This window comes from Anser brachyrhynchus, assembly GCF_964034855.1.
Source record: "Anser brachyrhynchus genome assembly, chromosome: 1".
Lineage (NCBI taxonomy): Eukaryota > Metazoa > Chordata > Aves > Anseriformes > Anatidae > Anser > Anser brachyrhynchus.
Window position 1 is genome coordinate 41,156,125 of NC_137694.1, and position 144,179 is coordinate 41,300,303.

The 144,179-nt window shown below is 41.5% G+C and overlaps 2 protein-coding genes and 1 long non-coding RNA gene across 3 annotated transcripts; 1 reads left to right on the forward strand and 2 right to left on the reverse strand.

Moving 5' to 3' along the window:
• The first annotated feature begins 7,343 nt into the window (after positions 1-7,343).
• ZDHHC17 (zDHHC palmitoyltransferase 17) lies at positions 7,344-85,781 on the forward strand. The gene is made up of 17 exons (XM_080604935.1): positions 7,344-7,498; positions 27,584-27,687; positions 40,927-41,049; positions 46,438-46,515; positions 47,930-48,074; positions 54,170-54,234; positions 54,988-55,150; positions 59,755-59,880; positions 61,169-61,311; positions 63,991-64,091; positions 71,912-72,036; positions 75,023-75,085; positions 75,984-76,077; positions 80,015-80,098; positions 80,487-80,644; positions 82,755-82,849; positions 84,524-85,781. Exons 1-17 carry the CDS (start codon positions 7,436-7,438, stop codon positions 84,660-84,662), a joined length of 1,869 nt encoding a protein of 622 aa, XP_080461061.1. The 5' UTR covers positions 7,344-7,435; the 3' UTR covers positions 84,663-85,781.
• Positions 85,782-92,742: 6,961 nt separating this feature from the next.
• CSRP2 (cysteine and glycine rich protein 2) lies at positions 92,743-99,844 on the reverse strand. The gene is made up of 6 exons (XM_080605030.1): positions 99,696-99,844; positions 96,525-96,643; positions 95,046-95,214; positions 93,982-94,114; positions 93,180-93,273; positions 92,743-93,053 (listed from the first exon to the last, which is right to left on the reverse strand). Exons 2-6 carry the CDS (start codon positions 96,634-96,636, stop codon positions 92,977-92,979), a joined length of 585 nt encoding a protein of 194 aa, XP_080461156.1. The 5' UTR covers positions 96,637-96,643; positions 99,696-99,844; the 3' UTR covers positions 92,743-92,976.
• Positions 99,845-130,750: 30,906 nt separating this feature from the next.
• LOC308188018 lies at positions 130,751-133,967 on the reverse strand. Its single transcript, XR_013945099.1, has 4 exons — positions 133,362-133,967; positions 132,845-133,230; positions 131,955-132,189; positions 130,751-131,091 (listed from the first exon to the last, which is right to left on the reverse strand). It is a non-coding gene; the product is annotated as an uncharacterized lncRNA (long non-coding RNA).
• Positions 133,968-144,179: the final 10,212 nt, after the last annotated feature.

Here is a 144,179-nt window from a genome sequence, read left to right on the forward strand (position 1 = left end):
AGAATTAAATGTAGAAATAAAACAACTCCCATTAAAAGAATGTGAACAATAGAAATATCGGAAGCTTTCGGCTTTTAATCTTTCATTTTCTTTCTTACTACTTTTGATGAAAGTTTCCTTGTTGTATATATTGTTCCTGTTGCTATTCCTTGTTTTGTTTTGTTTTACATGTATGCAAACAATCTTCCACGTTCAGTCAATGGGCAGGTCCATCTCTGGCAAATATGCAGAACGGTCTCTAGGTGTCTATCTAGATTACTACCATGATGAAAATAACCGCAGTTCTTGAATAGGATTATAACACAGAGTACTCTATGGTCATGCTACTTATGTCTTATAAAGTGTCTTATAAACATGTCTTGTAAGTATGTTTGGGCGTCATCTTAATCACTGGAAATTAATTCAATCAAGCTAACAGATTTTAGTTTGTAAAGGGGAACAGTATAAACCTATCATGCTCCTCTGAGCTTTATTTTGAACTGAAAGGGGAAAATATTTATTTCATTTGATTTAAATTACCAAAAATAATTCATTTATTGGCTTTCAGCCAAAGATGGTAACTTAAACTCCTGTGTTCTGTTTCTTATTTTGTTATTCAGCCTGCTTCAAATTCAGTTCCTGAGGAGCCTATATTTCCATGAAAGGGCACTGTAATTGAGTATTTATTGCTTCTTTTTCATTAATACCTCTCTAAAGAAGCAGCATGGCTATTTATTTTATTTTATTGGTCTGTTCTTGCTTTTCAGTTTGGCAGTGAGCTACTCCCTCAGCAGTTACCGACGTTTCAGTAATACATCCTTTGGACATGTTCTGGACCTTCTTCAAAGGCAGTTGGAATAATCAGCCCAATGTATGCAAAGAGAGGTCTGGGAGAACAAATGGTCAATGAAAAATAGCAAAAGAAGTTCATGAAGTGAAGTCAGTCTTCATTTTCAAGTCTGTTCATCTTCCCTTACAAATATTAAGCATAAACCAGTATCATATGTTGCATAGAGCTGCATCACAGTAGTTGTAGTTTTGCCCCAGTTAGCAGAATAAACTGGTATATGTGGCATGTTCCTGGATGTGTTAAAGAAAGAGCTCTAGGGCAAAACTCAAAGGAGACTAACAGGTACCTTAAAATATGTTTTAGTAGACCTATTAGACGTATTTAAGTATTGGACAGTCTAAGTAGTGAGCAAGCTAATAATAATAACTTTGGCTATAATGAATAAAGAAAGATGAAATTATGCTTTGACATTAACAATAGCAGCAAAACCATCCATGAGTATAACATGAGGCCAGATGTTCAAATTAAGATGAGTGGGAAAGAGGTGCACATTTTCTTAAAGAAAAAAAAAAAGAAAAAAAAAAGAAAAAAAAGAGGGCATAAAAATGTTGTTAGATAAAGCTGTTAATTTTCTGTACTTTTAACTCATTATGAATCATTGAAGAATTTGTCAGCATGTGGAATTGTGTCAACAAAAGTAATCACCTATGGAAAGAATCTGATTGTTTTATATTCATGAGCTATACCTATTTGTTGGTAGTATGATTATTTTGACAGGAAAGAGGAACACAGTAAAGTGACAAAAATACCAAAAGCCTAAGAGTGAGGTTGCTACACTTAGTAACAGCCTAAATTTAATGTTCACCTCTCTGGTTTGTGTTCAAATGCTAAATAATGATTTCATTAAACAAATAAACAAACAAACAAAAACCTGTGCTAAACAAACAAACAAACAAACAAAAAACAAACACCAGGAAGTGAAAGAAGCTTTTCAGGAAGAGATGTTGTATTGACAGGTTGAATTCCATACCGTTTGAAATCACAACCTTAATAACAATTAACTAAGCCATTTAGGATTCCAGAAATACGTTTAGCATCTTGCTGTTTGTCACTGTCATATATATGCTTATTTCATCAGCATCATATTTTAATAACATTATTGGAGAAGCTCCTTGCATTTAATTCAATGTAGAAATTTGGGGTTCAAGTACACTGTGGGAAGCTACAAGTAAAAAAGGCTCCCTTCAAATGAAACGGGTAACATCTTTTAGTGTTGCAAGGGGCTTTCCTGCTTCCAAAGGCCAGATGGAGAATTTGCTCACTCTAGGAAGGTGAGGGTGAAACGTCAGCAATACATTATTTTTCTGATGCTTTCTTTCAAACACCATGCTAGGCCTTTTTTTAAGACACTAATCTCCTGGAGACTTTCTGCAGGAGAAAAGAGGCTGCGCAGGGGAAGAGACGACTTCCTTGGACAGACTCATCCTGTTCCATACCAATAGTCCTGAAAAACACCTATCATCTGCAGACCAGTAGCCAAAATTATGGCTTGCTTTCTCGTCAAAAGAAGCTTGCCTCAACAGATTTATGCAAGAGGAGTGAGGAAGAAGGTGGCTTTCTCTGTTAGTGCCACTGTCCATGTTGTGTTTCACAATTTACAATGGTTGAGGGAGCACCCAGACATCAGATAATAGTTAAGCTGGGATTTTCCCACCTTTTTCCCCCTGTTCTAGGGGGATTGCTGATAGTGCATGGTATCTAAAACTGGCTGCCTTGATATGTGGTAGTATTTGAGAAGTAGTAGAAGTAGTATATACACCGTGTCTGACTTTCCTCTGTTTACGGCAGTGTAAATCAAGACTATTACCGCTGAAATTCAGAAACACATCATTATAAAGCTGGAGTAAGAGCGCTGTCTGGCTCTCTGATGGGATCCACAGAAACAAACTGCCTGCCACAACTGCCTAATGCAGCCACTGCGACTATTTCTCTTTGCTGGCCGTGCAGAGCAGAGGAGCCCGGCAGTGCACGGTAGTAAGGAAAACCACTGATCTCTTTTATCCATAGCTCTGCCTGACTTGCAGTGGCACATTACAGTCACAGTGGTACTATCACTAGCCATCCTTATCAATTCAATATCTTAGATTTCTGATACGAATTCTGCATACTTAATATTCTCCTAATGTGCTTGCTTTGAGAACATTTTCATCTGGATTATATTTTTAAAGACAAATTCCATGAAGCTATTTGGGCAGAATGAAGCAAAATAAACTTCCAGTTTCCCCACCAGCTGTGGCTCTCGTTGAAGATAAATGACTTGGATTGGTCTTATAACAACTGGTTCTAATTTGACTTCAGATGTAATTCCCTTCCCAGAGTGGGACAAGAGCTGTTTGTCATCAGTTTAAGTATTTTTCTCTAAATTGTTAACCTGAGCATTTTGGGGCATCACAACCTAACTGAACTGCAAGAAGGTATGAAAGGAAAATCAGTAATGGTGTCATGATCCTGTAACATTCATATACTAATGGTTTCTTCTGAATGCTGAAGACACCTCTCCTCAACAAGAAAATGGTCATACCGTACATTATTTTTTCTCCAGTTTTTTCCACATCGGATGGAGAAAGGTCATTTGTGAATGAAGCTTTTTTTTAACATTCTCCCTGCTGTTGAAATTGGCTCACTAGTTTCATCTGAAATTTCCCTCCAGTTGTCTCCTGCTATGCTGAGACACAATCTAGTGAGTAAGAGTTTCTAAAAATGCAAAGGGCCTACAGCATGGGATTTAAAATGAAATTACTGAGGCAAGTTTCATGGTTGGTGGCAGCTGGCCTTCCAATAGCAAAGAACAAAATGTGAAACATTCACGAAAATGCAGGGTTTGTTGTCACAGCTAAAGGAGTGAGGTTTGACCAGACAGATGTTAGGGCAATTAAAAGATGCTGATCCCCACAGCGAAGAAAAACCTTCACAGCCTTTAAAGAATGGTAGGCTTCTGAGCCCAGTGCGCACTTAGATGCCCAGTAACGTGATAATGGTGTGGTAGTTTGGCCTGCAGAAGTATGTTGTATAAACACTTCAAAGAAGCAGAGCCCCGAATGCACCCAGAAGGAGGCACCTGGGGGTGGCTGTAGCCACAGGCTTTCGTCGACACAAGCCGGTCAAAACCGTGTGAGAACCGGCTGCTCTCCATCTAGAAGGGAATGCGGAGAGTAAGCTCAGACTTGGATAAACCCAAGCGAATTATGTGCTTTATTTGCTTACACACATTTAGATGGATGGATGCAATTACCACTAGAGGAAGCACAGAGTACATGAAGTAACATGATTAGAAAATGCTGCGTGGATAGCTAATAACGAAGATGTAAAACCTCGGGCCACAGGAGCGCTGAGGATGTCACTCTAGCGGTATTTCATTTTTCCTCTGTTAATTACATTACTTGTGCTGCTTTGCAAACATACCCAGAGAACAGGAATGCGATATGCTTCCACGGATATTTCAGCCACTGCTACTGAAGCTACTTTTTAGGGTGACTAAGCAAGAGAAAATTTCAGAGAGGCAAAGTATGGAGGCAAATCCACTTCGTGGTGTTTTAATTAGAGTAGGATTAGTGAAAATTACGTAGGAGAAGTGAAGGACAAACACAGTTCCTTTAAGGATGTTCATTCTTGTAGAGTTAGGAAGAGTATTTTTGACTTAGCACTTATTTTTGTGCTAAGACGTTCCAATATTTTCACTACATGTTTTTGCCTGCCAAGAGCGCAAACATTTAGCTTGAATTGTAGCATTTAGTTGCAAAGGTAAACATTGTTTAATTGCACTTTTAGTCATTTTAATTGGTAACGCCATTATACAAAAATACTACTAAGACATGTATATCTTTTATTTCACGGTCACATTTCACAGTTTAGTAGAAGATCCAATCTAAAATAGCGGTAAAATAATCCTTAGTACTGAAACCTGTATATGGATTCTTATTTTACAAATATATTATGACTTGTCTCTGCCAAAGCTATTTTTTTCCTAACAGTTCATTCAGAAAAGGTGAAATTCGTGCTGCATAAAAGAGAATCGTAAGACTTTGTGCTGCTTACTTCTCCGTTAAGCTGTGTTTTGTCTTAGCCAAAAATTTAAAGGTGTCTGGACCTTGACTCCTTTTTTTTTTTTTTTTTTACAGTGATTAATGTAAAGGAGGAAGAAAGGAAGGAAGGAAGGAAGGAAGGAAGGAAGGAAGGAAGGAAGGAAGGAAGGAAGGAAGGAAGGAAGGAAGGAAGGAAGGAAGGAAGGAAGGAAGGAAGGAAGGAAGGAAGGAAGGAAGGAAGGAAGGAAGGAAGGAAGGAAGGAAGGAAAGGAATGACAGCCAAGGCCAAGGGTCCATGGTGTTGGTGAACTGTGCTTTCTTTTGTCAGACTAGGATCTAAAACCAGTTTTGACTGTGCACTGTGTTTAGCCCCTATCATAGGCATGTCCTTACTGCATACTGAATAGGAAGCACTGGATAAAACCTTTGGTCAATATGAAAAACATTTCACACATCAGCTACTGATCATTCAATGAAACCACACAGAAGAGCATTTTCTGCTATTGATCAGTAAAAATCCTGGCATTTACAAGGCATTTTTAATCTGAGAACTTTACATTGCTCTGCAGCAATAATAAATTCAGACTACCCCTCAGAATTAGGTGTCAAAATACTTAATTAACAGATGAGCAAAGTATAATGTAGAGGAGCAAAATAATTGTTCAAGGTCAGGTAACAATTTTCTCTCAGAATCCAGAAAAACATCTAACCTTGTTACACTTGTGGAAAATAGGTGCAAACTGCGTCACCACAGCAGGTTATTAGGTTTGTATTTGCTGTTGGCTTACTCTGCACAGATGTTAAGTGTGTCCGAAGTGACGATACAAGACAGTAAAGAATCATGTTTCCAAGCGATTCTGTTACAGATTAGGAAATGATTCTGAATAAAAGGGAGACTCCATTCTGAAGAAGGAAATAATGGGCCGCACGTGAGCTACATAGGGCCTCAAGTTCAACAGCAAAAATTCTCTGTGCAGATGTCTCTCAGAACAGAGTCGGTTTCAAAGCGTGTGGACCTGTGAAGAACAGAGTATAAATAGGGAAATGGCAGGGTTTGCATTTACAACCCACTTCAGAGTAGAAATTGAACGTGCCAAGGGATGAAGCATAGCTTGTTTAGACTTGTGAGAAAAAATAATGTGCATAGTAAAAATACTATAAGGATTTTTGGTTATTTTATGACCCCTACTTTTATTATAAATAAACGAAGAACTGCAGTGATTTATAGGATTTCTATTTCTGAGGTTTGCAGGAGGTTGAAGACTCTGTTCTTCAGGCAAATCAGATTACAAATTACATCTAAACTCTCATACGTTTAATAACATGCACAGTTAAAAAAAGATCCTCTTCTATATACCGTGTGTTGTGTTCTGCTCTTTTAGCACTTCAGTACCTTAACATTTCAAGTCTGTGCTTTTGGACCTGTTCCACACTCGCGCTTTCTGAATCTTATGTCATCCTTCTTCCTGACAATTTTAATCTTGTATTTATTTATACAGCAAAAAGATATTTACGGTTTAACACTTTAATAATGCTGTAGTCAAATTTTATTAGCGCATCTCTGTTGCATTTTATACGAGATAGGAGTGTAACGTATCATGGTGGGTTTTTAGGCTTATGAGCTTAATGCATTATGATACAACAAAATGTATTATATAAAGTCACTTTCTCGGCAAGGCAAATGAGAGCACCATAGATATGACAACATAAAGCAGCAATCAAACCAGCAATAACACTCTGTAATTGGAAAAACATTTTTTATAAGAATGTAATTTATAATGGCGGGCATTTACATGAGTTTGAAATGAAGAGCTTTAGGATTGCTAATCTCGGCTGTGAGCGTGTTACGCAGCTGGTAAGAACAGCAAATACAAACAAAACACACCAAAACCTATTTTCCCCCCCAAAAATCTAATCTGACCCCTAAATCCTCAGCACCCGGATTGGCTGTTTGGATAGCACGTGTGGCAAGATGTAAGAAATGTTTGGTTCAGTTAGGCACCAGCGCCTGGAAAGGATCCTTTGTTGACTTTCTGAGCATGGTGACGGTTTACAATTTATTTATTTATTCATTTATTTTAAGAGCTGATAGCAGAGACGTTAGAAACCTCTGTTGATCTCTTCCTGGGCTCTCTTAGCTACTAGTAGGCACGAAGGTAACTCCCGGAGAACCGGACGAGCGCTACTTGGGAAATAAATCAACGTAACACAGGCAGAGGAGTCCTCACTGTGCTTTCATTCCAAATAATAATGAATTAACCCAGCAGAAATTTCTCAGAAACCACAAGCCGAGAGCGGCATCCCCAAGCAGCAGCGCGCTCCCGAAGGGCATCGAGGCACGGCTACCGCCCTCTTAGCGCCCGTTAGAGCAGGCTGGTGCCCGCTAGAGCCCGCCGGTGCCCGTTAGAGCCGGTTGGTGCCCGTTAGAGCCCGTTAGCGCCCCTCGGTGCCCGTCACGGCCCGCGGGCCTCCCCGCGGCCCCCATCCATCCCCCCTGCCCTCAGCCGGCGGCGGGGGCGGGCGGGGCCGGGCGGCGGCGCGCGCGCAGCACCCGGCATGCAGCGGGCGGCGGGCTCGCTCCAAGATGGCGGCGCCGCTGGAGGAGTACGAGAAGGAGGCGGGCTGCGTGCCCATCCTGCACCCCGAGGTCGGGCCGCGCGCGGCGGCGGGGCGAGGCCGCACGGGGCGGCGGGGCAGGGCAGGGCAGGGCAGGGCAGGGCAGGGCACGGCACGGCACGGCACGGCACGGCACTGGGGCTCCGGCCGGGCAGGGCAGCGAGGCGGGGCTGGCAGCGAGCGGGGCGGGAGGTGCCCCCGGGCGGTGCCGCCGGCCCCCCCAGCCCGGGGCGGGGGGAAGGAGGCTGCCTCCCGCTGGCCCCGGCCGGCGCTGGGGGCGTGGGGGCGGCTGTCGGTCCGTCCGGCCGTGTGTCCGGCCTGCCCAGCCCGTCGGTGGCCTGGAGGGGCGGAGTGGGGGCAGGCACGGCCGGGGGGGGGCTCGTCTTGTGCCTTCGCTCCTCCCGCGTGGGGCTGCGGGGGTTGCGGCGAGGGTGTTTTGTGTGGGGTGCGCACCTCTCGCCTGGGGGCTGGCTCTTCAGCCTACGGGAAAGAGGAGCGCATATGCCAGGCTCCGGTTTCTGCTAAGCAGATGGCACTCGTTTTCCTTAAACAACATCTTAAGGACACTTTTAGCTTTCCTGATGACTGAGGAGGTTCTGCAGGCCTCTAGATGCGACCGTGTATCCTACCCGCTCCAAACCCTGCTTTCTTACGACTTCAGAATAGAATAATGTATTTTGAAGGTTAAATAGCAAAGCATGCACCTCAAATACGTCCTGATTATCTTTTTAAGTGGTGCGCACAGACAGGTGCTACACGTTTCTTCAGAGTTACTGGCGAGGTACTCTCATTTCCACTGTCTGACGTTCTTCAGAAGTGACAGAAGTTCGCAGTGGCGATCCAAACTGATGTCTCTACCTAAAAGGAAATATCCTGAACTTGTGGAAGGCTTACAGGGAAAGACAAAAACTATAAAATGGAATAAAAAGCGTGTGCAAGCTGTTAAACAACCATAGCATTTTATACACTCTTTATTAGTATTTGTTAGGTTAACTTTTGAGTAATCGCTGCATAGCGGGCAAACGCGTCTCAGGTTAAACTGATAAGTTTCGCTAGCTGGGTGACCTGGTAGACTGTGTTACTTACTCAATTTTATGCACCAAAGGAATATGTTTATGAAGGGTGAGGAAGGAAATTAATATAACATTGTACCAAACCACCAACCCAAATGTGTCAATTTGCAGTAAATACCGCTCCTCTTGAGGTTTTGTAGTTGGATTTACATGGAAGCGTTGAGTATCTGACCAGTCAGTGCAGTCAGTCGGATGCTATCTGGCTGTGTATAAGGGTAGTGTTTGCGTGGATCTTAGTGGGTGTGCCCTTTGTCCTTAAAATTCCTGTATTCCTTTCAAAGAGAAGGATGTTTTAAATGTTGGTGGCTGTGAAGAGAGTTTCTGGAGTGTCTGAAGCGCGGGGATTCGGTACCGTAGGGGGCTGTGCTGTCACAGCCCTGCTCACCGAGCAGTGCGGTGCCTCTGTGGTCAGCGCTTCTTCTGAAGGTCAGCGGCCTTCGTGCTCGGTGACTTCCACCTTTTAAGAAAATAGCACCATGTCCTTATGTAAGTGGTGACGTTGGAGCATATAATCGGTTCTTACGTTTGTACACACAGAAGAGTGATGCTTTTTATAGGACTGTCATAATCTTTCCCAGTTTCCTATGTTTCATGCTAGTGTTATCTCAGTGTCATGCATCTTTTTCAGATATCTTTCTGTGCTTTTTAAAATTAGTTTTGTTTCTTACTGTCTTTTTGTTTGACTAATTTGAGCTACTTTCAAAGTTTAAGGGGCTTTTTTGGGGGAGGGAGGTGTTTGGCTTTTATGTAGGCTCTATGGCTTTGTGTTTTTACCATGAGGCATTTTTGAATGCTGTCAGTGTGAATGTTGTAGGAAAGATGGTCTTAGAAATTGTGAAACGTTACTTCAGTACTCAAGCGCTGAAAGATTTATGTATTTGTTTATTTACGAAAGGCTCAGCATAAACAAGTGATCCAAGTAATTTTTGGTAAGAAGAGGTAAAAACTGTTCTGAAAATGTGAACACTTTAGGAACTTGATGAAGCAACTGCTTTTTATGGTGTGTGTTTTCTTTGTTTGTTTGTTTTTTTTGGTGGTATCTCATTGTCTGAGTTTGTTGGTCTTCCTCCCACTTGAAAGCCATCTTAATTTATTTAATGGAAACTTGTTTCCAAGGGTATTCTTTCCTATCAAAGTTCAGTTTGGTGAACTACTGCGTAGATCCCGCTGCAGAGCATACAAATATCATCTTAGTCGTGAAGTACAGTAACCAACAGCCACTTCGCATGGTATAAGCACTATGTGGTCTTATAGCATATGATAAAGGGACAGAGTTAGATGGCCAACTGTTAGGTCTCCGAAGAAGTTGCTGGGGGGAATTGTTCCTGAAAGTCTTGCAGGAGCGAATCAACTAGACTTGAGACACTTTTGTGAATGATTTGGAAGTAATTACAAAATCGCCATTAATAAAACTTGCAGATGAGCAAGATGGATAGATACTAAGCAATGAGGACAGAACAACTGTACAAAACCATCTAGCGCTCACATTAAGTTGTACTAGTAAAGCAAAGTCCACCTTTATGCAGCCATGTTCAAAGTAATGCGTTGAAGATAAGGAAGGTAGGCACGGGACTGTATCCAGAAATATATTGACTGGTAGGATATAAATATGAACGAGCAGTTCAGCAGAAGCTCTGTATAATTCTGTGACTAAAAATGTGCAATATATTCCTTGATATTTTTTTTAAAGGTGGTTTACTGATCAGTAGTAAGGAGATGATGTTTGGCTGAGCATGAGGTAATACTAACAGTGAAGTGCTGCCTTGAAGTTTTGGGTCTTTAAAAGTGATTGTTGAACACTGGGAAGTGGGGAAGAGTTTAAAAAACGACTTTAATAATGCCTTATGGTGAAAGGCTTGGAAAAAAATGTTCGCATTGTTAGAAATAGTGAGAAGTGGCTTTTGGCAGCGCTGTTACTGGGATGCAGTGCTTTATTTAGTATATACTTGACAGGATCCAGTGGCTGGAAAGTGAAGCCAGATGGGACCGAACTGAAAGGCACAAGTGGTAAACAGTGAGGGCGACTAACAAAGGAAGAAGGGAACTGGTGCATTATCCAACCCCTGATACTTTCAGCTGAGTTTGGGTGCCCTTGTGGAGACTCTATTAATTGAATTATTTTAATAGCTTTTGAACTGGGCACACCGGTAACTGGCGTTTCAAGTCTGTGCCTATGAAGGAGCTTTGGCCACGTCATGCTGACTGGTTCTCCGAGTGGCGTCGCTGCTTTCATACACGTGAGTTCTTCAGCATGATCAGGGTGCACATGGATGGCTGAAGAGGGGGAGTCCTCTGGGCGTGCATCCCAGGGTGCAGGTGGCATCGGGTGCCCTGCAGGAGCCGGGACGCCTGCGTGGAGCACCCCAGCATGGGGCATGACACTGGTCTGGGCAGTCTCTGCTGGCTTGTTCCTCCTCCCAGTGTTCAGGTCGCCCAGTGATGGCTGCAATGGCAAGCTCTGCTTCCATCCGTATGGCGTAGCACTGGCATGGGAGTGCTGCTTACCCTGTTTGTACTTGGACTAAATGATCCTAATAGTCCTTAGCACCTTCATTCTGTTCCTTGGGTCTTCTAAACAGTTCTTTTGACGCTTTCCTGACGGTTCTGCGGTAGGTGATGATAGGGTTGGATGTTTCCCTTCGAAACAAAGGAATTGTGGGGGAATATTTAGGAAGCAGACCTTGTTTTTATCCTTCCTTCTTCTTGTTTGCAAAATATTCTTCTGTATGAGTTGATATTGCCTGAACTGCTGAAGGTATTTCAGCTGTTGAGGGCTGTGCTTCTTCTGACCTGAGGAGAACTCTTTCTGGAGAGGGCGCTTTGCTTTGTTACGACCATGGAGCGCACTCTCCAGTGCTATCAGGCTGTGTTGGATGGGTTAGAGGTGGAAGTTACTGATAATTAGAAAAGTCTTGGCTGTAGAAGTTGAGGGTTTTTTTTTTTTTTGGCTTACTCTGGTCAGAAAAATCTTCTTGCAAAATTGGTAGAAATCTTTGAGTTACGGGTTCTGGCAGGAATTCTCCCAGTTGGAAGCCTTTGTTTTTATCTTTGTTTCTCTCCCCCATGGTACATAACCACCTAGGAAGTTAGAAGCATGGTATTTCCGTGATGTCTCTTGGTGGTGTCTTGAAGCAGATAGGTAAACTTACTGTACCTAGCTTTGGCTCTCATTTTTTCCATCTTAAATATCAGGGAAAGGCCTGACTTTACAGTCTGAGTCTATTCCCTGTGGGATTCTGCTGATACCATGGAAGCTGTGCTGGGGTGTAGGTTGTTCCTGCTTGTTCTGTGAAGGTATGGAAGTGACTCTGGAGTTTAGTCAGGGTCTCTCCAGAAGCTAAGCTTACATTTGTGATCTCAGTCGGTTGTTATTTATTGTGGTATTTGAAAAAGGAGGATGGAACCGTGACGTCTCAGAGAAGTTAGCATGTTGAATATTGAAAGTTGAATCTTGTTTCATGTATCGTGGTTAGCTTCATAGGCTACGAGGCCAGAGGGGAATGCAAGTCTAAATTTAATCTGCCTTCTAATGCAGGCATGGAGTTTTTTATGAAATAATTCTTTTTATAGCCAGGATACTACTTCTACAGTAAAAAAAAGAAAATAAAATCTTGCAGTAACAGATACTACTGTATGCCTGGGCAAGTTGCCCCGAAACTTAATTATTCTGTTAAAGACTTAAACCTACCTCTAAAATGAATTTAATTTGTTTCAGATCATTAGGTCTTGAGAGATATCTATCCAAATAAATATATACAGATCTATAATATGCAGATGATTATCAGATCCCTACACTAGAGCTATGGTCTGCAGTCATGCTGAATCTTTTGAGTATCGTGTTAAGACATGTTTTTTGTACTCTTTAAGTGTTTTCATGGCATTATTCTGAGAGCAATGTGGCAGCAGAATTGGGAACAGAGCACTTTACTGGTGCAACTGGCCCTGTGTGACTGCTAATAAAGCAGCTGGGAGGATGAAGAACCATGCACTGCAGGAGAAGGTCAGGTTTGAGACCTCTAAGGAACCTGAAGGTGCACAGGTGTATGGGACCTGTTGAGATGCATCTGTGGGTCCTGAGGGAACGGGCAGATGTAGTTGCTGTGCCACTGTCCACCATATGTGAGAAGTGGTGGCAGTTTGGTGAAGTTCCCACTGACTGTAAGAGGAGAAACCATAAGCCTCATTTTCAAAAAAGGGACAAAAGGAAGACCTGGGGAACTACAGGCCAATCTCACCTCTGTACCCAGCAAGATCATGGAGCAGATCCTCCTGGAAACTGTGCCAAGGCACATGGGAAATAAGGAGGTGATTGGTGCCAGCCAACGTGGCTTCACTAAGGGCAGATCATGCCTGACAAATCTGGTGGCCTTCTACAATGGGGTTATAGGGCTGGTGGAGAGGGGAAGGGCATCTCATGTCATCTACCTGGACTTGTACAGAGCCTTTGGCACTGTCCCACCATGATATCCTTCTTTATATTGGAGAGCCATGGATCTGACGGATGGACCACTTGGTGGGTAAGGAATTGGCTGGGTGGTTGTCCTCAAAGACTTGCAGTCAGTGGCTCATTGTCCAGGTGGAGATTGATAATGAGTGGTGTTCCTCAGTGCTGTTTAACATCTTTGTTGGTGACATGGACAGTGGGATCCAGGGCAGCCCCAGCAAGTTTGCGGGTGCTGCCCAGCTGTGTGGTGCAGTCGACACGCAGAAGAGAAGGGATGGCATCCAGAGGGACCTGGGCAGGCTGAGAGGTGGGGCTGTGCGAACCTCATGGGGTTCAACAGGGCCAAGTGCAAGGTCCTGCAGCTGGGCTGCGTCAGTCTCTAGCACAAATACAGGCTGGGTGGGGAATGGATTGAGAGCAGCCCTGAGGAGAAGGCCCTGGGGGTGCTGGTTGATGAGAAGCTCGACATGAGCCAGCAATGTGTGCCTGCAGCCCAGAAAGCCAACCGTGTCCTGGGCTGCACCAAAAGCAGCGTGGGCAGCAGGGCGAGGGAGGGGATTGTCCCCCTCTGCTCTGCTCTCCTGAGACCCCACCTGGAGCCTGTGTTTAGGTCTGGGGACCCCAGCACAAGAAGGACATCGAGGTATTGGAGAGAGTCTGGAGGAGGGCAGTGAGGATGCTCAGAGGGCTGGAGCACTTCTATGGGGACAGGCTGAGGGAGCTGGGACTGTTCAGGCTGGAGAAAAGAAGGCTCCGGGGAGACCTTACAGCGGCCTTCCAGTACCTAAAGGGGGCCTCCAGGAAAGCTGGGGAGGGACTGTTTGTCAGGGAGTGTGGTGACAGGACAAGGGGTAGTGGCTTTCAAGTCAAAAAAGGTAGATGTATATTATATATAAAGGAAGAAATTACTCATCATGAGGGCGGTGAGGCACTGGCACAGGTTGCCCAGAGCAGCTGTGGATGCCCCATCCCTGGAGGTGCTCAAGGCCAGGCTGGATGGGGCTTTGGGCAGCCTGGTCTGGTGGGTAATGTAGGGGGTTTGGAGCTAGGTGATACTTAAGGGTCCTTCTAACCCAGCCCATTCCGTGATAACTTTCACTTTCTTACTCGGTATTCTCCATATGTGCAGACCCTTGTAGTGGTCTTGTTAGAAACTGTATCACCTTGGAAGCACGTGCCTGGCTGATTGTCTGTTTCTAAGTCTCTTCAGTGCTTTCTGGTAGTTTCCTGGCTGGGTCCTCATTTTATACATGACCTTACCTTTGTAGGTAATTAAAAAACCTTATCGTGGCTGGTCCCGAGCTTCCCAAGAGATACAATCTCCATTGTATCAGAAATAGATTGTTGCTCTTTTTTGCTCGCCATGAAAACTTGCCTCTAAGTGTTGTTTGTTCCTAGGTTGTAGATCAACATGAAATAGGATGGGGTCAAAATGTAAGCTCTATGGGATGCTTAGTGCTCTCGCAGTGTTGTCATACAGACACTCCACTGCAGCTTTAAAATAGGAGCTGTTGAAGAGACTTCTTTTTGCCAGCATAGATAATGACAGTATGTGTAAGTTACCAAACAAATCATAAGAATAAGGCTTGTCTAGTTTGTAATACATGCAAGATACACCGCGTTAACTTTCTTAATGTTCTGATTTCTTAATCAGAATATCAGACAATACTGAATAATATACTTAGGACATTAACTCTGACCACTACTACTTCCTTATGATCTGAAAGTGCTGAGTTTGTTTGTCTGTGAACCTGTGATATTTAGCGTCACTAATCTTTGCCTTTTTGCAGTAACAATTTAGAATAGTAACCCATGTTGCCTTTTGTGCAGCCCACTGGAATTTCTTCAGGCTCAGATGAAAAACAGTGTCCACATCTTTGGGGTGGTACGGTTGGCTGTTAACAACCTGTGCTTTAAAGGAGTTTGAGAGTATCTGTGATATTAGAAAGCATTTTTATTGTGGCAGCAGGATGCGATTTCAGTTTCCCATTTTTTTTACTCAGCTGTTTTTGTTTTGCATTTATTGAACAGTTACAGATGTTGCGGTTTTGTTTTTATTATTGGCAATTCAATTGCTCTTATGTACGACAACTTTTGTCTGTCTAGCATTTTTGGGGTATTGGTATCCTGTTTGCCCTTCTAGGGCTGGGGCTCTGCCTTCTCCTTCTGCTTGCCTTTCAGTTTTACATATTTATCTAACTTTTTGCATTCATTGTCAGTGCTTCTCTTGCAATTTGTAGAAATGTTTTTTTTCTTTTTTTTTTTTTTTTGCAGTTGTTTTCAATCCCCTTGTAAACCATGCAGTTTTTCGTCATTGCAGGCTTTTCCTTAATAGCATCATTGTGGCTTCTCGGGCATCTAGTAAAACAAACTGTAAATAGTTGAACCTTACTTTTTTTTCTTCTACATGTTTTCTTCTACAAATGCAACAGTAACCGATTTTTAACTTTCTGAAGCATCTGCGGTAAATATCAGCTTTGACCTAAGCTTGTGTTTACTCAGTTTACCTTTACATGTTAAGCACGCTCTTAATCTCTCTCAGACTTCACAGAAGTTTGCTTCTCCAACAGCATTTATTTCACCGTGTGTACCCTTGTGCTCAGAAAACCAGTGGGGCATTAAAATTATGGAAACGGGTAATGGTAGCTTTTCAGAAGTTCAGTTTAAGGGAATGAAGAGGACAACGTTTAAAAAAGTTTTCTAGTTGCTTTACAACCCGGGTAATGTTGTCATTGATGCTGACGTGCGTAGATGGGTGCAGCCTCAGTGATCTCTAGTTCAGCATTCCCGCTGTCCTGTGCTGCCTTTCAGAGACCGTGTGAGATGCGCGTTTGACTTCCAGAGCATCCCTGCAGTCGGGGGAAACGCCGGAGCCTGTTGCACGCGAGGCTGTTGGAAGAAGCAGGAGCGTCCTCTGAAGTCAGAGGAGGCAGAGTGGAGCCCTCGGGCCTGACAAGCCCAGCGTGGTGTAACGTTAGGGTGCAGTTTGTCTTGTGCAACTTTGTGATTCCTTCCTACGATTTTAGGATGCCCCGAGGCCACAGCAGTGTTCCCTTGCTCCTCCCTACAAGGGAGGAGGTACCAAAAATGGAGGGTGGTGGGAATGCCGTGGTCAGAGCTCGAAGGCCTCTCGAGGCAAGTCTGGAGGAAGACTCAGGAAGGGGGGAGCATGGTGTAAAGGGGGAGGGGGACATCAGCGTGCTTTGAAAGCACCGAGGAACCCGGACACAGTCCATTATGCGTCCCTGCACCAGCTCTTGCAGCGTGTGGCCAGGAGGTGACTTGGGAAACGTCTGGCTTTGCGGGTCCGCGGCCTGAGCTGCAGGCACCGCCCTGAGAGCTGGTAGGAGAGGCAGCGGGGAAGGGGTGGCTGGGACCACCAGGGTGCCCCCCCCCCCTTCTGGTGGCAGGGCAGCTGTAGGTGGCCGTGAAGCCTGCTTTTAAACACCTCCGGGTGTGCTGATCTGCCACGGATGCTCGTCACAGAATGAGCGAGGTCAGGGAAATAAACTGATAGAGCGTTAGTCCCATTAAAAAGAAAACGTGAAAAACTTTCTATGAGTTCACTAGACCTGTTCATTGTAGGATCAAACGTGCTGCGGTACTGAAGGGAGACGGAGGGGTGGCATGGCCAGCTGGGGAGGTCAGGAGTCGCAGAGCAGAGACGGGCGAAGCTGCCTCGTGTTGCGGGGCGCTGGGAGCGCCTCTTGTGCACCTCTGGCTGTGGCAGACTCCTGTTAGCCAAAGCGGGGGTGACAGGTCGATGGCTTGACGGCTGCTTTGAAGCTTTGTCCATTTGCTGCGGGAGGGTGGTGGTGGGAATGGGAAATTGAAGTTCTGCGCTAGGAATTGCTGCAAGTTGCACTAATGTTGGTGGTGTTTTTTTTTTTTTTTCCTATAGTATTTGCTAAGGAGGAAAGAAAGGGTTCATGGCTCGGCAGACTGCTGGTTCTGTGATGCGCACTTGCCAGTTCTGTAATCCCTGATTGATTTTTTTTCTACTGTTCCACAGAGATGAGTTAGTTGCAGACTCACAAAACAGCGTAATTTAGATTTGAAGTGTGTGCTGTGGCAAATACTTGTTGAACAAGGCAGAGCCATCACTCTGCTGGATTTCCATTCTTTTTTTTTTTAAAACTATGTGATGTTAGCAGAGTTTAAAACTGCATGAAGGATCTTCATCGTTGCAAAATAATTTTCTGAATGTCCTTTTCTGGGAATTTTATTTATTTTTTTCTCCAAGTAGCTGAGTATCAAGATTCAGCTATATACGTGCTTATGTGCATTTGGTGGAAAAAAAAATAGCAAAATTTGTAATTGGTTTGAAGTTATGATGACTGGTTAGTAATGTGAGGTCTCCCGGGGATTTTTTGATGTTAAATGAGAGTTCTGCAAGCTCTCACACTCTGAGACCTAGACCTGTTTAAATCACTTGGAAAACAGTTGTTTCTGTTAAAATGCTCAGACTTTGGATGTGAGCACAATGCAAAACTCTTGTAAAAGAAAACAAACAAAAAAAGATGTAGGTACGTGTTGATACAAGTTGCTAAATAACACACAAGTTCTATGGACTTCCCTTGCTAGGAGGAGAAAAAGTAATTGTTGAAGAAAAAAAAATCTCTAAGAAAAAGTGAGAAGAGTTTTAACTAGAAAAATGTCAGTGCGCTTTGACTTGTGAGTATCTGTAGTTATTACAATCTCAAAGGCAATTTTAGGGTTGCTACATAGTATGAAAAGGTTTCCGTGGACTGTAAAATTATTTTTGTTTTCTGATTTTTTTCGTATGGGCCTGTACTTGTGAGAATCTTCAGGTAGCTTCAATTAAGTCCTGTAAGTGCATAAATATAGCAGGGGTCCAGAAAGCAGCTTCAAAGCACTCAAGTTCCTGAGATGAGGATTTCAGCGTGCTTACGCAGCGCATGGCCTCGTCTGACAAAACTTCGGTACCAGCATTTCTGGTTATTATCTGTACTGAAAAACTTTGTTATTACCATCGTTTAGAAATGCTTGTTTTGAATAGAGCATGGAGTCCATTTAATATTTTGTAGTGCTCAGCAGGTGTGTTTTGCCTGTTTTGCTTTTTGTTCGTGCTCCCAGGAGATAAATGGGATTTTTTTTCTATATGTAACAGCCTTCTCTCCAGCACACTTCTGCTGCTGGATTTTACTTTTGAAAGTACGGTTTCATGCTGAATACTTTCATTGTAGAATTTTCTGCTGCTAAATGACAAAGATGACAATTTTCTGTTATTTTAAATTATTAAAATAATTTCATTTGAAATATGCTCATCTGAAAAGGAACCGAGGTGGTAGGTAAGGGTACAAGCAGAAAATACCATAGAACGTAGTTCTTTAAATCTGTGTATAATATAATAAAGCACTTTAACTCCCATGTCTCTGTCCGTAGTAGTTTACCTATGTACCTAAAATAGGAGATAGCTGCTGATTGATGATACTTTTGTACTTATAAATCTTAAACTTGTATTTACTGTTTCTGAGAATTCAAAGCCTTTTGCACATGGAAATCAATGTGATTAGGTACGTTGTAAACCTTTTAGGCTTTTTATTTTAAGCTTTCAAATACTTTAGCCATTACAAATGCAAGTAAATGCATCTGTCTTAACACCTGCTGGTTATAATACACGTGCAAATAGAAGGCCTTACGAAAACCCTAGCTGTGAAGCTAGTATTGACTAAAATATGACACTCTTCAGTTTAGAAGCATCTGTAAGTACATGACTAGGAAGCGGTCAGTTGCTGATGGATGCTTGCTTTGGACAAACAGGACTGAGTTGCTGCCAGCTGTTAAATCACCTTAATTCACAAGATCTCTGGCATCTGCATGCAGCAGATGGGTGAAAGGCTCTGGTTGAGCATCTCTGACTCCTCGTTACGTAAAAATGTAAGTCTGCACTGGAGTGTGCAGGGTTATTCACTTTGCGTGATGGCTGGCTGTCGCTTGTAGGTGGAACTCTGCATCAGCAAAAGATCTGCTTTGTCATCTTCGGGATGAAGCCTTGCTCGATTGATCTCGCTTCTTTTTAAAGAAAGCGTTCTCATCTTCAGTTGTAACCTGCTTTCAAAATAAAATCAGGAAGTTGTTTTAGGTGCCTTTTTTTTTTTTTTTTGCATTGTGTGTTAATTCTGTAATTAGCTTCTCCAGGGATTTTCATAAATTATCTTACTTTCTATGGGCATGTGAAGGATCCATGCAAATAGGAAGGAAACCATGAAACAGACTTACCAAGATGCTGTCAAATGTGAAAAGTGATGGAAAACAGCGACAGAATTGGCATTGGATGGAAGATTTTTTTTTTTTGTCAAGTCATACTCATTTTGTGTAATTTAATGCTGTACTAGAGGGCAGGGAGAATCCCAGCATAAACTGTGTGTGTCCAGGTAACATATGCCTAGTAGTATTTGCGAGTAATATTTGCAAGCCAAACACCAAAGTTTTTTTTAATGTATTATATGACCAGATAGGATTCAAATGGAGGTGGCATTGCACATCTTTTCCATGGGCAATGCCATCTGGTTTAGATGCTCGTTTTCCAGCATGTGTTACCTAAACTGAAGGTATATATGCATCATCCCATATCGGCACTCTAACAGCTCGTGGTTGTCTCCTGAAGCAGAAGAACCTACACAGCCCTGCAGGATTTCTTTCTGTCTAGGACTTCCTCACGTGAATATAGGAAAGAGCAGACTGCTCCCATTTGATAACAGCCAGAAGTTAGGTTAGCTCTTACTGGTATCGCCTGAACTTTTCTTGCTGTTTTTGGAGAAGAAAAAGCTTTTCTGACATGATTCTGCCTAAAATTAAGCCACGGTAACTTTAGTATCTGTTTCTGTGGCTGTGCTGCAGAGTTAGGTGAAGGGATAGGGACAAGAAAGTATCATCAATTTTAGAAAATGTTAACGTTATAAATGTGAACATAGCAACATGGTCTTTTTTAGGAATGTTATTAATTGCTTTGTTTTTAGTTTGTGAGTGCTTCTTTATTAACATTAGTCCATGAGTGGCTGGTATATACGTGTTTATACACTAATGTGCATCTGTACGTGTAATATGCAAATACATATAAATTCATCTTTATAGTTTCTTGTGCTTCTTTAAAAGTGGGAGGAAAACTGCAAAAGCTTATTAAAAGCAATGTGCTCTAACAAACGGAGAACAGAGAAGTTGAATGTACAAATGTGGGGGAAGGAATTCTTTAATTCTTTTAACCCGCAATAGTCTGTGTTAAATATAGCGCACACATGAGGATTGTTTCATTATTTAGCTACCCTGAAATAGTATGCGTAGTTGTAGTCACTTCTGATTATATCAAGATTCTTTGTGTTGCAGCCAGATACTGAAATAGCGTAGTCATCAGTAAAGATACATATATATCAGACTGCCTAAATGTTTTGTTTTTTCCTGTTTTCATTAAGAAACACAGGAAATAGTGTGCAATATTTTGTTGAAGGTAATGCCTTTATTTCTACGTTTTCATTTTAGACCTTGTTAATGTTTTCTTTTCAAGTATCTGTTAATGAACTTGGTCGCCATTCAGGATTTGACTGACTTCAATCATGGTATCTCTTCCTTTGCAGCAATATTGCATAACGTTAAAGGAGAAGCAGTTCTAGCCATCTGTTAATGCCTACCAGAGCCATATGTAGCAGCTGTAAGCAGCAGTATTTTCCTCCCTTCCTTATGTCCAAGCAGGCATATTGACCTATTCGTATCCTTCTGCTATATATAATCGAGAGTTACGAAATTGCTATCACAGAATAATTTCATCTTGGTCATCTTATTCTTTCATGCAAAACTTCCTAATTTTTTCTATGAATACGGTTTTCAGAATTATCTTTAAACTTATTTTATGTTTGGCTTCTTTGATTGGAAAAGACTAAGATTTGGGTACTGAGGGTAAATCAGCATAACTTGTGAATTCGGTTGTGAAGAGAACTGCTTGGGAATGCCAGTATTGTTTGTGCTTGGCAGTCATATTCTCTTTCCCTTCATCCCCCACATTTCTTTCTTTTTCCTTCTCTTTTAGGCTTATTTTTCATATTTCACTTTATTTTCTGTTTCCCCAATTTATTGGTCCTGTTTTCCAGAGCAGATTCCCTTTTCTCTTGCACCATGTTTTTTTCTTTCCAAATACATTTTTCAGCCTTCTCTACGTAGTTTTTTTCCCTACCCTTCATTACTTGTGCATCTGTGCAAGCAGTCTGCACGATTTGTGCCTAATGAGCAATGACAAACTAGCCACAGATGCATGTGAGTGATTAGGGCACTGTCAGACGATAGTCACCGATGTGGAAGCTCATCTAGAATAAGTAGTAATGAGGGGACCAAGTTTAATTATAAATAAATAAAAATCTCTTTCTCGTGCAACCTTCCCAGCCGACCACCTCTACCTGTTCCTAGAAGCAGCATCGTTTTCTTCATCCCACCAGCCTGGAGTCCTTCACTATTTAAGAACTTGAGCGTGTAACTCCGTGACTGCTTGGTCAAATGAACAACCAGCAGCTGCTGAGATCTTCTTGCTACCTTGTTTTGCCTCTACCAGTGGCTGCGGAGCTTGTCTTTCCATGGCAGAAAGAGATTCAACTTGCAGCCCTAGTAAAAGAATCAGGCAAGAAGCGGAAAAACCTCGTCTCTTTGCTCCAAGAGCCGAGCTGGCTGACTGCGGCCGCAGCTCTCAGTGCGGAGCTGGCTGGGCCCTGCAGGGGAAGCACGTAGCCGAGAGCAATGGGGGAGGGTGGGCAGGGAGCTGACCTTTCCCTTTTAGCAATGGTCAACTCTTCGTTTGGCTCAAGTCACCCTTGGAAGCGGCTTCTTGAAGCGGGATGAAGTAAGTAGAGATTTAGTGTTTGCAACCTGCTTATTTCAAATCGGTGAAATCGAGCTTCGTCTCTGCGACCTTCTATTTAGCTTTCCTGGCAGCCAGGCAGGGAAGAGTGGGGAGATGGAAACGCTATTGACTATAGAGATCAGAATGTCAAAATACATGATTCCAGTTAGGTTTTCATCTCTGAATTAGCTGTTAGTGGTTTTAACAGTCAGTCATCGTTACAAAATTAAATTTTACTGAAATAAATCCTTTTCATCATAAAGGGGAAAATATTTTAACACTTTAGGAATATTCTTGAAGCTATTTGTGAACATGGTATGTGTTGTAGGCTCAGTCTGATATGTTGTTTCTCTACTACCAGCCTGTTACCTATCCAGAAATAAAAAATAAAAGGAAAAACGTAATAATTGCAAGGACTTTAACTCTTTTCCTAAAATTTGTGAGGGGACATAAGTTCAGAGGAGCTTCATTCTCTGCTATTTCAAGTGAGAACTTGAAAATGACAGTGAAAGTGACACAAGGGTCTATGAAATGCATGGTGTAAACAGATTATTATTTTTCACTTTTTAATGCTTTGTCCTACTCCGTTAATAACAGTGGGTAAATATTTTTGATCAGAATAGGATTTTTGAACAGAGCTTTTCCTTCCATCTGACAAGTAGAAGGACGTAATCTGTTTTTGTGTGTTTTAATCTTCTGTTAAACCCCAAAGATAGAGGCTGTTTGCATGTTGTGACTTAGGGTTTCTTTTATCTTAGCTGCTGATACAGACCAGCTAACATTGGACAAACACAGCCCTGTAATCAGCCCTCCCAGGGACAAGCGGGACACTTGCTGTGTAAAAAAAGAGGTTACTTAAACATTTTGCGAATTAAATAATGTAGTGATTGCTCAAGATGTCTTCATCCTTTACAATCCTGTTTTTCCCTGTGTTGTATTAGTATTACTCAGACTCGAGAGGCCTCATCAGAAAAAAACTTGTATGCATGGGGCTATTTTTCCATGACATTAGACCTAGAAATGGGCTGAAAGTGAAATAATCCATGTAGATTACAAAGCGGTAGACTTGCAACGAAGATTGTCTTTTTGTCGGGCCTGTTTATTTTGAAGGATTAATGTAAGTGTTTGTGTTAAGTCCTCTTACTGTATCTCTTGAATGAAAATGTGACTAATGCCTAGGCTGTATTTGAAGGATTTGGAGTTACCATGCATATTATAAAGCTAAGGTGCTCAGTGGCATCAAATTCCTACTGCTTTATAAAGAGACACAAAAGTTTTCTTGTGTTCTAAACGGTGCCTCTTACGTGGCTTTTAGCAGGTGAATATGTCCAAGCACATAGGGGCTTATGAGGAGTTTTGGTGTCTACACAGGTTTTATTTATGTGACTGAGTTGAAACCTTGCATATTTATGCTTACCTTTTTCCTTTTGAGTGTTGGGCTGTCCCAGCACTGAGTGTTGTTGCAAATTCTGTTCTATATACAGTTGCAGTCCTTGAAAAAGAGGAGTTACTGTAATCGTGCTTGAAGATCTTGTCTACTTTCAGATGGTTGGCAATAAGGTAGTGTAGTCAAATGAAATGAATACATTGTAAAATTTTTGATTTTTTCTTTCTAAATAAGTACAGAGATACGTGGCAGAATTTGACTGCTGGCTAGGTAGTAACTGCAGGTTGTATCTCTTCTCATTCAAGACATAGACCTATCAGAAATCTTTTAATTAAAAATGTCTGCAACTGTTCTGTGATTCTGTATTACAAATTACAGTTTCCAATTACAGAACACAAAAAAGGACATAATTTGAGCTTCCTTATGGATCTTAAGAAGGTGCTATTGGGTTTCAGTGCTCTGCATTGAATAACTAGGGAGTTATTCAACTTCAGTTTGAAGTGATGGTATTAATAGGACTAAATACATTTCAGTCACAAAGTTTTACTGGTGTGGCTGAAGTTATTTGATATCTGATTCTGAAGTTATTTGAAATATAATAATAAATTAATCTGAAGTTATTTGAAACCCGTCCGTTTGCAGATAGCCGTTGTAAAACCAGAGGTAGCTAACAATGGAGTTGTGTTGGCTAGATAGCAGTGCATGGCAAGCCATGAGATCTGAGGAGGGGAAGTGTGTTAAATACAACAGCTTTTAGTTTCCTGAGAGGTCAGCGTTCGATCCAATGAGTAGGATTCTTTAGCAGAGACTCGTACAAACCAGATTGCCCTCTGAAACGAGCAAGGCTGACAGCGACTGCAACATGAAAAGCTGAAGGTTCAAGGGAAGTGCTTACTGGCTGCGTTGGGTAGGCTTCCAGATAACCTCCTGAGCATCGGTCTGGTGTGCATTCACTTGGGGTGGGTCTTGCAATGATCCCAGCAGTGCAAAAGGAGATCAAAAGGTGCACGTTTAAAAACTTAGGAATGCTGTCCTTACTCTTAAGTGCTTAGTACAAGTAGTAGGTAAGCTGGAGGGGCTGATGAATATGACCTCTCACTTTTTTTTTTTAATTTATATGGTTAATAATTAATTTTCAAGCTTCTGCTGTATTCCCATAAACCCTGTTGTGAAAGCATTAGTATCATAGGGCTGTGGTTTCATGGTCACTTCAGGCTGACATAAATATGCAGCGCTTCTAAGCGGGCAGCTCTCTCGGCTTGCTAGCGTGGGCCCAAGGGAACAGGAGCCTGGTTTGTGTGCTTAAAGTGCTCGGGAAAATGCAGCTTAAGAGGAATAGCATTCCCTAGTAAATTAACATCTGCCTGAAAATAAGTTTGTTTGCTTTTAATAGCTGCGAGATAACAAGACAGATCCCCCCCCCCCTCCCCCTCTTCAGCAGCTGCGGCAGGCCAAGAAACACCCTACGCGAATGTCTCCTCATCGGGGTACTCCAGGACAGCAGGTTGCCTTTGGTATGGCCTCTGCCTGGTGGATTTTTCCCCTTAGCTCCTCAGGGCCTGAGCATGACAATTTGAAAAATCCTGGTGTGATTGTGTAGTATAATAACAGGTGAAGTCTGTATAAATTCTGGTTTTTTTTCCTAATGTGAGGGAAAACGGCATGGCACAAAAAGAATTAATTTATTAAGCTGTTATATTTTGCTTTGTTTTTCATTGTCATGTCATCTGGCACTTTTTTCAGCATCTTTACTCCAGATAGTAACTAGTAGCTGAGGTGGAGGAGGTTTGGTTAAGCTGTTGCCGCCTTCAAATCCTAAATGAAGCTATGTTTCTGGATAGTAAGAGAATAGGTTGCAGCGTGTGATTTGGATGGCAGCAGATGCCCTGTTACAGTTTTAGGTTTCCTCCTGTAGAGATGGCAACAGAGAAGCCTTCCTGCCGGGCTGGCAATGCTTAATTGGTTAATCCAGTTAGGTTTTAAGGCTCAGGAAAACAGTGAAAAGATGGAGCACCACAGAAAACATTGTGGTCATGAAAAGATGTGCTTGGATCATTCAGGTACTGAGCGAAACTGGAAAAAAAATCATTCCTTTTAAGGAAAGTCAGAATAAAAATGAAATGTTTGAAAGTTGTACATGTAGGTCATTTGTTCTGAAAATGGTGCTGAAGAAATAAAGGTGTTGAATTGCTTTCCTTCTGACTGGACTGAGAAGGTTCCTAAACAGCCAAGGATGGTTCAAAAGTGTTACCTGTGCCTCCTTCTCTCTTTGTCTTTTTTTTTTTTCTGAATGGCTTTTTAGGAATTTGTATTTTGTGGAATAAAGAAACATCTTGAAATAAAAATTGAGCATTCGATGAGTTATCTACAGTCTCTTGACATACTATAATGTCGTTGAGTAAGACTGCTCTCTTTTAACACATGCCTTTCCATACGGAGATGCTACAACTGTGTCTGTGTGCTTAAGTGCAGCACAATGTGGTTGTAGATGGAGACAGGCTTGCTGCAGAGTTAGGTGTGTGTGAGTAGCTAAATCTTGGGGTTCAGTGCTGTGTTTCCTGATCGCCTTAGCTGTGATGGTTGGGTGAGGCTGTATGTGATGAGGATTGACTGGATGTTATCCAGAGATATGGGTGAAGCTGGGGATGAGTGAGAAGAAAGGGAGCACTTTCTGCACTCTATCACAAGTGGATTCCTGCTTTGTTCCTACGGACCGTTCCCGAGACGTCACTTAAATCCCCGCTATAAGTGAGGATGTGCAGGGACGTCCTGTTTGGGTCATCTTCAGCGTCTGCACCTGCCACCAGTGATGCAAAACCATAAGCTCCTGCTGTTTGAAGTAGAGAACAAGACATAGCAATTAGGTCCCAGATAGAGCTATTGCTTTTATAAAAGCTTGCGCTTGTACTTTGAGATGACGGAGAATCAAGTATTAGAGGATGCAAAGTACTATTTTATCCCATAAAGCGCAAAATATAATTTGCACTGTTTACCTAAATATGTTATAATCAGAAAAAAAGACAGGTTTGTCCAAGGTTCATGGCAGACTTCTTTGTATGCCATGTTCTGTTTTTATTCTGGGCCCACATCCTAGCTTGATTTGGAGGAATTTTTTATGTCTCTGCGACTTTCTGTCTCTTTAATCTCTTTTTTATGTCAAGAATTTGGCAGTGCTAATGGATCTTAACATTCAGTCTTTGTTTTTGACTGAATTTATCCTTTTGCATTTGTTTCTGAAGATTTTGCTTGCAGTATTGCTATGTTGTAAAGTTCTTGTTAAAAACAAGCAAAACAAAAAATCCAAAAAACTTGAATCTCTTGAAAGGCTTTTTATGTACAAAATTTCTGTAGTCAATATTAACTTAGTACAATTTAGTGCTATAGAATGTACTGAATGCATTAAAATCTTCATTTGACTTTTTTCTTTCTGATTGCGTTGTATGTAACACAGAAACATTCAGCTTAAGTTATTCAGTGCTGATACACAGGCAATCAGCTATATAGTATTTGTGACAAATGGAAAATTGTAGAGAAACCACATAAAATACATTCCATTTCAACTTGCTGAGTTGATTTATCTGAGTTTCTACATGCGTGCAGTTTTTAAAGAAAAATGGTACGTTGCCACCCGAGTGATCTGTCAGTGCAGTGTTTTAATGTAAATTCCACCAAGGGGAACATTAAGGGTTGAAGCGATGCTGTTCATCAAAGTAATTAAGTAACTAGGAGCTGTATCTGATGAAGAATGTGTCATGCTGATGCCGTTTACTTTTGTGCTGAGGAGCTCTGGCAAAGTATTAAATTCTGTTTTTTAAATTTTGTGCCAAAAAGAGACTCATTGATTAAACGTATAGATCGCCTCTGAAGCTGGGACTCGAGTTGAAGAATCAATAAAGTATTAGTAGGTTCCAGCCACCAGTATTAACCATTCCCAAGTATTTATTTTGCAGAAGATATTTGACCGTGTGATTTGAACTATAAAATTTGTAGTAGCAGTGAGACTTTCTCAAATCGTGGCCAATAGGTTTTTTTAGCTATGTTACTGTATGTATTGCATTTATTTAAAATAAATTCTGTTTCCCTTTGTTAGCATTCTTAAAACTTCCTCAGGAAAGGATTTGCCAGAACTCTGCTGCTATGGGTAGCATGTTCTGTAAGGTGTTTTAAGTCTGTTCTCAGGAATACAGTGGCCTACTTTGCAAAAAGTACCAATATGGCCAGTCAGCTGGTCACCCTCAGATTTAAGTAGCTTTATAGTGTTTTGAACTGGGTCCTTATTTGATTTTTACTTATAGATTTGTATTTTATTCTGAGAAACTTCAGTAATGCTCATTTTGGTGCTCTAGTAACAAGTTTGTCTCTTTTAGGAAATAAAGCCTCAAAGTCATTACAACCATGGATATAGTGAATCTCTTGGACGAAAAAGCCACATTGATGATTACAGCACTTGGGACATTGTCAAAGCCACACAGTAAGTTTATTTTTGAGTGTCTTTCTGGATTAGTTGAAAAATAGTGAAATGTATTTTTTTAATACGCAGAAAGTTGAAGGCTAGCTGTATTTGTAGATACAATAATGCAAGATTTTAGAAGTGAGCTATACAGTTTAAGACGGTTTTATGAGCAATGTGAGAAACATGTAGGAAGCATTGTGATAAGTTGTAAATATAGGTGGTTGCTGGGCAGATTGTTGGAAGAGAAAGTACAGTTTTCTTCCAGCTTGTAGTGGTGTTTATTTTCTGTAAGTGATGGTTAAGAGGTAAGTGGGCAGCATATCGGTAAGCAAATGTGAGGATTTCCTTGATTTCTTGGCATCATTTATAGGTTAGAAAGAATACATCAGTATGTAACTTCCTCCATCGTCTCTAATTCTGCAGTTTCCGTGCTGCTATGAAACTGACTTTATTGCTGAGAGAAGAATTGTAGGAGTAAACTGTGAAGAAAATTTAATTAATAATTGCTTTTTCAATGCAGATTAATTGTATAGAAGACAAATCTGTTTAGTCCTGTAATACAAACTAACTCACAAGACGTTCAGAAGAATCGTCCTAGAACTGCTTTTCAGCTTCTTGTTGTTCACTGTTCAGAAACCACCACCATCACTTTGTATCATCTCAGCTTACTGAAAAACAAAGGTCAATTTCATTTTTAAAAACTATTGTTAGCTTGAATTCCTACTCTATTATGTATATTGCCAAGCTATTTGCTTTTTTAAAAAAAACAAACTTTCAGTTTCTTTCCTGAAAGTCATCTCCTTCAACTGAAAGCACTTTTGTATTTGACACAGGCCACATGTAGGTTTAGGAAGTATGTACTTTCCTTCACCTTTTGAATTCTTAGGGGTTTAACTTCCTGATGTAGATGTTGACTGACCCTGCAATTGTTGCTCTATAGGGTTTAATAGTAATACTACAACCTATAATCCTCTAATCAGGGGATTCCTAGAAATGAAAGCACTGGTATAACATGGAACTATCTGCTTCTTAAGGGCATGGAACTATGACACCACAAGTGATGATTTTGCAAATTACCTGCTTCCATTTTTGTATGCTCATTGTATTCTTGAAGCCCTGAAACACATTTGTCTCTTATCCCTCAGGTTTAGGTTGATCTGTGCTTTCAACTGAGGTGCTTTAATCCTTTTCTGGTCTCCTCTGACAATCAGCAGGGATGTGAGTTATCTGTTACATTCCTCCACAGTCTTGGTGTGACGCAGTCGGTGAGAAGTCCTCTCCTCTCTAAGAGGACTGCTGTTTCCTATCAGAGCCCAAATGCTAAATAGCTCAGGGAAAGTTGACTCAGCATGGATAAACAACCAAGTTATGCTAGTGGTATTCCTTGGGATATCCTTCTCCCCCAATAGAGGGATACCGCAACTTTATTTCAAGTATGTACTAAAATTTGAAGGCCGTGTTATGTAAAACAGCAGTCTGTAAGGGAGGGAAGCCAAGAATTGTAAGGCTTACAGTAAAATAAAGCTGCTAATATATTAATTCAGTGTTATTAAAAAAAAAAAAAGCCTTAAAAAATGGTCTCCTCATTACTGTTGAAAGTGAACTTTCACATGATAAACAGCAATGGTGAAAAGGTGCATCACTGATGCATAGTTCCTGCTAAAATGAACAATGTAGTTACTTTTGTAGAATGTAACCTCTTTTACAACTATAACCTTTTAACCTCTTTTACATCTATTATGTTTTTACCTCTTTTTAATAAAAAATAAGTGATCTTATCCTTTGCCACTTGTCCTCAAATATCATTGTTTACTTAGATTAAAATAACTGGTTCAGTTTACCTTTCAGTTTGGTGCCCCCCCCAGACACTTCAAAACCTCCCGAGAAGGATATAAGTTTTCTCAGTGCGATGATATCAGATGGCAGCTGGGGTGCTTACTGTTAATAAAATGAAATCCTATTGTTCTCAGGACTGTTCTGAGAGCTAATTATAATAATAGAGTTGTGCATTTTTCTGTTTCTTTAAAAAACAAAACAAACCTGACACTTTTAAAAAGACAAACAAATCTGTCTGATTGTGCCTTCCAAAATATTTGTCATTTAATGTAAGACCAGTTAAATTGCAGGCTTCTTGACAGAGGGTGAATTTCACCATAGCATGGAGTTGTCTGTTATCATATTTGTGATAATCCACACAGGAAGCAGTCAGTTGCGTCATATGAGTACCTAGTCAGTCATTTAATCTTTTTCAGTCACTGTTCATGCTGTATTTCATGTACTACATTATTAAAAGTTTCTCCTGAGAAATCAACTAGCATTGTTTATTGCTGCAACACGTATTGAAATGGGGAACATAGCTCCTTAAACTTTAATGTTGATGATGAAAAATGGAATGAAAATGTGTAATTCCTCTTCACTCTCTGTCTGCTGTTTGACTGTAGAATTCCGCTTCGAGATGTTGACTTTATTGGCACATGATTACAGAGAAATAGAAGTGTTAGTAAAATGATGCATTTGCTTTTATGTTTCTCAGCAGGTCAAAATGATGAGAGCTTGCAAGCTCCACACATTTTTCCAGAAGAATATTTTGTTCTTTGTTTCGCGCCCCATTGGACTGTTCATGTGCTTTATCTTCTTAGTTTGTAGTTTGAGCACTTACTAAATTAACTTGCTTATACACTGAGCTACAAATCTGATAACCTCTTAAAATAAAATAAAGACAGAATGGAAAAGAGCAGTTCAGTCAATGTTATTGGTGCAAGGAGTTTATCAGTATTTGTGTTTTTCTCCCACTATATTCCTCATAAGTTCTTGCATAAAGTGGGTCTAGGCATGATTTACACCAAAAATACTCTGTTTATTTTGCAGAAGCTTGTGCTGGAGTAAAAATGATAGTGTTTAGTTTTAATACACATTGATATGAAGGACACTTTCCATTGGCTGTTTTACGTGTCCAAAGACATCTAGCTAGAGTTAAAAGTACTACTTTCTTAACCCTTCACATTTTAACATCCACAAGATGTTTGCAATCTCTTGGCATCTTGTATTCAGTTATAGCAAAATTCAAGTTGATTCATGTAAAGTTTCCACTGTTTTTGAAAGTAGAAGCAAGCCGCTCGTATATTTGAAAATATATTTTCAATGCACTAGTAAAAAATGGGCCATTCTTGCCTTTGATGCAGTAATGTTAGATACTAACATTTAGTAAGTACTTCACCTGGAACTGCACAGCAAGTCTTTATATTTCTTCTGTTTCTACAAAATCCAAGGATGGGCTTTGTACCAGTTTAGTTTCTCTGATACCTACTCTCACTAGAGATGAGTGAATGGAGTTTTATATAAACTAGGAAAAGCCATAAGCTGTTTAAAAGTGGAAATGTAATTGGGGATATTTTAGGTCTGCTTATTTCCATTTCTTGTGGATTAGCACCAGTAGCTCTGCATCGTCCAAGTTGGAGTCAACTTTGAAAATGGTGACTTAGGAGAGGTACCGTGTTAACATGGTAACTTAAAGCTCATTGCTGTCTGTTTTGTTTTAGAACTTTTAAGCCACGAAACTAAGGAAAAATAGCTAATGTTCACAGGTGGAGAAGTATATGGTGGGTTATGACTAGAACTAACTCTGGAACAAGTTAATTCTTGCTTTGTGATTTTCAACTCTGAGTGAAGAGACACCTTCTGCTTGCAGTGACCTTGAGCAAATTCCAACTGCTAGAAGTGTGTTAAATAACTATTACGAACATTAGTATTAAACATTAATAAGATTAATAACATTTGTGGGTTCTGCGAGATTGATTCCCTGTGCTCAAGTATTACGGTTTCATTATTGCAAGATTAACTTTTCTGCTAGTTTCATTCACCAGTATCATTAAAAATGAGATTTGTGTGCATTGTGAAATAGTGCAACAAAAATGTGCTGGATCTATGCTGAATCTTGCTCAGAAATAAATAAATTGGATACATTTGAGAACTGGCTTTTGTCCTCACCATTTCTTATTATTCACAGTGTACCTGACAAGAAGAAGGAAAAAAAAAAAAGATACATAGAAAATAATTCAAATTGGTGAGGGCTGGCCAAAGTGACGATCACTCCTGTTTTTATTTCACCCATCCATAGGGGAGGAAGGTCAGATTGTGACAAAAGTACTTGTTCTTTGCCTGCTCATTTCAGGCTCTGGAGTTTATATACATACCAGCTTAACAATATAATTTAAGTTTGAATGGAAGGGTGTTGTTTTTTTAACCACATTAACAATATAGCCACAGCTGTCTAGCCAATCTGAGGCTCTGGAGTGTATACAACAGCTGAAATTCTCTTGTCTCTCAGCATCATTGTTCAAGGTTCATTAGGCAGCTCTTGAGTTTGCTCAAGAGCATCTTTGCTGTTGAAAACAAAGCTGTCTTACTGTTTAACACACCCAAAAAAAAAAGTATGAAAGGCTATGTTAGTATTTAACTGCCATAGTTCATGGGAATGAAACTTCAAAAGGTGAAACAAAACAAAAGATTATTTTTGTACTAATTGCATTTCCAGTTAAAACAGCTTTGATTGGATTTGCGGTGATAGTAAGATAAGGGAGTAGGCTCCTGGCTTATATACCAGTTGTTGGTCTGGTGATGTGCTCACTGAAGAGAGATACCTTCTTACTATTGTGACCAAATTTGATGTTGCTCATATGGCAAAGCTGGCAGTGTCTATTTTTAAGACCATGTGCTTGCAGACAAAAACCGAAGATTACAAATTTAAAACAAAGGGATTCTAGGATGCTATTCTTGAAAGTATTAAATTAAGACTATCTTTAATTTACGATGACAAAATACTGTAGTTACTGAAATGGCTTAGACTGTGACAATGAAATGAGCTTGCACAATGGGATTTTTGCTCTGGAAGAACTAGTCCCATTTTTCTCAAGAACAAGACAAATTCAATAGTATTGACTTACATTCCTAAATTATATTCCATTGATGCTTGCAAATACCATCCTCCAGAATTCACCCAGATGCTGAATTTGTTGCAGTAATATACTAATCTGTTGAGAGGATTTCTGTCTTCTCTCTTGAAGGGAATACACCCCTTTATAGCAACATTATGAGTATGCTGAGTGTCTGAAATAGGTGACTTTGGCATTTTGTAATCCAGCAGTGCATCAGGAATAGTTGGAGAAGACAAAGTGAAGTCGGCTGTGGCAAACTGATGAAAGAAAGACTCTGTGTAGTATGTTAAGAGAAGAATGCTTCGTTTCTAGGACAGAGCTCAAGAAATTATGACTGCATCAGTTTCACTGTTTTCTTCTATTTAATTGTAGAGAGCATACTGTTTCCAGTAATAGGAACAAATTGCTGTAAATTCCTAACCTTTTGCCAGGTGGTTTTTGTCTATCTAGATCCTTATGTCCTCTCATGACAATAAATTAGAGTTATTAAGTTATACCTTGTTACATATTTTATAATCAGTTATGAACTCCAGATGCTGTTGTATGCCAATGTGATATACAGACAAGCAAGTTTGGGAAATTCCGAAAGCATGTTGAAGATAATTCTCAAACAACAGATGTAGGAGGCCACCTTTCCTATGACAGAAATTAGAGAAGGCCTTGGAGATGTGACAGGAGGTGGCTGTCCTGGCCCCAGTGGTCATGAAACAGTTCAAAATTTTTGGTATAATGCGAAAAAAGGTCTGTAGTGTTGCCACCCTGGATTTTAAAAGAGCAGACCTTAAGCTACTCAGGGAGTTAGTTGGCAGTATCCCTTGGAAATTGGCTCCGATGGGTTTAGGGATCTGTGATAGTGGGTCACTTTTCAAGGGTCACCACTTAAAAGCCTAGGAGCAGACAATCCCATTGCCCTTTCAAGTCAAACAAGTGGGGCAGAAGACTGGCTTGGTTGAACAAGAAACTCCTCCTGGGACTAGGGCAGAAAAAGAAAATTATATCACCTCTGGAAGCAAGGCTTGGGCTTCACAGGGAGAGTTCAGAGCTGCATTTTGCATCTGCAGAGAGGAAACAAGAAAAGCTGAAGTCTGACTTGAGCTGACACTGGCCAATGTGGTGTCAGACAAAAAAAAAAGGCCTTTTCAGGTATGTCAACAGCAAGAGGGAGTCTAAGGAGAACATTAGACTGATTCTTGAAGATGGTCACCTGGCAATTAAGGATGAGGAAAAGGCAGAGGTACTTAATGCATTTTTGCTTTAGTTTTTAACATTAGCGATAGATCGTAAGCTGCCTGGTCCTCTGTGTTGGAAGACCATGAATGCGGAAGAAATGACTTTCCAGTTGTGGCCACTGAAATTGTGAGGGACCAGCTTTACTTATCAGTTGAATATTCATAGTACATGGGGCTTGATGGGATTCACACCAGAGTGCTTGAAAGAATTAGCAGATATGATAACTGGACACCTCTCAACAATTTACCAAAGGACTTGGGAGTCTGGGCAAGTCCCCGCTGACTGGAAGCTAGCCGGTGTTACACTGGTCTGCAAGAAGGGCATGAGAGAAGGCGCAGGAAGAGGCCTGTTAGTCTAACCTCTGTACCTGGAAAAGTTATGAGGTAGACTATCTTGGATAAGATGTTGAAAGGCAGTTTAAGAACAAAGCTATTATCAGGCATACTCAATGCGGGCTCATCAGGGGAAAGTCCTGCCTTGGTAATGGCAGAACCCCTGGCAGCCAGGAGGGCAAACTGCGTGTTGGGTGTGCTGAACACAGCATAGCCAGCTGGTCAGAAGAGGTGATCCTCCCGCTATGTTTACTGTTGGTGCAGCTTCACCTTGAATACTGTGTGCTGCTCTGGGCTCCACAATATAAAAAGGACATTAAGGTCCTTGAAAGCCTCCAGAGGAGGATGACAGGGCTGGTGTTGGGGCTGGCAGGCGTGTCCCGTGAGGGCAGGCTGAGGCCCTTGGGCTGCCTGGGCTGGAGACAAGGAGGCTGAGAGGCGACCTCCTGGCTCTCGGCAGCTTCCCGAGGAGGGCGAGCGGGGAGGGAGGTGCCGGCCTCTGCTCCCCGGGACACCTGGGGACGGCCCAGAGCTGCGCCGGGGGGGCTGCAGGCTGGGCACAAGGAAAATCTGTTTGTGAGGGTGGCCAAACCCGGAGCAGGCTTTTTAGCAAAGTAGTTGATGCCTTCTGCCTGTTGGTGTTCAAGAGATAATGCCCTCAGTGTTTGGATAATGCCCTCAATAATAAGCTTGAACTTATGGTTAGTCATGAAATAGTCAGGCAGTCGGACTACATGACCTCTCTAGATCCCTTCCAACCGAACTGTTCTATTCTACATACTGTGTGGCAAGATCATAATTTGCTTTCTTGCCTTCAGAAGTCCTGCTTTCACTGCATCTCTTTTACTGTCTTGTCTCCTTATTCTTGGCTAAGTTGCCTGTAGTCCTAACTTGTTTCAGTGGCCCTTGCAGCTGCAGGGACAGCCAAGAATTGCATCACGTTAACCCATTTAAACAAGTGTCAGAGATCGGCCAGACTTAAAACCTTATCACTTTTCCTGGCAGTTACATGTGTCTGACTGGACGTATTTTGTCTAACTGGTTGCATATTTTTGAGTTTTCATAAACCAAACCTCTTCTTCCCATCCTCCCCTTCTCCCCCCAGCTGATTAAAAACAAAGCTTTATTGTCAAAATAATTCACGACTGCTACTTTTTTACTGAGTCTGAAGAACTCAAGCTATACAGGCTTGTTTCCAGTTTGTATGTGCTGCAGGCAGTAGTCTTTGTTCTGCTTTTGTAATGCTTTTGAAAGATTACAGGCATGACAGCAATATCTAGCATTTTTCATAATTTCCAGTGTGACTTTCCTAAGAAGTAGAAAATATGATTTAAGTAGGTTGTTATGTGTAGCACTTTTTTTTTTTTTTTTTAAATACTGTCCGATTAATGTGCTTCAAACCTGGAGTGGGCTTGGAGAGCATTCCTGAGGTTATTTGACTTGATTCAATTGAGGCTTCACTACGGCGGGACTGTGTCTGGGTTGAAGAGCCATTCAAACATGTTGAAGAAAAAGCAAGAATGGTAACTATCCTGGAAAAAAGGTCTGGACACCAGTTTTGACAGCTGACGCAAGGGGAGCAAAGGGGCCTTCAGTTGTCTAAGGCTGTGTGTTCTGCAGAAAGTGGCATACAGAAGCAACGTAAGGAAAACATACTTAAATTCCAACTTTGAGAGGCTGTTAAACTTCTGCTTTAGCAGAAGTCAGATGTCACAAAGAGAGGAAGCATTGAACTTGATTTCAGGTTTTGCCCACACCAGTCTCCTCCTTGAGACTTAGGAAATTCCTGTGGGTTGTATATACATTCAATGTATACATTTAAATGTAATCTTAACAAGCCTTTCTACATTGCTTTTATTGCCACTGAAAATAGGAGTAAAACAGTGTAAGCATCAGGACAAACGGTGTTTAATATTGGAGTTAGATGCATATGTGATGTGTGGAGTTAGATGCATATGTGATGTTTATGATTCCTGAATTGTTTCAACTTTCAAAACATCGGCAATTTTTTTGATGAAGTTAGCTCACAGTCAATAGCATTAATTTCATGAAAGCGTTAATTTCATATTAAAACAGAATTTTGAAGGGATATGATAAAATGGTACTAACTAATATTAGGCAGATTGCTCTTTGTTATCTGAGAAGAAAAATGGAAAATGTCAAGGATGTGTTAATGTTTGTAACTGATCTGATGATCTTGTTATCCGTTCCACTGATTTTTGGAAGATACTTTCAAATCAGTTGGCCCTGTTATTTTGGCCTTCAAGAGATGGGAAAGAAAGGAAAACCAACATGGGAGAAACAAATACAGCTGAGTCCCTGGGAAGAGGAGAATCCTGTTTTACACTAGGCATCCTACTGAGCTGTATTTCACCTTGTTCTGCTGTATAGAATCATAGAATCATAGAATCATAGAATATCCTGAGTTGGAAGGGACCCTTAAGGATCATCAAGTCCAACTCTTGATACCGCACAGGTCTACCCAAAAGTTCAGACCATGTGACTAAGTGCACAGTCCAATCTCTTCTTAAATTCAGACAGGCTCGGTGCAGTGACCACTTCCCTGGGGAGCCTGTTCCAGTGTGCAACCACCCTCTCTGTGAAGAACCCCCTCCTGATGTCGAGCCTAAATTTCCCCTGCCTCAGCTTAACCCCGTTCCCGCGGGTCCTGTCACTGGTGTTAATGGAGAAAAGGTCTCCTGCCTCTCGACACCCCCTTACGAGGAAGTTGTAGACTGTGATGAGGTCTCCCCTCAGCCTCCTCTTCTCCAGGCTGAACAGGCCCAGTGACCTCAGCCGTTCCTCGTACGTCTTCCCCTCCAGGCCTTTCACCATCTTCGTAGCCCTCCTCTGGACACTCTCCAACAGTTTCATGTCCTTTTTATACTGTGGTGCCCAGAACTGCACACAGTACTCGAGGTGAGGCCGCACCAGCGCAGAGTAGAGCGGGACAATCACCTCCCTTGACCTACTAGCGATGCCGTGCTTGATGCACCCCAGGACACGGTTGGCCCTCCTGGCCGCCAGGGCACACTGCTGGCTCATATTCAACTTGCTGTCAACCACGACCCCCAGATCCCTCTCTTCTAGGCTGCTCTCTAGCGTCACATCGCCCAGTCTGTACGTGCAGCCAGGGTTTCCCCGTCCCAGGTGCAGGACCCGGCACTTGCTCTTATTGAACTTCATGAGGTTGGTGATCGCCCAGCTCTCTAACCTATCCAGATCCCTCTGCAAGGCCTTTCCACCCTCATTCGAGTCAACAACTCCTCCAAGTTTGGTGTCATCAGCAAACTTGCTCAAAATACCTTCTATTCCTACATCCAGATCGTTTATAAAAATATTGAAAAGTACCGGCCCTAAAATGGAGCCTTGAGGGACCCCACTGGTGACCGCCCGCCAGCCTGACACGGCCCCATTTACCATAACCCTTTGGGCCCTGCCCGTTAGCCAATTGCTCACCCATCGTATGATGTTTTTATTTAGCTGTATGGTGGACATTTTGTCCAGTAGGATCCTATGGGAAACCGTGTCAAAAGCCTTGCTGAAGTCCAAAAAAATCACATCAGCTGGTTTCCCTTGGTCCATCATACGGGTGATCTTATCATAAAAGGAAATCAGGTTAGTTAGGCAGGACCTGCCCTTCACAAACCCATGCTGGCTGGGACCAATGACTGCTTTGTCCCCCAGGTGAGCCTCAATAAGTTCGAGAACCATCTTCTCCATGATTTTACCAGGCACTGACGTGAGACTGACAGGCCTGTAATTGCTAGGGTCTTCTTTCTGACCCTTCTTGTAAATCGGCACAACATTTGCCAGCTTCCAGTCTACCGGGACCTCTCCAAATTCCCAGGATCGTTGAAAAATAATTGAGAGAGGTTCCGCGATGACGTCCGCCAGCTCTTTCAGCACCCGGGGATGAATCCCATCCGGACCCATGGACTTGTAGGGATCCAGGTGGAGTAGCAAATCCCGCACACGTTCAGGGTCGGTTGGGAGTTTGTCATCCCCACCGTCCCAGTCCTCTAGCTCAGGGCACCCTGGGTCCCGAAGCCCATCATCGGCATTGAAGACAGAGGCGAAGAAGGCGTTAAGCGTCTCTGCTTTGCCTATGTCATTGTCTGTGAGGAGAGCTTCCCTATCAAGGAGCGGCCCTATGTATTCTTTAGTTCTCCTTTTTCCATTCACATATCTGAAAAAGCCCTTTTTATTTTCTCTCACAGACACAGCCAGCTTCAACTCAAGGTGTGCTTTGGCCACACGAATTTTCTCCCTACAAACACGAACGGCATCCCTGTATTCTTTCCATGACACCTGGCCCTCCTTCCAGTAGCGAAACACTCTCTGTTTCCGCCTAATCTCCATTAGAATGTTCCTGGTCAGCCACGCCGGCCTCCTGCCCCGCCTGCCTGACTTGCGATATTTAGGAATTGCTTGATCTTGTGCTTCTAGGAGGCATCGTTTAAAGAATGACCAGCACTGGTGGACATCGAGGCCTTCAAGAGCAGTTTCCCAGGGGACCTTGCTGACTAGTTCCCTGAGCAGCCTGAAGTCCGCTTTCCCCATATCTAGGGATGAGGTTTTGGTGGCACTTTTCTTTCTGTCACCGTAAATTTTGAACTCAACCACTTCATGGTCGCTTTGACCAAGGCGGCCACCAATCACCACATCTCCCACCAGACCCTCTCTGTTTTCTAGCAACAGGTCGAGGAGGGCACCTTTCCTAGTTGGCTCCGTTAGCACCTGCACCAAGAAGTTATCATCTAGGTGCTTCATGAACCTCCTGGACTTGCTCGTGTCAGCCGTGTGGCACTCCCAGTTAACGTCTGGCAAGTTGAAGTCCCCCATAAGGACAAGGGGAGTTAATCTCGAGGCCTCTCTTAGTTCTGTAAAGAATAATTTATCGGCGCTATCGTCCTGGCCAGGCGGTCTGTAATAGACTCCCACAACGACATCCCCTTTATTCGTTCGTCCCTTGATCCTTACCCAGAGGCTCTCAACTTTGCCATCGCCGACCTGAAGTTCCACACAGTCCAGCCCCTGCTTCACATACATCGCCACCCCACCACCTCGCCTACCCTGCCTGTCCCTCCTGAAGAGCCTGTAACCATCTATCGCAACACCCCAGTCACAGGACTCGGTTTCGCTTATGCCGATGATGTCGTAGTCGCGGGACTGGGCCAGGACTTCTAGCTCATCCATTTTATTCCTCATACTGCGTGCGTTCGTGTAGAAGCACTTCAGGTGCGTCTCCTTACACTCAGCACCTTAGGATCTGCCCGAAGGACCTCACTGGCACACAGCCCCTCTGATTCTAGCGTACCTTCCCTTAGGTCTTCACCGGCGTGCCTGGTTTTAGCCCCTTCCCCCTTCGACTCTAGTTTAAAGCCCTATCTATCAGCCCCGCCAACTCCTGACCAAAGATCCTTACCCCTCTCCGAGAGAGGCCCATCCCATCCGGTGCCATCAGGCCCTGTGTAGCATAGACCTTCCCGTGATCAAACAACCCAAAGTTCTGCCGGTCACACCAGTCTCGAAGCCACGAGTTTATGTGAACAGCACGCCTTTCAGCTTCGATCCCCCCTATCGGAAGGACAGAGGCAAACACAACCTGCGCCCCTGATCCTCTAAGTAGTCGCCCCAAATCCCTAAAGTCCCTTTTGATCGCCTTCGGACTTCTCGTTGCTACTTCATCGCTACCAGCCTGAAAGACCAGTAGCGGGTAGTAGTCAGTGGGCCGTACCAGGCGCTGGACTTTCTTGGCGAAGTCTCTCACCCGAGCCCCAGGGAGGCAACAGACTTCTCTGCGGGTTGGGTCCGGTCGGCATATCGGTCCCTCTGTCCCTTTCAGAAGGGAGCCCCCCATAACAATAGCCCTTCTTTCTTTTTTGAAGGATGATGTGGCCATGCGGTGTGTAGGTCGCCTTGTCTTAGGCGCCCCCTCCAGCTGGGACGGGTTTTTATCTACTTTATCGTTCGGATTGTCTTGTTCTAGTCCTTCATATCGATTATTTAAGGGTAGATGAGAAGATGAGGTGGGCAGAGAGAGGGCTCGCCTACCACCCCGAATAGGCACCTGCCTCCATTCCGCCCCTTGATCTAGGTCTCCTCCCGCAGCCTGGCAGGAGGAGGGAACCTCCGTCTTCTGCATAACAGGAGACGCCTGTGCTGTGGCAGGCTCATGAACCTGCCTCAGAGAGGGTAGAGTGCACCTCCACCAGTCAATTTCCATCTCCGATTCCCTGATGCTCCTGAGCCTGTTCACCTCCTCCCGGAGCACCGCTACCTGGCTGAGCAGTTCTTCAACCTGGGCACACCTCCCACAGGCATACCCACCACTGCTGTCGGAGACCGACAGAAGGCTGGGGCACACTCTGCAGCCCAGGACCTGGACGGCTGCGTGTTTCCCGGGTCCCTCCGTCTGAGTAGCCACCGTGGTGACCGTGGCTGGAGATGCCGCACGAGATGCTGAGGCCACGGTTTTCTGCCTGGTAGATACCATGGTCAGGTTCTACGCAAGCAGGTTACAAGCCTAGTTTACATAGTTTGCTGTGGAGACAATTCTTCTGTAAAATCTTGAACTGGTTATTATAACTTCTGCCAGTGAAACTTATTGTTGTAAGAGATCTGTATTCATGTAGTGCCAGAAGGTCTCTGCTTTGTTTCTCTTCTGTTGGAGGTTGTGTATCATCATCATTACAGTGTTTGCCTAATTAATTTTTATGCAAGGTAACAGCTTTGAAAATCTTATTTTCTTCTTCAAGGTATGGAATATATGAACGATGTAGAGAGTTGGTGGAAGCAGGTTATGATGTACGACAGCCAGACAAAGAAAACGTAACGCTTCTCCACTGGGCTGCAATCAACAACAGGATAGATCTGGTGAAGTATGTATTATGCTTAAAGTGATATATAAACTAATTGCATCCTTTAAAATACTGTTATTTTAAATGTGTTAATCCTAATTATCTTAAAATGTCAATTTTTGTTCTTGAAATCTGAGGGAGGGGATAGTAGTCAGAAGACCTAATCTGTATGTTTTACAGACACTGTTTTGATGGCACAGTTAACAGAAATAAAACCTGCTAAATGTCTAGTATTTGAGCTTAAGCTTTTTTCAGGTAGATGAATCTGTGGAATAGCTGTTCAGCTGCATGTGTAATTCCTTTATACTATGGTGGACTTGCTGAATTGCCAACATTGTTTTTTTTAGGGAGTGAAATTTTATGCAAGGTGATAGCAAGTATTTTAAATAAGTGAGATTAATATGATGGAAGGGGCATCCTTCATTCAGCATTTCAGGAAGTTATGAGTTCAATAACACTTTTGCATTTTAAAAACACAGTTATTACAGTGGTTAATATTGCAACACCTCCCCTTTCAAGTAATAAAGAACAGTGGTGTGAGATTTGAGATATTTTTATGCTTCTCAATCTATGAGTTCTAGACCACAATATTTGAGGCTGTGATTTAAAACCTATTACTATCCTTCAAAACATGAAGAGCTTAAATTGTGAAGGGTTAATCCTTAGTTCTTGCTGTTTTACAAATCACAAGTGTATACTGAACGTTTCTTTTCTCTACTAGTAGCAAGATGATGAGTTAAGTATGTGCAATTGAATCTAAATACACAAAATATTATTGAATCAGCAGTATTCTAGGATATTTGGCCTAAACTGCACGTCTTCAATCAGTCCACTTTTCAAAATATTTCTTATGAACGAAGGTGAATGTACACAAAGCCAAATGCAAAACATCTTCATTTTAAGCATTTTCTCCCTACGTATGTCCATCACCAGTGCCTTCATCAGAACAGATCTTGAGTTTCTTGAAGTTGCCTGCAGATCTTACGTTCATATTTCTCTTCTTGTTTTTAAAGGACTTTGTCCTGATGCAGTTCTTTTAAAAGAAGGTTAAAGGTAGATAAACAGATGAAGATTTAGCTCTGATGAGAAGGACTTTAGGGTCCCAGTGCACAGCAAACTGACCGTGAACCAACAATGCACCCTTGCCACAAAAAAGGCTAATGTTATCCAGTACAAGAAACATATGGACATACCTGGGGTGAGTTCAGTGCAGGGTCGTAAAGATGATTAAGGTACTGGAGCATCTGATATCTGAGGAAAGGCTCCAAGAGCTGGGGCCGTTCAGCCTGGCGAAGAGAAGTCTCAGGGGAAAGGATCTTAGCAATGTCTACAAATACCAGATGGAAAAGGAATAAAGAAGACAGAGCCAGAGTTCTCTGTTGTCTGACAGGACAAGAGGAAGTGGGCACAAATTAAAACACACGAAATTCCATCTGAACATCATATGTTATTTATTTATTTATTTACCCATGTGCGAGTGGCTGAGCACTGGCACAGGCTGCCCAGCAAGGTTGTGCACTCTCCCTCCTAAGAGATCTTAAAAAGTCTCCTGGGCATGGTCCTGGGCCACCTGATGTAGGTGCTTGAGCAAAGGAACCAATAGCTAGTGCAGCAGGTTTTATGCTTTTATGGTGGGTAGGAGCTTATCATGGAAACTGTAATTCTGTGTTTGGTATCTTCCTTTTACTAAAGATGGGTAACCAGCGTGCCTTCTGGCACACAGAGAGAGACCCTCTTGCAAAACCGATGCAAATGCTGGTTAGCTAAATAACCTTCTTGGTGAGATTGTTTTAGACGCTATTGTTTTCTTCCTTTTCATCCCATTTTCCTTCTAGTTTCTCTTGGGTCTTTCATGGCTAGCAGCTTAGAACTTGGTTTGAAATTATTGAAATGTGTAGAATTTCTCAGATAGCAATTTTTCTTTAATACAAATGCAACTTATAAATGCAGTTGTTTTATTCTGAGCTCACTTTTTAAATCCAACTTGAATGCATAATTAATTATGTGCAATAAACTATTAATCTTATTTGAGCTGTTGGAATATCTGTAAAGCAAATGTCTTCTGTCTTATTTGATATGTCTTTGTAAGGTCTGAAAGCTGAATGGCATTGAGACAACCATAACCATTTAAAAACATCACTATACTATCAGGCATATGAAGAAAATTGGCCTATATTGTGGATAATGTTTCTCTATTAACTTACATATAGTTTCCATATTAGCTTTGTTATGAATCTACTGCCTGCATGATACTTGATTGCAACCTAATGCTTTAGTTCAGTAGCATTTCATATAATATTCAGTTTTTTATTTTTTAAAAAAAGCCCCAAATGCTTGAGGACCTTTCTTCATCCATAGAGTAAAATCAGACAAATTTTAAATTCCTAATTAGTTGTCTTTTAAAACTGTTTTTTGTTGTTGCTTTTTTTTTTTTTTTTAAGAGTGGTACTTCAGCATGTGTTTTTGTGTTGTATTTTGCAAGATTTTTTCCCTCTGAGTGTGTTGCTAATAATTTGTTGTTTTAGCAACTGTGTCGGACATAGAGGCAGTTCAAAATCAAAATGTTGGATTTAGACAGATGGAAGTCTGTGCTCTAAGCTAAACCTGCATTTAGTTCTTTATTATATGATAGGGAGATCTCTCTACCTACAACTGAGTGCTGACATCTCTCCCCAGGTCTCCGCCATTTCTGTCCATTATGTGCAATGGACAATTCCAGTAAGTGTGTTGACAGTGAGCTTGGTATCACAGAGGAAGAGTCTAGGTGTGGTCTCATGATACAAGATCTTAGTGCCTGTCTTACTGGCTATTGACTATATCGTGTCATCCTGGTTAGGGAGCTTAGCAGCTCATTTGTGGAAAGAGCCAACTCAGAACTAGACTTCTCTTGTTCTCAGTTCGTCATCCATACTATGAAACTTGGGATTCAGCCCAGGTACCAGTGAAGATACTTCATTATGAAAACTACAGAACCTGCTCTTATTTCTATAGGATCAGGGATAAGTGTCACCCAAGTGTCGGACGTCCATATGTAGTTCTGTTTTCATCACGACACTGATCCGTTGCTCTGTCTTTGACTCAATTTTGTGAAAAGGCAAAAATTAGCATTATACCTCTACAGTTATCTAGTGACTGCATTTCACCATCCTGTTTCTCCAGATGAGGATTTCCTTTCTACTTTTCCTCTTTCTAGCAACAGTGACTGCAGGCACTTTAATTTCACAACCACTGAATCCAAACAGGGGCAGTTTACAAATGCATGACGAAGACTTAGTGACTGTAATGCGGAGATCAGTGGAAGTATTTTCTTCCTAAGCCAACCTCTTAACAGATCTGCTTGCTTTGAATGTAAGTAGATTGCTTAAATAGGACTTGCGCACCTGTTATCTTCTAGCGTGGATGCCTGGATGACTAAAGGAGAGTCAGATCATTCAGTTCCTCCTTTCAGTAACATTCTCACGATGCACAAAATTGTTCTATTTAGATGTTTATCTAGACCAGGAAATCAAGTTCTTGGACTAGTTTTGCAGAAAAATCTCCCCATCTATGTGTACTGTAATACAGTGATAAATCTCAAATTAGTCTAGAACACCCTTAAGGAAACATAAAAAGTTATTTCAGTGTACCATCTGGCAGGAGATAGACGCCTTGTATTTTCCCAGTTGTCAAACTGCAAGTTCGTCATTCTAAATAAAATGTCCTAGCCAGTAAGTAATGCTTCTGCTCAGTAAAATCTGAACATATTCTGCGTTTCTGCAGGGACCAGTGTTTGAATGAAGGCAATCTGTTTAATGTTCACCTCCCCATGCATGGCTGTCACATCAGTGAGATGGATCCAAGCTTTGGCTGTGAATGTCTGTGTTGTCTTTTTATCTAGACAAGATTGCTTTGGGAACTCCTTCCTAAAATGGACTGAATCTGCTTCTCAGTGTCTTTTGAAATGTGTTCTTTAGTAGCTGAGACTTTGCTTCACAACAATGAAATGCCGTCCCTTTAGCTTGTGCAGGCTTTGCATTTTCACTTACACAGGACCAAGACTTTCAGAAAATCTTCCTTGTTGTCTTTGAAAGTCCAAACGTCTAACTTCAGCAGAGAGATACACTGCATTGCTGTTCCCTGGGTGTCGGAGAGCAGTGGAGTGGACTATCCTGTATTGAGCAGGGTTAGGTATTAGGTTTTTTAGCATGTACAGTGTTAGCAAATGCATTCTTCAGATACTGCTTCTATAGGTAACTTGTGGTCTCTTTTTGAAGTTTCACTCTGTGAATTGAAAAGCACTCGAGGAGAAGAAGGTAGTTACTTAGAGTAATGTTTTTCAAATCTATGTTTGTTCTCCTTCTTGCCATCTGTCTTGAAACACTTAGAGGAAATCGAGGTGCCAGAAGCTCAATGCTGAGGATTTGAAGGCCAGTTTGTGTGGGCATGAAAAGAAGGATCCATATAGTATTTAAAGGTGTTATGAAAGCAAAAAGTCTGCAGGCACAGGTACTCAAAATGTTCAAGCGCTTAGAAATCTGTACCTAGGTAGTACCTTTCAAAGATCTTTTAGCTGTAACTTTTTGCCATTGGCATTTACAGTAGTGAATGAAGAACCAAATTTCTATGCCTTGTGGGAAGACCTGGTTTTTAAAAACATGAATTTTTACTTTCACAAAGCAAAAATAATACTGCCAGCTTCGTGTACCAAATAAAACAGCAAGGAAAGCAGTTGGCCAAAACAGTACAAATGACTAAATATAAATTGTTTTAGTTAAATGTGGATTGCTTATTTTGTTCCCATCTGCTTAAAAATATTCTTGAGGAAAAAATAATCTCTAGCCCATCGTTTAGAAATATTTTTAAAGTACTCAAATGTTTTTGTCCTGTATTTAATATTGTAGTACAACAGAGAAACATGTAAAATCTCAATACTTGGCTAAAACTATAACTTAAGCAGGAGCTCTTGGAACAGTGATTTCAGCGGGGAGTTGCAGTGATGATACATGCTCTGAGATGAATTATATGTAGTTTTGTCATCTTTGCCAAAATTCTCTAAATATGCTACTTTTCTAGCAGCATTTTCCTTTACCACGAATTCAGAATTCTTTCTAACCTAGCAAGCACCCCTACAAATTTTAGAAGAATCCATTTTATCAAATACTTACATGGTAGCACGGTCTGCATACGTAGAGCAACTATGCTGTTTTATGTCGAAACCAAGCTAGGAAACAGCAGTGTGCTTAAAACACAGGAAGGGGTGTTGCTATTCTTCTTACCCATATCAAAAAGGCAAAAAATATTGACCTCTAAAAAGGAAGCTTACATGAAAGCAAAAGTTCTGACCTGTAATTGCCTGTTTTGCAGCATGCTGTGTCCTTTCTTTGTAACCACGGTGAGCAATAATGCTTACTACTATTTTTGTTGTACTAGATACTATATATCAAAAGGTGCTATCGTTGATCAGCTTGGAGGAGATTTAAATTCTACCCCACTTCACTGGGCAACAAGGTGAGGAAAAGTCTTCTATAATTTTTTTTACCTGGGTGTTTTTTTTAACCTGGTATCTGCTACTGAAAGCTTTATGTGATTGCTGTATTTTATGGGAATACCTGCGCAGGAATGAACTCAGTCATTGATAACTGCGCACGATATGAATGTGGTATGTTTGAGCTACAAGAGCTTTCAGCATTAGTTCAGTTTTTGTCTGATGCAGAGAAAGACTTCTGTGATAGGATAAAGAGTAAAATAAAATTGGAGTCTGTAGTCAACTTGGTTTATTCTTACTTTGGAGATCTTAGTTTTGTCAGTCTTCTGAAGGTCAGCAATGCTTGTGCAGCTGGGGCTTGGGATGATTTCGTGTGACATTGTCCTTGCAACTTTCTAACTATGTCTGTGGATATTTTAACATACAGTTAAAATCAGGTTAAAATCAGGTTTATGATGTTGAAAGTCATCTGAGAATGGTGACTGGCTGGGAAAATTGAAGACAGCCTTCTGGTAGTGACTGCTTCTTCAGACAACTGCCTAGAAATGGACAAGAAAGCAGCACTGTCCATAGTGACATTTTTAACTGCAGACTGCAAAAGGTTGCTTAAAAAATTATCTTGTAGAACATATAATGTGTCAAGATAATTTCTTTAGTAAAGATGACAACTTGCTTGTAACACTCCTTTAAAAGATCTTAGCTTGTGTATTTCTTGTTACAGATTTCATTCTACTTTGTGTATGTTAACAGCACAAATATTTGATTAAATTTCCTGGTGTTCATAGCTATAATTTGTTGTTCTGGGAAGCGTTTTCCAGAGCTGCTTCTGACAGATTCAAAAGTTTTTTTTTTTAGCTCATGTCAGAAACACTGTGGTCATAGTTGTACACCTTATCAACTGGAAGGATGTGCCTATGTTTATTGCGCCAAATAGATATCTGAGCTTTAAGTGTAGCATGGAGGAAAAGTAGGCCTTACATTTTCCATTTTCTTCCTATTTTTATTTTAGTGCTGTTATTAATAGTAGAAAGTTAAACCATATGCACTACAAAATACAGGATTACATAGCCAGCTGGACATCTCTTAAAATAGCAGGTTTCATACATGAATTTGAATCAGTCACAGTAGATGATTCTCAATACTGAACTTGGGCTTTTTGTTGACTGGCCTTTTACTTCACAACTCACCTAAGCCAATTGCTTGTGGTGCATGCATTGGCTGCATAGAACTTGCTCATGTTGAATGGGTGTGCATACTTGGTTACAGAATCAAATCGTGACAATCACCGTTTTCAAAATATAAGTCAGAGTTCAGAAGCTCCAGTAGTGTAATTAAATTCTAAACACATTTGTTGTGTTAAAATATTAACATTTTAATATTTTTTTTTTTTGCATATAGTTATTCAGTTGTTTGTTTTCTGTGTTCTTTTGCATTTAGACAGGGTCACTTATCCATGGTTGTACAGCTGATGAAATATGGCGCAGATCCGTCGCTAATTGATGGAGAAGGATGTAGCTGTATTCATTTGGCTGCCCAGTTTGGACATACTTCAATTGTTGCTTACCTGATAGCAAAGGGACAGGTAAACTTTAAATAATATATTTAAATAGATTCTACTCAGAATAAGAAAAGAGTTGAAAATTAAATCATTCAGGAAACGCAAAATATTTGCCTGACTAAACCTCAATAATTCAATGTATTTTACTGTAGACTACTGTATTTTAATTGATGCATATACCATCTGTTAACTTAATTTCCTGGAACAGAGGTCGGAGTACTTCGGCTTTAATTCATATCTTGGTATAATATATGCCAATTCTAGCAGATAGTCTTTTACCATTCTTTATTTCTACTGAAGTTAATCTTTAAATATTAACAGTGATGATAATAGCAAATATTTTGGAAATCTTCATAGAAACATAAAGTCAAGCATGGGTAAAGAATCCAGTGACAGAGTTGTCATAGGTCATTTCTCTTTTTGTGGACACCTATGTCTACAACTTTTATTTATTGCTGTTTTAAAATAGCATGCATATGTAAGTTTTAAAAAAAATAAAACCACCTTCTTGCCTCTTCTATTACTGCTAGATTTACAAAATGTGTATATAGCACATGCATTTATTACTTTTCTCATTGTCCCATCCTTCATTATGTATACTCAAAACACTATGTACGTTCACCTTTTTGTCTACTGACCCTGCATTACAGTTTGTAGGTTTACTCATCCACAAATATGTGCTTGAACCACAAATTTGATTTACTTTGTAAACCATAAAGAAAGTTAAAACTCTCCTCTTTAGTCTTGCTAATGCTGCTGCCAATTCTATTCTGCATATATCACGTATCAAGTGAGGTACAATCCAGTGAGTCTGGTAGAATATGACTATGAAGTTAGTTGTGTTCAGCTGCAAATTGCTACTATATTGTAGAACAAATACCAAATTTGCTGGAGAAAATGATCTGTGTCTATACAATAAAAAATGTATTTTTCAATAATTATTTTTTATCTAAAAATTGTTTGGTAAAACATTAATTAGTGTATGACAGAGTAAGCTAGACACAAGAGGAAGCTGATCATATATAATCTCTGTATTTCAAGAGCATAGAGATTGGAGAGAAATGCTCTTTTATCAGGAACAAGTTTTATATTTTGCTCACAAATTATGTAAAATGAAAACCCCATGCACTCATATCCGAAAAATCTTGCAGATGTTCTACATGTGCCAACTCATGTAAAGCACAGCATCAACGAGGTATAGTCTTTAAAATGTTCTATCATGATTATGAAACCTCCCTGTGAACGTTTGCTTGCCCTGATTTTTATATACAGACTTGGCCTATTTATTTATATGAGCATATAATGCTTCAGTCCAAGAGAAGCTGCATGTGTATACGTGTGTACATACATAGACATAAAAGAACTTGCTTTAAGATTTATTTAAAATTCCAACCCATTATCTTGGTAACAGATCTTTACCAATTGCTTTTTAATGAGGATTCTTATTAAAACTCCCAAGTGTTAACAAGTATGATTTCAGTATTCTTTCCATGCCATAAGTTTGAATTAAGAGCTATTTTCACAAGTTTCAGAAGCACTTCAAAAAGCTCAAATTTAAAATTATTTATTGATTTGTATATTTAAAATATAGTAATATCAACAACATTGCAATAACAATCCCTAAACTCACAGTTTTCTAGTTGTACTACATACAACTAAAGAAACTACTTAGTTTCTGTAGAAGCTATAGGAGACAAATGATCCTGCTTTTTATTCTCCTTTAGTAAGTGCATACGAGGTTGTTAATTCTGCTTTTTGTTCACAATGGTCTTTACCTCCTTCATAGTATCATAATTTGTGTTTGGAAACTTTAAGTGCTTTTGCCTATGTGGGCTTACTCTACTGCTTCTTGCAAGCTTTTTTTTCTTTTTCTTTTGCCTTTACAGAGATCAGGTTCTCTTATATCCAGAGAGTAGGCTTGCCTTTGTTCTCAACCCAGTTGTAGCACTTGGGTACTAAATGGCAAATAAGTAAGTTTAACAGAGTTTCAGAAGGGCTGAGGCTGGCAGGGCCCTCTGGAGCCCACCAGGCCCAAGCCCTGCCCAAGCAGGGCCACCCAGAGCAGCCTGCCCAGCGCCACGTCCAGGCGGCTTTTGAAGGTCTCCAAGGAGGAGACTCCACAGCCTCTCGGGGCAGCCTGTGCCACTGCTCCGTCACTTAGACATTAAAGATGTGCTTCTTGGTGTTCAGAGGGAACCTCTTGTGTTGCACAGAATCATAGGTTATCCCGAGTTGGAAGGGATCCACAAGGCCAGGGAAGTTACTAAACCAAGCATTTACCGCCTAGACCTAACCTACAGCACATTAGTTGCAGAATTGTAAGGCCAGTCATGTTTCTTCTTCATGATTGTCAAAACAGACTGTTGGACTAGATTATTCAGAACAGAGCTTTTTTTGTTCAGAAGAACAAGGTAGCTTCTGTTGTGTGCCTTACCTTGCTTGGTAAATTGCCTGTCAGTCTGCACTCAGTTTGTTCCGCTAGGACCCTGTCAAATTTCTTACTTCAGTGAATAACTAGCAAGTCTTTCCCAAATTAGGAAACATTTTCATTCTTACATCCACCTTCCTGATAAATTTTCTTTACTGTTTGCTTTTAAATATGCTGTTTCTTTGAGAGTCTAAGTTTCCTTTTCCCTGGCTGACAGTCCCTGTAAGAGAGATCTTTTCCCTATTCAGAACCCTATTCACCACAAGTATAATAGTGAATCTTTATACAAAGGTCTGTGATCTGTGAAATAACCAGCAATGTTTCTGAAGATGATCAAATTCCTGGTCCCTTTCTGTGCAATTCAGCGCATTTCGAACTGGAAAGCATCCTTTGATGCTTTTTGTGCTTTTGAGAAGGCTGTATTGTAACTAACACAGGACTGGTCTGAGCGCTACTGTTCCATGCCCTGGTAAGCCTAAATGCTGCTGTGATCTCTAGCTGCTATTCAGAATTAAAACTCGTCAGCTAGATTGCTTCTGAAAAGTGGCTTCAAGCAGCAGCATAGTTGCCACAGCTCCTTTCCATGCAGGAAGCTGTTTCCTCCCCTATACTTCTGCCTCTCCAGAAGCTTTTTTGTGAAATCCTCTATTCATGTTGTAAGATTAAAATCTGGCTCATCTTTCTGCATACAAAGTTGTTCTCATGCAGAACCAGAGTTGTCCTATACAGGAAACAATTTTAATAATTTACCAATTATGATCGGTGGTGTTCTCACACTTGAAATACATACAATAGGGTATCAGTCTGCACAATTTTGGATCATTGCATCACTGTACTCAGTGAAATCTGGTGCTTGTATTGCTCACGTTCCTGTTCTAATAGCATAGATGCCTGTTCATGAGCAGTATCAGGCTGACCTGTCAGCAAGAGTTAAACAAGAAGTTAATGCTGAGATGCCTGTTGGTACACACCAGAGCAGAGGAACAGTCTCCTGAGATGTATAGGCTGTTGAAGGTTTACTTTTTTGTCTCAGCCCTCTGGTACAGAAGAGCAACATAAGTTTCTTTCAGAAATGTGCCCTTTTATTGTGTGGATGTGGTAATGATCTGGCAGAATAACAAAGAATTTTTGACGGGAGCTTTGTTAGACATGTCTCTTCTATCCGCAAGTACATCATCTTTAGTATGACTATAAAACTGTATGCAAGTGAATCTTAGTTTCCTTGTCTCTTGGTACAGTTCCTTTGAAGAGGGATCTGCCTCCGTCCATGCTGGAGCTTAGTGGCTTATTATGAGTAATAGGTATAGCCTGCTTATATAATCCGTGGAAGGAGTAATCTGGAGCTCATCTTTTCTTTTTTTCCCCGTCTTTTAACTGTCACGTAGTATGTGAAGTGTAGTTTTGATTTGTCAGGTGGCATCACTAAAGGAATCTCCTTTTTTTTTACCTCCTTCCAAGCAATCAAGCATCTGTTGTTGGTCACAAAGCTTTGCATTTCTGTATGTAATCTAAAGATGAAAGAGTGATTGTTCACGTCTCAGTAATTCATGCATTTTTCAAAATGAGTTGTTCACACAGTGTGACCTGTGAATCAAAGGCATGCTTCTCAAGGATGAACGAACTTGAGGTTAGGCTGTGGTTCTCATTTCCTTCCCAGTCTCGGCAACAGGCGGCTGAAGGCAGTGCCAACAATTGTGTGGCCCTAGGAGGCTCAGAAGGGTGTAGTCTGTACACGTACCTAGAGCCAGCAGGCTTGGATGCTGGTCTCAGTGCGTGTAACTTGTTTCTGAATATACTGTGCAATAAAGTAATGGTTCTCTCCCCCTTCATCAGTCACTTTATTTCTGATTTTTTTTTTTAGTAAAACAATGGAGTAAAAATTCAACAATGTCAGCGTATCTGCGATCTAGAGGTCTTTTTAAAGCAATTATTTGGTAGAACTAAATTGGATTTTCTGGAAAATGTCTGCTTAGGTCAGGCTAGAAGTAGTACAGAGGGTGGGGGTCCCAGGGAGCTGGGTGTTTGGCAGACACTGGAACAGAGAAGGTTTGGAGGGAATGGAGGGCAGGTAGAAAGCATCATCATCTACATTTTTGATTTCTCTCATGGGTGTCTCTAGCAAATGATATTGAAACACTTTCAACCTAATTTTCCTAGTAAGGTGTTGTGTTTTAACCTGGAGGCTGCTAAGCACCGCACAGCCATTCACTGCCTTCCTCACCCGCCGGCCCACCATGGGTTGGGGGGAAAAATTGGGAAGGAAAAAAAAAGTAAAAGCTTGTGGGTTGGGATAAAGACAATTTAATAGGACAGAAAAGGAAGATTAATAATGATGATGATGATAATAGTAATAAGAGAAAGTACAAAGCAAGTGATGCATAGCGCAGTTGCTCACCATCCGCTGACCAATGCCCAGCCTGTCCTGGAGTAGCAATCCCACCTACCCCCGCCAGCCATCCCATATTAATTGTTCAGCATGACCCCATACGGTATGGGACATCCGTTTGGCCAGCTGGGGCCAGCTGTCCTGGCTGTGTCCCCTCCCAGCCCCTGCTGTACCCCCAGTCCCCTCGCTGGCAGGGCAGAGCGAGAAGCTGAAATGTCCAGGGCTTAATGTAAACACCGCTCTGCAACAACTGGAACATTGGGGTGTTAGCACTATTCTCATCCTAAATCCAAAACACAGCACCATACTAGCCACTAAGAAGAAAATTAACTCTATCCCAGCTGAAACCAAGACATAAGGGCTGAGGGGAGTAGCATAGGAGATATTGATACAGCTCTACTGCCTCTAAGTACAATTGTTAGGTCTTGAATTAAGTTAGTTTAGAGTAATTTTCTGTTGGCAGGCTGTGGAACTTGCCTAAATGTGCCTGAGAGTCTGATTTGGCTCTGAACGTTTTTAGGAATTCCCATCTTCCATGTTAGCGAGGCAGAACAAAACCCTATAGGTAACAGATACTTTCTTTCTGATCTTAAATAGTTGTCTTAACTCAGATGTCCTGGATGGTGCTGCTTCGTTATTCTGTGGCTAACTGAACATAGGTTCAGTTAGGCAAAATAATGAAATGGTGTGTTTTTTGTTTTGTTTTTGTTTTTAATTTTTAGTCATCAGTTTAGTCACCACTTTATTATAGACTATTTAATTGTTTTCATTAATAGCTTTTTTTTTGGCATAAAAATTTTGTGGCGTCCATTAAGTTGATATCCAAATATGTAAATACCCTTGGACCTGTGTGAACTAAGGAAAATTGCTCTGTAAGTGGAAAAATAGCTGCAGCTAGTATTCAGCCATGTAGGGTGCTAAGTCATGCTTTTAATGCAAATTTATAAAGTAGTTTATTAAATATTGATGTGTTACTTTAGGTTTATCTTGCTTTGGAGTGCAGTATTACACCATCTATTTATGTGTTTATGTTGAAAAGTGAATAGTACGATTGACGTGACTAGTCTTAAATATCATGGTTGTTCCTTAGTTTCCAAAATACACTGGAATGGTTATGTTTTTGCAATGGTGGTGTTAATGTCTGTTTTCGTTTTTAAATACTATTTTATTATGTGCTAAAAGCTTGCCAGGTTTTCACCAACTCATTTGGTTAGTCAGAAAATACTGCTTCTTATTTGCAAGCCGTGTATCTCTTGGAGCTTGAGCATGCTTATTTATCTTGCCAACTTTTTTCTGTTTTTTTAGGATGTGGATATGATGGATCAAAATGGAATGACACCTCTAATGTGGGCAGCTTACAGAACACATAGGTAATATAAACTCACTTCAATTTTGACTTCGTCTTGGCATTAACTAACTAGCTTATAATGGTGATTGGTTTTGATTTTTGGCAAGTGCTTTGGTTTAACTAGCCAATGTACTTTTTGCAATTGCCACTTTATCTTTCTTCATTTATGATCTATTCCAGAGTGAAGATAGCATCCAGATGTACTCACTAGTATGAACTTTAGATTGCTAAGTAAATCTTCCTGTGGAGATTACTGGAAAAAGTTGGTGTAAAAAGACAGTTCTCCGAAGAGCAATTCAGTTTCAGTTAGTTTCTTGCTTGGAGAGGCCTGTTTCCTTTGCTTGTTGAGAGGAGCATAAGCAAGCTTCTGCAAATACCTACCATTAACAACATTATCATCCTATTTTATTTTCATCTTTTGGAATGTGAAATAGAAGTCTGACGTATTTAGAACTTTGGTTATCTGTCAAATTAATAATCCCGTGCTTGCTTTTACAAATCTGTCTTAGTACTGTTAGTTTTTGAAAGAAATGAAAACAGAATTGCGTACCAAATGTGTTTCATGACATCCCAGAACAAGCTCCTTTTAAATTCAACAGAAATGTCGTTGCTCTTTGGTGGGACAAAATTTGAGCCATTCAAAATCATCAGCAAAAAACCTTTTCTGTTACATATTGTACTCGATAAACATTGCTCATAGAAGCTGAACTCATTAACAAGAAGTTGGAATGTATTTGAGTTCTTCTGTAGATCTAACAAGACTTTTCCTTTCTAGTGTGGATCCAACGCGATTACTACTTACGTTTAATGTTTCTGTTAATCTTGGAGACAAATATCACAAAAACACAGCATTGCACTGGGCTGTGCTAGCGGGAAATACTACAGTTATTAGTCTTCTGTTAGAAGCTGGAGCTAATGTTGATGCTCAGAATATAAAGGTAAACAGTCTGTTTTTATTGTAAGTGGTTTAAGGCAGAAATAGCAGAGCCTATGATAAATCTGAAGAATAGATGATTCTTGTGGGTATGGGGGAGATCATGAAGATGGACCAAAAGTCATGCCACTGGTTTTTAACCTGGGAGTCAGTATTTACTAATAGTGATGCATAACCATTAAATCTGAACCTTCAAAAGTACCCATGTAAATAATTTAACAGTGGTTATGTGTAAATACATTGGAGCTGGGGCGCACACTTAGATTGCATGAATGAAACACTGTGTATTCGGATTAAAAAAAAAAATCTGAATATCGTTTAGTGAAATTTTGGGGTACCTGTCTTTTTGTTGGAGTGAGATGCAAGACAGTCCATCTCCCAGTGGCAGCAAGGAAGTTTGAGACTGAAAAATATCACTAAGAGTAAAATAAGCAAATGGGCTCTTTTTCACATCAGAACTTCAAGTTGCCTGGTTACTCTGCCAGAACCTGTTAATGAAGTCACTTAGATTCAGCACTAACAGGGCTCGTTCGTAGCGTGTTAGACCAGCCACGGAGCTGCTAAAATTTATGCCGTAGACCTGGAGTCTTTAAGAGATTCTTCAGTGGTGGAGGGTGAGCTTATTGAACCTTTGCTCTGCAGTGTTCTTGTCCATTGACTCCAGACTGTTCTGTGTAGCAAATGAGATGTACTTCATCGCCTAAGTTGTTTCTTCTGTGGTGTCAGAAGAATGCAATTTTAGAAAAGGAATTTTCCACTACTCCATTTCTCTTCAAATATTTGTATTTTTCACCTAATGTTATAGTTGGGGTGGATAGATTGGAAAATACTGCTGTACATCTACACGTATAAAATACTTAGTATCTAATTAAAATAATTTGACCTTTCACCATTTGGCCTACCAATTAAGATGACTAGGCCTTACTTCACTTGGCACAAGTGATAGAAATATGCTTTAAACAAACAAACTTATTCATCCATTTTCTTAAACAGCATGGAACAGTCTTTTTAAGGGTGCAGTCTAATTTTGCTAGTAACTTTATAGGTTCTATATCCAGTAGATGTGTACTGATGTGAATACATGTCCTAGTCTGTAAGGTCAGTTGTGTGGATGAATTATGCTTCTAGTCTCACTCTTGCAAACTGTTGAGAAGCTCTTCCCTGTGCCACCTGGTTAAAAAAAAAATATATATATATTTTTTTGGGGAAAAAAATCAGTGTGTCATAACTTGCTTCCCTTGACAGACTGATTAGTGCAACTAGAGTTTGAAAGTCCTCACCTTACCTACTCTTCTGGACTCTTAGGAAATATGTAATACGAATTTGTACATTTGGCCAACTGAAATTGTATCAGCTAGCCTGAACGCAGTTCGTGGTCTCTCCTTCATTATTGACAGACAGCAGCAGTCAGTAGAAAAACAGGCTTTTGAACCTGCTGGATCATAATATCCTTCCAGTCATGCCAGAAGACACGTGCTTGATTTCATTATCTGTTGCCTGCCTTCTGCAGTGGAGTCAAAGTTTCTTGCATGCCTTCCTACAGGTTTCTAGGATCTTCAGTTGTCAAAATCATTCTAGCAGTGGTAGTTTTGCCATACTGTTGTTGGATTTATAACAGATAGCTGATTTGGGTGATACATCTTACGTTCAGCAAAAGCTCACAGTAAACATAAAATTTTTGGTAGATTTCTTTAGACAGATAGATATAAATTCAGTTTTGTGCTTCTCCTTTGACTGTTCAGCAAAAAAAAAAAAAAAAGTTTTCTTCAGCAAAAAGCTGTTTAGGTGGCTCATGTTTCTCTAGATAAGGGAATCATGAAAGGCTTCTCTCTAATGCAGTCATTTCCAGATTTCTGTAGCAGCATTTAGTGAAGTCCTTTTCTCAGCCAGTCCATGTAAATGAACAGAAGTAATAATAAGACAGTTAAAGTTAAAGAAATACACTGGCTGACATCCCTTTGTCTTTTTCCAGGTATGAAGTAGATGAAATGCTAGATGCGAATGTTGATCTTTTTGTTATCGGCTCTAGGCAGCGTATGTTAGAGAAGTGCATGCTGTGCTGGCGTTCTAGGTTTGGAACAGATTGGAACCAGTCATCTCAGTGAGGTGCTACTTTCACATTGCATGACAGTTCAAGAGAGCTAGTGGGGGCTGGCTACGTAAGAGAATAATATAAACAATTGCACTCTTCTAGAATAAAGCTTGGTACTTTGGAGAAGAAAAAAAGAGAGAGAGAACGCCCATCTTGGAAGTAAAATGATGTAAAGTAGCATCATGGATTAGTAACGCCAGAATGTACATATATCACAGGTTTAGTTGTTTCAAGTTAATCATTAAGTGGGTTTGTCCTGTTCTTGTTATTTATCCTCTTTGTATTTTGCTGTACAAGAAATAACAATTTTCTTTTGGTAGTAAGGTTTTCTTTTTCCTTTTTGAGATCTGAATTACAGTTGGAAGTGGAAGTTGCTTTTCACTAGTCAAAGGAATGTTGGTTTTTTGTTTTGTTGTTGTTTTGTTCTTTTTCTGTTTTGTTGTTTTTTCATTTTTGTGTAGGTAAAGTATCTTGCCGCGCCAGTAGACAGACTGGTCAGATGAGAACAGGATTTCACAAGGACTCAGTTTATTACTGGGATTGGGAGGGAAATCCGTAAATTTTACTTAAGTATAAGCAGAAACTCTTTTTTTGTTCTTCCCTAGAGTGTGAAAAGAGCTTTTATCATTTAAAGAAGATACTTTTTAGAAAAAAAATAATTAAATCTGTTAATGAATCATTGAATGGATTTTAGGTGTAGTTTCTTGGTTATGCAGTGTATCTGTAGGTTTGTCCGTGGAAGCCTGTATGTAAAGTTCCCTATGGTAATGACGCTTCAGACTATTCTTTCTGTCTAACCGCTTAATAATCTTAAAATATAATCTGTTGAAGCCTTGTTGCTTGCTGGCAAACTAAGTTGCTTACTAGACCAAGATCCCTGATACTTTTTGGTTTTGTTTTGCTTTTTAAGCAAGTCAGCCACCCATCCCTGTGAATACAAGGAAAATATTAAAATGGCCAGATGATTAGACACATAGTCAAAGACTTCTTTAAAGCTCCCTCAATTTTTTTATCTAGGCAGTTCCTAGGTGTCTCATGGCCCTCTAGTGGAAGGGATGCTCAGCTGGACCCCAAGACAACTTCAGGATTTACTTGGGAGATCAACTCCCAGAGGGAATTGCTTGTCCACAGGTAATCTTTACAGTCTGGATATTTAAGGTGATATTCAAAAACAAAACAAAAAAAAAAAACACGCCTGGAGTTTTTCAGATAGTAGCAGTTCAAGATGCAATTACATTTGTGATGAAGCAGGCACCATCGTTTGATTTCAGGCATTTCTGTTGAGAATTGAGAAGTCTCAATCTGTTTCTTAATCTGTTTCTTAATCATCTGGCTAAATAACTTTGAAGCCAAATTTTGTCAAAAGGTTATTCTTTTCTTACTGATTTTGGTAGTTGAACTCTTTGGGCAGGCATCATGCAAGATCCTGTTAGGCAGCAAAAAGCTTCCCCTCATAATCTGTAGTATGTGCTGTTTACCCTCCTTTTAGAGATTTGGAGCAAGAGATGACAGTTAAATAGTTGATTCCCATTTTCTTTCTACAGGATGTAGGTAGCTAACTGCCCTTTTTGTCTTTGACATCTCTTCTGTCTATAGTAATTATTGCCCTTTGTGGGTAATTTCAGTTTCTGGTACCTGTCTCACTTTTTTTTTAGGAGGGGGCCAAGCGATGGAGGATTCAGCCATTTTTCAAGCCTCCATGAATGGTTTGTTTAGGAGGGGATTTAACTCCAGTAGAAGAGAGGAGGAGTCAAATGCAAAACTGAAGCTGGAGGTACCTGCAATTGGTTGTCTCTTGCCTCCTCTGTAATTTTAGACCTAGTCAGTAACTTTCGTTTAGCTCTCTTCCTAAAAGTTTAGAAAGCAATAAATTCAAATCAATTCGGTAGGCACCTTTGGCCCCTGTATCTCTCTCTCTTTTTGCTTTGTCTGTCAGTCCTCTCAGTGTAGGGAATGCGAAAGCATGGACCATTGCTGGCTTTGCACCCAAAGTATGTGAAGCTCAAGCCAAGCATAAAAATTCGGAGTTTTGGAATAAGTTGAACGCAAGCAATCAGAAGCATTCCGTGATATTAGTAACTTCTCTCTGCCAAGAAAGCAGAGAATTAACCGAAGTCAGGCTTTAGACTGGGAGAGTTTCCATGATCCAGTGGGTCACGAGTTCTTTTTCTTTGCTTGATTTCTGCTGCCTGTCAATAGCCAAGGGGGAAGCACAGTCTTTCATTTACAGGCTAGTGGACTGTGTATAGAAAAGTGGAGCACAGATGTGTTACGCCAAAGGCAATGATTATTGCTACGTCAAGACATACATCAGCGTCACACCTTAATTCTGTATTTGTCCACTTGTGTAGTTATGGGAGTGTGAAAAAGACCAAAAGGAATGAAGGATGATTGGTGTCAAGTAAGCTGCAAAGGAATAAAAAAGCCAGAATCTAGCTTAATCTGATTTTAAATATATTTCCCTGAATGCATTTTATTTTTAAATTAGATTTTTCCCGCTTTTATACTCCTGGCAGGGAGAATCACCACTTGATCTAGCAAAACAGAGGAAAAACGTTTGGATGATCAATCACCTACAGGAAGCAAGACAGGCTAAGGGATATGACAGTCCATCCTTTCTGAGAAAACTAAAAGCTGATAAGGTGAGAAGTAGTATAACACTTATGTAAATCAGTGTTACTGCTGATGTTGGTGGGAGAGGGGTCTTGTTTGTTTAAGGTAAGCAATTCCACACTGTGCATTCCCCACATTTTAGTCTTAGGAAACATCATTTTTTATGACAAAAGTAATTTCAAAATAAATTAAAAAAAAAAACAACAACACACCAAAATAAACAACAACAACAAAACACCCACAACTTTATTGAAGGCAGGAGGAAAGAAAACCATAAACCTCCACAATTACCTATAGCTATTTTGCTGCCTAATTGTTAAGAAAGTACCAAGCAGTGGTAGTGTTGGGCATAGCCAAGATTATTACAAAGCTGATTCTCAAATATCTGAAGGGAGAGAGAGTTTTAGATAGCCTGAACTCTACTCCCTATTATGTACTATTTTCTGTTCAATGCCAAAAGCAGTCAGTCTTGGCAGTATCATAATGTCATAAGAATCTCTGACGTGGAGGCCTTCATGCTCTCAGGTTAATATCTAATACTGCAGATAGGAGGAGACAAGAAATAAGGATATAAAGGGTAATGTGTTGCTCTAGCATGAAAAACCGTTTGCCTGTGGTACTGAGGACTTACATAGCATTAATGTTTTCTTACCAATGAGAGTATTGTGCTGGATATTAAGTGTTGCTGTCATTGATTTGTAATTATTTCTTGATTTAAAGATACATTGCATCTTGATTATTTTTTTAACTGTATTGCCATATAAGAATGCAACGAGTATGGCCTTTAAGTGATTTGTGCATTGCATTATGTGCACTGTGACTGTGCTTTCAGTATCCAGAAAGAGTTCAAAGTGCCTTGATCAGGAATTGTACCTATGTAATATGAGGCAAAACAGGTCCTATCTTTCTTCGTATACTCTTCAGTATGACTTAATCTATTACTTACGTCACTTCATTTGTTAATGTTTGCTGAGGTTATCCTGATTTATATAGTCATTTATGCACTTCACAATGTTTTTTTAAAAAAGAACTACTATTGCCTTTATTCTGGATTAATACCAAAGTCTCTAAAAGAGAGTTCTTCTAAAGAAAATTACTAATTTGTTACAGAATTTTAGGAAGATGATTTTTTTCTTGCACAGACACTGGAGATATATAAATATAGGAAATGACAAAAAATCTTGACTATTCCTTCCTGTATGTCAAACTTCCTGAAAAATTATACAAGTTTTTGTGACTGTCCTTTTTACTATATAATATTGTTATACAACCTGTTCCTAAAAGCAGAATTGCTTACTGATATTTGTTTCTATATAGGAATTCCGTCAGAAGGTGATGCTGGGAACTCCTTTCCTAGTTATTTGGCTGGTTGGGTTCATAGCAGACCTAGACATTGATTCTTGGCTCATTAAAGGGCTGATGTATGGTGGCGTTTGGGCTATGGTGCAGTTTCTTTCAAAGTAAGTGTTTCACCAGGACACTGTCTGCTTAGCATGCACTCAAGAAGTGTTTTGTTGGCATCATATTTATTGGATAAATAATCTGAAATTTCTATTTTTATGCAGTTTTTGGACATGCAACTTTTTTTTTTTCTTTTTGTAAGAACTATTTCTGGGAAAGTTCTTGTGCAACTTTGCTCTTGGAGTGCTCAGTTGTCTTGCAGGTAGACATGGAGTTATCTTGGTTGAATGCCATTGAGCTAATAGAAGCTAACAGCAGAACAGAAATTCAGTTGTTCTCCAGAGGAGGGTGCTGAATGTCTGCCTACAAAGCATTATCAGTGTGAATTTTGTAGAAAACAGTCAAGGGAAAAGCTACCAGAAAGGGATAGAAGAAGGATGTGCAAGTAAAAAAATAAAAATTAAAATTAAAACCCATGGGTTTAGAATTTAAATACCCAAATGGTATCTAAAGAGACTTACAGAGAGAAATAGTCATGTAGGATTTGTAGCTTCTGTTTTTGTGGAAAGGGATGACTAAAGAAAAAGGCTGCTTTCTTATAATGTTGCTTTGTTACCTGATCATAAAGAACTTCAGATGTTTTCATGATTTCTTTAAATAACTGTAAATGTACATACGAATGCACACACACACAGGTGTACTTCAGTGTATTTTCAAGATCCTTAGACTATTTCATCAGTGCTTTGCTTCTCTTCATTATGTGTGACATGTATAGAAAAACCTATTATATCATCATACTTAGGAACTTAATGCTCTTCTGGCATTGAATGTCATGTTTGTTAGAGCCAGTTCCTCCTCTTTCCTTTCTGTTTAGAAGAAAAGAATATATTTCTGCTCTGTAAATCAAATTCACAGAATCTAAGTGATCTTAATACACCTGGGGAGGTGTGGTCATCAGGCTCTAGTCTCTGCAGGATCTTTGTGATAATCTCAGTCTTTTTGTCACCTCTGAGGCTGTACAATCTACTGACCTCTTCCCACAGCTAGTTTACTTGGCAATGCAAATCCTCAACTGCACCTCCTACTGGCAAGGATAAGATTTCAAGTTTCTCAAGATATATGTTTCTTCAAGTTTTATATTTTTGACCTACCTTGCACTAGTTCAGGATTAACATTATTTCTCTCATCCTTTGCTTAATGTTTAATTGGTGAAAAACAATTCAAAACCTATTTCTAGGTTGAGATTTGAATGAAATTTTTGCTATTATTCTAGTAGTATTTCCTTTCCCTTTCAAATTTTAATAATCTGCTTAGCTCTGCTTTCTTCCCTACTCTGTTCACAAAAAAATTAAATATAAATCACTGAAAGAATGGGTATTGCTGAATAACCACTGTGTATTGAAATTTATATTTGCATATTATTTACCATCGTAGCTCATCTGCCTTACAGGATTTTCTCAAAATACCTAAGAAGCTTCCAGTAGAGGAATGAAAGTTACTGTAAGGGAGTAATGGAGTAAAATGAAAACTATTCAATGCACACGTTAGTCCATGGCAGCCCTGAGGCACTATCAGGACAAAAAGTGAAAAGCTTCAATGTAAGGATGTGTAAACAGGTTTTGAAAGAAGTTTTATTTCAAGGAGTCGAGCAGTTTAGAGTGTGATATGTTCAGCAACTTTTTCTTGAATATGGAGTTACCTAGTCAGTAACCTAGTTTGTCCCAACTGAGTTCAGATTCTGTGCAGAATATTCTTTAAAATGCAAGAGTGTAAGAAGGTGAAAAGAATTCGAATGGCTTATTTTTTATATTAAAGAATTAACATTCAATTTTGGAACCTGGCAAATCTAGTGATGTGGGAAATCGTCTGTTTTTCCTCTGACTTTCTGTTGGCAACGGTAACAGAAGCAGAAGATTCAGGAATCAGAAATATTTCAAACACGTAGGCTGATAATACCAAGGTCTCTTAAGCCTTTTTCTTACTGAAGTAATTTTAACATGTAATTTCCATTGTATGAGTTTCCTAAATACCTTAGAATCTCTTGAGTAAATATAGTTTGCAACTGCTGTAGGTTAGCAATCTCATAGGTGTGTACCTGTTGTCAGTGTAGTTGTAGCTAAATATTTAAGCATTCTACATTTCTTGTCCAGGTTTTGACTGCTGTGGTGCTATTGGCTTGTGACTTATTAAAAGTACAAGGGTTCACTGAGTATGAAAATAGCAATCAGGAAAAAACATGGGTTTTCTGATATAATGAACAATTTCAAAACAATCAAACTGAATACTTTTTTTTTTTTTCCTGTTGAGAGGATGGAACATTTTTTTAAAGTATATAGCAAAGTTTTTTTTTTTTTTTATAAGATCAGGAAACATTGTGAGATTATATAGAAAAGATCAGTTTTTATAAAGACAGGTTTTTTTAATTCAGCTATTAATGTCTTATTTTCTGTAAAGCACATTTCTCAAGATATACAGATTGCGTTTATCTCATTTTTCTGGGATAGAACTTCAAAAGTGAATGTATAAATTTTAATTAAACACATTCTACTCGTGCCCACTCATCTGGACAGGTTGAAAACTGAACTTTGAACATAAAAGTGAAGAGTGTTTTTGTGACATATTTTGCAGTATCCCATATAGTAGTACATAGTATACTAGGAATTGTTTTTTCAGAAGCTGTAGTTTAGGATTTATGCTTTATAAGTTCAAATTTATGTGACATTGTTCCTGCTTTACAGGTCATTCTTTGATCACTCTATGCACAGTGCATTGCCTCTTGGAATATACTTGGCAACAAAATTCTGGATGTATGTGACGTGGTTCTTCTGGTTTTGGAATGATATCCTTTTTTGTGTACAGTAATATTTCTTTCATGTTAGTAGTATGAGGTAATACCCAGAATCATCCTACATATAAGAGTAAGTAAACTAATTAAAATTTTAAAAAGCTGTCACTAATAAAAACATTCTGTCTTGATGGTAATTATTACTTTAAAAATGTGCATATTATTGCTTTGCTTCAGTAAGTAAGAGGGAGGCAGTCAGCAAAATCTCCTGTGTTTTACCAGTTTCTTCAGTGGGGAAATGTAAGCAAGTCTGTAAAGTGTGCTGTGGCTGTATGTTGACAAATTTTAATTTTCTGAAAAGCAGTAGGTAGTTTCATGATATGTAATAATTCTAGTGGAGTTAGCTTTGTAGATAGTTCTTGAAGATTTTGCTAATTCTATTCCACACACACTGTAGATAAGTTTAAGTTAACTGTATTTTCAGTCTTTGAAGATGAATGTATTAACAACACTAGATTATAGAGACTCTGCATACACCCATGGTTTATGTTTTTGACTGTCTGCCTACATATAAACCCTACATACTGCTGGGGGTAGAAATTGATTCAGGGTTCACTGAAAAATATCAGTTATCCCCCTTAAGGAAATAGATTTAAATTTTTAAACGACTTGAGTATTGTAATTACAATAACTTCCAAACCGACTAGAGATTTAATGTTTTCTTAAATGTTTAATGTAGTTCTTGCAGCTGCAAGTAGTTGAAATGAACTTAATAAATTAGTACCCATCACAATATATTATAATGGGTATTAGCTTGACTTTTCTGGAAATAGTTTTTCTGTTCCAGAGGAATTATACTATGAAATAAGGTAGTAGCACCCCTTTTATCATCTTCTTAATATGTTCTCCTATCTCAGCTAAATGAGCCTCATGTTTTTGGGCTGCGAACAGAGAGGAGATCCTGTTTACATGCTGCCTTGGGCTACTGTGTTTGTAAAGGTGCTGCTGTGAATAATAGCTTTCTTAATATATCATGAGATGACTGCTATTGCATACTTTTTTTTTTTTTTTTAACAAGAAAATCTAGTATCTGTTAAGTACAGAAAATATTTCTATCCATACTAACATGAGCATGTCTTGAAATAGGCATTTAGAAAGGCTGATACTACTACCAATCTCTTTCTGGTCTGATTTTCTCTGTTTTTTTCAATTTAACTTACTGGTAAGTGCAGAATGAGGAACGTGAATACAATATAAATAACAAAAACGTATTTTAAAAAAAAGCAGTGGTTAAAAGTGGAGGTATACTTTTCCATTTCTTGAAGAACAGAGTAGATACTGTCAAAATATGTCATGCCATTAGACTGAAGTTGCTTTACTGAATCCTTGTGCTCCAAGCCTTATAGGTTTTCTTTAGGAACTCATGTTTGTTAACACTACTGCATGTTTTGGGTAGCAAATACTGAGCTGCTGTGAAATGCTTTCTTGTGCTAACGCAACATTATCTTGAACCAAATCTAAGTATGTGTTTAAGTTGTAGTCCTTGACCATATTAAAATGGCTGCCACAGCCAGCACAGCATGCTGATAGCCTCTATCTTGATGTAAAAAGCTGTGCCTTAATGCTAGCAAATTGTGAGATTTTTTTTTTTTCCCTGAGGCTTGCAGTTCTTCCATATTCATATGAAAATGTATGTATTTCCTATGTACCAACTTACTCAGATTTTTATTTCTGGTAGCTGTCCTGATTAATGTAATTTGAAGTTTATGTCACAGGATAATGTTTATTGTCCACTAGAAGTAGTCAGCATAGACAATAAATTACATTAATATAAAAGTCTGACTTCAGAACATCAATAAAATACTGTGCTGCTTTTGTAACTTAGGGTAGATGTCACAAAAAAAACCACCTTTGCAACAGTCTTTTTGCACGCAGAAGTAGTAGTAGTTTAAAACTTCAGTTCCTACTGATTGCTTTCATTAGAGCTGACACAATTCTGTGTGACAAGCAGCTTTAATGACATTACTTGAGGCCATCTTCCTTTAATTGATGATTTTAAATTGGAAGTCTTTGTAATAAGATTCCAAATTCATTCTTCTTCTTCTGGAAAATTGCCCTGTAGCTTTATTGGAAAAAAAAGAAATTGCATGCCTGCTCTATTTTTATAGCATGAGGCACAGTATTGTGGTTGGGGAAAGGATTCTTGTATTTTTACAGCTTTATATGATTACTTACAGCAGACCAGAGTACTACTACTTTATACTCTGTAATGCTGATGTAATGAAACTTGTCCTGGTAGTTTTCCTGAATGCTGACAATATCTTGCTTAGGAAAAAAGCACTAACTTGAAACAATTGTCAAGGAATGCCATACTGGAACTTTAAGTGTAATATTATAAGTAATGTGAGTCTTTACTGATCCAAGTGATACATTTAATGTTCAAGTATTTGTTAAGAATTCTCTTTTCATATAGATATGTTTAGGGCATCTGAAAGATCATCTAGTCTTCTGGATTTAAGCCTAATGAGGCAGAACAGGGCAGTGTATCGTAAAGAACATAAAAAACTGACGATTAGCAGCACATTTTCTTGAATTTCAGGGTGGTCACGTGGAAAATAAGGCCTTCTGTAAGTTAGAAGACCTAACGGTATGTCTTTCAAAAGACCAATCTTGAAAGTAAATTGAAATAGTTTATATGAATCTAATGTACTTAATTATGTGAATGTTTCAGTTGGATTGGATTTTTCCCTGCGGTTTCTAAGACTAATTTATTTGTTAAAAGAGAAATACTGTTCTTGATGGGAATGAGAAATGTGTGAGCTGGGTATTTATGTATGAATCTGTGTTCCCATGCTTCCCTTCTGCTTTTTTTGTGCATAACAAAGGGTAGTTATGTCTTGCTCTCGTAGTGTATCGTAATCTTCTACTGTTTCCAAAGCAGGAGTAAATAATAATAATAAAAATCCCGCACACTGAATCATTATGTTTTAATTGATTTTTATTTTTAAAGGGGAAAAAACAGTTGAAAGTACACTTTCAAATAATAAATGGAGTAGAATTTAACATTTCATTCTGTTCTTTTAGCATTTACAGGTAGTATGTTCTCTTGTGTCCTGTAAAAGTTCAGGGCACATACACTGAGTTTATATCTCAGTTGTTCATACAATCTTTTCAGTTACAGCTGAACAAATAGATCCTGTTGTGTCAGAGGTTCTTTTGCTGCTCTGTTTTTCTAAGGTGTTAGGGTGTACTGTAACGCAAAATATTCATAGGATGATTGTTGTTGTTGTTCTACCCCTTCCATTTGATGCAATTGTGAGTACGTAGTTTTCAATAACTATGCTTTTTTGTCATGGCATGCCACTTGCAAAGCTGAGGTAAGGAGATAGAAACCAAATGGTCTGTATGTTAATAATTTATTGTTGACTGATGCTTTATCAGTTACCTTTACATTATGACAAATACACTTCATTTATTAGTGGTATTTAGGTGAAGGAAAACAAGTACTGCACGTTTTTTCAATTAGTGAAAGAAATAGTAGTTTTTAAAACTGGTTGTAAGAGAATTCATGATGATTTCCATGCTTTCACAAAGCTGTTACAGTAGCATAATGTTTTAAAGACAGTAACAAGCCAGTTGGTACAGTTAAGCAGTAAAAACAAAGCAGACAGTGTCAAAATTTAAAGGTTGCCGCCAGGAAAACAACAGAAAGTCTTGCATGGAGAAGGAAAGAAGGCAGTGGCTTTGTTTCTAGAGGAACTAAAACCAGGGGAAAAAAATCCAAACCCCAGTTCCAGCTGTCCATGACTTACGTTCCCTTGTCAAAATATTTTTTCTAACTAAAAAGTAAACATTTCTGGGGTGGAGGAGATGGTAGTGAGTTCAATTACTTTTTGGAAACTAAAGGGTTTTTCTTTATAAATAGAGGATGGAGGTGAGGTGGAGAGCCTTTGCAGATCTTTTGTTGCTAAAAAAAAAAAAAAAAAGAATATAGTCTAATAAATACCTATCAAAATGAGACCTCTCGTGTACCTGTCTTCTGTTGCCTACCTGTAGGCTCGGATCCAGATGTACAGCTGTTATGAATTGGCAGATTCATTAGCCGGTATTGATCTGACATCTTGTGTTAGCTGCAGATCTTGCTCTTTAGGAGAAAAGGACTTTATTACTGGCTTAGTAGTGAGTGGAAGAGCATATCTTGGTTTATAATGTGTGCTTTGGCTTGGTTTCAGAGTTTGTTGCAGGGTGTGTAGCTGTGATACCAGGAATCAGCATTTGTTTGGGCCGTTCTAAATAGGCTGCAAGTCAGGATAAAAAAATTACCTGATCGCGTGTTTGCATCACTCGTGGGGTTTGGGGTGGGGTGGGGATCGCTTGTTTGTTTTTCTTTCTTTCTAATGAGATAGTCTCTTGGTTCCAAGTGGTTTCCTGGAATAATTTTCAGCCTGTTGTTCTTATAATTAAAGGATGCTGATTGAGACTAAAAGTAGGAAACATTTCATGCTTGTTTCTGCCTTGCCCCTCACAGTGAAAACCAGGGAAGCCTCATAAAAGACAGCAGATTGGTGGTGGTGCCAAAGGTAAATGCTGTATCATGCTTTTTGCAGCCATTAATATGGTAATGTGGTTTCCTTTGCCTAGTTGTAAATGAGGATGTTAGGACAAATGAGGCACTGTCTCTGGAGAACCAATTCCCTCCTCTGTAGCTAATGCTAAGCTACACGGGTTTTGTTATGTATGGAGAGTTTTGAGAGATGTCTATGATACAAGTTGCAAAGATCTCTTTGAAAGTAAATATCAGAGGGGAATTCATAATTAAAAAAAATAATTGCATGGCACTGCTTGTCTGACTTGAACATCTTAGTGCTGAAGCTGGGAAGTGGATTTTTCTTTATGTAGTGTCTGAAGGCATACAAAGTGATTTAAAGTAAGTGAGGTGAATCTCACAATTGGAGTTTTGTTCACACTAGATGCTAGAAATGTCATAGAAAATACAAATCTAACGTTTCTTTCTCCTTTGAAGTCTGGATGGTTTTTATCCCTTCTCCCCAGCTTTGATTCAAACCTCCGGAAAAAAAAAATAGAAAAAAAAGGCAAAACAAAACGTATTTTTAAGGTACTGATGAAAAATGCTGTTTTTTTTTGTCTTCCTCACATATGTAGTTATTGCTTGCCTGTATGTAGATATATTTTTTCATATGGACTCTCGACGTCTCCCGTCTGTGGTACTTACCTGCCACAGTTTAGATGGTCAGTATAGCACTCATCTCAGAACACCACAGTAAAAGGCAAAACGTAGACTCTGTAGGGAGTGTCTTAGGCTCTCCATGTATTTTATAGAGTAAAAAGTGGGAAGGGCACATGTAGAAAAATTCTGTGTACTGAATTTCTGCTCCGGTGGTTTGGATCCATAGACAGCTTCTTGATCACGTATTGTCCAAAGTTTAGCCAGTAAAAACAGAAAAAAACTATAACCTTAAGGTTTCAAAACTGTTTTATTGGATAGAAAATAAATTGTATTTTCTCCTATCTTCTTTAAAAGTCTAGACATGACGTATAGTAATTAAGGAATGGTCCATAATTTTTTTTTTTCAGTTTTGCCTTTATTGTTTGTAGCAGATGTCTGATTAGGGTATTGTTAAAGGAAAAAAATCACTGTTGTGGCAAGAACACCAATGATAATGTAAATATAGCAAAGAAAATTTAATTTCTCTAAAGCTATAAAAATAAGTTGAACAAGCTTACTCTTGGCAGCAGGTAGTTTTAGAAGAAAAAGAGGAAGAAATTAGATTGTATAAATTCTGCAGTCAGAGCTTTTCATCTGTAATGTATGAAATAGAACTGTGAGTGTTCAGTTTGTAGTATCGCTGCTTTTTTCTTTTTTTCCCCCTATTACAAACTTGCTGGAAACAGCTTGTTAGAGGAAAGATTAGCCTTTAAGAAGTCAATAACAACATTCTACTATATAATGTATGTTATTATAATCTTAACCTAATTTGTCAATATTTTTATTGGAAACTTATAGTCAATATCTCCCCTCAACGGAGAAGGGAAACAAAAGTATTTTGGGATGCACTTACATTAACAATTGGACTTTGTTCTTAGCACTGGTGACTGGAAAAAGGGAAACGTCACACCCATTTAAAAAAAGGGTAGAAAGGAGGACCGGGGATCTACAGAACTGTAAGCCTCAACTCTGTGCCTCAATGAGAAGAGTTTACCGAGAGCAGCCCTGCAGAGAGGAACTTGGGGGTTCTGGTGGACAGAAAGCTCGAACGTGAGCCAGCAGTGTGTGCTTGCAGCCCAGAAGGTGATTTCAGAAGTCCCAAAAAGGCCTTGGTTGCATTTACTGATATTTCAGAGTTCTTTCACACCGTGAGAGTGGTGCAGAAAGATTTGAGAGGCTTACTGTTATTCCTCAGAACTTCTATTTTTTTTTAGTTAATATTTGCTTATATCTATGCCACGTAGGTTTATTTACAAATGGTTTATATGATCTTTTTCTTCACACTGTTTAATGCCTTTCTTAAACATTTTTCCAATAATACAAACAGAAGATAATAGATTTGTAGATACATAGTAGAATATATTTGAGCATCTATTCTAGTTTCAAAATCCAGTTTTTCTCAAAGCTTGCAAAAATGTTTTTGTTCTGTTGTTTTTAAAGTGTTCTGTGCCATTTCCATACAGATTTTTGCATGATATTTTTAAGTTTTTTAACAGATAATGCTTGTATACAGTTTTGTAGCACAAACACATCCATATTAAGCTTTAATTACAGAAGTCTTAATGACTCCCAAAGTAGAGAGGAATAGTCACTGACATGACTCAGAATAATAACGTAGTTTGAGTGTGCAGTGATCTGTGACACAGTAAGAAAAGTGTCCTTTTTGCACAGATAATTCTTTAAAGTCTTCTCCCATCAAAGCTTTGTCAAATACGGCATCTCTTTGCAGGTATGACTGGCAGCTGTAAGGTATCTTTAGTGTTGGCCAGGTCCTTTACAGGTTTATCAGACAGAGCAAATACTCTGATTTTCCCATTTTAGTGGAAGAGGTGTATCTGAAGTATTTGCTTTTCTGGCATCACTGCTAAGAAATGTTCTCATTCTGAGAAATGTCAAGTGTTAGAACCCTATGCACGTTATAATGAAAATCATTCATCACAGGAAATATATTTTAAAGCTAATGTTTTTTTTCTGTCTTTATATGGTAGTTGATTTCATAAGCACTTCCAGGTTCACGGGGTCCTGTGTTTTTCTAAGTATTAGATGTATTAGTATATTAAAAATAGCTTCTGTTGGTGAGAAATACGGGTATTGCCTTACGACAGGACCAGGTTTTAGATGGTACCTTTCTTGGAGATAAGTGGTGGTTGCAAAGTGATCGCCAGGCAGCATTGTGCCACGGAGCACAATCCCTTAAAAGGCTAGAAACGGGCCTTTTTGTCATCTAACTGGAATTTCGAGCAAGTGAAGACAGAAGCAGTCAAATGACAATCTTATAAATAGAACTTTGAGATGTTTATTGTGAAAACAGGAAATACTTTTAAGGAGATAAATTTCATGGAATTTAATTTATTTAAAGAGGAAAATAATTACAAAACTGAACCGTCATTATTCATTTTTAGAAGGATAAGTGTTTTAGAAGTGTCTCTTGGAAAACAACATTTAAAGAAAAATAAGTTTGGAATTTTGAGCAATAGAAAATATTGAATACTGATGAAGTTCTTACAGCTGTGTTGAATTTTGTTAATTCAGAGCACTGACTCCAGAGCATTTGTAAAAATTCATCTTAAGTTCATTTCAGAATTATTAGTGGGTGTTCTCAAGAGGAAGTTTGATTTTGAACTTTAAATTCCTTGACTTCAAACACATCTCAATTTTTTCTTTATACACCTTCCGTTCCTTGCTAATAGTGTTGCACTTTTCTACAATTTTGGAAAATCCTGGAAATCTGATCCGGGAATCATCAAAGCCACAGAAGAACAAAAGAAAAAGGTAAAGCCACGAGCTCCGTCAAATGTATTCTTCAGCTGCCTTTGCCAGTTGGTCACAGTAGTTTGCTGTTTAGTATGTGAAATTTCAGTAAATTGTTGTATAACAGTAGGTCTAAAATGTTGAAAATTTCCCTTTTCTTGCAGATTTCTCTCTTCCGTTTGGAATATACGTTCAAGTCTTACTGGTCCAAAGTTGCATTTAGATTGTTCTCAGTAGAAAAATAGAATTACAAATCAGATTTTCAACAGAAAAAGTTATAAAGCAGTTGGATGAAAATGCAAATGTAAAGGTTTAGAATTTTGCCTTACTGAAACATACGACCCATTATGGATTATGTGTTACTTATTGATTCTATAAAAACTTTCCAGACTTTCAAGCACCTCTAGTTTTCCTTATGTTTGTCTCTAAAAGTATTAGATTGACGAAGATTTTAAGTGTAAAACAACCAAAACCACAGGCAGTCTGGGGTGGTTGTTTTTTAAAATATTAGAGAAATTATGGATGATTTTGAGATGTTTCTAACACTTTTTAATGCTAATTAAAAATTATTATTATTATTATTATTTATTTCTAATATCTTTTAGTTATGGATTGTTCACAGCAACTAACCTGAGCATTGAATATGCCAAAATTATACAAGCAGCAGAAACAGTTTTTTTTCATTCTAAGTTTACTAGAAGCTCACGTACCACCAAACTGAGTTTTCTGCTTCCCCTTCATGCTTACTTGTGAAAACACGTGTGGATTAACATCAAACCACTTGGAATTATGGCCTTACAAAGGGATAAATATATGTTAGCCTTTAAAACATGGTTGCGATTGCTTAAACGATTTTTTCTCTGATTATTACTGAGTTTTGTTGGTCAATATACAGATGGCTGTGCAAATTCCCTTTCTATTATTGCAAATTTGCCAAAGTAAAATCCAGACTAAATTCTCTTCCTTCAGTGGGTCTAAATTAAATAGAACAATCAGCACCTGCACCTGGACTCAGACTCAGCAAATTGCATGAACGTGCAACTCATTTGATCTAAGTGCACAAGTCGTTACGTGTGGGTGCAAAAGCCTTGCTGAACTGGATAGGAAATATGAAATGCAACTTCCCCGGTTAGATGAATATCATCATGAATATTTTAGATTTCTTATGTTGCAGCTAACCCAGCTGTAAAATGATCTATTATCAGGGGCATAAGCCACTGGTTGCAGTGTAGTGCTATCTCTTGTTTTCTTAATTTGTCTCCAAATGTGTTTATGTTGAGTTTGCCTTTAGCTTTTGAACAAATAACCAAAAAAATTCTTCTAATTCCAGATGACCAAGTTAAGTATATTTGGAAATGTTGCAGTAAGCAACATTTTTCAGATGTTTATTCTTTTGATATCTCATGTTCTTTTTTCATCTAGGATTTCTATGTTACAAAATAACCTGAGTTACTCATAAAATAAGTAAATTAATAAAATAAAAAAAAATCCCATTTTCACAATCAAATATTAATAGTTTGAAAGCACATAAAATAGACCCAGGGTTTACAAAGCACAAAAGTGTGGCAGTAACTCAAGTATCCTGGGTCTTTGTCTTGTAAGTTTTACAAAAAATTATATTTAAAAGTGCTTTATCTACTCCTGGTCAGCTCTGTTCTCATGAGCTTTGGGATCTTGCTTGTGGACCATACCGAACTCAGGTTCAGTAGGAGGTTCCCATGGTGGAGATGAATACTGCACCAAAAGCAATAGAAATACAACAAGCAAGGAGAAAAAGTAGTCCAAATTTTGGAGTTTATTTAAGAAGTGTTAGAAAATGGGAAAGTTGTTCCTTGTTTGCCTGAAATCAGCAGGGAAGCTTTAAGACAAAGCTCACCCCTGGACTGTTGACTGTAGCTTTTACTGGCTACTTGGAGGCAAAAATTACCATAAACATTTCCTGACCAGTTAAGTGTAGTATTGTGGAGGAAAACTTCTGTGGCTTCAGTCCTATTACCCATCGTAGAGTTCATCATCTAATGAAGGAAGTGATGATTTTATTGCTGTGGTGAGAAAATAATTAAGAACTATCTTACTGCTATAATGTTAAGAACGATATTAATAATTAAGAACTATATTACTGCCTCTCCAGTTAGAAACCATGTTGATGCATAAGCTATACGTGGTTTGAAAGGGAGCAATAGACTGACCTCTTTGCCATTAGGCTATTTATGCTGAGTAGATTCCTTCTGGATCAAGGAAGGGTACTTTGGCAAAAGACATTTTCCGGATATTTTCCATATGTTGCAAATGTCATTTACAAGTCTCATGTGGGACAGATTTCAGCTGCTGAATTTTAAAACTTGTTGGAAGCCATTTAATGGAGTAATACGTTACTTCTATTCCAGCAATAAAGTAGATACTGAAGGAGTGCACAAAATAAAAGAGCTGTCGTTTAGTGTGGAGGAATAGGGATGCTTTGGCTGATACCTATTTATGTGCATCACTTGAGCCATGAGTATAACATCTGGAAGAGGTTTGGTTTGCATTATTATTCTTTTCTTCCTAGAAACTTCAGCATCTGAGAAAAGAGGTGAATATAGATTTAAAGTTTTTGATGGGATAGCTCTAGAAATAAGGTCTGGTTTTTAGACTGGTTTATCTTGCTAGCTTCATGAAAGGTCTTAATTGTGTTCCTGTTTAGAAATTCAGCTGCATTCATTTTAATAAGCTTAACAATAATCTAGTCAAACTGGTGCTAACCAGTGTGAGGATGTATCCAAATTAATATAAACTTGCTTTTTCTCTAATTAAACCTAGATAGAGAGTAGGAATGAGTATAAACTAGAACCAATTTAGAAGTAAATGTCTATATTGGTTCAAAATCAATTTTGAATGAATTTAAATTGTTACTGTATCTAGAAAGTACCTGAATTTAATGGAGCTCACAACCTTGGTTGGATGTGCAGATATAACAGTGGTTATCAACATTTGTTTGTATACTAAAATCTAATTATTTTTTTTTCAGACAATAGTAGAACTTGCAGAGACGGGAAGTCTGGACCTCAGTATATTCTGCAGCACATGCTTGGTAGTTGCTTTCTCTTTTTTTTTTTTAATCAGTTGCAGCACTTTTTAAAAATAGATTTTCCTATGCTGAACACATGCATGGCCTTAGTAATGCAATATCAGGGACAGAATTTATTTGCTATCTTTAATTTAAGCAGTATTTTCAATAAATAACTTATACAAAAAGCCTTTGCAACAATAAGGAAAAAAGCATTCGTAGTAAATGTAATGTGTTGTGTTTTTTTGGAAAGATAGCTAGTTAATTATTAAGGCAGTCAGTATTTCACTGTAATGCTGACCTATGTAGAACATGAATGATGTTAATATTCTTAAAATCAAATCTGGAAAATCAGGTATAAATGTGGCACCTTAAAATCATCTGTGTGTATATACATATGTATATCTCAAAATACTTAACAGATCTTTTCTGTTAATCTTCATTTCCATTTTGTATTTCTTTCAAAACACATGCTTTAAAAAAATTGCTGAGAGTAATCTAGCATTGTGAGTTCCAGTTGTTGAATTGCATTCCTGTCTTTAGAAAATAAGCTGGAACAGTTTAGGTGTCAGTTATCAATAATACTGACAGAATTGTGGAACTCAAACTCGTTCTGTACTTTCACTGTTAAAAAGCTGAAATGAAAATGCTTGCTGTACAAAGCTCAGTATTTGGAAGGGATAGAAGAACTTTGGGGAAAAAAAAATCCTTTATATAAACCAATCAGTGTAAAAGTCATCTAAATTAGGTTGTAATCTATAATTTATTTAACATAAACATACGCAGACTAAGTCTGTTAGCTAAGACTGTTAAAAATTGAAGCTAAGTAGTTAACATAATACTTCTTTTGCATTAAAATTTATTCTTTTCCTATATAAAAATGTCAGATTTTTGATGTTCTAAACATTAATAACCATTACAGATACGGAAGCCAGTGAGGTCCAAACATTGTGGTGTGTGCAATCGATGTATAGCAAAGTTTGATCACCACTGCCCGTGGGTGGGTAACTGCGTAGGTAAGTAATTCTCTAAAATATTTTGCCTTCATAATAGATAAAGAAGGGAAAAGCTTCTGAAATTGACCGTGTGTTTTATGGGATTTTTTCTGTTCCTGTTTTATGGTGAAAGTGACTTGGGTTCTGCCCAAGCCACAGAAAAACTGTTGAATACTTTTGATAGAAGGAAACTTGCTTTTAGTACTGAGCTTAGCTTTTTTCTACATGCAATTCTCAGCATTATTCTTATTTGTATTGTCTCTTTTATACCCATCCTCAAAATTGTTTTGTGTAATTCAGTTTCCTGTATGTATATTTATATTCACTTACATTCTAGTATTTAAAAGATGAAAAGCTTTAACTGCATTTTTACTTTCCACAGAAAGAGCATGTACTGATTCGACAACTATTTATCCATTTACATAATGTAATTTTTACATCTTTACTAATAATTTTCTAATGGCAAAGTGTGCATATTCAGAAGTGCAATGATTATAGTACTTACATACAGAATGGCTTACTGATGAGGTGTTATTTTCTTTATGGCCCCTTCTTCCCCCAGCCCCCAGATTCACAGGTATTCACTTATTCTCCCCAGCGATGATGTAAGGAACTGAACAGAACATGAGTAAAGTCTCTAAATTCTATGTCTTGTTTTTTGAGAAACTTACTTGAAATCCTTTATTATGTAGGGAAAGCTTCACAGCCAGGAAATTAATATAGCTTGCTTCATTTTTTTTTTAGGACACAAGCAGAATTTTGGGCAGGAATTAGGACCTGGATTCATTGACATTTTAGTCCTTCCAAATACTACTAATAATAGATGGTCACTGTAGTTTGACTGTTGTTATGGTCAAGAGTAAAATGGTCAGTGCTGACATTTGAATTATAACAACATCACTGAAATCTCATTGAGATAGTCTTGTATCACTCCCTTCTATTTTACATTTCCTGCTACTGTCATTATCTGAGTTACTTTTGATTTCCATTTTGAATGTTTTACAATGAGGAACTAAGGCATCCTTAATGTAATGAAAAACAACAGCACAAAGGCAGAGTGGGCACAGGCTCAGGTTTCGGAGACAACGCTGGGTGACAGCTTGATATTTATTTTTCAAGGGTGCTGAGGAGTACTTGTCAGTGGGACAAAGATCCATGATTTCAATCAGTAACTTGAAAAAGCGTAAAATAACATGGGGAAGGAAAAAAAAAACATAGTTTGTGTGTAATAAGAGAGTATGTTAGTAGTAGGATTAAGTTAAGGGGAGGAAATGTGATGTGATTTGGGGGTGGTGGGAGGGTATAGTGTATTTCCCCCCCCCCCAAAAAAACAGTGGTGATGAAAAAGCAGAATCTTCCTGGTCTTGAACAGATCCGGATAACTGGTGGTAAAAGTAAACATTAGGAAACTTGAAAATATGCTGGAAAAAAAACGTAAGAAATTGAACTATGGGAACAGTCCTGAACTGGAGGGAATGATGGTCTAATGACCTTACATGGCTTTTCTGCCTCCAATTTGTTCGTGGTGACTCTGTTTGTAGGATTACAAAACAGAATCCATTCTTAAAACAGCACTCATGGTATGTTTCCCAAAAAGGGAAACGTGAATTATGCCTTTCCCAGGAAGGTTGAATTTGGAAACACTTTGTATAGTCTTCCTTCAAATGTGTTAAAAGGATAAGAATTTTACTAAAGATAGGATTGCAGAAAGTGTGTGTGCAGGCACCCTAAAAATAAATCCTTTGGGGTTTATTTGCAATGCAAAGAGAGACAGTATTTTTACTATTCTGAAGAGGTTGACAAGAAGTGCAGACTATTTAAAAAAAAAAAAAAAAAAGGTAATTGGGGCAAATACCTTCAAAATTTTCAAGTCTCTGGAGGTGATTGATTTATACCTATGTTTTTAACTGAGTATCAAAATGGCATTATGCATTTTACAGTCAGTTGTTTAATAACTTATTTTTCATTTTCAAACTTGCAGTTACGTTTCAAACTCAAACTGTAAACTTGCAACAGAAATCTAGTTTACAAGTAACAGCATGAAAGGAGCTATAGCCAAATTTTATACTGTTATGTCACAAGTTGTGCTGACAATGTACTGAATTATTGTTTGGATAGCAGTAACTGAAAAGGTAGGTCTTGTGTACGTGAGAAATTACATTATGGTTTAGAAAAATGATTTCTTCCCAAACCCAAAAAAGGATTCTTCTCCAAGGGGCTAAAAGTAGGAAAAGAGGAGGAAGGAATGAACAAATCATCCAAGTCATGCAATGTGTAAATCCATCAGTTAAAAGATAAAAAGCAGTTGTCTTTATTATATGTTATTACTTATGTATAATATAAACAAAAGCATATAAAAGAAATTAGCAACTATTCTTACAGCATTGTCTTAACTGTGAAGGATCAGTGACTGTGTTCCTGTCAGTCCAGGGTGAACCTGCAGAAAACAGTGCTGTGTTTTGCTCAGTTTTATGTAAGATAAAAAAGGAATTTCTTTCCTTTAGTGATTGTGATCCTTTCTGAAAGTTCTTTCTTTTCCAAAAGAAAGTCCAGTTTCCTTTTCTGATGTCTTTTAATAGTTACCAAGGCTGTACCTGTCTTATTTCATAGGTTTAAATTCTATGTATATGTTTTCACCAAATACCTGGATTTCCTGTTAAGTAAAATTTGGTCCAGGATCATTGGAGATGCTACTGCAAGGAATGTTTCATCAAACACCTATCAGATGGACCTCTAGGTCACCATTTAAGTTTCTTTTTTTTTTTTGATATTTTTTCTTAATGAAACCTAACTGTTCCAAAACTTAGGATGCAAGTGGAAGTGATACCTTAGGGGCATTCCCAAACACTATTTCTGGTGTGCTCAGAGCTGACTGAAGGCAATGTTGCAACATATTTTACATCTGAAGGAACTTGTTTGAATTTCAAGGAAATGTCGTGTTTAGTCTAGCTTGTGTTTGTGTATTTTTCCTTATCTCTTATTTATACAGTCTTTCAGTTCTCTTGCTAAAAGCACTTGATTATTTTCTGCCTCCAGAGGATGCTCTTGCTTTAGCAGGCAAAACATTTGACATAATGAAGAAGTAAATGCTGTGCTGGTAAATGTTGACAGCCAAATCTTCTTTAGCCCATTACAGTCTCTGTTGGTTTAGTTCACAGCCTAGAGCTGTTGGGAGGTTACAGCAGTGGGCATATTTTAGAGACAGAAGGAAGGTTGAGTCCTTCAAAACAACAACATACATAAGAGGCATCTTCTTAGCTCTGATGATGTTAGATGATGTTAGAAATAGATCATCCTTTAAATAACTGATTTTCTTGTGTTTAAATGCAGTCAGAATGTTCTGGTTTTTTTATGCCATTCATTATCTTAGCCAGCTCTTCGGGGCTGGTCTGTTCTGTTAATATCTAACTTATTTTAGATATTTTATTTTCAGTTAGGCTTAACCATGCTTGATAAAGCTAAGTTTTGAGTTAACTTATTATCGGGGGGGTTGTATTTTTTTTATATTCCTATTTCTTTTAAGTAAGTGAATTCTGCAGTTTGGCTTTTTTTTTTTTTTTTTTCTAATGGAATTCTAAAAAATATATATTGATGTGTAATTCCTGGCTGTTCAGGGTTCTGCAATAGCTGTTAACCAACATTGTTAAAAATATTGTCGTTTAATAATTGTGTTGGCTCATGAAAGAGGCTAAAAATGAAATGCATTTGTGTGAATTTCAGCTGTAATGCAACAAAGTGAAGTAAATAAGTTCTTTGTTCTCAGTAGTGGGAAAAATCATAGTGAAATTAGCTGTTTCACTTGTCTTTTAAAGTAATACTGGCTTAATATTGGAGAGTAATATTTCTATATTCAATAATGAACAGTACATATAAGTAAGAAATTAAGCTACTGTGTGTATTGTTGTCTTTCTTCTGAAAGTGGAGTAATTTGATCCCCGTTGTTCTTGTACAACTTTAGGAGCAGGGAACCATCGCTATTTTATGGGATACCTGTTCTTCCTCCTATTTATGATCTGCTGGATGATTTATGGATGTATCTCTTGTGAGTAAATAGTTTTGTGGATTTTTTTTGACTTTTTTTTTTTTTTAATTGCTTGTAAATACTTAATTTCCTGGTATGGATTTTTAAAGATTTTTTGTCTTATCAAAGTTTTTGATATTTTTTATTCTGGAATTGAACTGCATATTAATCATTTTCTATACTAGGTAATTTAAATTAGATGATGTTTTTCTTGTCCTAGTTTATTTTCATCCTCATAGCATGTATCTGCATATGTCATATATTCAATGACTTGGGAAAGGAAGTGAGAACAACTAAAACTCTTCTGTTTTCTGATTTCATGTAGCATGTTCTAATGTGGTCTTTATGTTGATGTATAGTAAACATATCTTAAATCTTTTTTATGGTGTTTGATCCCTTTTTTCTCTAGACTGGGGTTTCCACTGTGAGACAAGTTACGCAAAGGATGGATTTTGGACCTATATTACACAGATTGCTACCTGTTCTCCTTGGATGTTTTGGATGTTTCTAAACAGTGTTTTTCACTTCATGTGGGTGGCTGTGTTACTCATGTGTCAGATGTATCAGGTATGGAAGAGCACTTCCTTCATAATGCTGAGTCTTGGGAGTGACATAGGAATATCAAACAGTTGTCATTTACATTTTCATGTTCATTATGCAAGACCAGGTTTTCAGTCTCAGCCACAACTGAAGGAGGAAAGTATCTGTTGTCTCTGCACAATAGAAGGCATTGTTCTCTTCTTGTTCGCTTTTTTTTTTTTGCAAGAGGTTAAAATACTTACCTCCTGCTTTCCATTCTAAGAATGACAAAAAGGCAAAATAGACCAGAGAAAAGCAATAAAGACTAATAGAAGCCTAGAGGATAAAATCTGTGGATAGAAGTAGGAATAATGCAGTATGTCATTAGCATTAAGAGGGTGGTAACTTCAAATGGGATGCAGTAATTTCTTACACTGCTTCAGGGTAATTCGTCATCACATGACTTAACTGTAATCTCACCAAACCCATTTTTTTCTGTAACCTTTTTAATGAAAGACAAGTCATACTGGAAGCCTTTCAGTATGACTTGTCAGTAATGAACAGTGAGACTCACTGATTTAATCTGTCCAGAGATCCTGGAAATGAAAATCATCCTATAAGGCTTAGGTGAAACTTCTTAGCAAATTTGAGTTTTGTCCTCCTTTCTCCAGAATGCTTATTTACAATACATGCCAATTTCAGTCTTGTGTATGAGTCATTCGGTCTTTTAGAGGTCTTTCTTGCCCAAGACAAATGAGCAAAGGTAACTGCATGCATTTCATTTGGCTTTCAAACCAGTCTAAACCACCAGACTTCTATAGCAGGATAAGCATGTAACTTTCCAGAGAGCCTTCTGTCGTGTTTGTGTCGTGATCTATTCTATTAAGTTTTGCATTGAGGATTCCTGTTAATACACTCTGTGTGCAGGTGAATCTTTGAACTACATGACACCCTGAAAAATACATCTCGTAGTATTATGTATCATTAATGTAATTAAGTGAAATAAGTTTAGCACTTTTAATTATTAATACATTTCCAAAATTAATACACTTCTGAAGAGTGTTACATGTAGAAAACATAGGATTGTTTAGGAGAATTATTTCTTTGGAGTTTGACATAGTGATGAAATTGATATTCTCCAAATTATTTCTTTAGCTGTGCAACTACACAGCCCCTGCTGTTGCTGCTTTTTTTTCCTCTCCATTGTCAAGTTTTGACTTGCCCTTCATATTGAACTGGCCAGGGTTCTTGCCAAAGCACTGCATACAAAAGAAAAGTAATTTAAAACCTTTGCTTCCAACTTCAAAAGTTGGCCATTAACACCTCATTTATATACATGGAAATGAAACTCCACTGGGTTTCATGGAGGCAGAGAAAATGCTTGAGAAAATAAGTAAATCTAAATGAGGCAAGCAAACGCAAATTTAATTTTCTCAATGTTCTTGCTTTTCTACCATCCAGCAGAGTTGACTTTTCATATTCCACTGGGACTTAAAAGATTTTATCTTGCTGTGGTATAAGGCTGTTAAGGGGGTTCTCATATTTTTGTTTCTAATTACATCACATTACAGTAAGTTCCAGTTTTATATCAGATACCATGTTAGGCTAAAGTAGTTGGAAAGTTGTTACAGAAAATCATAGTCTGTGGGCCAAATGATTGTGGTTTAAGACAAACAAACTAAAAAACCTTTTTCTAGTCGTCTTTTTATCTTGCAGACAGAAAAGTTATGTTACTGCAACAAAGATATAAATTGGAGGGAAATCCACTACTGTTGTATACCATACTATAATCAGAATGTCAAGAGGAAAAGAAAGTGATTCAAATGCTATGTGAAGAAACTCCTGAATCTATTATTTACAGCACACGTCATCTGACAATGTATCAGTCAGTCATCTCTTTGTTATGAACTAACAAGTCACAGTTTGTTCAATGATCATGATTTATTTCCAATCACTTTCAACGTTAAACCTTCTGCACAATCTGGTGCAGCTGCTGTATGGTGTTTTATGTTGGGATTTGACAATTTCTGCAGACAAAAATTGTTCTTCAAAAGCAAGAATATAAAAAAAACAAATCCTTTTTCAGTCTGTCTTGTGCAGGACTTGTCTGCCTGTTTTTACATGGGCTAAATTGCTTACTTTATTTTCCTGTCTTCAGATATCTTGCTTAGGAATCACTACAAATGAAAGAATGAATGCAAGACGATACAAGCACTTTAAAGTTACAACCACGTCTATTGAAAGCCCATTCAAGTAAGTTGTAAAGTGTAAACATATATTTCTTGCTTGTGTAGCTGTTCACATGGTTGAATTGTGCAGCTTGGTGAAACAAAACATAGCTAAATACTTTTAAAGGATTTTCATTACTTGGAATGCTGGAGCTGTCAGCAGTTTTTATAGTAACGCATTCTGTCCAGTTAAAGGAAGTGGCAAATATTTTGTGGTGACTCTAGACAGTGATGTATAAACACCAAAAATAGTGCTCTCTAGCAGTGATCGTATTTTACTGCAGAGTTTATGGGGAAATAAACCAAAAATACTCTCTCTATAAATCAGGTGCTTAAACCCGGAGGTACTTAGTTGCTCTGTGCACTAGCTTCCCTTTTTCTTTACTGTGAGCATACAGGTAGCACTTCCTCTTCAGGAGGAAGGTCATTGACGAAAGCTGGTTGTGGGGCAGTGAGCAGGGTGTCCCAGGAGCTGAAGTGGGTGTTGTGTGGGTGAGATGCACGCCTTTGGGTGTCAGGATGAGGGTGCAAGCAAAGAGAGGAGAGCTCAGGGATGATGTGGCACCGGTATGTTAGCGCTTGTAGGAGATGAATACAACAGCAGCTTGTGAAGTCAAAGCAGGAAATAAATGAAGGCATGAGGCTGGAATATGGGTGGGTTAAGGGCGTGTTATAGAAGGAGCAGAGAAAGGACAGAAAAACATGTCTCATCCCACTGTACATGCTGTGTCCTGTGGGAGCTGCTCCTCTTTCAGGTAGCACCCAAGGGAACAGGAGATAAGAGTGCTAGAAGAGAAGTTTGTGTGATGCTTTTTTTTAATATCCTTCTGTACAAAACTTCTAGTGAGAAACAGATGAGCATCTCTGTATGGTTTAGTCTTCCTATAGATAAGAGTTGTAGCAAAATCAGGTAATTATTTTGCCTGAAGAAAGAACAAAGGTGGAAGACAGGATAGGAAAAAAACTACTGTTTTTATCTCCCAGTTGATGTCACATTCACAAACCATTTTCACTGGAACAGGTACTATCATAAAAATGGCTCCTAAAAATAACAGCAGGTGTCTAAAATAACTGATTTGGCATCACCTTTCAGATGAAGCATTGTGAGACGAAGCAGCAGTCATCTCCTTGTTGCTTTGAACTGGTTTGGTGTATTACAACATGAGCTTCTCTTCCAGAAAACCATAATTTATTCAGCCCATTTAAAAAAAAAAATGGAATTTTGATGTAGGCATCTTGAATATATGTCATATATATGATCAGTTCAATATATGTGAACTGATTAAGCGTCAGAAAGCACTTGAACAGGCCAATCTAATTCATGAAGATAATTCTTTCTTAATTTTGTTTTCTCTGGGGACTTAATTGATCTTAGATCTACAACTGTTGAGAAAGTATTTATGACAGAAATAAATAGGTATCAATAAAGACGGACACTATTCTAGATAAGAACAGTGGATAGTGGAAGAAATACGATAGCAGATAGTGTCTTGCTTGTGTCCAAGATCAAACACTGATGAGTCTAATGAAGTACTATAGAACTTGTTCATCAGCAAGCACTAAAATATTTTTTTATGCGAGTCAGTTCTTTACAGTTAGGAACTTAGACAATAACTGAATTTGTAAAAAGACAAAAAATGTACTTTGTTAAAAGAGCTATGATACTGCTTATTAACGTGTGTTTTTATTTTGTTTTTAGCCATGGATGTATAAGGAACATTATAGACTTCTTTGAATTCAGATGCTGTGGTCTTTTTCGGCCTGTCATCGTGGACTGGACAAGGCAGTACACAATTGAATATGACCAAACTTCAGGATCAGGCTACCAGCTAGTGTAGCACCACCTTCGTCCTGGGAGCATATCATATCTGAGTGGTGCCTGAAAATTTTTCTCTCTCTCTCTCGAATCCACATCCCTTGAAGAGTAGCATGCTATGTGTAGGGCTGGTGATGAATCTTAAGGTACCTTCTCTTCATCAGAGTTTTATTAACAAGAGTGAAAATGGACAGAATAAACTGCCAAACCTGATAAGGAAGAGGAGGAGGATCAAAAAGGGATTTTAACAGTTCTTAACATGAGAATTATTCGCAACAGCATATTCACAGTATTTGTTGTTGTTTTTTTATTTAAGATCTTTCACAATGGAGCATGAGTTTATTGAAGTATTGACATAAGTAGTTATGTTGTGCTGAGCAGAAAAATTCATTTCCCAATATGAATAATTCCACTGAAACAAGAATTTAGAATATAAAGCTAAATTTCATGATGCAGAGTTCACTGATCGCTATGGTGTAGTTCCTGTAATGTGATTTTTTTAATACAGATTTTCTGTAGTATTATGTACATTGAAAAATGTGCTTTTCAATACTGTGAAAAACATCATGTGGTGGGAATCCCCTGTAATGTGTTACGTTAGAGCAGTAGGGCACATCAGATAATGGTTTTAAAAAGAAAAAAGAACTGCCCACATTTTTTGGTGAATGTTACTGTCACCAGTTACTGGTACAGCTAAACACTTGTAAAGGCCCTGTTCTGAGATTATGTAGTCTGAAATGAATGATTGTGCAAGTAAGAAAAGCTCTTCTGTCAAAGTTAAAGCCCTGCTTAAATGCATGATATACCTGTAAAGCTAGGTTATATAACGTTCAGGAAAAAAAAAGTGGAAAAACTTCATTATCTTTGAAGTAAATGTATAAACAATTTACAGAGTAGCAATGTTTCAGTACTAGGTTTGGTCCCCATACAGTACAGTGTAGTGTAATTGCAGACACGTTCAAAGAGAAATTGCATGGGGGAAACCAAAGGTGTGAGAGCAAAAATCTCAGTTATAAAAAGACAAGATGAAATAGTTTTTAATTGACTGCAACTGCAGAAGAAGAAACTAGAGTCATGTGAATTATACTTACTTTGTTTAGAAGTAAAATGATGGAAAACTTAAAAAAAAAAAAAAGAAAAATGTCCAAAATAGCACATGCACATAGAAAATGTAATGCAACATTCTGAAGAAGATGGTGTATTGGCAAGTGGAAATCACCCTTAATGTTTTTAAGTTCTCATGCTACAGATGTGTTTGGAAGGTAAGGAATGACCTGAAATTGCATTCCAAGGGGGCTTTTCTTGAATGTGATGCACTGATTTTTGTTATGGTGTTTTCATATACTCATAGTGAATTGTTCACTGCTTCCTTAACTATTGTTTACAGAGAGACTGAGAATCAGGTTAGTTTTCTTCTAAGTGCTGTAGCAACCTAGTGGTTCGAGAAACCTGTGAGGGGAGTATGGGGAGGGGACCTGAAAGCAGATGTCTGAGACCAGTGTAAAGAATGTGTATCTGTATATAAATAATTTATCAAATAGTTTTCTCTCTGTGAGTGTGTGTTTAGTATATTTAAAGCTGCTCATTTTCATTTTATTCAACCAAAAAGTGTAGGAAGATATCTAATGAGCTTTTAGTGATGTTAAATATTGCTGTTAATAGGCATTGTGCCCTGCAAATTCACTGCATGTTTGATGCTTGGCAAAATTAGCGTTTTCTGTAATACGCAGATTACAGGTAATAAAGCAATCTAGTGGTATTCCCGCCCCTTGCCTTAGTCAGAGGAGCAGTGAAACTGTAAATAGTTGATGTTCAGTATTTGCAAGTAAACATTTCTTTCTGTAGTTGTTTGTTGATCTCAAGACACACGCTTAGTTTGCAAGTACCAGATATCAGGATTTACAGAAGTGCAACAGTAGAGTACTTGAATGTTTAATACTGGAAAAATCAACATCATCTTGGACACAGTTCTAATGGGAGAGGTTTAGGTATAGGGGAGGCAAGAAGCTTTTGCTATTTTTGTCAGACAAAATTTGTAATCCCAACGAAGACACGTTCTGTTTCAGTGAAAACAGTTGACATCAGTTATTCATATTTTTCTAATCTGAAAACAAAAAAGCATGAAGGCTTCACAGTGTTGTTTATTTTATTTATCAGGAATGTTCTGCATATTTGTTCACTTTTCACATTTCTGTTGGGGGTCAGTTGACTTGAAGAACTTAAGTCCACTTTATTAAATGTCACCTAGCACCAGAAGAGCGGTTCGGTTTGGTTTTAGTTGCCCAGTAGCATTAACTGCCATGAATTGTGGCACGCCGTCCACGTAAAAAAAGTTTGCAAAGGTGATCTTCGGTAATATGTGGTGAATTCTGCACTATTTACTTTTAGTAGTTCTCTGGTGACAGTTTTGTTAAGACCTGCAGAATTTGAGCAATAGTAAATAGTCGTTAAAATGAACTTGCATATGTGAATTGGGGATGTGAAGTTTCCAGTGCAGCTTGTCATTTGTCTTGAGTAATACTGAAACTTTTGATCAGAGTCGTAAAATCAAGCAGGAGGGGGGAGCCAGCTATGCAGCATTTTTCTGTCAAGTTATCAAACTTGCAATTCATTTGTTGAACCAAAACTGCATCGCTTCTGAAACTTCATGAAGCTGATCCAGACCAACAACAGATCAGACCAACTTAATCTGATATAGGTAGAATAAATGGGAATTTTGTCTTGGCCCTAAACATGTGCTGTTTCTTTGCAGGTTTCTGTATTCTTTGATGTCCACCAGATATATTTTTTTTTCAATTAATGTGTAAAACAGCATCACTGCATTTTAAGCTATGGATTTTTTTGTATATTCTTTATTTATAACTGTGCCAAGTATTATTTTAATACTGTCAGGATCTTGATGTATTACATTGTGAACAAAAAATCTGTAAAATGTTTAATAAATTAGCTCTCCTTACATAAATTAAATCTGTTAAATTTTGTAAGTTATTAATCAAATAAATATTGACTCTTAGATGCAGTGTTTGTCTTGACTTCAAATGTGATTACACACGGCATCATTTTTATCCAACCTCAGAAGCCATACCTCAAGGAAAAAGCGACTACCTTGCATCTGATTTTAGCAGTGTTGGTTTCCAGAAAGATTTACAGGTGTCTCAGAAGCTGGCAGGCACCCAGTTCTGTGCTGATGGGAAATCCTGTAGGGCCACTTTTTCACTGGGTTTCAGTAAAGTACACCTTTCTACTACCGGTTAAGTTACTGTTCCCCAGTGAGATTCTCCTTTCTTTTGAGTAAAGGATGCTGGCAACAGAGCTGCTTTCTTAAAGGGAAGGGGATTTGGGGGAGCATGTTAGGTGTTCAAATGTGCGTATTTAATGTTGTTTGAGGTATTCTAAGGGTAAACAAGACACCTACACAGGGCTAGTAGATATGACCGAGATGTGCACGTGCAGGCGGCAGTTGCAGCAGACAAAGTGCTTTAATTCCTCTGGTCTGTGCTAAAAGTTAGGTTTTAGTAGAAACAAGGTAGCCATCCAAGTTGTAATTTAATCAGGATATTCATAACCAGCCTATACATTAACATATAAGGCTGGGACTTGGGTACACTTAATAGGGGGAAATGTTTCTGTGCTTTGTGCTGGGTGTAGGTTCAGTATTGACATTGATTCAGAATTGTTGCTGCTGTTTTTCCCTGCTCCAGATGTTGGTTCTGGTGAGACTGGGCCCAAGTTTAACTCTACCATCCTTTTTTAACGAAAACCACCACCAAGAAAAACTTTGTGTGCTGAAGATCTCCATCAGAGATTTGAGCCCAGCCTTGCCTCCCAGTTGCTGCTGCTGAGGAAAGCTGATTACTTGGTTTATTTACATGGGAAGAAGTGTGCCCTTTGTGTCACCATTATGGCATGATCCAAGTTCACTCTTGCACTTGCCTGCTTTTAAGTGAAATCAGATTTTTATTTTTTTTCCTAGGAAAGCAAAGTCTGTGCAAACACTTGCATTTGGATGTTGGCTGCCTCAGGCTACTGAGGGGAGATCAGTAAAAATTGCACCTCCTGATTCCAAGTTAGGTTTCTTTCCAGTGCCTTGCAGAATTAGTGCTATTTCCACATTGCTTCCAGTGCTACGCACAGCTGAGATCTCCAGCTCACCAAGTCAAAGTTCACGTGAGAACCGCTCTCCTTGGTTAGGGCTCCGAACTGAGAATACCTCAGAGCATGACTTCAGCCTGGGGTGAGCGCTTATTCATCGGCCCTTTGTTGCTGCTGGAAAGTTGACAGCAACCAAGTGAAAGCACTTCAGTGTAGGACACTCATTTCTCTTGACAGGTATATTGTCTTTGTGGTTACAAGTGTTCTCTTTTTCTTCATTGCTTTGTCTTTGTCGTTAATTTCAGTAACTCCTCGGGATGCAGAGCCATGTGGAGCTGTGAGCTATCACTAGGACCCCAGCACAAAATGAGAGGAAAGCCCTGGATTTTTAGCCAGTTAAATCACTTCAGATAATTTCTGTTCATTTTTTTTTAAGAATGAAAAGCTCTTGGTTTTACATAAATGAACAGTGTGCTGGATGCTGGTTTTTGTCAGCACAAATTTCACCCACCAAGCGGTGATGCGGCAGGTTTACGTCACCTACAGCAGCTACACCAGGTAACGGGGAGCGGTCTCATCTGCTTGGTCTGTTACAGCTCTGAGATGTCAAGAACGTTGGTTTGCTTTCCGTCTATGAAACGGTGCCACCCAGCTGTTCACGATGCCTTTCCTAAGAAGAGGAAGCACTTCCAACAGGTAATAAGGCTACAGAAGAGTGATATTATTGTTGTTGTCTTTGTGTCCTCAGCTGCTGGGGCCTGGGTACAGCTTCTGAGTTCGAGCTGTCCGTGTCCAGGTTCGCTCTGTGGCAGGGGGAAGCCTTGCGCCTGGCAAGGAGCCCGCAGCCGTGAAGGCTGCATAAAACACTTCTCTGCCTCTCTCCCTTCCGCTTTCGGCTGCTGCACAGTCCAGAAGGGAGCCAAAGTCTGTGCTCACAAATTGTCTGTCTGCCTCCCTGCAGCTATTTGTAAGGCAGCTGTGTGCACGGCAGGTGTTTGTGGATGGTCTGCTCATTGCTAGGCAGTGACAGGCAGAGCTTCTGGCTGCAGCTGAGGTAGAAAATGTCAGTCCACGTTTCCTTCTTATAGCTTTTTCCTCCTAAGTATTAATAAGCCAGACTACGTGTTCTCTCTATTTTCTGGTTAGTATAGTTTCCGGTATTAGGTGCTGTGATCTGTACGCTATTTTCTGAAATGCTCTTGGGGTTGTGTTTGGTTGCTCTGAAAACCCACAGCTGTATAATGACCTTGGTTGGAGATAAATAGAATAGAATAAAGATTGTAAAAGTCTTAGCGGTGTTGCATGGTGTCAAGAAGGAAATAACACGTACCCTTTATTGAGCTAAGATGCAAAACTGCTTGTAAAGATTTCTGAAATAGGTGAATTTTGTGCTGTATTTCTGGCATGCTCAAGGTGATCAAACAGATTGTTCTTTCAGCATAAGTGTGGATGCATAAATATATTTAGGAAGCTTGAATTGATTAAATGTTCTTTTTTTCATTTTGTCATTAGCTCAAATTTGCATGCAAAGAGTAGCTGCTTCCTTAGCGTTGAGATATTCTGCACATTGGAGATGACTGCATTTGATCCCGATGGTTAGAGTGACACAACCCTGCAGCAGAACTTGATGAATAACGAACTCTTCTGCTATTAAATGGTAATAATTTGCAAGAATTTAACAAACCTGCAAAATGTGTTCCCTAAAAGACCCTTATTTTCTATCCTGAATGTAATGCTTCTTGTGACTAGTGTATATATTAATGCAAAAAATCTAGTAGGAGCTTAGCTTGTATGAAAAGTTGTGATAAATTACCACTTCATAACATTAATTCATTTTGAGTTGCTCTGGAAGTTGTATCTTGGCTTTTTTTTTCTGTTGTGTAACAGCCTCCCTCCCCTGTTTCAGGAAGCCAGCTTCTCAGCCGTGTATTTATATATTTAGTCCAAAGGCAGACTCATTTGAGGATGGTCACAGAGGTGTAGGCACACGCCTTCGGTGTGATGGAAGAATTGGGGGTGCTGGAGCCTTCCTGCACAACTGTCGAGTCAGCAAAGGAGAAAAATGATTTTTAGGAGAAAAGTATTAAATTCTGCAGTGTGAATAGGTTTCTGCCCAGGTTTCCTGGGCTGCACTGTTGCTTGTGGTCTCGCTCCCACCCCAAGTGTGTGCTGCTTCCACATTACTGGTGTCTTTTTCAGCTGTAATTTTTCTCTCTGTGTGAGCCGTGCAAGCTCTTGGCTCGAGTTTTGATCAGTCTGTCTGTTCTTCCTCGTACCCACATTGTTCCTTTATAACTCATACAAAATGCTCTTTGTGTATTATTTTGACTCGTACATATTTTTCTAATCAGGCTTTTGGCTCGCGCTGCCGCACTACCTCAGCCTGCAGTGGTAGATGTTGCTTGAAACCCTGCCTGCGACCACGCTCACGCCCGTGATTACCATTTTATTGTAGCGTTCCCAGTCGTGAATGTGCCTCCGTGAACTCGCTCTGTAAAGGCTTTTTTTCACCCAAAGGTATCATCCTGCGTCCAAAACCAGACTGCTTCAAACCTCATGTCTTCTGTAATGAACTTCTGTTGGGCAGGATGAGAACACAACAGCCTCCCACCTCCCCCCAGACCACCACTTGGGCTGTAACACGAGTTCGTGCCTCCGCACCCAGGCGGCCCTGCTCTGGGAGTTTGCCCTGGTGGCCTCGCTGTGCAGCAGCACATCCTTCACGGGAAGGGATGGAAAGAAACTCGTACAGCAGCCTGTTACCTGCTCAGACACGCTCCCCTGAGGTATGGTGTGTGGTTTTAGGAGCTGACTCCCTGATCTCGTGTGCTTCCTCCTAACAGTAGGCAAGAAGAAGCCCTAAGCTTTGCAAAAGGTTGGCCGAGCAGCCTGAGCGCACCAGTAAATGCTTGTTCCTGGCACTCAGGAAACAAAACAAAACAAACAGCTAAGCTGTTCATACTAAATGCTGGTTACCTTGCCTCAAATGTTTTGCCTCCCAGTTTTAGTACCTCATTCTCACGCAAGGCCTCTGTGTTGGGCTAGACCTTGGTCTCCTCATGAGGAAGTGACTCCTGCTTGTACCACGAGAAGTGAAACCTGAGGTGCTGTCAGCTTAGGCCCAGAAATTTCATGGTGGAAGATGCTCCAGCCCCTAAAATAAGCCAAGCTCGCCAGTGAGCTTTCCACTCAAGGTATGGCTACAGAAGAAGCACTTTTCTCCAAACCTTAGCAAACTGCTGCTAATAAACACTTTGGTTAGCAGGTTCGAGGGCCCTGGCTGTAGCAGCCTTCACACAACTGGCGTGATCACAGGGAGTAAGTCTGTGCTTACCCATGCATCGATGTGTAATTGCTAGCGCTCCTTGCCTAGTCAGCTTGTCCTGTTATCTACCAGAACATTTGGAGGCAGGATTTTGTTCTGCTCTCTTGTGGCACTACAGCTGCCTCTGGCAGGTGCAGTCCTCAGATGGCTGTAATCCTCCACGGTTTTAGGAAACCAAGGGGTGTAACGCTGCTGGAAAAAGGCCAAAAGCTTCTCTTAAGATTGCATTTGACATGTTAGTCTGGAGCTTGGTCAACTGTAAGTAGGTATGTTATTAATCTGCAGCTGTATTGGTACAGTACTCCTGTCCAAAAAGCAAGTCCTGTGCATAATAAAACCTCAATACCAAAGCAGATGCAATCCCACAGAAAATTATGGTGAGGCTATGTCCCCTCCCTAGAGAATCTAATTCCGGGACGGTTGCTCATTTATGCACACAGCTACGTAAAACCCACCTCTTCTGTGCAGCAGGTGGCTAGCCACTTTCCACACGTGTGATGGTGTGGTAGTCACCGCCGAAGGCCATGGCCAGTGCTGCACCTCTCACCTTCCAGTCCTGCTGGACCTTCAGTGAAGATCTGCACCAAGTCCATGCCATCGTGTCTTTACCCCTGCTCGCTGGAGCACCCCAGTTACAGTCTCTTTAATTGCTCGTTCATAGTTGGCAAAGCAGGTGACACTTGGCTTTAGGATACGTCAACAAGCAAAGCTTTATTGAATCGATACACAGTATTAGAAGTGTTAAAGTGTGGTACATGAAGCAAGGAAAAAAGCAGTGCTTTCAAAGATAACGTCTAGAAGTATGGCCCAAGCGCTACAGTAAACTACTATCGGTTTCACAGTAGTTAGTAACATTTCAGAAACTCTTTTCTTGCAGCAGAATCCAAGCAGGGCCGTACAGGTTGAGCGCTGTGCCCCCTCACTGGGCATGAACGAGGGCACCTGCTCCCTGCCCGTAGCCAAATCCTTTGGGGCCGAAGTTCTTTGCGTAACAGCCTGCAAGAGAGAGGAGCGGTAGGGGCTGAGGCTTCTGAAAGTCTCTTGAAACAGGAATAAATTCAGCCTCTGCCCTTGTAACACATTACCTTGAACCATTAACAAATCGTCTTTGTTTTTCCTCACCTTTACAGTAGATTTCTCCCTCTTTTTCAGTTAGGGTCGTAGATTCTAAGCTTTTCCCACACTTGGCACATCGGAAGCAGTTTTTGTGCCATGGCTAGGAGAGAAAAAAAAAAAAGCTTAAACACACAGAATGCCTGAATTTGTAAAAAAATAAAATAAAAAGCTATTAATTAGACGTGCTTGTATCAGTATTGTTTACATATATTGGTGCAATGAAAACCACTTAGAGTACACTAGTCACCGATTAGTGTCTGCATTTTTGGGTGGCACAAAGCCCTGGATTCCACACAGCTTACTGCTCAGGGAAGCATTTTGAAAGGCCTGGGCTTGCCCTAATCAATTCTGATCTTGGCTATCAGTCAGACAGCTGGCAGACTGACACACAGTTTTATGTGGTGCTTGCAGAGAATATGCCCTTTCTGCTGAAACATTCAGCCCTTCATGAGCTGCGCACAAAAGGATCATTCTCTTTTCTGGAGGGAGAGGTCTCCTGAACTTTGGTTCAAGCCTCTGGCATGAGAAGGTATTGAAGCTTCATCTCTGAAATCCAAGGCGAGCCCTTGTTACCCAGAATTTCCATTTCAAGTGCTCTTTAAAAAAAAAATTTTTAAATATATAAACAAAAATGAAGACTAGATTACTTTGACCATTTCCAGTTTTGAAAAATTAAGTTTTAAGGTGACCACCCCACAGTTGGTTCTCCAATACCTTCTAGATAGCACTCACTATCAGAAGCCTTCATAATATACCTCACTCACTTCAAAGTCCACTTAAGAGAGAAAAAAAAATCACATTCTCTTACCTTTCCAGCACCTATTACTTTCTCTGCTGCATAAACAGAATCCCCACACCTGGAACATTTCTCTGCACCTCCAAACTTCTGAGCAAATTTTGAAGTGTTTGGATTTGTTGTGGGTCGGTGGGGAGAGGGCGTGCTGAAAGAAAGAGGACATTTCTTTTCTTTTCTTAGTAAAAGAGCTCTTGCTCTTCCTGACAACGCTAACAGTGCAGCATCTAACACACAGTACAGAATACGGTACTTTTCCAGAATTTGAGAGGTTGTTACCACATGCCACTTTTAGAGACATGATGAATTCAAAGACCTTTATCAGGACACAGATTTATTTTACCTTTAGTAAGCTAAAAACAATTGTTAAATTCCTGTCATCTGATCATGTCTGGAACCTGAACTGATCAGTGAACCTAACGCATTGAGCTATGTGTCATTTCTAGATTTGCTCTGGCTGAAGAGCAGGCATCATATAAAAGTCAAGTAACAATTCGGGAACTTGCATGAGGCCAGTGGCGAGGCATACCTCAGGTGCTTTTCACGTGCTTTGCTTTACAGCAAGAACTTAATCAGATTAGGACTGTTTACAGTTTAATAAACCACTTGGTTTTGGCTGTAATTAAGCACAAATGCTTCTTCATTTACCAATTAAAATTTCATTCTTGTAGCCCCAGATTTGCAGCTCCCTGAATCCATCCCTCCACAAACCTGTAGAGCAGCTGCATTTGCAGCTTGCTTAGGCGAGCACCCCAAGACCCACCAGGGTGCTGACCAGCTGAGGGCTCCTCCGAACCGTCAGCAGGGCAGCAACCCCACCCCACCCTAATCCATATGGCTTGCTTCTTGTGTCCTTACCTGTGCTGACCCCTGCTCTTACAGTGCCTACTCAGAGACATCGTGGAAGGTTTGTGCACTGTCGGCTAAACGCCTCGCGTTCGGTTATGCTGCGTTCGGTTATATCTTTTGCAGCATTCCTCTCCAAGTGACATGAATTAGACAAAATCCACCCTGAAAGCCTCCTGTGAGAACAGTGCTGGAGGACAAAGGTGAGGCACATCCCAGCCCGGTTAACTCACCTCTCAGGCTTGATACCTAGTCTCTCTCCCCTGTCCATGTTCAGCGTGCCTGCCCCTTGCCCGTATCCGTAACCTTTCGGGCCGTACTTTTTCCCATAGCAAGACTTGCAGTAAACTTCAGCATCATGAATCGCTACAGTTGTGCTGTCCAAGTTTTTCCGGCAGACCACTAGGGGGAAAAAAGTTAAACAGCCTTAAGGGACAATTTCCAACAGCACACGTAGAAAGCCAGAAGTCAAGGGAGAAGTGGTTACATGGCTTTCCTTGTCCACAAGTCTTCCTATTAGGCTGTGGGATGGCTGGAGATTAGAGGGGGCAGGTTGTCTTTTGAATTAGTGAATTATGCTTAGCCCTATAAAGAGCTCCTCTCCCTCCCACCTTTCCACAGCCATGACATTTAAAGCCTGGAAACTTGCCGTGGTTTGATGAATGAGACCGCTCAGAAACCCAGATAGTGCCGTCAGCAGTTTCCCTTGACAGATGCCGTATAGTAGAGAGCAGATCAGTGCAGAAGAGTCCCCGTCCTGCCCTTTTGGCCAGGGAAGGAAAACCTGAAGGCTTCCCCGCTGCCTGGTTCTGGTTTGGGGCACAGTTGGTGCTGTTTCACAGCTGTCACCAGAGGGGCCTCGCTTTTCTGGCATTCGTAAATCGTCCTTCAGCACAATGTAAGCACCCTGCTCAAGGTTACAGCTGAAGGCAGAACTATTTCCTGCTTCTTCTTAAACCTTCCTTTGTAACCACACTGACATGTTCTCTCAGTCTGCAGCAGCACTGTGCAGTGATAAAGAATTTGGATTGAGGGGAAAAAAAGAGAGAGAGCCCCAAGAATTTTGTGTTCAAAAAGAATTTAGGGTCTTCAAAATATGCGGCGACCTTTGCTTATGGCATTCATTAGCTCCAAGGCTCTTTTTATAAGACGCAAATATCCAATAAGTAAATCAACTCGTGCACGTTTGTTCAAGTGTACAGACTTTAACCCCAGCAGAACTATGCACGAAGCTAAAGCAAACACGGAGTCAAACACACTAGAGCCATTGTTTGCCTACAAGTTCCAGGTTTCTTTTAATAGAAACTCCCATAAAAGGCTGAAAATGAGGCAGCTGAGACATCTAATATTTGTGACTGCTGTAGAGCTAAGGAAAAGGAGCATAGGTGTGCCGGGGCTCCCGTGCCAGCACGGCGCGCTGACGTTGTGCTGCAGATTCATGGCAAACCAGACCGAGAGGTCCAGCCGCAAGTGTGGCTTGTAGAGAAGGCTAAATCCTAGCTCCGTCTGCAGGTATTAAATGCCAGCAAGACAAAACAATACCTCATGGCTGCAATGAGGTAAAATTCCCTGACTCGGTCAGGCAGGCTGCCGCTTTGCCAAGTGTTCAAAGTAAATAACGTGACCCCCAACCAACAGCGTGGCCACCGCCGCGACCCCCAGCTAGGCCGGGCGGTTTTGGGGTGGCAGGCCGGGCCGGGGGCAGTACTTACTGCAGAGGAAGCAGCAGCGGTGGAAGCTCCTGCCGTCGCACTGCACCTCCTCGGCGTGGTACACCGTCCGGCCGCAGGCGCCGCACTTGTTGCCTCCTCCCCAGTTGGGCATGGCGGTGCTGCAGGCCGCAGGGGAGAAGGAGAAGCTCGTTAGCTGCGCTGATTGCCGCGTCCTTCGGGGCCCCGGCTCCCCGAGGGTTAGGGTTTTGGGTACTGACAATGAAATCTGCCGAGCTTGGTGCTCCAGGCAAGGAAAACAGAGACACGAATCCACGAGGCACATCCTCCAGTGCCTGCTCAGGAGTTTCAACGTTACATAAACTGGATATGCACAAATTAGGCTTTCATGCACAAGGGCTTTACTGTACCTTGAGCGGACGCCCCCCCAGATGGATGTAATTTCAGTTTCTATGCTTCATTAGCGCTGGGCCTCTCGTCTGGTGGAAGCAAACCAATTGTGCCAACAACGGCATTTTGTTTTCCTGCAGGGCCCAACATTCGGGATGCAGCACAAGCCAAAGCTCAGCTCACTGGAGGGCCATTTATTAGGGCTGTGGGGGCATTTTGAACTCCCTTGGGATCACGCCTGCACTTCAAGGCCGCTTAAGGGGGATTATTTCCCAGGGACCCCACCGCTGTTACACAAACTGCATCTTTACCAGACAGCTACGGGAACCAAACCCAACTGCTCCAGGGACTGCAGCTGCCCTAAGAGGAAGAGGAACTCTCTCTCATGCATGATTTGCAGCAGGCCCCGGGAGGCTGGCAAGGAGGGATGGCTATCACTACCGATCGTATCCAGCTACAGCCCTAATAGCAGTCGCCTACCCAAAGCCAGAAGCAGGAGCTCTCCCACCTCAACCTACTGCCCTGTCCTCACGCTGTCACCCCCACCAAATCCCACCCAGCTTGGCCTGCAGCTCCTCTTGCTCCCCAGAGGGTCCCGTTAGCTGGTCTGGGCTAAAGCACCGATGCAGAGCACTACCTTTGGCTTGTATGGGGTTTTCCTCCTCCTGCCGCCACTGAGGGCTACGAGCTTTTTGCCGCAGGGCGGTTTTGCTTGGGGTACACCTTTCCGAGGTGACGTTGCCAAGCCCAAACGAAGCCACCCATCTCACCCGTGCTGCACAAGTGCCTCCAGCCCACGCAGCCTGAGTGCCAGCTCGGCAGCGCGGGGTGTGCAGGGAGGGCTGCACGGGTCCCCAGGGAGACCTTTGTCCCAGACAGGCAAGCAGCCACTCGTGGCATGTGGGAAAATAAGATTAGTTATTAACGCGAATTAGGACATCTTTGGTACATTCCTACACAAAGGCTTAAGAAACTTCCTCGGAGTGGCTGAGCGGTGCCGTTTACAGCACCGACACTAATTACTGAGATATTCCTTTGTTTAATGCTTCCATGGGATTAACAACATTACTGCTCATGGTTTAGCACTAATACTCCGACCAAGCTCATAAAATTAGTTTTATGACGTTCACCAGTTTGTCTCTGTCATTCTTGGCACAACCATAGAGTCTAAAAATTAAGATTCCATTTCTTTTATTCAAGTGTTTGGCTGTGCTACCGCACAGCAGCTGACATCAATCATGGCATACAGCGTCCTTAGCTAACGGGAATATAGGCTGCACAAAGCTTTGGAAAAGGAATGTGTTAACTGGAAAAAAAAAATGGAGAAGAGATTCCTTTCCATTTTGTACACTTTCCAAAGCACAAGTGGTAGGTATTTGGTACAAGAACTACTTCTTCTCTAGTTTCCTTTCACCATCCCCATGCTCACGTCCTTTTTTGCATTCACTTCAGCTTAAATTATTTTAATTGCTTTATTAGCAAACAGTTGTCTAATTTCCACACACACTAGACCTGAAGACCTGGATCCGGTTTCCAGCTTCGCCCCAGATTTCCCATGCAATATTGGCCAACACAGGGTGCAGCTCCACCCCTCCTTCCTCGGGGAGACGAAGCATTAGAGGATCTGGCAACCATTAGCTGACTCCAATACCCTGATAAGGGCTCTGGGAATTCATTAAATGAAAAGCAAAAAAGGAACTGAAGTCAGAGCTTCAAGGTGACCTCGCTCTCTTCCACAGAAGAGATTCCCATTTATCCTCCCCGCGACGTTCCCATGACAGCTCGCGTGGGAAGAACGGCAATATTTCTTCAATTATCCGGCAGCGAGGGCTACCCTGAGGCGGCGGTGCCTGGGAGGCACCTGGGGAGGAAGGGCTGATGGTGTGGGGGCGCGCAGGACGGCGTGCAGGCCCCGGGAGGATGGGGCTCTCCTCCGGGAGCTCCGCGGGCAGCGGCTCCCAACCCCAGCGCCCGCACGAAGCCTTCTCCACCCCCAGGAGGCTTTTTGGCCAGTTCGGGCAGGCCTCCGGGGAGCTCCAGCGCAGTAATTAAGCATCCAGATGATCTCACCAGCAGCACCAACATTTCTGACTTTTAATTGCAGGTTTGTTGGCAGCGCCTTCCCTCTGATAAGAGCACCCTGGCTTCTGCTAAGCTCGTGCCCAGCTGAGAGGAGGCTACATTCCTCAGCCAGCGCTCTCCAAAATGCCAGTTACAAGCCAGGGCAACAGCAAAGTCCTTTCTGACACATTTGTTAATGGGGTTTAAACACAAGATACCCAAAGCAGACACAGGACAGACGGTGAGGAATTTCAAGCTAGCCCGTTATCCTTAAAATACGCAAAACAGCTTTTGCAGTGACCCGTTCAGGGACCCAGACACGCTCCACGGGACAAGCTGAGTGCTGATGGGCATCGAGCAGCCCCACACTGCTCTCCCCAGCCCCAGCCCCACCGCTCACCCACAGCCACCCAGCACAGGGCTACCCACCATAGCCAACACCAAGGGAACCCACAAACCTACGGGGACGGGCCATGCACTGCCGGGGGGCTCCTCAGCAGCCGAAGGGGAAGAGGGAAAAACGAAGGGCTTCCCCGTTCAGCTCCCTCCATGCCTCTGCACAAGGCAGGGCTGGGCGAGCATCCCCCAGCCCCACCGCCGGCCGGGCAGACCCCAAAGGGTGCCCCAAAAGAATTCCAGGGATGGGGTGGGGTGCGATGGGGTGGGATGGGGTGCGATGGGAGGGGGTAGCTGCTGCTCCGACGCCCCCCCCTCGGCCCGGTGTCGCCCCCAGGACCCCCTCTCCCCCCGGCCGCCACTCACCTCGGGCTGGGCTCGGCTCCTCTCGGCCCGGCGCGGCCCCGCAGCCGCTTAAAGCGCCGGGGCGGAGCCTCCCCGGCCCGGCCCGGCCCCGGCCCCGGCCCCGCTGCCCCCCCCCCCCCGGGGCCGCCCCGTCTGCGGGGGGCACCCGACGGGACGGGGCGAGGGGGTCCGAGGTGTCCCACCGCGGGCCCTGGGGGGGGGGGGGGGGGGGGGGGGGGGGGTCAGGCTGCGCTTTAACTCGCCCTGCTCCGTTTTAGGGCGTTTTACCCCCAAACGGCCCGTCTGCGTCCAGCCGGCAGCCCGCCGGGGCCCGCGGCCGGGCTCCTGGGGCCAAAAGCGGCCTCGGTGTTATAAGGGGTGCGGGTGGGGGGGTGCGGGGGTCCTGCCCGGGTCCTGCCCCCGCAGCTCGGCTCCAGGAGCGAGCTGGGCACCAGCCCCCGTGGTGGCCGCCAGCCAGGCCCAGAGGCTCGGGGTGCTAGTAGAAATACCCCCGAAGTGTTGGCCATGGTTGGTGCTCGGCTTGGAGGTGAGGTTAAGGGAGAGGATCCCTCCAGTTCAGGAAAATAAGAGGCGTGTGAGTCAGAGCAGGCTGCCTGCGCCTACTGCACCAGGTACCTGTGCTCTCTTGCCCAACCAGTCCCGCTCCCAGCCCTGCTGGGACTGCGTGTAACGAGGCCGAGTTATTTACCACGTCTCCTCAGGTAGCCTCCAACGCCGTGAGATTTTCCCTCCCGATAATGTTTCCTAAAGACTGTAAAGAAAATAAACAGCGAGGATCCTGAAGGGAAGAAAGCAGCGCTGCTGTCCTGTTAAGATGTGAACGTATGCAAAGCAAGGAAATGCTCACTGTGATTAAGGGGCCGTGCTGGTACAAAATAAAACCTTCTTCAGCGCTGCCAAGGGAGTTAGAAGACGGTCTGACATGATTATTCTTCTCATGTCCAATATTTAATCAGTCTGTCAGAAACAGAGTAGGTACAAGGGACTGACACAAATATGTTAGTAAGTCCATTACTGTAGGAACAACGTTAAGGAGTACATTACTACAACCCTCAGGAATCATGGCTTGGAATGAAGGAAAGCAGAAATGAGAGTGAAAACTTTCACCACATAGTTTATTTTTATTGATGACTATATCTATAATACATTTCATAAATATATTCAAATAGGCATAAATATATATAAATGCATTCTTATGTATATGTGCGTATTTTATAAATATGTACATAGGTATAACTCCATACACACACATACTGTATCTCCGCAGGAGATCTGTTCTCTGTCTCTGTCCCTGCCTTTCCCGAGGACACAGTTTGGAACAATTTGAAGACGAAGCCTGCATCTGACCCTCCTGCACCCCTCGCTGTCCTGCACACTCCATCATCCGGTGACCCGAGCAGCCTCCCTGACCCATCGCCCTCCTCGCCACCCTGCTGACACGATCCCATCCTGCCCCACATTCCTGTCTAACACCCGCTGTATGTTCCTCTTTCCAACCCACTCGTCCCAAATCCCAAATGTTGACTCCCCTCACTGCCTTGCGGAGGAGCTCCTGTCCGACCTCCCCGCCAGGTGCCCCGCTCCTGCCGCCTGCCAGCTTTTTTCTGACTTGTGCTTTTTTGAGCTCAGCAGTTCACAAACAGGTCAGTTTGTTCTGAGAAGCAGCATTTAGGTTCTCAACAACCACTGCTCGTTTCCTCTATCGGTTGGCCAGCTCCGGCATCAGCCTGCGAGCAGGGACACGTGCTTCTGCTTTCTTCTGCTTCCGTGGCCACCTGCACAAAACCAGTCCTCCCTTCCCTTGCAAAACCGACCTGAAGCATGTTTGTCCACTGCTTTCACCTCAAAACAAAGTTCTCTGGTTTTACCTATTCTGTAATCTTACGTAAAAGTTGTTCTGCGGGTTTTGGGGACTGAGTAAATAACCAGGCTTTCTGACCTATTTTATCCACTTGTCACACATCAGCCTCGAGCCTTTTACATCCACTAAATACCTTCCACTCACCTGGGATTATCTTATCCTTGTTTGATCTTGTAAGTACAGTCCCACGTATCTGCTTACAGCTCAGTCAGTCTGCTCGCTCCCCTGGTAATCCTTGCTGTCATTTTATGTACGTTTTTGTAGATGGTTGGGACTTTACTTTGCATGTAGTTTGGTCGTATTCTGATATAGCTTTTGCCAGATGTATTTTTATCAAAATACTGACACTACTGATAGAGCTTTCTTAATTATGCTCTTTACAGAGCATAATTTAACTAATTTTCCTGTTACAAGAGATTGTTTTAAAGCTAGCGTCAGAGCTTATCATTTACTAACCTTCGAGGTCAGACACCTCTCCAGGTGTTCTTTGTACCTTGGCTAATTTCTCACTGCTAAACCCACACTTGCCCATAGTAAAAGGTCTTTTTAAATGAGCTCTGTGCAACATCAACTAGTGAAAAACTAATTCTTGCTCGGTTACCTGTATTTGCCTTGTTCTAGAAGGATATACCTATTCAGCTAATTGCTGTATCTAAATATTCAGGCATTGCAATAATGCTATACATTTATTCTATTGTAAATACAGCAATGATAAATCAATGAAGTTTACACAAATTAATAAATTTGTAAAAAATGCAGCAGACAATTCTAGGGTTTACCAGAGCTGAGATTTTTTTTTGAATCAGCTGTTTAAATCCAAAGCAGGGATGTCAGAGACATCCAATATGAGCAGGCTGTGTTTTCATTGATTTCTTTATCATTGCTCATATTTGAAAGTTATTTTACTTCTAGGAATTTCAACTTCAGGAAAAGTTAATTACAATATCCTCATTTGCCTAGAGGTTATAAGAAAGAGCAATTTGGATGTCCAGTAAACAACATGATCCGAGCTAGCTTAATTTTATAAAATTTATAGTTTCATCTTTATTGACCCACACCTTCATATCAGTAAGACTTCTCAATGTAGAAGTCAATAGTCAGATTTGTAATCCTAATTGAAACCTATCCAAATTTTCCTTTTTATGGAGCATGCATTTTTTAACACTGTACCTGAGGCTGATTCCTGAGGCACAGGGGCGGATACTGAGGGGTTCTCTGCTTTCAGCATTTTAGAGCTAAGAAGTGAAGAAGATTTAAACTCTTAATTTAAAGAACCTGCTTTGTTCTAAGTCATGGATGAGGGAGATGTATGTGCTTCAACACAGGTCCTCAAAGGTATCCGGCTTTTGCTACTTCTGTCTTCTTCTCAAATGCAAAGATCTGAGCCTGGTTTTCATGTGGCCAAAGCAAGTATAGCAAATACCAAGTTATTGGGGTGATGGAGGCGTGCAAGCCTCTCACTCCGGGTGTGCTCCCAAAGTGTCCTGGAGAGCAGGGGAAGGTGCGAGGGGCAGAGGAATACCTGTCCTCGATGGTCCCACTTCTCTGGGGGCTTTGCTTCAAGGACTCTGAGCAGGAGCGGAGGCAGCGGTGGGTAATATGGGTGCTATGGGATTTTAGGAGACTCAGTTGTGGGGCTTCTAAGAAAATCCCTATAGCTCTCTGTTTCGGCTCAGAGTTGCTCAGATCCACTCCAGCTCAGCAAAGCTTTGCACACAGTGGACCCAGTGTGGTCCCAATCCCCCAGGGAGATAATTTGGCTTTTAGCTCACACAGGGCCCATGCACCCTCACCAGCTCACAACAGCAAGGCAAATTTCTTTTTTTTTTTTGCCTTGAAATGAGCCTGCAAAAAACTTGTCCTAATTTACAGCTCTTAGATGTGGGCTTTCAAAACATTTTCAATTGAAGTCATTCAGGATGTAGGAGCTGATAAATGCTCGTGAATTGTTCGTCTCCTCATTAAGGAAATATGAGTGGGGTGAAGTTTTCTCTTTGGGGAAGTCTTTATGAAACAGGGCAGAGAGCTCCCAGTCACACGCAAAGCCTGAGCCTCGTGTGAGACCTCTGTAGGTTTGCCTAAACCCGTAAAGATGAAAGGAGCACATGGGCTGTATGTAATCCCAAATACATTGAACGACGTAACACACAGCATAGGCTCTTGGGACTGATGCTATCAGGCGACAGCGCTGTGAAAACCCAGCAAAGTATTGAAGTTATTATGTTCGGGTCCTGAGGTTTTGGACGGCGGTTTCTGAGAGGCCTAGCAAAACACGGACTCTATTCCAGATGCCAGCTCAGCAGAATACTAGTACCTGCACCAGTAATGATGTCACCTTCCTGGCAGGAGACATAATTTAGGTTGAAAGTATTGATTTCTTTAATAAAGCTTGATTTATTCACAGGACGCTCACAAGGCCGGATTATCCCTCGCGTCTTGCCATGGAAAAACCTGCAGGCAAGAGCTTCGCTAATCTCCAAAACGTACAAGCTCCGCCGCTGACTGACAGGATTTCATTAGCACAGGACAAAATGTGAGGACGAACACAGCTTGTTCCAATAATGCTGTTCCTGACTTTGAGGAGGGCAGGGAAATGTGTTTAGTATTAGAGGGGATAGCCAGGTGGGACGGTCTGACTTTGCTGCTCTCTGAAAGCTTCCCAGCCCCATCAGGCTGCTGGGGGATTTGCCAGGAAGATGTAACCCGGATAGCAGAGGGCAGCCGTGCTTAATCCATAACGTGAACGAGCAACGGTTAGGCTGGACAAAGAGCCCAGGTGATTTCTTTCCCCGTCAGCCCCTTCCTGGGTAATGGTGAGGACCCGGAGCCCTTCTCCAGCCCAGCACTGCTGCGTGATGCTTCTGGTCCTAGTAAAAGAAGCGCAGAGGTGCGTTTTGCTGGGTGGGATGGTGATTTCTGCCTCCGGCCTGCCTGACAGGGAGCAGGGCTGCGGGATGGGTCGTGCCACCTGGCAAACCTACCCAGCCTCAAGGGGAATGAGTATTGAGTGCGGCTGGTCTGTAGCTGCTAGCTGCTCCTGTTCTCATTTAGCAAAAAAGAGCATCAGACATCCTTCAGGATAAGGCCGCAACGCCTCATGCCTGTCTTTCACCGTGTGCTTTAGGAGGAGGCGAAGCTGAGCTGTTCCCATCGGCGCTGTCTGAGGAGGAGAGAATACCTCACGAATTAGATCAGCTAATGCTGATTATTCGTTAATGGAGTTATCATCACCGGGTGGAATATTTTAATGGCCTCTGTCACTAAATCATTTATTAGAACGTTGTTTGTGGCACTGAGGGATGTGGCTTAGTGATGAGGCTCGGTACGTCAGTCTGGTGGTTGGACTTGATGATCTCGAAGGCCTTTTCCAACCTGGATGGTTCTATGGTGATTCTAAGAACCAGAAAAATAGGCAATATGTGGAAATGGTGACTGTGCACAGGGGCTCCAGCAGCGGCTCCCCTGGTCACTTGGCCTTCCTGCTCCCCCCTGTGCCTGTCCTCAGCCGTGCCCTGTCCATCTCGCTGGCCAGAGCATTAATCAGGGTGCACATCTAAAGCCGACTGTGCAAAACTCATCTGTAGTGGCAGTACTGGCTCTGGCCGATCATACAGCTGCGTCATCAGCAACAAATCATTGTAAGGCACTCTGCTTTTCTGTGGTTTCTTTGGATAACAATTTACGACCTCCTTCCGCAAATAGTGAGTGAAAACAAGCTGTGCTTAAGAAGATCACGTTGGCTAGTTATTGTACATCACGCAGTCTTGGCAATCATCCCTTTTTCTTGGCACAAATACAGAAGTGCTAGGATGCTACAGGGTGTCAGGGCCTCTGCTGTGTGGTGCTGATGGTCAGCTTTCAACATTTGGCTTATTAATTATCTTTAATGCCGCATTCAAATTATAATGGCCACAGTCACATAATGATCATCCTGTAACAGTGTGCAAATGGTTCTTTAAAATACAGATCACTTTTGCTGGTGTAAAAAAGGCAGTGAAAGAGCCTAGAGGACTTCTAGAGATCTCGTATCACTTGGAAAAGAAAACTCAACTTTAGCAAAAGAAAAATTCCTTGGTCAGGAAAAAGTCCAAACGAGTTACAATATTTTCCTTAATTGGATTACAAATGTCACCTTTGGAATACACCCGAAAATCAATTATGCTCTTCTTGTTGTGCTGTCAGTTTGTTTTTACACTTCACTGAGCAAGGCTGTGAAACAAGGTTGTTGTGTTTATTGATTCCACTTTATGTGCAAAGGCAGTTTATCTTTCTAGATTTTGGGCAACAGCGATTTCTGTTTTCTAACATAGATGATGTGGTTATCTGCATTAACTTCAAAACTGTGCAAATTGGTATTGTCTCTCACAGGGTTATTTCCAAGTTGGGACATAGATTCTTCCATGCAATTAATTAAAAGATGCATTGCATGCGAAAAGAGGTAGCGTGTATGCAGGTCAGAAAAACAGCTTGCTTAACCTAAAAGTTAAAGTGGGAGAAGACATACAGAAGTTGAAGAGGAGGTGATTGAGATTTATTGACTGAAAAGTAGGGATTGCAGAGAGGTGTATATTAAAAAAAAAATGTTTCTGCAGGTTGCTTTGTAAGTGCAGATGGGGAGAACATGATGAGTAGCACAGAAAACATGAAGCCTGGATTGAGAAAAAGAAACAAAGAGAGCAAAGAGGGGAAATGTGTAAATGGGGGAAAATGATGAGTGGTACCAAGGTAAAGTGGAACAGAGTTAACAAGGAAGACAACATGCGATGTCCCAATGGAGAAGGTCTTTTGGATGAGATCAAAGAACCAACATCTAATGCTCTGTGAGACATGAGACTGATCAAGGTTTAAGGACAGTCGTCAGTGTGAGAAAAGTTTTGGTAGCAGGCTGAAATATTCTTACCCCAAAATTCAGAAGTTTATTAACTCCAGACTGGTTACTAGAAGCAGAACTATCTTTATTTTTGTATCCCTTGCAAGTCATGGCACTGGTTTTGCTCTTCTGTCCAAAGATTCTTTTTCCCTGCAGCAGTCCATAAATGTTTTATTTCCAATGTTCAAAAACTTTAATAAACAATTAATTAGCTGGTGTTTTTTTTTTTTTTTGAGTTAATGGTGTTGGGTTTTATTTCCCCTTACCACCAAAAAGCTTCTTCCCCTAAGTCAAAATAATTTGTAAATGTTTTTTCAGAGACAGAATTTCAAGTCAGAAATGTATATAGCCACATATATGTATGTATATGGAAATACACACATCACCTCAATGACGTGTGGGTCATTCTTAATCCCCGGTTACTCACGTTATTGTTCGTCCTCTACTATTTGTTCTGCACATTTGAGCTCAGTGTGAGTACACACCGTCAGTTCGACATAAATCACCTGAACCTTTCCACTTTGAATTGAGACACCCGCAGTTCTCATGTTTGGCAGTGTAGTTTAGCAGTGTGCTTTGCGCACACGTAACAGCCTGGGCGTTGTGGCTGGGGTTAGGGGAGAGGAACAACAGCAGAAAGGGCTTTGGTAGCAGCTTTCTGGTGGGGCTGGCTGATGGTGCCCTAGGACCACCGTGGCCACAGCAGCGGTACTGGTAGGTCACTGGTGCTGCTGCTGAACCGCAAAACCCTGCAAGCTGAGGCTGAGACCGCATCAGGAACCCACTGATAACTCCTAAAAGGGGCTCATGGATTTCAGTAAGGTCTGGACAAGCCTTCTCTCCGCTTTTCTGTCTGTCTTCCACCACCCATAAAATGGGAGTAATAGTAATCAACGTTGGGACAGCAGAGCGTGAGGCATGAGTTTTAATTACCTGGTGCTGTACCGTGATCACAGCTTGTGACAACCAAAGTCCTGTCACTAACGAAAGGTGAACTCAGCGGTCTGAAGACGAAATGCTTGACATTACGGTTACGGTAGTGGCCATTTAGCAAACAGCCGTCTGCCTGTCTGCATCACACACGCTTCAGCCTTGTTTCTGCAGCTGGCCATGACACCGGTGTTTCAAACAGAAAACGCTCGGCTCAGCTCTGGCCAAACCCTGCAGAAACAGCAGCGGAACAAAAGTGCAACATGCGCCGCATGGTCTCAGCACGTGAGGTGCTGCAGTATTAAAAAGCCTTCATATTAATCTCACATTCCAAAATCCAACCTTTGTGTTTGCTTACATCAGAAACAAAAGAGCTTTGTTTCCAGCTTGTGGTTGTTTGGAGGGAACCAAGCCTCTTTAAGGTTCCTTGGCATTGTACGCATTTTTCCAAAACCAGCTTGTAACGTCCCACGAATAATTACGTAGGCCTGAAATTCACAACTAAAACTTGTTTTGATTTATTTCCATTTAAGTTTTGTCATGCGATCAGATCCCGTTTTCAATGCAGCCCTGTGTTCCTAGCAAAAAGGTTAACAGAAATCAGTAGCAATTAGCTCTTCTAAAAAGCAGTCATTTTATGCAAAACATAAGAGGATATATATAAATATACTAAATTGCAAAAGGCATAAGGCAAAATAAAACTGTTTTGCATGTTAATGCGATTTTTACTGTTTGACGGTCCTTTTAGTGGTCTTGTCTAATATTTAGTGAAGGCAATGGGACAGTTCCTTAGTCTGCAGTGCACTTGGACTCTGGTACCAAAACCAAGAGGGAAATTGGCCAAGACACAACGATTTAATCACTGGGTGACACAGCTGCTGATAATTACACGTTCAGGGTAATGAAAGCTGGTGGTTTCCATCAGCCTGTGGCTGCTTTGTGTTCACAGAGGACTTGAATTCAAGGGCACGCAGTGGGAGACCTCTCACGCACAAATCGCCTTCTCTCTCAGTATGCTCCGGTCGCTCTCACCCATTCAGTATTTTAGGAAAAGATTTTCAAAGTGCTGGTGTGATCCAGGAGTACAGATCTCGTTTTGAGAGGTAAGAGGCAGACCGGCTAGACATCAAATTGGTTGCTCCTGCAAATTCTGTGCTGGCTCAGTGGGGCTGGCTCTCCAGCACGGAGACCCCACAACAGCATGGGGATGTTTGCTGGGGCCTCAGCACACCACGGGGCCCTGGTGTTTGAAACAAGCCTTAATTTTCAGGGAAACAATGGGTCACCCAGTCAGCAAGCAGAGACCACTAATGGTTTCTCTGACCTCAGTGAGCTGCTCTTGCTGCTGGAGTCTGCACCACCCAGCAAAATCCTTCTCGAATGAGGAAAGCCAGTGGTCCTTGGAGGTATTTATTTTAGCTACTGTAACTCCACACGATGTTCAGACCTGCATAAATATAATCCTTTCCTGATGTTTTCTAAGCTAATTGCTTCAGGAATATGTATGGAGGTAGTTTCTAGGGGTTACTTGTTTGCTTATAAAAACACTTCCTGCTATTCATTCTGCTGTCATTGCCTCAGCTCCTCTTGCTCTCACTGCATGGAAAATGCAGGATGCATCATGTTGCCTCGTCCTTCATTTTCCCCTTTGCCTGGCAGTCTTTTCTCTACCTCCACCCCGAAGCCCTCATTGGCTTGTGGTCCTCCTCCCTGCCCGAGAGCAGATCCCAAGTCAATACCACACGTATACGCATACGTATACACGTGCATAGGTACCAATGTGTTGTTTTCACATGGTCTGGGAGCACAACATGGCTTTATTTTGTGGCAGCATGTGTATTTCCAGCTGTGCTAGGGGAGTGCCTGTGTAGTTCAGGGCCTGATGTGAGAGCAGCCGGCCGGGTGAGCCAGCTCTGTCACCTTTGAGTTGCACTCTGCTCTTCACCATGCTTTTCCCTCTGCATGCCCATCTGCATTTGTTAAACTGTGCACATCGTCTCCGCTGGCACTTCCCATTCTTTCAGCAGTGTGTCCATTTATTCTGCATGTAATGAAATTGTTCTCTTGCCGGAGTTACTCTCTGCTTTAGCTCAAGTCCTTCTCCCCTTGCAGTAGGCGCTCACTCAGTTCATCTGGCAGCACATCCTTGCCGTTATTTCCACAGTTCTGAGTGCTTCTTCTGCTCTGGAGAGCACGCATTTATTGTCACGACCTTTCAAATAACTCATATCAAATTTCTGTCTTATGTTAGTTTGTCTTAGCAGCATGTTTACACTTGAATTTATACAGGACTTTATAGTTTGGTTCTTTTCTCCCTTGTTCAACTATACATCAGAGAAGAAACGTTGGAAAATTAAAATAACATACGAAGGAAAATTATTATGCAATGTATTACTCTAATGTTAGAATTTCATTGTTTTATAAATAATTTCATATATAAATAAGGAACAGACATTCAATGTACTACGGTCTGTTTGAAATAGTCATATATGGTAACTTTCTGTAAAGGGATCATATTCGAGTGAAGGTGTCTATTATTGTTGGCACTAAGTGATACGCTTTCCAGAGCTGCTAGACGTCTCATGGCACTGGACCAATTTGTTATTTTGGGAGTAGATAAAGTCTTCGTTTATCCTTCTGGCACTCAGCATAGCTCTTTAAAATGGATTTCTTAGTTTTGCTTTAGGTTTTCTGTTGCTCTTAAATCTGCCCCATTCTATAGGGTTTTGTCACAGGGGACCAGGGGCCTGAGTATTAGGTGTACTCTTTCTTGGATGTCTTCCCAGCAGGCTTAATCTGGGGTGGGCAGGAGGGGGACGCTCGCAGATAATGTACAATATCGTCCTTGCATATTGCGGCATCAGCACTTGTGGTTTCATCTACGACCAGCAGTTCTCATTGCTGCTGGTGTTCACTAGATGTCAGATATGATTTTTTATGTAATACTATAGCACCTGGACTGCTTCAAGCTTTTTTTTCTTTTTTTTTTTTTTCTTTTTTCTTCTTCCCTTCAGTGTGTCTTAACTCATTGTGTACAGTCTACAGGTAAAAAACTTGGAGTCAAATCCAGCAGAGCACTTGGGCAGTTAGAGGAGAGGCTTGCTTATACCTGGCTGCAAAGCTCCCTCGGTTCCCGATTTGAAGGTTTCCCCCTTGCTGGAGGTGCAGGTTGAGGGGACCCGGAGCTCCCCCTCCCTGGCCCAGATGTCCCCTTGGGGCGGGGAGGATGCCCGAGGCCAGCCGGGATCCCGAACAAAATGTTCCTGCCCACCGCCATCGCTCATGCTTCACACACAGGCTGGATTGTTCTCACAGAAACACCATTGTCAGATGCCCTGAGGGCAACTCGTGGTGCTTTTGTGCAGGATAACCTTGCAATTAGAGCCACCGACAAGAGTCTGGGAAACCCAGATTTCATTCGCTTCTCAGGAGGACGGGAGGATGGCAGCCTGTGGCCCTGGGGACTGCCCTCCTCACCAGGCTGACGGCAGAAGATGTCCTGGAGAGGCTTTCCCCAGCACAGGGTGCTACCTGCTCTGCTCTTCCCTGTGCCCAGGGCTGTTGCAGTTTGCCGTGCAGCAAGTGTTTTTCATTCCGTCAGGGCTGAGGTAAGGTCCCTGGTAAAATGCACTCTTAAGGGCATACCTTCAGTCCCTGAACAGCCGGAACAAAGCTTAAGTAGGTTCCCAAAGTACCACTTGGTGGCTTTGCAGAAGTGGACCGTGGCCTCAGGACCTGATTTTGCTGTCCCTGCTCAGGCATGGGAATTCGTGGGAGGAGCAGGCTGGTGCCACCATGGCGTAGTCAGGTCCTGGAGCTGAGCAAGGGTCTCAGGATCCTCTGTGGAGGATAGAGTCCCCCATCTGCGTCTCCAGCACAGAAACTACTCTGTGCTCCTGTTCTGGGCTCTGCTGCCCTGGCATGTTTTCTGCACAGCTTGGCAGGGACGGTACACTTGCAGTATTTACGCATGTGAGGCTTATAAAATACCTTGTCATCCTCATCCTTTAGAACTGAAGCACTTCCATATTTTCTCGAAGCATTTTATTTTAAACACCAATCAACGAAAATGTCTCCAGGAATCCAGTTTTCCAGGAGACAGCTTCTCATTCATCTTGAGTACCAAGATTTGCTGCAAAAGGCACAGCTCAGCAAGCACAAACACATGAATTTACCTTAGGTCCCAGGGGAGCTTCACTGAGTACAGTCCTCGCAGGCATTAACACATTTGAAGAGTCTGAACACAGAGACCTGATGTTGAAAATACCGATGACAGTCTGAGAGCATTTGTTGGGAAATGTCACTCCAGCAGCACAGGGATGTCCCTCCAGCCCACAGGGGAGCAGTATGTGGGTGTCACCGGTGCTCTGATAATAAATGTTTAATTGATTTTGACAGGGATGAAAGAGAGAGAGAGTATATTTCAGCAAAAGGTAATATCTGCAAACGGTCCGTTTGGAGCAAGATGGCTAAATACCTGTTCGCAGCGCTGCTTAAGTTGTAGGGCTGTGCTAGGGCAGCCCTTCATCAGCTGTTCCTTGGGGCTTGGGCACCTGGGTCTCCTGAGAAGGCAGCTGAATGAGCTGTTGTGGATAGAGGTGCAGCACAGGTGCCTGCAGTGTCCCACGTGCCTGCTGTCCGTAGGCAAGGGCTGCTGGCCCACCACCACCACTACTGTTCGGGGGACCTGGGACGGAGGATGTGCTCCACCATCCTTGTATAGAGCTGCTTGATCCTGGAGTCAAAGCTCTGAAATCTGAGATGTCTTCTGGTTTGTTTATAATTCAGGGGGAGTGACAGTACAAGGAACGTTGGCACCTTCTGCTTAGGATGGGAATAAGGGCAGTCATACAAAGAGCACGGAAATTAGCTCATGCAGGTGGGCTGGTGAACAGCATATCGATGAGGGTCTGAAAAGCACACGTGCGTGCTATTCCTGGCCAAATCTTGAAGTCCTCACACTATTATTTGCCCCAAAGGGCTGTTGACATCAGAGTTAGTCTGCATCAAGGGGCAGTATATACAGAATGAGAGCGTCAGTGTTAGATGTCTGATGGTGGGGGAGGGAATGCTAAGGTTTACAAAAGAGTATGTTTAAAAAAAGAAAACATTTTAAAAGGCAAAAGGGAGTGAGGGCTTGGGCAGGAAGGCAGCTCTCTTGCCCTGTAGCTAGAATGGGTTTTGCCACAGAAGAGTACTGCGGGTACAGGGAGGGTGAAAGGCACGGGTTCTTTGTATTTACTTCGGAGTTATGGACAGCTCATTTGTTTGCTTGTTTGTTGGCTCAGCGGCTGTAGTGGCTCATTTCCATGTTCGTTGTTGACTCATCAGTTTTATTTAATTCTTTGGCATTTTCAAAGAGCCCAATTAAGGCCATTTCCTTCAACTTCATCATTAGGAACAGGGCTCAGTTGTGCGCTCCAATGACATGACAAATCTGGTGCAGCCATCCCAGCCCTTAGGGAATCATGTGCAGCTTCCCTTTTTGTGGAATTGTGTTTTTTCTTTCTTTTTTTTTTTTTTTTCTCCATTTGTAAAAGTCTGCTGTCTGATTTGAATTTCCCCAGGCCTAGAGAGAGACCCAAGAGGAAACTGTAACCTGTGTTTCTTTTATCTTTAGGAGATCCTCATAGGCTTCTGCCACAAAGAGGGCTTTGAATTACTAGGATCAGGGGGCAAACAGCATCCCAAGAGAGCATGTAGCAGTGCATGGGGACATTCAGTAATGAGTAGGATTTGGATCTTAAGTTGAAGTTTAACCAAACAAAAAGTCAAAATATTGATCTTTCCAAACTGTATGCAGCATGTATGAGAGCTGGCTGCTGAAATTTTACTTCAGTCTGTATCAGGATTGCTGAGGTTGATACAAGTTACTAATATAAATATTACTAAAAGGTTCATTTTTCTCCTTTAATGCGGCTGCAAGTGGTCTGGAGTTCTTCAGTTTCATGTTTTTCCCCTGAATATTACTTTAAAAATACACTCTAAATGGGTTGCCTTTATGGCTATGTAATATATATTTTAGTTTTGTTGTGGTCAGTGCTGTTTATTGAAGAAATATATAACCTGGTTCAAAGCCATGCCAATTTGCAAATCTGCTTTCTTTATACACATTGACTGGAAAGTAATGTTGAAGGGGTATAGCTACTGTCCTGCAGTACATGTTGATGGATGCAGTCTCCTGCTTGAAGATTTCCTAGCATCTTATTTTTGTGAGGGAATAAAAAGTATTGCATTTTTCAGATTGGATGAGAGGTGTATGGAAATTTTCATCTTTGCACTGGGTATAAACATATCTCAGGAAGCCATGATCAAAGAGCAGAAAGGATGCTTCATCTTTGCTTTGTTTCTTAATGAATTAAACAAGTTATTTTCTCTTGTCCTGTGCTCTGGCAAACCAGAAATGCAGGAATAATGGATCAGGTCATGGCTGTTTTTCAGTGTTAATACATCCCTTCTCTCTCTTTCTCTCTTTCTCTGGCTCACCTATTTGTTTCTAATATACCTGTATTTTGTATAAGTACTTGTAACTAGATTAAATTGCAAACGCTGAGAAGTTCTCAGTTTCCAGATACTGGCATGGCTAGAAATGAAATTCAGATAGATCCAAATTATGTTGTACAAGCAATAGCTATACTTTTACTACAGCAAACCATTTCATTTGCAATGTTTTAAACAAATAAGCAGGTAACCATCTTTCTAAAAATTCTCTCTGAGAATTTATAAAAAAAAAAAGAAAGAAAAAAAAAAAGAAAAGAACTGAAGTACTTCAGTTCAGTACCCACACATGTTCTGTTCTGAGCTGTGGACAAGCTGGATCCTGCTTGCATCTCTGCCACCCATTTATTTCAGCAAATTGCCTCTTCCAGAGGCATCGGGGCTATCTCACATCGTTACATTGACATATGCCCAGGGACATGTGTACCTTCCCCACGTGCTGTGTACGAGCACCCTGTGGTGAACAAATGCTGGTCCAGCCGTTCTCATCAGATGCAATCACTGACAGAACTGGTTTTGGAGGAAACAATGAACCTGGGCTTCCCTTTCCATACATGAAACAAGCTTTTGGCTCTGGAAACTTAGATAAGAAGCTCATTTGACAGTAGATTCCCATGGTGAATAAATTAATGCAAGAAGGAAGGGGAAGCAAGCACAAGAGCAGAAATAGACAAGGAAGGGGTTTCTAGCCCAGAAGGAGCAATGAAAATTTTAGGGTATGAACATTTTTCCCCACTGTAGTGTTATGACCCTCATTTATTGTGAAAGGAAAGATGATTACACCATGGTTGTGTTACTGTAGTGTTATAATGTGGATGGGATGGTGTCTTGCAAGGAGACTATCAAATGGTTCAGTGGCATGGATAACCAACTGTGGATTTCGCTGCATGACAAGACCAAGCCGTAATAACAGTTTGGGAATAACTGTGCTATTTTTTTCCATTAAATAAAGTTTTATTTGTGGAACATTGACCAATTTTTAAAGTAATGTAGACTTTTCTTACCACTAAAGCCCACATCTTTATTACAAAGCCAAACTGTTCTCTCTGAAACCACATTATGCATGTTGTAACAATACTCTCCCACAGATGATGAACATTTAGAACATATTTTTCCATGTGAATCATCCATTCACTTTAAAAAAAATCTTTTATTAAACAAAATGCAGCCATGTGACAAGCTTTGTAGATTTGTATTCCACTTATCTTTTTTATTAGACTATTAAAAATTTATTGTCGTTTCAAATAATTTTCTGATGATTGCATAATTTTTCCTTCTTATTCTTCCCATTTCCCTTTCAACATAATATCAAGCATTTTCCATCGCCACTTTGCTGTAAGTAAAATAAATGACTGAGAGCTGATCCTGCAGAGGGATGAATTCAAATAGATCTGTACTGCCTCCTTGAAACCAGTGGTCACACACCTGCCCATAATAGTGCCTGGCACCATTTCTCTGTTGAGTAAGGCCCTAAAAGAGGAACAAAGCCATCATTACATCACTGATCACTGAAAAATTCAAAGTCCCTGCAATTCTGTTCATTTTTCTTTAAAACTAGAAGGTTATGAGGGAGCACGACAAGCATATGTTACTGTAAGGCTGGTAGTCTGGGTGAACATCCATTACCAGATGCTGCTTTGCCACTGATGATACTGCTTTTCATGGGTATTAACTGTCCATTTCACAGCTCCAAATAAAAGGTAAACAAGATCCCAAGTTCCAGGAGTAATTCATTTCGATAATTGTTCTGCTGTTTTCTTTGTGCAATTTACTTCTATAAATATACACTAGGGGAATCATTTGTCTAGTGTACCATGGCACAGTAATTTCCTATATAATTTCATCCAATTGCTGCAGGAACTCATTTCAGCAATTGTTAATTAATCATTAACAATCATTAACTTTGGGTAGCAATGATTGCTAATCAAGATTTCCATGCTGCATTTTTAATCTCTGAAGATTCATCATTAATCAAATTAGTAACATTTTTTTTTGTTATTTGAAGAAAAGAAGCAGTATACATCCCATCAATTCAAAAGAACTGTTAGTAATGTCTTTGCCTTTAAAATCATTACATGCCTTTACTCAGGCTGTTTTAAAAATCAGGGGCTTTTTTTGCTGCATAAATTACTTGAAAATATTTCGCAGCTTAAATTAACAATGCTTTCCCATTGTTCATGCTACTAGCAATTATACTGTTAGAAACAACCATGAAAGTACTGACAGCACTCCAGCTCTTTCCCTCATGGTTAATATTCTTTACCTCATGCCTCGTAGCACTGAACAAAACCAGCTACTCATAATACTTTTAGTGTTATCTTTTTCTCAATGCCCTGTGTAATAATAACATATATTTTTTTTCTGTACCCTGGTGGCTCACCAGCAGTACGCTTGTGAATGATGTAGATGTTGCTGCATGAAGACTTTGTGCAGATCCCCAGCAGAGGAATATTTAATTCTCATTTACTAACACACTGCAGTGACTTCAGAGTGTCCCCTTGTGAAGACCAGTGATACAGACAGTGGATGGCAAACGGGTAGATACCTCCCCTGAAGAAGAAAGTCCAACCAGGTGTCTCTGCACTCCTTCCTCCATGTCTGTACCTGCTGTCCTTGATCATAGAATCACAGAACGGTTTCGGTTGGAAGAAACATTAAAGACCATCCTGTTCCAAATCCCCTGCTATGGGCAGGGACACCTCACACCCGACCAGGCTGACTTCATCCAGCCTGGCCCTGAACACCTCCAGGGATGGGGCATCCACAGCTTCTCTGGGCAACCTGTGTCAGTGCCTCACCACCCTCTGAATGAAGAATGTCCTCCTTATATCTAATCTAAATTTCCCCTCTTCTAGTTTAAAACCATTACCCCTTGTCCTATCACTATATTCCCTGACAAGGAGACCCTCCCCAGCTTTTCTGTAGGCCCCCTACAGAAGAAGGTGCTTGAGGGCTGCTATAAAATAGAAATGGATGCAGGAAGGAAGGAACAAGGGTGAGGTCTTCACATCTCCACTGGGGACCTTTGCCCTGTGTACCTTGTCCAGGCTTCACTGGCCAGCCCATGGACCCCATAGGTGGGACTTGTGGTGGCCACCTGGGAGAACTGGCACTTGGAAGTGAGAGATTTCCTCACTCAGAGGCATGACACAGAAGCAGCCCAGGAGCCGAGGGACGTTTGGGAGCATGGGGCTGATGGCCTCACTGAACTTCTGGCTCTGTGCTAGCACTCTGGCCTCAGGCAAGCAATTCTGACATGTGTCTTCCCACCATCCAAAACAAAAACAGATCAACTCGCAGGGCTGTGAAGTGCCTGAAGCACATCTGAAGAGCAGCTCCAACCAGCTGAGCCTGCCCCACTTGTACCCAGGCACACGAGGCAGCAGCGGAGGCCCAGGAACTGCTGTGCCCACAACCAGCCCATGTAAGTGCAGGGCAAAGCGGGCCCAGGCCCCGCCGCAGGCCTGCCCAGCCATCACCTCCTCCTGCCGCCGAGCTGGAGCTTATCGTGCCGTGACTCACCAGCCCCAGGACCGAAGGATGAGCTGCTTCTATCGGCATGTTTACCGAGATAGATAAGCTGCTCACGGGCTCACCTCACAGGGAGCCGTGCAGATTAAGGTTCGTCAAGTCCCTTGAAGGGGAAAATGCTATGAATGGCACTAGCTTCTTATCACTGCTGCTTGCTAATACTTGCTATTACGTTTATTATTAAAACTCATTTCCCATAGAGCTGTGCGTTGCGGGGCCGTGAATAGTATCAGGCTGAAATCAGGGTGATCTTATTTCAAAGAATTCCAGAGGAATGAACAATAATTTGCCACTAATTGCAAAGAAGCTTTGATAAAAACTCTGAACAGATTCCCAACAGCGCATATTTTCCAGAGCCCGCCTGGCAATTTTCAATAAAACCCAAGAACAATATGACCATTAACAGTTATGTTAAATGTCATCCAGATTTGTTCATATCATTCTTCACTGCTCTGCATCTTTTGTACGTGTGTTTTCATAATCTATGGTGTGTGGCCACATTTGGGCTCGCTCAGCGATACATCTGTGGAAAAAATTAAAACGAAGTTCAAATGAAGCCCGCGAGAGATGGGTGATAACCTTTCCCGTTTGACTTTTCCTTAAAGTACACGCTTGCTTTAGAAATGGAAGCCACTTCTAGTTTGTGGCTTCATTTGCCGACAGATTGCATCCGCACAAAGCCCCTTGGATATAGAGGTTTAAATACATCCGCTACGTATTTTCTTGAAAGGGCTATCAGCAGTGGCAGCGTTTGGATCGCGCGGTGAACCACATGATGATCGTTTGCGGCAACGTCTGCAGCACTGTGCATGTGCGTGGCTTCCTAAGTGAGTCTGATGGGGAAGGAGAGGACAAGGGCTGATCTCTGACCATGCTTGCAGGCGGGCAGAGCATCTCCCAGCACCTTGGCAAGCTCCTGTGTTGCTCTAGGGTGTTATCAGTAGGGGTCTGATTCAAGACGCACTTTGTCTGTGGGGACTTCCACTGACCTACTGAGATTTTTTAAGACTCTCTTTGTTTTAGAATAACACGTTGAATAACATACACTCTGCTTGTTGAAAAAAAAAGTCACCCTTTTGTGCTTGGCCAGGGGGGGCCGTTCATGTTTTTTTGATGGTTTGTACATGTTCAGAAAATTACCGTTATTCTGAAGGCTTCCCAATTGTAACAATATCATTTAATTATTGTGACCACTTACAAAATGGGCAGGTTGTTTTTGCTTAAATTTGTTGCCATTTCGTGTTCCAACAGCAGTAATCAATACCAGATGACTTAAGTTACCAGCCAAAAGAGAAGACTTGGTGGATAGTTGAAACAAACAATTTGTAATACCTCATGGGAAAGTTATTTGTTCAAATTATTCAGCAAATATTCCAAATTCACAGACAATTAGAAAGTCTTCTGAATATTTTGTCATCATGAAAAATCTATGTCTATATAGAGTATTATTTTAAATTAATATTTCAACTGGCTCATGTTTAATTTATTCTGTGTAGCTGGCCTGGTTTTGTCCTATTGACAGAGGAAGCAACACATGTATGAATGTGCTCTGATTCCCAAATTCCCTATTTAATAAAATATATTAAAAAATTAAGAACAAGCTTTAAGGCATGTCCCACTGTGCTGCTGGTTCTCTTAAGAAGATTAGCAGATGTCATGGCATCCCAGTCCTCAGTGTGCTGGGACCTTGGCTGCCAGTTGCTGAAAGGCTGGAATCTTCCCCCATGTATGCACAAGTCATTAAAAAATATAATCACTGGTATTTTAAGTTGCCTAAATTAGGAGATGTCAGTGCATGATATTCATTAGGCTGAACCCACTGCTGACATAAACCGACAGAAAAAAAAATGTACAAATGAAACTAAAATTTGGACAATCTAGAAAAGCCTTCAGTACAAGATTTCATATTGAAAACAAACAAAAACAAACTGAACAGGTATGATTTTTTTGTTGTTGTTTAAATGCCAAAGGACAGTTCAAGTGAGAGTCTTTGCATCTGATATTGTGCTTGCTAAAAACCAAGTAATTCTTCTTTAATGTGTTCTGTCAGCTTCCCAACCCTGGTGTGGCCAGCACTGTGTCCAGCAGTATCTCAGCTTGAAGGTACAAAGGAGAAATTTGGGGTGTTGGAGTATCTTTCTAATAAATTAAATGCACTCTGATTTGAAATGCTGAATACTGTCAGATACCAATGTATTTTTGCTCAAAAAGAACCTGCCTAACAATGGGATCAAGTCTTCTTGAAAGCTTTTGTACTGAAGAAAACAGATTTAACCCATGCAAAACTATGCTGGAACTTGTTGGGCCAAATTCTGCTGTGGATGGGAACACAAGCAGGTCCAGCACTGGCTGCAGCAAGGGGTGATGATGTGCTTTTCCCTGGGGACAGCTGCTTTCCCTCTGTGCTACATGACAGGAGGCAGCGTGCCTGCTAGAGCTGAAGAGCTACAGCCCCACACAGCTTTCTGACATCCTGGATTTCACTATGCACTTGCACAATTAACAGATAATTTAAGTTTCTTAAAATACCCCAAAATCTAGTGTGGATGCTCTCCATGTACTTGACTAAGATACATAACTTACCCTTGGAACCAGCGAAGCTGGACACCAAATGCTTAAAAACTGGTGCAAATCTGTGTAACTGTGGTGTTGTTTGTTGTTGTGATTTTTTTGTTTGTTTTGTTTTGTTTTTAATAGAAAATCTTCTATGGATGAAGTTGCAGGGCCAGGCACAAAGTAAGGCTAGCAGAGGCAGGACTGCTAGACAAGCTCTGGCAAATATCTGGCTGGGAGAGCTGCGCGCATGCATCAGCTTCCCCCCGTGGCCTTGTGGTGTTTCCAGACTCAGCACTGAGTTCAAGAGCTCGGTAAGGTACTGATTGGACTGGAGTGCTTACAGTGCAAAAACATGTGTTTTTTTTTTCGGTCAACTATAGTCTAATAACGGGAAAAGTAAACTAAACAAAAATGCATTATAAAAACCACTATTAAACAAAAACCTGGTCTTCATCCAGACAAATTCCAAATCTTCATCTGAATTCTCTAATCAGGAAGCACGCAATTCAGAAAATGCTTATCTTTTCAAATATTTATGCCAGAAACCATGGATATCTTCATTTTTTATTAATCTATGTCTCTTTTTGTAATAAGATCTTCTCAAATGACCCCCTTCTGACATCACTACAGAATACCTATTCCTTTTCTCTCTCTTGCTGTGCGTGCAAAGTCACATTACACTGCAACCTTTAAAGCATGGATAGAACTTGACAGTACTTCATACAAAGTGTACTTTTCAAGTACAGAAATAGTAAATGCCCAGGAAATTGCTATTTTTTTTCTGCCATTGCTAATTAAATCCATGGGATGGGAAAAAAATACACTGAAAAGTTGCTACAAGACCCAACAGCCCAAAGAGTTTTTCAAACACAAAGGAAACTTCAAACTACAGTGACGTTATTCCTGCAAGGAGAAAAAATTGAAAGTACAAAAATTTCATTTGGAAACCACTGTTATAATTTGCAACTTTATTTATGCGTTGCCTTCTATTCTGTAAATAACTTTTCCTAAATTTTGCCCCTAGTATTAAGTATTCCATTTCAGCCCAGGCAGGCGTTGTAAGACCAAGACCTCAATTACCATTATACTTATTAATCAGTTTTGCTGCAATAAGGAGCTTTAATAGAAATTAAGCAATCTGATATTTCTGCTTTAGGAAACTCATATTCTTCCACATATCGGAAAACATGTTTTTTTTCAGTCGTTTAATTGATAGTATTCTGTTCTCCTGATTTAAATATTTTGGCCCTTCAGAATATCCTTCATCTGCCAATTAGTTTCCCTATTACATGTATAATTAAAGACGTATTAGATTATGGTGATTAGCATATATTATAAGCCATTTTACTAATTTCTGAGGGCATATTTCTACAAGGGATAACATATAAATTAGAAGACTAATTAGGCCAAAATTACCTTTGCTAATGAATCTAAGCAGTAGTTAAATCCTCTAACAAAAGAGACATTTTTGTGCTTTGGAGGCTGAAGGTATGATTCTCAGGAACCAACATTAGCAATAAATTCATGGAGTTTCAAGAAGATTTATGAAGGGCTCAGCTCCAAAACACCTGAACTAATTCTCTGAAAATCTGCTGCCATTAGGGCTGACTGTGATAGCTTCAGGAATTCATCAGGAATTCAGTAAAAGTCTGACGGAGGAAGAAATACCTCTCTGTAGGGCAGCTCTTTCCACTGTTCTTGGGGCTCACAGGGACAAAGGAGGAGCTTTGAGGGGCTAATGGCAAATTTTGCGTGCAATGTGAAGGCAAGGTCAGGCAAGAGGTTGGCACAGGCAAGTTGTGTGGCCACGCACTTGCTCCTAGCTATTGCTTTATGGTGGTTTTATGGTGGTTGAGAAGCTGGTGCAGGGCCATGGCCAAAGCAACAAAGGCAGAAACCTTCAGCAGTGGGATGCCATGTGCCTGTCCGTCCATACTGCAGTGTGTCCTTCCCAGCTGGGAGAAAAGTCTGGGCTGGGTAAATCCCAAACATTTACATGCATTTAAGCACTTGACCCTCCTTTGAATTAGGAACTAAAATATCTCTGAGGTCTCTGATCTCAGTATCCCTTTCTTAGAGTTCCTAACTGTAAAAGGCAAAAAGAGTATTTCCTACATCAGATATGCTAAGTATACTGAAGGATGAGGGTGGTTCAATGATAGAAATGAAAGGGCATAAAAGTTCTTAAATCCACCAAATAAGGACTGCTGGGGCTATTGCAGGCACAGACCTTCTCCGGGCTCTGGTCCATAAGAAGTGGTAATCTCCATCAGAGACCTCTTTTCCCCTGTTTCTCCACTGAGACAGGTAGTGTAAGAGCCCTCTATACCATAGGTAATAAAGAAAGCAGGAAAGGTAGGAAACCAGCATGGCTGAACAAGGATCTGCTGGTCAAACTTAGGCAAAAGAAGGAAATGCACAGACAGTGGAAACAAGGCCATGGCTCTGAGAAGAGTATAGAAATGCTGCCTAGATGTGCAGGGACGGGATCAGGAAAGCCAAGGCACTGGCAGAACTAAACTTGGAGGGATGCAAAGAATAACAAGAGGGGTTCTACAGGTACGCTGTCAGCAAAAGACTAAGGAGAGTGTATTGCCTCTGACAAATGAAGACGGAGAACTGGTAACGACAGATGTGGAGAAGGCAGAGGTATTTAACAACTTCTTTTCCTCTGTCTTCACTAGTGGTCAGGCTTCTCACATCTCTCAAGTTCCCAAACTTCTAGGTGGGGCTGAGAGAGCAGAGTCCCTCCCACTGTACGCGAAGAGCAAGTTCAGGACCTCCTGATGCAACTTAACAATTGCAAGTCTATGGAGCCTGATGACATCCCAGGGTCCTGAGGGAATGGACTGATGTAGTCACCAAGCCACTCTCCATCATATTTGAATAATCATGTCAGTCAGGTGAAGTCCCTGGTAACTGGAAAAAGGGAAACACCACTCCCATTTTTAAAAAGGGTAGAAAAGAAGACCCAGGGAACTACAGACCGGTGAGTCTCACCACTGTGCCTGGGAAGATTATGGAAAGGATCCTCCTGGAGGCAATGTTAAGGCACATGCAAGACAAGGAGGTGATCCAAGGCAGCCAGCACAGCTTCACCAAGGGCAAATCCTGCCTGACCGATCTGGTGGCCTTCTGTGATGGAGTGACTGCATCAGTCAACCAGGGAAGACTGACCAATTACATCTTATCCATCCGGTGGATAAGGAATTGGCTTGGTGGCCGTTCCCAGAGAGTGGTGGTCAATGTCTCTATGTCCAGGTGGAGGCCTGTGTTGAGCAGTGTCCCTCAGGGGTCTGTCTTGGGACCAGTGCTTTTCAATATCTTCATCAGTGACATAGATGATGGGATTGAGTGCACCCTCAACAAGTTTGCAGACAACACCAAGCTGAGTGGTGCATTGATACCAAAGAAGGAAGAGATGCCATTCAAAGGGACCTGGACAGGCTGGAGAACTGGACCTATGTGAATGGCGTGAGGTTCAACAAGTCCAAATGCAAGGTGCCGCACCTGGGTCGGCGCAATCCCAGACATGACGACAGAATGGGAGAAGAAATCTTTGAGAGCAGCCCTGCAGAGAGGGACTTGGGAGTTCTGGTGGAGGAAAGGCTCGACATGAGCCAGCAGTGTGCACCTGCAGCCCAGAAGGCCGACTGCATCCTGGGCTGCATCCACAGAGGGGTGGGCAGCACGTGGAGGGAGGGGATTGTGCCCCTCTGCTCTGTCCTCATGAGGCTCCACTTGGAGTGCTGCATTCAGGTCTGGGGCCCCCAGCGTAAGAAAGATGTGGATCTGTTAGAGTGAGTCCAAAGGAGGGCCACAAAGATGCTCAGAGGGCTGGAGCACCTTTCCTATGAAGAAAGGCTGAGAGAGCTGGGGATTTTCAGCCTGGAGAAGAGAAGGCTTCATATCCAAGGTTCTCAAAATGCAGCTGACGTGCATGCTCACCCATACACTCCCAGACTTGCACAGTGACTAAAATAGTAGTTTTTTATCTTTTTTTTTTAAACAACTAGCCAGTCAGCTACCCTGCATTTGGATAGGCAAAAAAAAAAATAATGCCTCATTAAAAAATCAAATTAAAATAAAATATAATAAAATAAAAAACAAAAAAAAATCAAATTAAAAAAAAAGCCTCATTGAGGCCTTTCAGTGCTTCAAGGGGTCTTATAAAAATGATGGTAGATAATGATAGGGGAAGGGGGAATGGTCTTAAACTAGAAGAGGATAGATTTGGACTAGGCATTAGGAGGAAATTCTTCACTCAGGGGGTGATGAGGCACTGGCACAGGTTGCCCAGAGCAGCTGTGGATGCCCCATCCCTGGAGGCGTTCAAAGCCAGGCTGGATGGGGCTTTGGGCAACCTGATGGAGTGAGTGACATCCCTGCCCATGGCAGGGGTTTGGAGATAAATGATCTTTAAGGTCCCTTCCAACCCAAGCCATTCTAGCATTCCATGATCTGTATTCTGCCTGGAACAGAGTGATTCTTTCCCTATTTCTTCACAGAGGTACACACCTGGAATATCACAGTCAAGCTACTCCTGGTTAGTGGCTCTATTTTCAGATGCTAATTACACTCTGAAACCTTCAGCATGTGAGCTGAAGTTTTCCAGACTGGGTTTCTTCCCTGGGATTAATTTAATTTAAAGGCGCGTGTAACAGAGCTCAGTTACTCTTGCAGACGGGGAAAATATTCTCCCTTCATTTGAAGGGAGGGAAAAAAAAAAAGCAATAGATTGTTTTGAAGTGTTCTGGTGTCAAAATGGGTGGGGGTAAGGAAAGACTGAAACTCTATAGGAAAATAGCCCTCAGAGATGCAGTGGGCCTTTTGGTGTTCCAGTGAAGCTAGCCAAGGTCTCGGAGTGATGGTTTCCACATGCACAACGGGTTTGCACAACTGTTTCCCCATATTCCACATAAAGTGAGGCAGGGCTGTGCATGGAGATATTGGTCTTTGTGCACACAAAAAATATCTCATGGTCCAGTGAGGTGGGCTGTACCTCCACCGCTCTGAGGGCATGGGAGGAGTGAACCCCCGGAAGAGAACAAGCTTTAAGGTGCCAGCAAAGATGTCCCATGGGGACAATTTATTTTTTTGCCTATCCAAATGCAGGGTAGCTGACTGGCCAGTTGTTTAAAAAACAAATAGGAAAAAAACGACTATTTTAGTCACTGTGCAAGTCTGGGAGTGTATGGGTGAGCATGCACGTCAGCTGCATTTTGAGAACCTCTGATATGAAACCTTGTTTTGCTTATTCCAGGCAATGTGCATCAAGACGTTGAGAATGAGGCAGTATGTGCTATCAGAGAAAATGAACTGTACTTTTCAGGAGGAGCGTTTATGGACATAGAAACTGAAAGACCTGCAGAGAACACAACTAGGCAACAGTGGTAAAGGGATTTTTGCAGGAACTGAGGCATATAAGGGACTTGTAGCTGTTTTTGAAGTATATCTTTATAAAAGAGCAGTGTTATTTTCAGACCATGGTCTCTCATCAAAGGACTTTGGAGTCCCAAATAGACTGATGGGACTAGTTGTAAACTACTGTTTAATGAAAAAAGCAGCTTTCAAAGAGTGTCACTGGCAAAATGATCTTGACTTGGAAAATTTTAGTTCATATATATATATTTTTTGCAAGTTAACATAAAATTTTAATCACTTATTTTGATGAAAAAGAAGACAGTTGAACACTTAGGGAACCTTTCCTTCCCATTCCCCAGACTCAACTTAAGCCAAGCAACGTTCCACCCCCTCCCTAGACTCAGCTCCCCTTGTTTCCACCACCCCTCGCACACAGTCCCTCCCAGCTCCTCTGGCGAGGCAGCAGGCAGCACAGGACACTGATTTCTTTGCACGGTGACCCATGGCCATGGTCCCGCAGAGGTACCTCCTCTGGCACATGGTGCTCCTCCCAAGACTGCATCTCCAGCTGTGTCCCAGCAATGTCTCCCCATGTGTGTCCTCTGCCTCCTCTCAGCTATCTGCCTCCCCTGTGCCTCCTCTCCTATCTCCTGCCCCTTTCCTTAACCTGAATGCCTGAGGCTCTGGGCAAACTGGCTGGGAAAACAGCTGGCACCAGCTCCTGGCCACCTCCCTTGCAGCCATGGCTACCAAAACCCTGCCCTTCATTGCCCAGTGCAATGAAAGAAATCATGAAACCTGTTGGGACAATGGTGAGTAAGACCCATTTTTCCTGGACAGCAGGGAGGGCCAAGGTCCTAATGGCAGCTGAGTGAGCTCCCGGGGTCTCTGGGTTAGGAGGACCCAGGGTCCTGGCAGCTGGTGGAGGGCAGGACAAGGCAAGGCAGGACAAGGTCAGGATGTGTGCAGTAGGTGCAGACAAAATACCTGTGAAATTCAGGGTTGGCATGGGGAAAAAGCAAGGTGCTGTTCTGATAGAGGGAAAGCTGAGCCTGAGCCGTTCACATTATCTGTATGCACAGGGTAGAAGAACACAGCAGATGTCTCTGCTGCTGAGTCAGGCAATGCTTTACTACATAAAGCTAAAAGGAAAAAAACATACACATCTCTTCACCCATGAGGAGCAACGTGAGCAACGTGGCTGAGAGGGGCGAGCACCCCCTGCCCGGTCATGGAGCTGTGGGAGGACATCCAGGCCCCAAGGAGCAGGGCTGAGGTTACTTTATGCACTTCCCCTCAGCATTTCCTTTTGGCCAGCTCGGGTTTCTGCCTCTTACCGTTCAAGGTTTGCTTAGTTAAGGGCTGTAAATTCCTCCCTGGGAGGCAGCCAGCTGCAAGCTGGACACTGCAGCAGCAGCAGCTCCCTTCGTGGCTTCAGGTCTGTCTGGCAGCGCAGCAGAGGCTGCTGGAGGCCGTGCTCCCCGTGCAGCAGCCCACAGCTCCAGGTTCTGCGGAGAAGGCGAGATCCCAGCCAGGAGCAGGTGAACTTTGGCATGCACACTGTCCCTGGGCAGGGACTGAGGGGCAATACAATAAGACAAACTGTCAGACTCCTGGGGATGTGAAGCAAAACTGTCTGAAGTCGGTTATTGCCTTACATCCTGAGTGTTAAATGGATGGATCCCCTCCGTTCTCCCCGGCCATTTAGCACTTCAGTTTCCTGCTCAACACGGGGTTCTCCCAGGAGCCTGTACAACAATTTGCCTGCTGGCGTCTCTGTGCTAGCCCTCAGGCAGCAACAGGCATAACTCAGAGCTCAGCCTGCGCCCCCAGAGCTGCTCCCACTGCTCCCCTGCACCAGGCCCGGTTCCTGGCCACCAAAATTACTCTCCTCACGTGGGGAATGCCTAAATCGAAGCCTGGTCTGGCCAGCATGCATGGGCCAGCTAGAGACCTTTGAAGATGTGTACTCCCCAGCCTGGTACAGTCCGTACCAGGGGTGTGCTCTTGGAGTGATCTTGCTCTTAGTCCTTGTCCTCTGAGGTGGGTACCCCTCAGACGGGTGTCCTTGAACTCAACATATCTGGTCTTGTTCACACTGACCATCCATGACCAGCACTGAACCACACATTTCATCACATTTCATCTTGTTATGACATTTGCTTTATCTCAGGAATGCTTTCTGTTAAGGCAAGCCCTAGGATACAGCCTGATTAAGCTCAGGTAAGTGTCCCTTTCCTTTCCTTTCCTTTCCTTTCCTTTCCTCTCCTCTCCTCTCCTCTCCTCTCCTCTCCTCTCCTCTCCTCTCCTCTCCTCTCCTCTCCTCTCCTCTCCTCTCCTCTCCTCTCCTCTCCTCTCCTCTCCTCTCCTCTCCTCTCCTCTCCTCTCCTCTCCTCTCCTCTCCTCTCCTCTCCTCTCCTCTCCTCTCCTCTCCTCTCCTCTCCTCTCCTCTCCTCTCCTCTCCTCTCCTCTCCTCTCCTCTCCTCTCCTCTCCTCTCCTCTCCTCTCCTCTCCTCTCCTCTCCTCTCCTCTCCTCCTTTCCTTTTTTTCTTTCCTTTTTCTTTCCTTTTTTTTTTTTTTTTTCCCCTGGGAAGAAAGCTTTTCTGCAACATAACTTGTAACAATTAATAGCATTTTTCTTCCCTTTGGCACTTATAAAATGTGTAAGCGTAAAGAGTTATTGCCAAATATAGAACTGAAGATACAAAGAACCTTAATTAATTTTCCAGAATGATTTACTGTGGGGGAATCAGTGGGAGGTGAGAGGCAGAGCTTCTCCCTGCACCTCATTTTCCCTAGCTGTATGTGACAGTGGCTGTCTCAGCGTGACTTCTGGTGAGCATGCTCAGAGGGAGCTGAAAGCTGGCTAGACTGCGACGGATAGTGCCAAACCTCTATTGTTTGGCTGAAGATGGGTATTTTGGAGTGGTTTCGCTTTAAAAACAGCTATGCTCCACACTTTCCACGCTCTTTGAGGCCCAAGAAAAATTCCTGGTGAGGCAGAAATCACAGGAAAGGTAACCATGTACTGAGTGTATACTCATATGTATATGTATATGTATACATATGTATATGTATACTCATATGTATATGTATATGTATACATATGTATATGTATACTCATATGTATATGTATATGTAACCATGTACTACCATCGCTCTGAGACAGCTTCTTTAGACTGAAAAATGGGAAACGTTTCCAGGCCTGGGTAGGCATTGCAGGCGAGGCACTGCTGGAACACGATGCCCCAGGGCAGACAATTCACCCTAGAGCAGACAGACGCTGCGGGCCGCGTACAACCCCAGCCTGCCCAGCTCTCCAGTGAGGCTTACACTGGAAATGCTGGCTGCAGCAGGAATGTTGGCTGGGGTAGAGGCATGTGTTTCAGTACAGCGTATCCGTGCCAGCAAAAGCCGTAGCGTAGATGCAGTCATGCTAACAAAAAGTGCTCTTGCCAGCACAGCATATACAAAGTACAACAGCAACAGAGCCCCTTTCCAGCTCTTGGCATCTGCGTGGGGGATCGAACCAGGAGCATCTGCTGTTCCTGTGCAAACTGAGGAGCAGAAGCCTTAGAGGCTGCATTATCCACTCTGAAGGTGTAACACACCTGCCGGTGGATGCTGGCTGCTGTGGTCGAAGCCCGAGCACAGCTGCAGGCAGCAGCAGCTTTCAGTGGCAGAGCACGCTGCGCTTCCAAATGGGGAAAGGTTTGGGTGCACAAGGAGCTGGTTCCTGGTGTGCACTGGTGTGCCTGTACTAGTGTCTGGTCTCCGAGTGCTCAAATCAGGGCTAATCCCTGTTATTGATAAGTCCTCATAAAAACCATGCCAAGAGCAGTAAATGTTACTAAAAAGCCACTTGGCGCAAATCATGACCAGCTGGCTCCCACAGACTGAGCTAAACGGTACCGATGATTTCTTCAAACTGAGCACCCCCAAGGCACTGCAAAAGACACCCACATTGACGGGTTCCTGGGGCCAGCACAGGGTGAAAGCCAAAGAGGTCTCAGGGAGATGAGATTTCATCTTTTCTTGGGAACCAGATACCCTGTAACAAGGGCTTACCTTGTTAGAGGCTACCAGGTGCCAGGGGGAGGGAATTTACATTCACTAGGCAAATGCAAAATCCAGTGAGGAGCTTAAACTCGTAAGGCTCTTACGGAAAATAAACATCCTGGTTAGCAAGAGAGGCTGGAGAACTGGTGCTAAGTATTACCATTGGGCACTTAGACCTCAGACAGCAGAGACGGTGTTAATGGATAACTTGATACCCAAAGTGCTGGAGAAAACCTCAGAAGTCCTTCTGAAAGGAGTTACAGAACTCTGTATGTGTAAGATAAGGAAGGAGGCCAACAAACACGGCTCTGTTTAAGTCACTCGGTGTGATTTAAGAGATGGAAACAGGATTCTGAAAGCTGGTAAGGCTGCAGGAGACCCTGCTTCTAAGGGTAACAGGATTCTCATCTTCCTGACCTGAGATGCATGATACAAGAAGGACAAAAAGAGTTTGTTCTTGCTGAACAAGTAACCACTTGAGCAGATAGAAGCAGAGGCAGAGCCCTTATTTCTCCTCTACTCATTTTATACTCAACCATTTTTCTGGCTAAAGCATATGCTTTTGGGAAGGGGGAGGATGACAGGGCAGAGACTAAGTATTGCCAGACCTTTATTTGAGAAGCTCTCCCAGCAAAAATAATAATAATAATAATAATATATATATATATGTATAGATCTGGGGGAAATGAAAGACTGAAAAACCTGAACAGTAGGACATGGACACTGCTAAGACACTGATAGTTTCCAGTGCTGGTAGAACTCAGCTCCCTGACACACGAACCTCCCTGCTGCATCTGGTTTAGTACCACATCAAGTCTTTGCACAGCAAGCCTGGCTGACTGTGGCCTTCTCCTCCCAAGAGAGGGTAAGTTCTGGCTCCTTTTACATCAGAGATTTTTTTTTCTTGTACATATTGCAAGAAAATGCATACATTCTTATATGCATCCTTTTAAGGATACAGTTTAATACAGTATAAGAGGCCTGAGTCTGCACTACCCCAGTGCTTGAAATCAGGGGGACACCAAAATGAATAAAGAAATGCAATGACTTTTTGGGTTTGCCAGCTTTTTCACTTTTGTTGTTATTACTGTTGTTAACTTTGCACAAGTGGAAAAGACTACAGAAAGCGCAAGGCCCCAGAAGCTGCAGTGCAGTAAGATCTCAATGTTAAGTCTGTACAGGACTCTATACTCTAGCTTTGCTCTAAAAATAAACCAGAACTTCATCGTCTAAGCCCCTGACTGTGCTATGGTTCATCTTTGTTGTTCTCTTCATTATGCAAAAGTGAGCTTTGTAGAGGAAGCATCAAATCAAGTTTCTTCAGATAGCAGCAGAAGACAGAAGGAAGCAGCCCGATATAGAACCAAATTCATTATATGCGTGGAAGTAGAACGGATGTATTTAGATAACAAACAGATTATGTATGCTATTAAAAAATGATATATTTTAAAAGTGGTTCCATATCTTAGCATCTAGGAGGAATGTTAAGAAACCTTTCTAGTTCATGAACTCCTGAAGACCGTGTAGTTGAGTTTACAGGGGGAATTTTGGAAGGGTTACTTAGCAGATCCCAACCTGTCAGTAACCATTTTCTAATGTAAACTCTGAAAATATCCACTTGGGCAATGCTCTTTTTCTGTGCTGTTTCCAGGAAGGGAAGAATTGGGAGCAAATGTACCTGTGGATGGCAGCTTCAGGTTCAGTGAGCAAGAGAGTTACCTGATGAGCTGTAACACAAAAAAGGAGAATACCAGGCATTAATACAAGTATGGGCAGCAAAGAGGTTGTATGAGACAATTGGTTTCAAGAAGGTCAGGAAGGTCAAAGCCCTGGAGCTAATATTAGTGAGGAATCTTAAGGATAGCAAGAATTCATGTATTGACAGAGTGGTTTGGGTGGGAAGGGACCTTAAAGACTGCCCAGTTCCACCCCCCTGCCATGGGCAGGGACACCTCCCACCAGACCAGGCTGCCCAAAGCCCCATCCAGCCTGGCCTTGAGCACCTCCAGGGATGGGGCATCCACAGCTGCTCTGGGCAGCCTGTGCCAGGGTCTCACCACCCTCTGAGTGGAGAATTTCTTCCTAATATCTAATCTAAATTTACCCTCTTTTAGTTTAAAGCCATTACCCCTTGTCCTATCACTACACACCCTAAAAGAGTCCCTCCCCAGCTTCCCTGCAGGCCCCCTTTAGGTACTGGAAGGCTGCTGTAAGGTCTCCCCAGAGCCTTCTCTTCTCCAGGCTGAACAATCCCAAATCCCTCAGTCTGTCCCCATAAGGAGAAGTGCTCCAGACCCCTAATCAGCCTCGTGGCCCTTCTCTGGACTCTCTCCAATACATCCACGTCCTTCTTGTGCTGGAGGCCCCAGAGCTGAATGCAGGCTCCAGGTGGGGTCTCAGGAGAGCAGAGCAGAGGGGGACAATCCCCTCCCTTGCCCTGCTGCCCACGCTGCTTTTGGTGCAGCCCAGGATACGATTGGCTTTCTGGGCTGCAAGCACACATTGCTGGCTCATGTCGAGTTTGGATGATATTTTCCCAAGTGAGCTGAGAGAATTGGCTTATGTGATTTCCTAGTGTTCTGTCTGTTACCTCTGAAAAATCATGGTGGTTAGGAGAGGTCCGTGGCAACAGGAAAAAGGCTAGCAGTAAGTCCTTAAGAAGTGCAAAAGGGAGGGCCCAGGCAACTTCACTGCAGTGAAGGCTAGCCAGCTTCGCCGTAGTTCTTGGAAAGATCATGGCACATGTCTTCTGGGGATCCACTCACAGACAGGATGGATAAGAAGGTTATGAGAAATAGTCAACATGGATCGAATGTGTTGAATAGCTGTGTGGAAAATGTGAGAGACACAAATGCAATACACATTGACTTTGTTAATAATTTTGGTGCCATCACTCACAGAATTGTAATTTGGAAACCAAAGAAAGATGGGCTGGAGAAACTACTGTTAGGTGGATTGAAAAGCAGCTGAAGCTTTGGGCTCAAAGTGTAACTCATATCCAGTTGGTGGCCATTTATGAGAGGAGTACTACGGGAATTTAACATCTTCATCAACAACCTGATTGATAACACAAAATTAACCTTCAGTCCAAGACATGAGGACTGGGCTAACCTAAAGAGCTTTAGTGGTTTAAAAAGGAGAAATGCAAAGTTTTGCACCTGTGGCAGAATAACCCCATGCATCAGTCCAGGTTAGTAGTAGCCATGCTAAAAATGTCTGTGTCTGTGATGGATGAGTGCTGACAGGACATTTTCCTGCCAATAAGACAACCCACATACTGGGCTACATTATGAGGGACACTGCCAGCAGATTTAGGGAAGGCAATACTCCCCTTTACGTAGCACTTGTGAGGCTGTAGCTGAGATACTGTGTCCATCTGGGACCCTCTGCTCAGGAAAGATGTGGAGAAACTGGGAGTGATCCAACAAGGGGCTGCTACGGTGGGCAAGGGCAAAGAGAGGCTGGGAGAGATGGGCTTACTGAGTCTGCAGATGAGAAGGCTGGGGAGTGATCTAGAGGCAGACTTCAGCTACTGGAAGAGCAGTTACAAAGACGACAGCCAAAATTTCCTCAGCAACATCTGATGGTGTACCAAGGAACAAAGTCCACAAACTGAGCCTTTGGAGGTTGGAGTTGGTGGTGGGGAAGGACTTCTCACAAGGAGAGTAGTGCCATGCTGGAGCAGGATGCCCAGAAACGTTGTCAAATCTTCATCCTTGGGATCCAAAACTGTCCTGCTTTGAGCAGGAGGTGGGACTAGATGGCCTTTGAAGGTGCTTTCCAACCAACATTTCCATGATCCCATGGCTTCAATTTCAACAGCAGTTCAGTCTCTTAATAACTTAATGTTTTGTTTTGTTTGTTTCCTGAGAAAGTATGGATGAAAGATTCTGCTGATCTCTCTCTCTATATCAGTATGAACTTGAGACAATACATGTTCATAAAGCATAAAGATGTTCACAAAGCATCTTTTCCCTCCCCAGACAAGAACACTTACCATGAAATCATCAGGTGGGCAGAAGGTCAGGAATGTGGTGTGTGAAAGCTGGGAGTTTGGTCAGTCATACTCCTACCCTGGCTCTTTCTGGCTGGCTTAAGTTATTGACTTTATACCTTAGCAAAGTGATGCTTGTTGCTTTGAATTTTGATAGGTGGGATGGACTGGGCAATAGTCTTTACTTGTTTTCATTACAGCCCCGTATTATTGCAGTTAATAAAAGTAATGATTTCTTAAAATGCACTTTGTGCATTGCAGCTGTCCTCAGGCAAGAGGACAGCATGTCTGTTTAAACGCTCAGACTTTAGAGCAATAGCAGAAGTCTGATACTCTCTTCTAAAACATGTAAGAGGAGAAAGAAGCACATACCTTGCTGAGAGCAGGGTTTTGAAATTATATTCCCTCTCTTTCTCTGGTTTCCCTAAACTCTTTTGGTATATTCATCTATCCACCCACTCTCTTTCTAAATTGAAAAGAAAAGGGAATGCTTTGGGCTTTTGGGTATTAGTGACTTCAGCTGAGCCACTGGGATGAGATCAAAGGCTCGTGGGAAAATGATGAGCTAGCCTTTCTCCGGGTAGAAGCACAGCAACAACCCTCACCAGAGTCTGCAGGTGTTGCAGTGGCATGAACGCTTTCGCCCAAATTCATCCCAGCTCATTTTAGGCATTTAACAAGGTGCCTGAATTAAGAGCCTCATTGTCTTAAGCTCACTTATTGCTGTAGACAAGGAGCTCCAGAATGCAATTTAGTCCTCCTACAACCTGAATTGGTCTTTCAGGGTACCTGTTTCCCTCTTTAAGGAAGCTTTGTGTGAGCAATGTAGGCACTCCAAGACTTTCTGGTTTGGTTTGGTTTGTGTGTTTGGTTGATTGGTTTTGTTTATCAGCTTAAAAGTCAGAGTCTAGATTTTTTTGTCTATGTAAAGTTTATGAGATGTGGTTAATTCTTCTGGCTGACTGCTTCACTGGGGTGAGTCAGCTCTGGCCTGACACATGCTGACACACACTACCCACACAGTCTAGAGGACACTACAGAGGAAACAAAAGAGCTATTAACCTAAGTGTCTCTGCTGTGGACAGATGAGGTAAGCTAAGGGAATAAAGTTTAAACTTGTAAAACAGCTTCATGAAGGCTTTTTTTTTTTTTCCCTCCCCCAAGTGAGCCAGCACAGCAGCTAAATGCTGTCAAAATGCTGCAGCTGTCCTTCCTTTGGAGACATCAGACCTCATACTCATCAGATCTCATACCGTGAGAGCAATATGATTTGTCATGTTGGTTGTGCATAAGGAGCAGACATACTTCCAAGATTTCCATGAGCTTCCTTGTGCAGCTATGTACAACTCTGTCTCCATTGTTGTAGCCCTTTTAGGTCACCTCCTGTTAAATATTTCCATAGCAGGTACTCATCTTGGATCCTCTTGGACCTCAGTTGCAGTGTTTGAGAAGGTCTGATTCAACCACGTTATTTCCCAGCATCAGGTACAACATCTCCAAACACTGATTCTGAAAGATGTCACAGCCCTTTCTTCTGCCTTCTCCCATTCCAAGACATGTAGTGATGTCTCCCCTTCAGTTTTCTTTTTCTTTTTTTTTAATTTTATTTTCATTTATTTATTTATTTATTTATGGAAGCGCTAGCTCTTCTGTACTTTAAGTAAAGTATATGTTGCCAGTTTATGGATGGAAAAAGAAAGGGGCACTGTGAAGGCAAGTTTCAGCTGTGACATCATGAAAGGTTTTCCAAAACTGTGACCTGGATTTCTACCTCTCAACTTCAGGCACTTAAACAAGGTACCAAAGAGCCTGGCCAGTAGAGCTGCTTCCAGGTGCTAGGTTTATTTAGCTTGCTTCAGGTACCACCAGAAAATACCCATCTTTCTCTGTTGTCCATCTTCTATAGGTCAGGTCTGGACCATGCTGTGATTCCTGAGGTGTTAAAGGTTGTCTGCATCCTGGAAATCCTCTGTCCCGCTGTGAGCCTGGAAAACACATTCCAAGCCTCAAGAGTTGTTCCTATAAAATAAAGGTGTTGATACCCATAAAAGATGTTGGCTTTCCTGTTCAGATATCAAAACATACATTTAGCTTTTGTTTCATACAGTTACCCACTTGTTTGAAGTTGAAAGCACATGCTGAGTGTTAGTTTCCTTCTTTTCCTTTTTTCAGTGTATACTTCATGCCTGTATAAAAGCATCTTTAAGTGTAGGAAATCCTTTTTCCTTTCATTGTGCATCTATTGGACATGACATTCATTTCTGTAAACAAAAACATCGTTTTGAAAAAGTGGAAAAACCCAAGTGCTTCATTGCATTAACTCATTTTTTGCCTTGCAGTAGATCACGTTTACCTCATTTTGCAATGTGTAACAGTCCTGAAACTTTCCACATGTCCCCGAGGTATCCAAAACCCCTTAGGGACTCTAAGCAACAGATTGATCGGTGGCGTCTTGGAGTGCTGTGTAAGCCTGGCCACAGAGGGTGTAGGTTCCTGTTTGAGGAACGTCATCTGGAAGATGGAAATTGTTAAAACAAAACAAAACAAAACAAAAACTACATGTACATAAATTAATAATTTATGTGGACAGAATTAATAATTTATATAGACAGAAATGAGTTGTACGGAAATAGTTAACTCTTGCAGTACTTGGAAGAGCTATTCTGCGGGCATGGGCTCTCAACCCCTGGGACAGGTAGCTGGGCTGTGGGGTGGTCGGGGGGGGTGTAACTCCCCAGGTAGTGCTGTCAGCTGCAGCATCTCACCTCCTGGCCATACAACACAGGAAACCCAGAGAAGCTGTTCTGCCTCCAGCAGCTAGTGGGGGGCTGATCCAGCCCATGGTGGTGCTGTTTTGTAGGGTTACAATGACAACAAGGACTCTGGAGTCAAGTGTTCCTGCATGACTTTGAAGTGTGTTTTTTCTTTTTCATAAGTAGATGGCTATCTTGTTTCCCCAGAGAAGAACAGACCATGGTTTCTCTTCCAAAGGACACCCATGTGCCTGTGTGCAGGAAGGAAACATCTGTGGAGGTGAGCATGGGTGTGGGGAGCTTTTGTTCTCTGCTGGTTTGTGCGAATTCATTGCAAGGCACTTGAACGCTTCATATAAAGTGAGCAATGTGCTAATGTCCTGATAGGAATACTTCAGGACAGGGGTTTTCAATTTGTTTTACTCGTTGCTTGTTGTGCATGAGATGCTTGAGAATATTAATTGGAGGGATCAGAGCTGTACCTGCACTGCACCTGAGTGGTGGCCATCAGCCTCCCTGGAGCCCAGGCCTGTGTCTGATGCAGGTCATTTCCAGGGGACATGGCAGGACCTGGAAGGCATCAACACCCCGTGTCAGTGGCACCCCCACTCTGTGTGACACCCACATGTCATGTGGGCACCACCACGGCACGTGGCGTGAATGGTGGGTCCAGGACCTCTGTACATTCCCAGCCTCTCCTCTCCCCAAGGACCATTGCCCTCATTATCCGTTAGATCATGGTGTTGATCCACAATGCTTACAGTGCCAAAGGGCCTATTCAAGACGATAGCGACCCTGAATCCTACCTGTCAAGACTGGCTCTTAACAAATGTCTCCTTGGAAGTCAGAGCTGTGGGCCTAATCTGGCAGTCACTGCTTTCGGGCTATTTCCTTGGAGGAGCCCAGATTTGTCAGTAAGAGGATGGCAGGAGGGAATTCTGTGGCATTTCTAATCCCAATTGCTGTAAATTGTAATAGGATTTGTAATGTTTCTGCTGTTTGGATGTGTGGTTTGGCATTTTTTTTTTCTTGTTCTGGCATTTTCCCCATTTTTTTTTTTTCTGAGTAGAAATGCATATATAGGAAAGAATACTCTGTTTTATGGAATTGATCAGCAAGTGAACAACAACAAAAGACAAATCAGTTAGGGACTGACCCCATTCTGAAGTAATTCCAGAATTACAGATGTTCCTTGGTGCCCCTTTGGTATCTCTTTTCCAGGCCTGACAGCTCTATTACACGTAGGCAGTTTCTTCATTCCCTGCATGTGATGTCTGAGATGAAACGCTATTAAATATAATCACACATGTTTAGGAGACACAGTCCGCCACAGTGCTGGTGTCTATAATGATGGAAGCATTTAAGAATGGCACTGAAAAACAGAACTCCATTTTTCCAAGTGTGGCACACCAGTGATAGCTCAGTGATGGTTCTGTTAAAATGAAGCTCTATGCCCGACTTAAAAATTAGGCATCTGGGATAGTACTCATTTCCAGATTTTTTTTTCTTTTCTACTGTCTGAAAATAGCCTCTAACTTTACTATGATGATTTAAAAATACACCAGAAATGTATTTTCCTGCAGAGCTATTCATTCTGCCTTAAGAATATAGAGAAAACAGATGGGACTCATTTTCTCTTACTTGGTCCAAACAATTCAACAGGTGGGTTATTTTCCTTACCAGCAGTTGGACTCCCCACTGTTCTTAATTGGATTATTTGGATAAATAAACTGATCCAGCTTTGGCCCTTTTTTAATCATACACCTGAGGCAGAACATGCAGAAGTTAATGGAAAGAAAGGATGGCTGGTCTAGTAAGAAATGAGCTAATGTTGCTTTACTATGAAAAGGCATCAAATTCTTCTTGCCTAAAAAAAAAATCTTTTTTTTTTTTTTTTTTCTCAGCATGAATCTCGAGGTTTATTTCTGTTATGGTTAGATGAACACCAAAAAGTGAACAGGTTGGAATATAGTTTAGGAGGAAAAAAGAAGGAAGAATTATTATAACTACCTTAACAACTTGCAGATGTTCAGTAGGCATATAGGTGTCTCTTGTTTCAGAGAGATCTCTGTACTATTTTGCCAATATTAAAACTCGTTTCTCCTTTTGAGGCTGTATCTCCTTTAACTACAGTTGGAGAAAAACAGGTTACAGTATAGCATGTAGCAAAAGAGGACAAAAAATATGAAACAATGAAACAAAACTAGTTTCCACTACAGAGGGGGAAAGAAAATTTTCAAAAAGTGAAACGATGAAACAACACAGGATGGACATTCTCTTTCTTTTCCTTCAGAGGTGAGTGAATTACCGATGCGAGGCTGCACTGAGATACACAACAGGACTAATGCTATGATGGAGTGGAAGTAGGAGTGGGACTGAAGCATCCCCTGTACCTGATGATGGAAGGTGTAAGCGGCATTGCTGTGTTGCCCCAGCATGCAAGTAAACATGAATTGCAAACAGATCGTAGAATCATAGCATATCCTGAGTTGGAAGGGATCCACAAGGGTCATTAAGTCCAAGGGACCTCAGCCGCTCTTCACACATCTTCCTCTCTAGACCCTGAACCATCTTTGTAGTCCTACTCTGGACACATTCTAATATTTTTACGTCCTTCTTATGTCGTGGAGCCCAGAACTGCTCACAGTACTCAAGGTGGGGCTGCATCAGTGCTGAGTATACTGGGACAATCTCTTATTTTGGCTGGTTAGCTATGCTGTGCTTAATGCACCCCATGATACCATTGGCCTTTTTGACCACCTAGGGCACTCACATGTACCGTACCATCAACCAAAACCACCAGATCCCTTTCTGCAGGGTCATACTCCAGAAATCTGTACATATATCCTGGACTACACAGCAGTGGAAGTTTTTTTTCCTTTTTTTTTTTTCCCTTTCTTTTCTGTTGGTCTGCTGAAAGCTTCTGTTTGCTCAGATCTGTTGTCTTGGCTACTCATGAAACTCTCTTCCTCATTTCAGTCCAAGCTAACCAATGCCTACAAATGCAGTTGTTTAGACAAAGAGAAGTGGTTGAGGAGATGCTCCCCTGAGAAGCAGGGAGAGTGGTGACAAGTGGTTGGCAGCAAGCTTAGAGCAGTAATCTCTTTGGCTGGCACAGCTGTATCTGTCCTTGGTATCAAGCCGCCTGTGAATTTGGCCCACTGAATTTATCACCCTTTTAAGGTGGAGCTGGCTCCAGCTGTGAATTTGAAGAGCAGGCATATAATTTTAACGTTTTTACTGATGCCTTCAGTTAGAACTGCATTAGAAGAGTTAGCTATGGCATGTGAGAGAGTAGCCAGGTCTGTGTGAGCAGGTTTTGTCAAGTGATTGTCTTATTTGATATATAAGGTGCTTATTAAAAATCACTCAAGTTGTGGAGGATTGTGTAGGTAATTATACTGTGCTATAATTTGTCTTCAGATTAGATGTTGTGGGAATCAAACCAAGCAGGGTGCCCTACTTGACAAAAGGTGGAGGAAATGACACTGCACAAGGTCATTTTGTTTCTGGACAAAGCATTTGTCACAGCTGCAGAATTGTTCTGTTTTGGATGAGAAGGGTAATATATTTTTTTAATCAAATATTTAAGAAATTGTTCCCGATATGAATGTGTTCTAATGAATACTGTGTACCAATCTTTGCAAATGTTGACTGTCCCTGTGACCTTGGGTAAATTATTGCATCACTTCATGCATATCCCCATCTATTAAGTGTCTTTCTCCCGGAGATGGAGTGAGGATTCATTAGCTAATGTTTACAGAGTGTTCTGAAGACATAAATACTGCTATTACTTTAATGACTCTAAATTTCTTGAGATTAAAAGGGCACGTTACCCTTTGCATCCTACTCACCAGCTGGGGAGTGCAGTAACCATCCCACAAATAAATGCATCATTCACATCAATCTTACACATAGCTGTTATCTGCTACAAAATTCCTTTATAAATCTACATGGTCATTGGCTGTCCAATGTCTAAAAGTGACTAATCTTTTATAGCAATTAATGGACATATTGTGTTCATTTTTACAAAAAAATTATGCTGGAGAGGAAATATTTTTGCATGGAGCAAGTATTTGTTGCTCCAAGCAACTACAGCATGATTTTTTTCTCAATCAGGACTGATACACAATCTAAAGTCCCTCATTTCCCAAGCAAACAGCAGAATCTTATTTAGACCTGGGAGCACAATTAAAATGGCAAAAGATTGAAATATGTAAATTTATTTTATGCTGAATCTCCAGAAGACATTGGCAGCTATGGTAGCTATGGTTGTGTTGTTTCTGTGCTTCCAGACTAATATTCCCCAATGATGTACCTCTGTTTCTCATGCTGTGGTTTTATATGCTACAGGAGATCTCTCTAGCACTGTGAGGCAATAGAAGTCTTGATGAGAACCATTGAGAAAGTGTAAATGCTCATAAAAGTATGAAAATCATACATACTTCTGAACCTCAGATTTCCACCAACTCTTAGCGTACTTTAACATTGGCTTGATTTATATCTTGATGTACAGTCCCTGTGCTAATGTTAGATAAGTGCAGAGTTATTGTTCATGACTCCATTTCTTCCATTTTTTGTATATTGACATTGTTTCCACTGTGAGCAAGGGAAGGTTATGGGGAGATAAGGGGAACAACTGCTGGGTGTCTGGCATGGCATGAAATGTGCCATGAAGAGCTGGATGTTGCTATTTACCTTCACCAGGAAGGATTGCCAGGAAGGAAGACCAGGAAAACCATGATTACAAGACCAAAACTGAAGAGACAGGTTTTTGGTTTTGCTGCCATCTAGCAGAAGACAGACAGTCTGACACACTCACATTGGGACAGAGAAGCAAAGTCGATTCCTGGAATAGGTGGGGGATAATAATGTGGATTTGGGCTGAGGTCTGAGATGGATTTTCTGGCCTAAGGGCTCTGTGTCTTGCTAGGTGACTGCTAAAAGGCTGCTTGGTTTTTGAAGAGTAGGCTGCTTTGCCCTCTTGCTTGTGTTTACTTGCCTTAAGAGGCAAAGTGTCCCTCAAGTGCAGGACCAGATGGCACTCCCCTCACTGGAGGAGTGAACCGGGATGCTGCCCCATCAGTCCATTTAGGCTGAAGGAGATAGGTGGACACAGATAAAGAGACTGAGAAGAATTCAGATACACCCTCTGAAGACAAACGCTCCCAGCAAAAGCCCCGTCTCTTCTGTCCAGGCATGCAGAGCACACGCCATTCCCACCCTTACCATAGTCCTCATGAGCAGCTGTGACAGAGTTGACTTACAACAATTTGTCTGCTGAGGGGCCTGGCAGTCTCTTGTTCTACCTAAGAATGCTTCTCCATAGTCTTTTGAAGTGTAGAGAGATAGTGAATGCATTTCACTATACACCCCTGATCTGAATTGGATGACAGATACCAAAATACCAGCCCTTTTTTGAGCCTGGTCCTTAGAGGCTTTTCTTACATCTTGATCCCACATGATTTTTTTCCAGTATATCTACAGGTTTCCTCCTGCTGCAGGTGCATCTCTGGGGAAAAAATCAAGCCCATTAGCCTTTTTTATTTCTTCTGGATTTCTGGGGAAAGGAAAGCACTCCTCATGTGTACAGAACACATTTAAAAATAATCAATTAATAATAAGTCACCTTGGTCTAGGTTTGGTCAGGGCTCATGCTAACAAATGCTAGCTTCTAAAGCATTTTGAGCAAGTCATTAGGTGACTCTCAGTTTATACCGCTTTATTATCTGAATGGTCATGAACAAAGCTTAGTTATGTAATGATCATGTTAGGCTTCTAAATGAGTTTCCTTTCCTGTAGTCATTAATCCTCCTGCTTCCCTCTTTCTTGCAATCTCATTTTCTCCTGCAGTATATGCTCCTCTCACACAGATAGATAACTAGATCTTGCAGACAGTCATTTATGGTCTCTGTTCATTAGTTCACAGGCAAAGGAAGCTAAGCAGACTCTACTCTGACTTCCCTTTTGTTCATTGGAAACTGAACATTTATCATGGTTTTGTTGCTGAGGGAAAGTTCAATTGCTAACGTAACACAGGCTAGAAATTCACAGAAAGATAAACGCTTCAGGTTTAGGAACAACTGAGCTCACATGTATTCTCAGGGGAAGGAAAAAAATGCTAAACATGAACTGAGGTTATTGAAATGTGCCTATGATGCCAACATTCATTATGAGGGTCATAGAATCATAGAATCAGAATGGTTTGGGTTGGAAGGGACCTTAAAGACTGCCCAGTTCCAGCCCCCTGCCATGGGCAGGGACACCTCCCACCAGACCAGGTTGCCCAAAGCCCCATCCAGCCTGGCCTTGAACACCTCCAGGGATGGGGCACCCACAGCTGCTCTGGGCAGCCTGTGCCAGGGCCTCACCACCCTCTGAGGGAAGAATTTCCTCCTAATGTCTAATCTAAATCTACCCTCTTCCAGTTTAAAACCATTCCCCCTTGTCCTATCATTATCTGCCTGAGTAAAAAGTTGCTCTCCATCTTTTTTAGAAGCCCCCTTTAAGTACTGAAAGGCTGCAATGAGGTCTCACCAGAGCTTTGTCTTCTTCAGGCTGATGTAAGATATTGTAGCTATGCTCAAACTAAGGATTAACCAGATCCACCAGACTGAAAGTTAGGCTTTAGCGGAAACTGAGGTAGGTTAAGATGCAGGAATACACAGACAAATCATCCAGATAACTATAAGTCTATCCAGTAGTGGTGCTCATTGCATGATCAAAAGTAGGTCCTCTTTTTTGCCAGATCAGATTAGACCGAGATGTTTTGTTTGTTTGTTTGAAAGATAAAGTAAGAAGCTCTAGTTCAGCACCTCCAGAACCACAGTGCTTGTCAGAGTCCAGTTTATCAGGATGTCATTTACCAGGGCCACTGGCACTGGTGGATTACACATCACCATGTGAACGTCCACCTTCAGGCTGGCAGGGTGATGGGCTGGAGGAAGGGAGCTGGGGAGGGAGGGTGTCCAAGACACCACCATGGCCCACCAGTATGTGTGAGGCTACTGGGAGGAAATACCTGGGTGCCATGGGACACTACACTGGGGATGCTGGGTTCATGGGAAGGAACTCACTGCCCCTCCTCTTAGTCCCACTTTAATTTGCAGTAGGGTCATTCTTAAAACATGGTTTCATTGCACAAACCTCCTTCAACAATTTGTTTCTCATCAAGTCCAGTAAATCAGAGAGGAATGGTGTCTCTGCTCAGACGTGCACCAGTAACCTGCCCTGAAGAGCTCTCTGCATCTCATGTGGTGCCTGCAGCACAGTGACACAGCTGCCTGCTGTCTTACATGGGACTTGGTGGCCTCAAGATGTACCTTGACCGAAGGGCAAAAATTAAGAGATTCTGGCTAGTATGATTTATACTCTGCAATAACTGGTGGGTATTACAAAATCATTTGTGCGCTGACTCCAGAATTTATGTGCCCTGTATGTCCCACTAATTCCCACTCCACCTATTGTTCTCATCTTTGTTGGGCTGTGACTGCTCACAGAGACATCTCATTCCATCCTAGCAGAACTGTATGGTTAGCCTCTGCACCTTTCTCTTCGTAATTAGAAGAGAAGCGTTCATTAATGCTTAGGTAAAATAAATGACTGTAACCAAGAGAGAGAATAAAATAATAATTTAAGCTTCAAAAATATTGCTTTCAAAACATGCTGTAACACCCAAGTAATTGCTTTAAGTCCAGTAAAGTTAAACCAAGTAGAGTTAAGTTTGTAAACACATGCATGTCTCATGCTGCATAAATGTGCAGTTAAGCCACCCAAACAACACTATCGTGGCAGTAGAATTACGATTGAAAACTGATTGGAATAAATTGATTTTTGCATCAACCTACTTTTGCATTTGCAATCATTTCAGTCTTTCTAAAGTCAATCTCAGTGCATGTTTCCTTTATGGACTGGGAATTCCTAGGAACTCCAGGTAATTCCTGTTTCATTCTCCTGTTTTATTTTCCAACTCCTGTTTTATTCTCACCAAATCAAGACTGGTTGAATTAGGGTTATTTTTGCAGTGAGAGAGTTGTACCTGCTATCCAAGCATTCCCTCCAAAAGCAA

Bases quoted from the DNA above. Each gene is read 5' to 3' on its own strand.
- ZDHHC17 (XM_080604935.1), top strand. From the start codon at position 7,436: ATGGCGGCGCCGCTGGAGGAGTACGAGAAGGAGGCGGGCTGCGTGCCC. The intron at 46,516-47,929 runs GTGAGGAAAAGT...TTTTGCATTTAG, and splicing joins CCACTTCACTGGGCAACAAG to ACAGGGTCACTTATCCATGG. The intron at 76,078-80,014 runs GTAAGTAATTCT...GTACAACTTTAG, and splicing joins GTGGGTGGGTAACTGCGTAG to GAGCAGGGAACCATCGCTAT.
- CSRP2 (XM_080605030.1), bottom strand. From the start codon at position 96,636: ATGCCCAACTGGGGAGGAGGCAACAAGTGCGGCGCCTGCGGCCGGACG. The intron at 94,115-95,045 runs GTGAGTTAACCG...TCTTTCTTTCAG, and splicing joins CTAGGTATCAAGCCTGAGAG to CACGCCCTCTCCCCACCGAC. The intron at 93,274-93,981 runs GTAAGAGAATGT...TTTCTCTCCTAG, and splicing joins AAGTAATAGGTGCTGGAAAG to CCATGGCACAAAAACTGCTT.